Raw genomic sequence first — 125,991 nt, forward strand, 5'->3', positions numbered from 1 at the left:
GAACACAGTGGCCCCTCCTCATTCCTTTTATGTTTACATTAAAAAGACAAATGCTATATTAACAACAAATCCTATATTAGCCATGTGTTCACATGACTGTCATGTCAATAGACCTACACGTGTTTGTGTATGGGTCATGGGAACTGCACGTGAGAAATGGAGGAGAAAAGTAGAAAAGGGGGAGAAACAGGTTAAAAAGATTTTCAGGACTACCCCCACCCCCCACCCCCACCCCCCCAGCTTCAGCTCTCCCTCAGCGCGGGCGGAGGCTGTGGGCTGCGGACTCAGTGCTGGAATGAGGAGTAATTGAGCCTGAGCCGAGCCCGAGGTAGCTGTCTCCTCCCGGTGTCATTGCTGCAGCCTCCAGTGCCGGGTCCCCAGTTCCTCAGCCGCCTCTCTTCAAAATCGTCTGCAAAGACAGCGAAGCCGCCGCAGAAGTTGCCGGGCACAAGACTCCGGAGGCATTGGCTCAGTAACTTTTCACGTCATTTTCTGCTCCGAAGCCCCTTCTCGCGTCTCCGCGCCGCCTTTCCCACCGCAAATCACAGGGCTCATGGGGCAGGGGAAGAGCGGCTTGCGGCACTGAGCGGAACCGGACTCGAGCCCGTGATGTCCGGTACCAAACTGGAGGACTCCCCCCCTTGTCGCAACTGGTCATCTGCTTCGGAGCTGAATGAAACTCAAGAGGCTTTTTTAAACCCCACCGACTATGACGACGAGGAATTCCTGCGGTACCTGTGGAGGGAATACCTACACCCGAAAGAATATGAGTGGGTCCTGATCGCCGGCTACATCATCGTGTTCGTGGTGGCTCTCATTGGGAACGTCCTGGGTGAGTCTCGTCCAGGGCAGCCCTCCAGAGGGCTGTCACGTCCCTTCCACCCCTGGCTGCAAAGGCTCAGGAGACCCCTCCCTCCCCTTGGGATGCAAACAAAGAGGTCGCTGCTCTCGGGGTGGGGTTTGGTTTTTAAAAAAAGAAAAAGAAAAAAAAAAGAAAAGAAAAGAAAGAAAGAAAGAAAAAAAGTTTTCTGATTTTAGGAACCAGGACCCAGCCCTGGAGTCGTAATTCCTTTCTGCATCTGCAGGGAGAAGCAGGGAAGCGTGTTTCTTTTGCGAACACCTAGGTTACAAGCCCCAAGAGAGGGGCAGCGACTGGGTCTCAGGTGGATTTTGTTGAGTATGGGGAAATTAGTCATCCTTTTGTGTAACGTAGCCGGCTGTTTGGGGGGCTTTCCGGAGAGGTGAAGCTGGCAAAATGCAAAGCTGTGCTCCTGAGGAGCAAGCTGTCTTTGGCCGTTGGAGTCACAAAGCATTTGTGAGCTAGGTAGAGTGCCCTTTGGCGCGGAGGCTTCGGCTCTGTCTAGAGGTGGTAATGAAAGGGCAGTGAGTGGAGACAGAGGCAAAACATAGAGATGCACTCACACGCTGAAGCTGAATTAAACAGAAACCCTGCCAGGAGCAAGCAAGAAGGAGGGGCATCTGAGAAAAGTACCAAAGAGATCGCAATCATTCATCCACCTATCCGATATTCATTCATTCATCCACTCAACCTGTGTGTGTGTGTGTGTGTGTGTGTGTGTGTGTGTGTGTGTGTGTGTATTTCCCCCCCCCCTAGAACATGCTTGTTGTCAGGCTTGGAAAAAAAAATTTGTAATGTTTTTTTTTTTTTTTTTTTCCCCCTTCTGAGAGGAGATGGTGAGCTTAATGCTAAGCTCTCTATTTGTTCCTGTCTGGGTTGTATGCAGACATAGATTTCCTCGTCCATTTCCCACCTTAGCTAATTTCTGAATGTTGCAGGGGGAGGGGGGTGGGGTCGTGGGGGTGGGAGGTACAGTGCTGTATGAGACTGGTGGTGGAGTTTATTAGGGCAGCTGGGGAATCCACTTAAAGAAAAGGAGCTTTGGAAGGGAGGGACGACTTAACATAAATTGTGAATGGAAGGAGCATGTACCTTGATGAATGGAGAGTGGGAGGCGTTTCAAATGCAGAGGGCAGTGTGGAGGCAATCTCTGTTGAAAATGACAGGAGGAGAGGGGGGAGGCTACAAGATTGCTGCTCTTGATTTTCAGTTATAAAAAGGGAAGAAGACGGGGTGAGATGAGATAGGTTGAGTGGCTTTGAAGTCCAAAGCAAAGAATTTGTAGCTGCAAGGGAGGATGATAAGGAACTTATCAGGCTTTTAGCATTAATCTGATTTTTACCTTCTCTCCCCAAGTGTGTCATTCTGGATAGGAAGCATTCAAAGTAGTCTCTCATCAATTCAAAAGACAGAGTAGTTGCTAAGTATGTGACTGAGAAGCATTCTGGAGAGAGTTGGTAAAATGTTATTTTTGAAGAGAGATAAGAATCCTCTGAAAACTTTGTAGTTGTTTTTTTAATGCTTACTGTGCTATTTTCAGGCTACTCTCCTTTTGTTGATTTTTTAAAAGGTAAACATAAGGGGAATCTTTGGGTGATGCAAATAAGGTGGATGAAGGTGAAAATACACACACTTAGGGTACTTTGCTGTAAGGATAAGTCTGTTAATAATGATGCCTTTCTTGTTTCCCTTTTTGACATCCCTTCTTAGAGTTTACAGCTATTAAAACATCTGGCCACTAGCATAGAAACCTATCACTGTATTATGTCAATGCTTAATGAAAAGTAAATAATCTAAATTGAACATCCATTGAGTACCTACCAGTATGCCAGACCTCTCTGCCTACATCCTCACTTAAACCTCAAAGTAACCCACATTTGACAGGAGGAGAAACAAGACTTAGAGAAATGAAATGGCTAATTAAAGAACACTATTCAGATTCAACTCCATTTCATCTGATCTCAGATCCAGAATTCTCCATTGATATTCCACTCTAGAGCTAGAAAGCATAGAGAGAATGAATTCTCTGCTCTTTGCTGTCTGCAAGCCTATTAAATGTACTTCCTGTTCTCTCTTGCATCTATGTCCACTGTTAATAAATTACCATGAAGGGTTAATGGCTCTGTCATTGTCTGAAGCAAAATCCTATCCAGAGAGGAATGTTATTGCATTGCAGTAAAAATTTGACCTGTTTTGCAAGAATAGCTGCAAATCATAACTAATTCCCTTCCTTAATATTTATTTCACACTTAATCTCTGTGATAAAATTTGTTTCCCTTTGCTGTTACTTCATTCTGACTTTACACAGGATGTTGATGCATAGTCTCCATATTCTAATTGCATAGTTTAGGAGTATAGGTTTGTTAGCCTGGAGAATGTTTTAGTTTCAAAAAGGAAACACCTCTACAGTAAGACTACATGTTTCATAACACAAGGAAGAGAGCACTGTCCACAGTCCCAAGTGCTGAAATGGCCAATTCCATTCAGCTTAAAAAGAAATTTTTACTCAAAGCATTATGCTCTCAAGATACTAACAGCTATTTTCTTCAGGACTAAATAACACTGAAATCCTCTCTGGCTGAACGGAAACCCATTCTTTATGGACATATTCCCTGAAAGTTGACGAAGTTTGACATTTAAACAAATGATCAGTGTCATTACTCACAGACAACTTCCTGCTCTTTAATGTCACTGTCAAATTTGCAAAACGGATTAGATTGAGAATTGCTTTTTTGCCCCTTTAGTGTAAGTAATTTTATGCATAGAGTGGCAGGACAAGGAATCACATTATTCATGTAAGATAAAGAGGTAACATTAGGCATGAAGGTGAAAGACCACAGTGTTGGCAGCAGATGTAATCCCTGACCCTTCGGGTCCATTCACCATTTGCACTTTTATGTAACTGACTACTTGGAAAATCTCAACCTTGTTGAACTTACAAATATAATGTGATCAGTTAGAAGTCATTTCTCCCACACTGTCATTTTGTGAAGTGATGTAACAGGATATGCCCTGAGCAGAATGACAAATTCTTGATCATCTCTACCTCTTTTTCTTCTCTCCCCAGCCCATTTATTTCATTGTGTCCCTTCTCCCATATGTATTAGATATTTCTTCCCTGTGATGGAAAGTATTTTTCTGGAAAAAAAAAAAACAAATGCAACACAAGTCATTCAAACTAAGACAAAAGTTACTCTACATTAAATTTCATGAGTATATGCATTCTAATAAAAGACATGTGCATGTCTACTTATAGAATTTTAGGTCATAGGAAGAAAGGTAGGTAGGACAGAGTTCTTTTTGGAAGCAGTGTTTTTCCAGTATCTTCAAAATTATGCCATATATAACCTATTCCTAAGTATGTCTTGTACTATAGCCAAGTAGATGCATTCAATTATTTGACCAGTACATTTTGAGCAGTGTTTTTAAAATTAATGTGTGTTGAGGGGAGGGCTCTTAGGGACACTCAAAGTAATATAGTTGGTGTTATACTTAGTTCTTTTCTCTTGAGTTGAAACTGGGTGGAATGATGGTTTCTGGTCAATTGAAACATTAAACATCTAGAGGAAATGAGCAAATCTCTGCCTCCCTTAATTTTGCATTCAAAGATATCATGATTTTTCACCTGGAATGCTTCTATCTTCCCTGTTGCTGTCTCCATGTGAAAGATGACGAAAACATTCAACACATGACATCATTCCAGCTGTGCTTCTTGCTTCTTGTGTGATCATTAGCAAGTTATTGAACTCTCTATGTCTGTTTTTTCTAATCGAAAATAAATTAAGGTTAATACTACCTGCCTTGTAGAAATCTTATGAGAACATGACATATACAGGGGCACACACACACACACACACACACACACACACACACACGTGTGTGTGTGTGTGTTTTACCTGACATATAGTAGACAATAAATGCCAATTTCTATCTCTTCATTCCCACTATTGAGATCTACCCCTGATGTAGTTTACAGCCATCCTCTGCCTACACAGCCAGTCTGTAGCTTACAGAGCTCTTTATGACCTCTGCTCTAGCCTTTTTATCATTTGAGAGGTTTCCTAAAAGCTATTAGTAAAATGGAGTTTGCACATGTTGTTCTCCTTTTCCATACCAGCTCCACCCACTCACCCTAACAGGTGTTTAGTGCCCTCATATTAACTACTTAACATTGCCTTCTCAACTCTCAGTGAAGGGCATTGCTAACTATTATGATAATTTTCTGTCTTTTAGTTTAAATTTGCTTGTATTGGGTCCCATTTAGTGAGTTATGGGTTGTAGTTGGGTTGTTTTGGTCTATTAATGTTTTACATAGCATGTGTGTGTGCGTGCATGCATGCACGCGCACACACACACACACACACACACAGAGGTAATATGTTGATTTAACTTAGTTGAAGCACAGTGCCTATTACAAAATTTACCCAGTAACAGTTAAGCTAATTTGGGTGGATAGATGGATGAATATCTGTAATGGGTTGCTTCTTACAGAGCTAATCATATGTCCCAGAGATGGAACTGGCAGAGTTACAAGTTCCCACTACTCTTAAGCCTAAGAAACATTTCTTTCCTGCTTCTCCTAATGCCCAGTTCACGTTCATGGGTGTTTCTAAACCCACCCTTTCCTTCACAGGAGACAGAATAGGTTAGAGATAATACATTACTCATTTCTTCCAAGACCTGATAGAAGTCATGAATGATGCCTATAAAAGCTTATACCTAGCCACTGAGCTTTAAACTTGTGTGTTTTTAGTTACAGAATGTAAAATATGCTTATCTGAATATGACTTAGACAGATGCCTCCACACTTTTACTAAACTCATAACCACCTAGTTTTATTGGGTAAAATAAATCATGTTTTTGATTTGAACAAAATCCCAGTGATGACTTTTTAAATGGCTATTTCATAGACAACAGCAACATTTATCATGTACAGAAATAATGAGATAACATGTGCTACTGATAATTTAAATGTAATGAATTCTTCCTATATTTGAAAAAAAAATGAGGAAAATTAAATAATGAAAATACCCATTTTCAAAAGAGGTGAAATCTAACACTCAAATAAAAATACAATATTCTAGTTTTTACAATTTTTATTGGTTTAATTAGGACATACATATTTTATATCTTTACACTAATTTTCATCATTTTATATTCTAGAATATATTTGCAAATCCTCATGTACTGCAGCTATGTTAGCAGTTCAAAGTTCCTGAATTCTCATTCGGCTCCCCAGAGTATCCACTGCTTGTGTTATTTTATAGGTGAAAGAAGATTTTGCCATCTTTCTTCTTATAGCATTATGACATAGCCCACTCCCATAGGCATACAGGTTCTGTTAAGTAGTGGCTCATTAATAGGAGTCAGTCAGTGACCTGTGTTGGGGGAAGCTGAGGATTCATCTCTAGTTCCCTTTCTCACTGCAAAGAAAAATGAAGAATATTTATTGAGTACTATATGCCAGGTTCTGAATACTAAGCTCCACAACAAATATATGTATTTTATTGATGCCTCATAACAAACTTGTAAGGAGGAGATTAATAGCTTCACTTTACAAATGAGTAAAATGAAATTCAAAAGCTATTTTAACTTGTTCCAAAGTATATTCAGACAATAAGTGGCAGCACTAAGTTTCAAATATGGATTGAGCAGGTCCCATGGCCCACCTGTTTTCCATTACTTCATCCTGTCTCCCTTACTTCTAATCCTGACTCAGAAACACAGACGAAAAACGAGTGGAAATGATGCTTAGATGTGCCCTCTAGACGATTTACAGAGTTGTTCTGGCATGTTGCCATGCCATATCTCTGGTAGACTACAATTCTTCAGCTATGGGGATGAGCTCATTTGATAAGCTAATCAAGGTCAGGCTAGGGTTACTTTACAAGAGAAATTTTCAAGGTAAACTAGGTGATGCCAAAAACACTTTTGCCTGTTCAGGGTGTGTGTGTGTGTCGGCGGCAGGGGGGTGATTCACTGGATAAATGTTAGATAATTGTGGCCAAGGATTATTTAGTTATTGGATGTGCTGTCTTTAGACACACACACATTCGGTCTTAAGACAGAATCTAAATATTTAATGTGTCAAATAATCTAATTTTTTTTTTCTTTTCTTTTTTGGTTTTCAAACCTACTCATGTATTTTATTTTTTATTTTTCTGATATAACTGTTACTTTTTTAAAAATCATACATTTCTACTGATTTAACTGAATAGGTCAATCTTTATGTCAAATAATGATGTTCCTAGAGCATAATGGTATTATATATGTCCAAAGAACATTGCCCTTCACACCAGGCATGAAATGACCTTTAAACACAGACAATAGAATACTTGGAGATGCTACTGGATAAGACACATGAAATATATGTCCAGTGTTGAATTGCTGACTCTTTGGGCTGCTTTTATTCATTTTACTTTTGTTCTCAATGAGACGTTATCTTTTAACCAAGTAAATGGATATAGGATATATGTTTTAAATAGCATTAAGTTTGTTTCCAACAGAATATGTATTTTATTCTTAAAAATATTTTGAGATTATCATCACTGAGCTTTTTCTAGTAATGTTCTTTAAATATATAATATATATGAACAATGTTTAACAATTATATAGTATTTTACTCTTCAGAAGACATTGTTACATTTATATATTGTCTGATTTATTCTCCACAACATTATGAGGTATGTCTTATTCAGTGGATCAAGTACTTGAAGTGAGTTATAATTACTTTAAAAGAAAAGTTTGCGTACATGGAAATATCAAGGGGTTATGTGTCAGCTTGGGAAAAGCTTGCCAGTCTTGTATTCCAAGATCCCAGGATAAGACATGCTAACTAACTTTGTCTGGCTTTCAGCTATGATGTCTTTAATATCTGATTTTGTCAGTTTTCTGAATAAAGATTAGCCAAATTCATGAGCCTGGCAAAAAGAAAGAAAGGAAAGAATTCCTGTGTTTTGATTCAAAATAAGAACTTAAATTTACAAATCTTAGAATATTTGAAGTCCTTTGAATCATCATAGTCTCTTTCAATAGTTATATATACAGAAAGACCTTTATTGGTTGGAATAGTTAGGCTATGCCAAAGTAGCAAATAAACCCTGGATTTTCATTGGGTTATTGTCACACAAGTTTATTTATTGTTTGTTTAACATTTAATATGGATGGGAGAGTCTGTTTCATACAATGACTCCTGGTTGAGGGGTCCTTCATGTTTCATGCACCACTTTGACATGTGGCCTCCATTGTGACCAGCCTCTAAAATGGTTCCCAATGTTCCCCCATCAACTGATCAACTACAACCCTGTGTAGCTCGCTTTCACATTGTGCAAGAATTGATCTGGGTGACCAACAACATACAGCAGAAGTGATTGTATATCACTTTGAATATTATAAAAGGTTGCAGCTCCTGCCTTGAGTTCCCATTCTCTCTCATTCTTGTATATTTTGCACCCTGGAGAAAATAAGCTGCCTTGTTATAAGCAACCCACATGGTGGGAAATTAAAATATCCCTCCAAAAACCGTACGGTAAATATGCCCTGCAAACAACCACGTGAACTTGGAGACAAATCCTTCAGCCACAGTCTGAGATAACATAATAGCATCCTCCCCCAATCCCCTAGCTTGACCGAAACTTACTGACATACTCTGAGACAGATCTCACTAAACTCTTCATAGACCCTTTAGAGGCCGTGAGATAATAAAATTACCTTGTTTAAAATTTTTCAATTCATGTATGAGTTATTAGGTGGCATATAAAGTATCTAGCACCCTCATGGTAGGAGAAGAGTGAATTGGAAAAATATACTGGCTCTAAACTACCTTTGCCTAATATCAACACATGTCAGTTATGCCTTATGATCATTTGGCAAAAACCAATCAAATTTTGTCAACCTAACTCCAACTAGGACTGGAAAGGGTAAAGGAACACTGTCTCTGTTACAGAAACCACACAATGGTTAAAAATATATTTAATGCATATAAACTGAGAATAAGGAAAATTAGAGGAATCAAATACCTATTGGCATAAGCCTAAGAGAAGCTGATAGATATATCCATTTCATATTGTGGATCTCTGCCAGTGGAAATAACACAATATTGGGAGACTTTGTGCCAATTACTGTGCTAAGAATCTAGGGTACAAAGATAATAGAAACCAAGGAACCTACACTTCAGTTAAAGACAGACCTATTAACAGATAATCTCAATATAATGTGACAAGTGCTTGATAGATGGGTTACAGGATACAGTGGAAGCATATAAGAAGGACACTTAGTTCCATTTGGGGGATTACAGAAAGATTCAGGAGGAGATGACACCCACACTGAGTATTAATGCATGAATTCAAGTTGCACAGGTGAAGAAAATTGGGTAAGGATGTTCTAAGCAAAGGAAACAACACGAGCAAAATCAAAGAGGCGTGAAATAGCATGGACTATGAAAAGAATGCTAAGCAATTGAGTAACTCCAGTATAAGTGCAGATGAGGAGAGTCTAGGGATAAAGCTGAACAGTCGATGGGGATTGTGTACCATACTGAAGATCTCAGCTAGTTTTGACACCGCAGTTTAGAGGGAGCCCTTTGAAGATTTAAGGAGAGCACCATCGTAGTTGGCATTTTTCATCAGAGTATTGCAGGGATAATGTAAAGAATAAAACCAAAGGGGGAAATATTTGTGAAGGTTTTCACAGTGGGATTTCTGTCCTTTTTGTGGCTCATTTAATGAAGCTTCCTTTAATGAAAACAAAAACTGATAATAAAAGACGTGATCAATATTTTCTAGATAATTACTTCTAGGTGACTAGAAATGCCACTTTCAAGATCATGTTCCAAAACATTACAGCTTCTGTCTTGAGTTCCCATTCTCTCTCTTATTCTTGGATTTCTTGCTGTTATGTTGCATAAGGAAAGAAAAGGGAAAAGGAGAGAGTGAGAAATGAAGAAACAAATAAAGGAAGGGAAAAGGAAGAAGACTAAAATATAGCAACTGTTGCTATGTTTGCTTTGTAGAATATTTCAATTTGAGAAGTATTTCTCTTTAAAATAATTTTCATGTCTTTTCTGAAATCAGTACTTATGATTCTTTTTTTTGTACTTTTTGACTCTTACATGCCATAGCTCTATTGGCATTTTCCAGTATTCTGTATAGCTTTTCACTAAAATAATGTTTGTAATAACTTATTTTTGAGATTTTGGTTGGTTGCTGTACTCCTAGCTATCCATCTTTTTGGACTTTAAATCATGTGTTGACCTCACACTGAGGTCAAAAGATAAAAAATTAGGAACATAATGAAAATGTTTTATATTTTCCAACTAAAGCCTCCAAGTTTTACTCTAAGTTAGTTACAACTTTCTTAAGATGTTCATTTGAAATTTTATCTTAAATGGGCGTTTTTGTCATGCACATAATCAAAGATGATAATACACTGACCCCAGGGGACCCCTTAAGGAATTACAGGGAATATTTCTCCACAAGTTGACATGGTAACACTTCAAAATTTTTAAAACTGTGGTTAGTTTAAAACCTTTTTTTTGCTATTCCTAGCTCCACAATGGGAATATGGCAATGATTATAAATTATAATATCCTTTCCTAGATTTTCAGTGAGTTTTTATTACTACTCAGTGACTATATAAAATGAATTTATAAAGCACACGGGTTACAACCATGTGGGGCTTTGATTTTATCACTACATTGCTAGAAATGGGGTCAGAAAGTCATTGTCTATAATAATTTATTTTATCATTTTAGAATGAATTTAATGAGTCATCCACTTTGGTAGAGAACCATGTTCCTCATAAATATCATTTTGAAGCCAATTTGTCTTTCTTAAAATGTTCAGATTGTGCTAATCTTTCAGAGACAGAAGTAAAGTGATATGGTTAAGTGCTTATGAAACAGTTTTGTCATTGGGTGAAACTAAGTCAATTTTTGGTTATAAAAGAACAGCTAAAAATCTAGTCTCTCCGATGAAAATACTTACTATAAAAGTTTCCCAGTCTTAGAAAGCTCAAAAAAAAAATACATTAACAAATTTCACCAGCTGGTGCAGGAAAAAAAGACTTCATAATTATTGGAACATTTTATGTACTTGGGCTTGATTTATATTTTAGACATAGGAAAGCCTAGAAAGACCTTGTTCTTTGAAGTCATCAGAGATGGTGATGGTGACTCATAGATTCCTGAAAGTAAATAACAGTACCTAGTATATGAATCTATGTGTTTTTTTTCCCCCCAGACATAATGAATTTTGCAACTGGTCACTGACAGGAAGCAAAACTATCTCAGTGGAAAAGGGGAAAATAAGAATTTAAGAACTTAAAAATACATAAAAATTAAAAAAAAACACATAAATCAAAAATAAAAACACTTGTATATACACACACAGGTATTTGCATTATATGACTAATAGGATTTCAATACACCCTAGTTTTTTCATGCAGGATTAAGAAGCTACCTTTGAAATGTGAAGAATTCTAAAAACTTTGTATAAGGCCTTTACTTTGACAAAGTTAAGAGATACTTTCAACTACCCCATGAGTAATTGAACTAGCCTTTAGGGAAGCAAAAAGAATAAATACACAGACATGAGTAAGTCCTTGAATGAACATTCATGTAAGAAAGAATATCCCTTGGGTGATTGATCATTGTAGCATAATTTCTTTTCCTTGAACTGATTCAGGTTATTCTTGCTTTAGAGTCTTCACAATTTCCAGCCCCCTGTGACCCTCTCACAGCTGGCTCCTGCTAAGTTCACCTGTCACATCTTCAGAGAAGGCTGTAAGAATGCCCATTCTGTATCACTCTGAATCCCTCTTCATATTATGATACCGTCCCCTTTTATTTTTGTCATAGATTTTACTACTATTTGAAATTATAGTGTTGGTTTGTCAATTTTTCCATTGTCTCCCTCAAGTAACATCTAAGTTCATGAGAGTATTTTCTTTTTTCTTTTTTTTTGCAAGTACATGATCAGTTTCTAGAACAGTGCCAAGCATATGATTTTTGGCTACCAATTAAAGTATTAGATTTCTATCAGGAGAAACACTTTACATATAAGTGTATATATGCTTTGTAAATTAAACATTGCAGGTTTTAATTTATTTTATATAAAATTAAAATTAAAAACCTTAATAATTTGAGTTTTCAAATATCTTAAGGAGAATACATATTAAAATAAATATTATATAATTATGAAAGTAATGATTATGAGAGACCAGTGATAAAATTTCTCTCCAACACTGGAATCACCTTGATATCACAATAAAACTATTTTGCTCTTCCCATGAAAAGCAAATGAGATTTACAAACTGTGGCAGGTTTGTTCATTTTTTCTCAAGGTAGTTGTACCAAGATCCTTCCAAATGACATGCTATATTTCTGTGATAACTGAGAAGAACTTGTAATATACAAAATCCTTACTTAAGCTGTGTTTGTTTCAAAGTAACTTTTAGTTATTTTCATATTTAATAAAAGTCTAAGGAAACATTTGACCATTTGCACCCCAGATGAAGTAAGAGAGCTGTGACTGAATGTTATCTTGATTCCATATTTTCTGCTATTAAAAGGACCAAACATATCTCCATCTGAGCCCAGGATACTTGGGAAATGCCCACGAGGTCTCAGGTTTAGGAATCCTTTGTCATTCTCTTCCATTGCCAGTGACTTATGCCAATTCTGGTACACTCTCCTGTCCAGACAATTTAAAAAAAACAACAATTTCTAGTTTTAGGTGGAGTGCAAAAGCATTGTTGGGAATAGCTGGATAGTTCTAGATATTTCATTTAATAGGGGAGTAAGGGCAACAATAAACCCTTTGGACCAACTTCAGTCTTCAGTTTCCTAAACTAGCCATCAAATTACACATTGTAAAAGATCAAAGTTCAGTCTTGCCCAAAGTTGGGAGGTATTGCTCTTCTAGCAAACCCTTGACCTTTTGAACTGACTTTATTAATATTTCTCATGAATGAAGTGAATTGCAGTAGAATTCACATTTTAGGCTTTTTGGAATTGTCATATTGCCCTAGTTACATAACTCTCCAACAAAAGTATTTGCTATCCATTCTCTTAGTTAATCCTACAACAACCTGTGCAATAGGGTTACTATTTGCTCCTATTTCCCAGATAGTGAAATTTAGTATTAGAGAGCTATCATGTTAGTTCTTTGAATAGCTTTATGTATTATCGCTTGGCTTGCCCACTTCTGAACAGCAGGTAAATACAAATCTTTTCTCTATTTCTATTCCTCCTTTTATAGCACAGCTCTGCCGGTATGCATACCAAGTTGAAGATATGTGCATAATATAAGGAAAATGAAAATTTTGATGTACATTATTTTGTAAAGTCAACTGAAGTTTCAATGTCTAATCAGCACTGCCTTAGTGATATATAACTCATTGTCAGTACCTGGCCACAGACACTAGAGGGGAAGAAGAGCAATAGCAAGTCAAGCTTGGCATAGATTTTCTCTCCTGGTAAACAGGAGTTCATTTAGCCTCTCTAAGTGCTGAGTCACCATCGGCAACAATGGCAGTATCCACAGACTGTTAGTTTGAAGTCACACAAATACATCTTTATGATCCAAATGGAGGTAAAAGCAGCATAGAAAATCAGTGGTCTCAGTCCAACTATAGCTGCAAAAGTTACATACACCAAAAAATAAAGCCGCCTAAGCCAACACACTGGTTTTCTAAGGCTTATCTAATTTGAAGCTATTTCCTTTTCTTATTTCATTCAGCAAATATTTATTGAACATCCACAACGTGTAATCTGTTCTATTACATTCTGTGGAGGAAATACAGAAGTGAATGAGGTATGGTCCTTACTTACAAGGAATTCCTAATCTTGTAGGAAAGACTAACATGTAAGCAATAGACTATAATATGAGTGTTACTGAAGAGGCATATGTTAAATGTTAGAACGCAGAAAATAAAAGTTGGATCTTACTTGGGATAGGAGGTACACCTTCACTGAGGAGGTAGCATTTGAGGTATTTTTGACATGTGAGCATAATTTAGAAAATTCCAAAGGATGAAAAGGAAGTTGGGGCACCTGGGTGGCTCAGTCGGTTGAGTGTCCGACTTCAGCTCAGGTCATGATCTCACAGCTCGTGAGTTCGAGTCCCCTGTCGGGCTCTGTGCTAACAAATAGCTCAGAGCCTGGAGCCTGCTTCAGATTCTGTATCTCTGTCTCTCTCTCCGTCTCCTGCTCATTCTCTGCCTCTGTCTGTCTCTCAAAAATAAATAAATGTTAAAAAAAATTAAAAAAAAAAAGAAAGTACACCTAAGTTGATGATGTAGTAAGAGTAAATTTATGATTGCTTATATAAATAGCTGCGCTGAAATGTCATTCAGGGAATTCCATTAAAACACAGGGTTTCATGAACTTTTCTGGGTGGTTTCAAAAAATAGAAACTTTAAGTAATCTCCTTTGATGCTTTGCATTACTTACATGGTCTTCTTTATTTGGTAGGTATCTGCCACAGTCTTACCTGCAGTGTTATATCATGCTGAATTAGATTTAAAAGTGTGAAAGCTCCAAAGTTATTTGAAAACGAGTTCTAATATGTCAGAGCTTCCTGAAGGAAAACTAACCTGGGGCAATGGTAAGAATGGGTTGAAGATATGAAAGACCAGATACTGGGAAGATAGAAGTCTGTTGAGACTTTTCAGGAAAGTGGTTATGAGGGTAAAACCAAGGCAGTAGAATTGAATATGGGAGAAAAAGGAAACAAATCTGAAAGACATTCTGGAGATAGAAATTAGCAACTCATCAGATGCAGAGGTTGATAGGAATAAAAAAGAATCTTCTGATTAATAGAAGTTTTTAGTTAAAGAAAGTACAGTGACTGGGGCACCTGGATGACTCAGTCAGTTAAGCATCTGACTTACGCTCAGGTCACAATCTCACGGTTTGTGGGTTCGAGCCCTACCTTGGGCTCTCTGATGACATCTCATAGCCTGGAGCCTGCTTTGGATTCTGTGTCTCCCTCTCTATCTACCCCTCCCCCCACTTGCACTCTGTCTCTCACTCTCTCTCTCTCAAAAATAAATAAACATTTTTTAAAAAAAGTACACTGATTATCCTATTTGTCTTTTCTTAACATAGAATATATGGAAAGAAATTCAAGTGTCTTTAGTGAGAGGACATGATGAATTTGGCAAAGGCAGGTCTGAGTTTGAATTGCTAGAGGAGTATTCACGTATAGCTGTTCAATAGGAAGTAGGGCTTCCTCCCCCACATGCCATTCACAATTAGTTTACTACTCTGAGTGATGTTTTTCTTTGTGCTATGCAAGCAATGTATACATTTTATGTGAAAATTTCTTAGACAATGTCTTCTGGAATAATAAAAGTAATAATATGCTTTTAATAAAATATGCTTTTAAATAAATACTTTTAAAATAATAGTATGCTTTTAATAAAAGCATACACAGAATATAAACTTCTCAAAGGGTACATTGAGTGATAAGACCTTTTCTGCAATACTAGTTAAATTCACTGGTTCAAAAAATATTTATTATGTGCCTATAGCAACAAACAAAATAGACAAAGCTGCTTCTCTTAGGAACCTTACATTCTAGTGGTGATATTTAGGGTATATATTGATAATAAAATCAACAGGATTTGCTGAGGGATTGCATATGAGAGTGAGTGAAAGAGAGGAGTCAACATTTTCATATCACGATGGAGGATGGTACTATTTAATGAGATATGGGACCCTAGGGGAAGGGGCAGTTTTGAAGCAGGGAAGGAGAATCAAAAGTTTGGTGCCACACATTCTAAGTTTGAGGTAATAAAGCTAGGTATATAATGAGCACTTGAATATGAAGTCAGGAGGTTAAGTAAGTCAAGCCAGGTGAGATAAACCTGAGATTTATAACCAATATAAATTTTTATGCCCATATCTTTTTACATATTCCCCATAGATATGAAAGACTATGGAAGGAACTGCATTAGTGACTAAAAAAAACATGTTTTACAGATTATTTTACTCTTGGCTTCCTCTTATTTGAAATCATCACAGCTGTGTTTTCTTAAATCTTGAAAAGGATCACTTTGAATCATGCATCAAAAAACAAAACCAACAAACAAAAATGGGTACATGGTAAAAAATTTTTATTTTAAAATCTGTGTCTGACTTAGTAAGTCAGAATTTCAGGGGGTGGAGACTCTAGAATCTACATTTTAAATAGGATTCCAGTACACTGAATATGAGAATCCTTGCCATGGAAAAAGTGAAGGTAAGCTTCCTATTATTTGAGGCCTCCTATTTTTGGAAGCCAACTCAAAAGCCAGGTGCATATACAGTTGACACAAATATCTCTATAAAGAGATATCAGAGGAGAGAAGATTAAAAGACCTGCTTTGAAATGAGATTAAGCAGAAAAACAAGAAAATGTAGGTTGATGGCCAATAAGAGGAATTAGAGGAGAAAAAGGAAGGGTTAAATGTGCCAGAGCCTTCCAAATTCTGTCAGTGATAACTTTGAAATTGTAGGGGTGGAAAACATTTCCCTTCCCCCCTTTTAAGTTCTTCAGCTGTTCTAATAATTAATTTCACATAAAACAGATTAATAAGAGAAAAGCAAATTTAACTTCTTATGTATGAGAGCCCCAAATATATGTGACCCAAGGGCATGTTGGGCAATTGAGGCTTGTATGCTGTCCTGAACTAAGGAATGGGATAGGGGCCTGAGGCTTCACAGGGGAAGAGGGTGACTCACAGGGCAATAAGAAGAACAGATGTTTGGAAATTAGATGTTTGTGCTGCCATACAGATAGGCCTTTCAAATAAAAATTTATCTCTGGTCATAGATCTCTTTCTGAGCCTAGCCCCCTATCCAAATTCTTTTAGGTAGTTAAGGAAGAGGTAAAAAGTTTTTACGAGTCTTCTGTGTTTTGATTGTCTTTAGCTCAAAAGAATCCACATGCTAGTAGTAGCCATATATTTGGGGCCACATATTCTGCTCCTCCTCGAAGTGATATTTAGTAATGTAACATTTTAAGCAGAGATATTAGTGGGTACATTGACTTAATTTATTATTATAGTAGTTAGTATGCAATTTTTGTTATACAGCTTTTCCAAAAAAGAACATATCAGAAATCTGGCATGTTGAGCAGAATTCACTACATATAGAATTAGTAATGCAAAGTTCTGGAAAACATCTAAAGAAAGAATTAGTAATGCAAATTCTTTTCTGTAGTTTCTAATTTATGATTTTCTATATGAAGTCATTGCTTCAGGATTAAAATGAAATTTATTTTCTCCTGCTGTGTGTCCCTTGAATCATTAAACAAAATCCTCACAAATATTGTTAAATATAATAAAGGTAGTTAATCAATTATGTCATGGAAAGAACTGGAGGGTTGCTATGAGAATAAAAGGTGTTTGACCATGCAAATGCATTCAACAAACTGGCTCTGATTTAGATCTAGTGGTGCTGATTTTTAAATAATAAATACCAGGAATTGCTGGCCACTGAATAGATACTAGGATTATGTGAAATTCTAAAATCATCAAAAACATTGTGGCAGTAATATCAAAGATATGGAAATACTGGATGGATATGGATTAAGTGATGGAAGAAAAACTCCCCTCCAAGGACTTGTCCATACGGTGGTTTTAGAAATACAATTTTTCACTGAGATATCCTTAGTCATCTGAATGGAGACAACGAGTAAACCTAAGACTCTAGCAAGCTCTGTGTAATCCATTGTAGCCAGATGCTTCCTACCTTTTCCTACAATATTCTAGAGTTTATAGAGATCCCACCTCCAAAGAATAGGTGTCACAAATATTAGAAAAAATTTATAAGACTTGAGACATATTTGGCTATAGTAGGTTAGAAAAGAGACATTTTTTTTTGCACTATAATAATTCAGATTTGGAATATGTAAGTCTAACTTTTTTCATGTAATTGCACATATATTGTATATATACATAAAAACTTGTGTACGCTAATATGTATTTTGAAGCGTTATTGATGTCATTAGTTGCAGATAATTTGATTCTCCCTTATATTCAGCTCAAGTAACTCAATTTTAAAGCTTCCACTTTCATTTCAAGAAAATATTTTGGATCTTTTTAAAAAAACTGTCTTGACTTTGTCAAAGAAGGAGAAGGAGAAGCAGAAGAAGCAGAAGCAGAAGAAGAAAAGAAAAACAGATAAAAAGAGAAAATTTTCTGCAACTGGGTTCCAAGTTCTTATTTTGTGGTTAGAGTATTGATAAGTAAGATAAGTACAGATTGATAGAACATCTTAAATTCATTCTTTAAAAAATCTAGTTGTCCTCCTCTTTTGTAGGTAATTTCTAAGTATTAGATATTCATCTATATACCCTGAATATAACACAGGAACAGGATATATGTTTTAGTATTAGGCTCATTTTTGTATTTAGAATTAAGTGTTAAAAGTTCTATTTTTAGCATTGTGTGAATATAAGAGAATATAATCTGTGCCTGTATTTAAAAAGTGAAGAATTTACTGAAGGCTTCTGGGTAATGATTGTAAGTTCATAAGGGCTAATTCCTTTGGAAGGTCATGGACTACCATTTTCTCAAAAGAAAATGTCAGTATCCTACAGCCTGGATACCCATGTTCTCCAGAGATCTAATCTGGGTGGTATGCTACTGTTGAAAGAGTATAATTAAATCTGAATAACGAGAGAATATTCATTCATTTGTTCATGAAATAATTATTGAGCATCTGTTTGTTACCAGTCATTCTCCTTGACACTAGAGGAACAAAAATAAAAAAAAAAAAATTACTATTATTTTCCTCAGTTAATGGTCTCCTAGAAAGGACAGAAATGCAGTATATTACATAAAAACACAATGTGTTATGTCCTATTAAAGAGATATGAATAATGTACTGAAGTATAGAAGCATATGTATAAAATTAACTTAATGGATAGGAAGGAAACAATAACACAGAAGATGGGGCATCAAGAAGTAAATAGCGGAATGACAAAAGATGAAGCAAAAAGTGCTATAGAGAGACAGCACAAACAAGCAAACCTCTAGCAACCTTTAGCTTTTAGTGTCCTCAAAAACACCCTTGTCCTTGAGAATTTTTTAAATTAGTTTATTTAAATTCAAGTTAGTTAACATGCAGTGTCGTATTGGTTTCAGGAGTAGAACCCAGTGATTCATCACTTACATATAACACCCGGTGCTCATCCCAACAAGTGCCCTCCTTAAGACCCATCACCTATTTAGCCCATCACCCCCCACCTCTCCTCTAGCAACCCCCAGTTCTCTGTATTTACGAGTCTCATATGGTTTACCTCTCTATCTGGTTTTATCTTATTTTCCCTTCCCTTCCCCTGTGTTCATCTGTTGTGTTTCTTAAATTCCACAAATCACGAATAAGTGAAATCATATGGTATTGATCTTTCTCTGACTTTTTTATTTACCATAATACCTTTCAGTTCCATCCATTTTGTGGCAAATGGCAAGATTTCATTGATTTTGGAGAATTTTTTTCCCCTTCCACCCCAAGTGGTATATCCCGGGATTTAATTACCTCTCAGGCAAACCACAGTCTATGGAGGAATTCACACTGCCCCTATCCTATCTTCCTGTTTACCCATGAGACTTGATCCAAGTATCAGTGTCTCCAAATTTCTCAAACTATGACTAAAATGAAATAGTTTGGTTGTTTTATTATAACTTTTTTAAAACTTGTTTTTTTAAAATAAGTCATTCAGAGTTAGTATCACTAATGTTATCAATGTAGGCCTGCAGTAGTACAAAGGTAATTCCTTTAATGGATACGTTAATACCATTTGTTTTCTGACTTTTGCATGTCCTTTCCTTCTCTATTGCTATCTTAATATGGGTTCTCAGCTTGTTATCACATCAGCAATGGAACATAAGTGAGTGCAACATCTCAAATTGATTGTCTGCCCCTGTAACACTGGTAAAGTTTTACTTTTTTCGTAACAAAATTTAAAATAGTGTCATAAAATTTTTATTTTATTTTCTAAATTCCCTTTGTTTTTCATGGTCATAGAGAGTTGAGCTAAAAGGACAATATCTCCTACGTTTGTTATTAGTAACTTAACATTAGTAAAGGGGAGTAAAATCTCACAAATCTTAAAATGGGTGTCTCTATAGCTAGCTTAAATGAATAGATTTTCCTTCTTTGCAGTAACTTTAGGAATCACATGACGTTATTGGAGACATTGGCCATTTGCAAGTTCATTTAATTGAAATTCGAGTAGGAAAAATATGTTGCTAAGTTTTAAGTCACTCTGTGACTTCTCTTTAAAATCAAATAATGCTTTATATTTGAACACTAATAGTAAAAGAAGTAGAATTTGTTTTAAACATGTACTTTTATATCCTAATGCATTCTGTTTAAAAAATAATGAGTATGTCATGTGAAGACCCTACTCATGTAGTGGAATTTTGAAAATTATTCAATATATCATTAAATAGGACGTTCATTTTCAAGTTTCAAATTATAAAATATATCTGAGATGATAACTCTACTATCAACACTATAAATCTTAAAATATTAATATTAGAATCTAATTTTATAATAACCACGTTGAACAAAGTCAGAAATAAACTTGAGATTTACTTTGGGAGATTCTGTTCTGTTCAACTTCATAATATTCAGTTTCTGTAAGTTTGGTATTTAATTATGTGTCTGTGTCACTGAGTGGGCTGGAAATGTGACTTTTGGGACACCAAAACAATGAGATATTAATGACAGTTCTTTATCATTGAATCTGGGTCCTTTTTAATGAAAGAGACGTTGCTCTCTTGAATTTCTATAAAACTAAAAATTTTATTGCATTTAATGAAAATGTAATCATCTGGGAAGACAAAATTAGATTAAAAGCAAACATGGAGTGATTCATGTGAAATATTTTAAAATTTAATAATGCAGAGACACATTGTTTCTAGCAGTCTTGTTTTCCAGTAAAATTATCACCAAAAGCACTGTGAAAATGATAAGTTTGAAGTCATTAACTTTCAGAATACATGGAAGGAAAAGAAAAGAATGAATGAAGAAGATACCCAGTAACATATAGAACAGAAAGGGTAAATGAAGAGAAAACAAAAAATCAATAGGATATTGACTTAAAAAACAAAACAAAACAGAAACATCACAATATAAAACACCTCAGGGAGGGAAACACACACACACACACACACACACACACACACACACAGAAAATGAAAGGGGAAACATACCAAAATGACTTGAAGACTAGCTTAAAACTTTTAAAATGTATTTAGGTAAAGATATCATAGAAAAATGTATCAAGTTGTTCTAGGTACCTAATGAAGATGAAACAAGAGGAAATCCTTTAAATTAAAATCAGAGAGAATGAAAGTAGTGGAAATAGGCATAGAAAGAATATTGAAGTTAAAAAAGGAACATAGTCCTATATATCTTAACAATGCCTAAAATGGCAAAATTTTTAAATTTTACCATATCATAGGGATCTGTAATAGATAGCTGCTTTTTGTCTTCACAATAACCACATTTTCCCTTTATTGACATATCAATATTACCCCTTCCTTTCAGAAACTGTCCTTCTTCTGTCCTTCTTCTGTTTCATGTAAATGTGGTGGGGAGAGGGAAGAAACTGTCAAAGTACTACCCTGCCCTCAAGATCAGAGAAGGAATGGGCTAATCATTTCTCATCCCCCAACTACAGTGCTTCGCAAAGGAATGATAATTTGATCCAAATGGAAACAGAATTTGTCTGTTGGACTTTGCATGTCACTTATGAGAGATAAATGAACTTTTTTTTTACCTAAGATTTTGCTACTTGGGATGATTAGACCTAGAGATGCCTAAGATCTTCCCTTTTGCCACATAGAAAAAAATTATCTACAGTTGGAGAGTTAGGCTATCTTCCAGAGATAGAGACCAGGAAATGGAGAGAACCCTAATGATGTTGTTGGAATTCCTAGAACTAGTGAGACCACTCCTTCCCAGGTATATGAGTTTCATTTTGTTTATATTCATTAGAATTGGATAATCAGGACTGGAAAGTACTGATTAATACAGGAACCAACCTGCATTATATTAGTAAGTGAGAAGGAAGAAGGAGAGAGAAAATGAAAGTCAAAGGAGAAAAAAAAAAGGAAAAAATGGAGAAGGAAGGTGAGAAGCCGTGATGGCCTTTATTCTCTGACAGTTTATACTCCTCAGAGATTGTTCTTCTCTGAGTTTCTGTAGAAGGATGAAAATGATACATGTGCTTGTAGCCTGGGTGGTCCTCCAAGGAGTCCTGACTGTGTCAAGGAGTATGTTGTTTCTTCAGGAACCTCAAATCTGCCTTTAAACCTAACCATACTGTAACATTAACAATTAACCTGAACCTTCCTGTATACCTATCTGTACCCTAGCGTTAACAATCCTACCTCTAAGTGTAACCTAGCATTAAACCCCAAACTAATGCTGGTTCTGATTATAGCCATAACCCCATCCTAACTAACCCAAAAACCACCTATAAAATTAAACCCAACCTTATGTCTAAAGCTAAACCTGAAAATAACCACAAATCTACCGCTGTACCCAGTCATAAAACTGGCCCCAACCATATCTCTTACCCAAACCCTAACATCAGCCCCGTACCTATCTCTTATCTTACCGCAAACCATAACCCTCATATTAACCCCAAACCTACCTAACACAAGCTCTAACCCTAACTACAATCTTGACCCCAAACTTACCTTTGATTCTAATTATAACTCAAACTCCAACCTTAGTTATTGGCTCAAAGAACTATAAAATCCAGGATTGCATTTCACAGATACCTGGATTCAGAGGTCCCAATGCTGCCATCAGGAACTGGTCTGTCTCCAACTCCAGACTCTTCTCTCTTCTCTTTGGCTTCATTTCCACGTTCCCTGTGACAAGATGGCTGCCAACAACTCCAGTACCATAACATAGTAGGATCAACTCCAGTGGAAAAGTCTTCCTCTTCTTCTGGTTGCTCAAGCCTAAATCCCAGGATTGGTTTAGACAGAACCTAGTTGACTTTACTTGGGTCAAGGTGCAATCCTTAATTAATGAAGACTAAGTTGAAATGATGCTGTGATTGGCCAGCTCTAAATCACATGTCCACTTCCAGAGATAGGAACAGAGAGAAGCAATGCCACTGGATCCAGTTAGTTAAAGAGGGAGGAGTGTGAGGGGTTCCCCCAAAAGAAAAATCAAGTCACTGTTCATAGGAGAAGGGGAAATGGATACTGGATAGCAAAAAGCATGAATGTCCAATACAAATTTTGAGAAAAAATTTCCATTCATTATCATTCAACCTAACTTTCTAGTTTTAGGAATGAGGATATTGTATGTTTTACCTTTTTTTTTTTTAATGCAACATGTCACAAAGTTAGGGATGGATCAGCATCTTCCAAACGTAAAGACTGCTAACTAAAGATTTTTAGAAAGGGAAACATTGAATACATTCAGGAATGTGAACCTTCTATCTTGGGCAACACGGATGTTTGCTAGGAAAAACTGACTGATGACTTTGTTTTGTTTCTAGCTCTTTAATACTAGTTATGATTTTAGGTCTGTAAAGCTATCTCCTTTTTGTCCTAATATATCTATGCTGAGTACACATATCCAAATTAATATATTCAATTGATTTTTCTAATAATATATTGCATCTTAAAAAAAGGCAATGGGAAGAAAATACAAAATGAAGTTATGCATTTAAGGATAATAGTGTTAAATGCCTCTTATGTGCAGTTTAAAATAATTACATTTGTCTTATTTTGGAAAAAAATATTAGCAGGAACATGTAATTTGGCTATAATTTAAACTATGAAAAAAACATTCAGAATAATTGATGATGTGGGAAAAATATTAAAATTTCAGGTTTCTCCCATTTGTGTGGATGAAGTGAAAAATTCATAAGGGAAGGATTTAATCAGTCAGTCAAAAATCTAAAACCATCAAAATGTTATTCACTGCATACTCTCAATGTGTTCAGGACTTGAATGAATACATTAAAAAAATCTACATTCTGAGCCATGAATGTGAATGAGTACGGCATAAGAGTTAAGGTTGGTCTTAGGTACCTGGTAAACATGGGCTCTGGCACTTACTGCTACAGGTGAGCATTTCCATCCATCTGATTTTTCCACCTGGAAGAGCCACTTTGATTGCAGCAATCAAGATGAAAATGCATATAATTTAAGATAGTTTTGTAAAAAATTTTAGCTTAATCTAGGTGTTCTTTTACTATTTATTCCTCTCTGCTTAAGACGTCTTTTTCCCTAATTTTACTGTATATGTTTTTTATGCTTGTTTATTTTCTTGTTTTTTAAAAAAAATTAGTGATTTTGAAAGCAGGTCTCACAAGCTTAATTCTACAATGGTTATTTTTAAGTCTATCAATCGTTGAATTAGTAAAGCCATTCACTGCTTCCTCTCCTTCTTCCCTGCTTATAATTTTTCATGATTCCGTATACTTCTTTATGATTTCCTTGATCCTGTTCTCAAAATTAAAATCTACAGAATAATTTTTGATTTTTGCCATTCATGACTAGACATGAAGTACAATTTTGATTCTTCTTGTCTGCAATTACAGGCTTACTATATTTTCTACAATATTATTTTATATTCCATAAGTCTTATTTTATGCAGTAGTTTTCAGTTTCTTTTATGTATTTATTTTCATTTTTTTTAATTTTTTTAATGCTTTTATTTATTTTTGAGACAGAGAGAGACAGAACATGAGCAGGGGAGGGGCAGAGAGAGGGGGAGACACAGAATCTGAAGCAGGGTCCAGACTCTGAACTGGCAGCACAGAGCCCGACGTGGGGCCTGAACTCATGGACCGCGAGATCATGACCTGAGCTGAAGTCAGACGCTTAACCGACTGAGCACTAGGCGCCCTATTTTCATTTTTTTTAATACTTATTTTCAAGAGAGAGAGAGAGAGAGACAAAGTGACAAAGTGCAAGCTGGGGAGAGGCAGAGACAAAGGGAGACACAGAATCTGAAGCAGACTCCAGGCTCTGAGCTGTCAGCACGGAGCCTGACAAGGGGCTCAAACTCACGAACCGTGAGATCATGAGCTGAGTCAAAGTGTACAGTTAACCAACTGAGCCACCCAAGTACTCGTAGTTTCTTTTAAATTCTGTATACATTTTTATAAATTATTTGTTATTCTATGATATAATTGGTTTCAATATTCAGGTTTAGTTATTCATACTTTGTTTTTCCAGTGTTGATGTCTTGATTTTAATATCTGTATCAGTTTTATGAATCCAAATTCTCCTTTCCCTGCAGAGTATAATTTCACTAGCTTTGCAGATGAACATAAAAAATTGATCAGGCATAAAGTTTTAAAATCTAATTGTATATACATTTTTCCAAAGGTCTTTGTATGTTAGTTCTGTGAAGAAATAATTTTAGTCAAGTCCTAATCATTTTTCTTTTTGAGATGTAATATGTTTTCTTCCCTCCCTGGTAACCACTCATATCTGAAATCATAGGGACATATTTCATCTGATTTCATTTTTATACTTAGAAAACGTATGTATTATTTCATATATTCTATATGTTTATTCTTGAATTTTCTTCAGTTCTTCAGTTTCTTCAGTTCAGTTTCTTCAATTCTTAAACTGTTTATCTGTTCTATTTATTATCTTGTCTTATATAGGTTTTGTTTTTCTTTTGAATTTTGGGATGTTTCTTTGCACCGTGTTGGTTCTAGTTTCCAGTACCTCTTGCTTTTGAAGTCTTCCACTGAATTTCAAATTTCATTGCACTATTTTATTTTTAATTCATCTACATTTTGTTCAACCTATTTGTGAGCCCTTTCTCTTCTTCCAAAGAGGCCACTGTACTTTTCCATTTTGGGAAATATTCAAGCAAAATGTTTCTCAAGATTTTCTTCTGCTTCTTGGAATAACTCTTAACTAAGCTCTGATTTTGGTCTTCAGTCCATCTTTACTCATGTATTCCCCCCTGCCCCCACATGCACCCTTGTCATTCATTTTTAATTTTGAGGAGTGATATCCAATTCCCCCCAGTGGTGAGTTCCAGAGGAGTGCTATCTCCCCTTCCTGCCCACTTGAGTGCTGGCAGCTTTTCTTTCTCAGATTCAATCTGTAGTGTCAAGTTTATTAACACAGTAACCATCTAAATCTAGGCAATACATAATGCCGATTTGGGGGGGATAGTATTGAAATTTTTTCTCTACAGTCTATGACATATTCTAACTCAAGTAACATTAGTTATAGTTTTTAACTCTTGAAATAAATTTGAGCCTAAAAGATAAAAGAGATTAAATCACCCAGCAAACATTGATTCTACTTTACTCTTCTTTGCTCTATACCTATTTGCAATTTTTTACTTCCGTAAATAAGAATCCTATCTTCCTTCTGCTTGCTTACATGCTGTGTGTTTGCATGGACATAGAAAGAGTTGAGCTGATGACAGGAGCAATTAAGGTAGATGTTTGGTGAGTTTTCCCAAATTTTAGAGGATGACCATCTTCATTCCTTCTTGGTCATTGAAGCTCCTTGTATATTGGAATTAGATGCAGGCAGAACAGCCCTATCAGACTTTCTCTGTCTTCCTTGGTGTCATTTGTTCTTTGTTTCTGCTTAGGTCATACTAGTAATTATGGAAACCCTGAACAGAAAACTAGAAAGGTGCATCAAAATACACATATTTTCATTTCTAAAACACATATGTGTGAAATTCTAAAAGTAAATTTCACTGACACAATTCTAATTTACAATGGAAAAAATGAGATGATTTTTTGGTGCATTTCTAAATACATTTTTAAGTTATAGATATAATTCATAAATTATCCTTTTTATTTTTAGCTGCACTGATTTATTAGTAGCAAGGAAAAAGCCACACAAAACTAATTTTTCAAGAGAATAAATAAACCCATATACAGCACATACACTGTTTAGGCAGAATTTACATAAGTCTAAGAGTTACATTTCACCTTCTACCTAACAAGAATTTAAGTTAATATCCTATACCTTGGGAAAATTTTGGGTAGAACCTAGGGTTTGCAGACTATTTAGATCCACATACCACGAACACATTTTTTAGCAAGTATTAAAAAATTAAGCTAGAAACGCCTACTAACATCTGCTTATATTGTTCAAATTTACGATATGATTACTGTTTCCATTGATTTCAAAATGTTTCTTGACCACATATCTAAATAATAAATTTATTCAAGAAACAATTTTAAGAATTAAATATTAGAAAATAACTTGAAATAAAACAAAGTTAAAAAATTAATTGAATGTCCCTGCAATTACTACAGGGGTGAGTTCAAGGTTATATGAAAGTCCATAGGCACTCATATTTGGAAAGAAGAGTAAACTTTTCAAATCAAATAACATATTAATTAAATTTTAAAGAAAAGCTTTGATAATCTGGATAATTTTCTTTTTCATTTCTGTGTTTGCTTTTAGGCAAGAAATGATAGCTACTAGATACTTAGATTGGTTTCTTTTCTTTCTACCATTGATTCTTGCTAATTCTTTTTTGCCTTTTCACAAAATTAAATATCACTGGAAATAGTTATTGAATATTCATAAGCAAGATACCTCTTTTTTGGGGAGGTGACAGACCTCATTAAAGGAACAATCAATCCGAATCCTAGACTTCATGATCTTTGCCTTATATATGTCTAACTTTGGGAGCTGATCCATCTTCCTAGACTGACTTTTTCTTTGGATTATGGCCCTGTCAAAAACATGGCAAGGAAATATAGTATGGGAGGCAACATCCCTATACACACACAAACATCAAAGTTGCTTAAAATATATTTGAATTTCTTTAAAATGTGAAAACAACTGGTTTAGAAGGAATAGTTACCTTTTATTATTCAGAATTCTCCAGGTTTTAGTGGTATGTCAAAATCAGAACCAGGAGGGGCACCTGGGTGGCTCAGTCACTTGAGCATCTGACTTTGGTTCAGGTCATGATCTCACCATCTGTGAGTTTGAGCCCCACATAGGGCTCTGTGCCAACAACTCAGAGCCTGGATCCTGTTTCAGATTCTGTGTCTACCCCTTCTCTTTCTTCCCCTCCCCTGCTCATGCTCTGTCTCTCTTGCTCTCAAAAATAAATAAAACATAATTTAAAAAAAAAATCAGAACTAGGAAAGCAACATAATTAGATCAAGGTATGCTAAACCCTCCTCTAAAATCATCTCTATAAAGGGGTGCCTGGGTGGCTCAGTCAGTTGAGCATCCAACTTCAGCTCAGGTCATGATCTCGTGGTCTGTGAGTTTGAGCCCTGCGTCGGGCTCTGTGCCTCATATTCTGTGTCTCCCTCTCTCTCTCTCTGCCCCTCCCCTGCTCATGCTCTGTCTCTCTCTCTCTCTCTCTCTCTCTCTCTCTTTCTCTCTGTCTCTCTCTCTCTCTCTGTCAAAAATAAACATTAAAAAAGGCTCTTTTTAAAGTTGCCTCTATAAAGAGATAAACTATGTGCCCTAAGCTTTATGAAGATAATATCTATATGAGTGTATAATATAAAATTTTTCTCAAGGATGGAATTTTTCCCTGTCATATGTGTGTGTGTGTGTGTGTGTGTGTGTGCATGTATATACACAAAAACCCTTTGACAAATAGCCTGCATAGTTCACACTTGAGAAATATTTCATTTTTCTCGATTATTGGCTATCTCTCTTATTAAACAATGATATTCAATAGCATTCAATACTGTAGTCATGGTTGAGGGTTTTTGTTTTGTTTTTATTTATGTCATGGTGGATCTATTATGTGCCCAGTTGTATTAGAAGTGTGGGGAGTAGAGAAATGAGCTAGACAAAATAGTTGCTGTCCTTGTGGAACTCATTTCTTTTGAGAGTTGAGAGACCATCAACAAATGTGATAAGTAAAATATGTACATTAAAATTTTAGATGCAGTTAAGTTCTATGGAAAGAAAGAAAATGGGAGAAAGTTTAGGGAATACATAGGAGGGTATGGGCTCCCTTCAAGATTGGGTGGCCAGAAAAGTTCTCTCTGAAAAGTAACATTTGAGCAAAGTTTTTCAAAAGGGAGTGAGAACCTATGAAGATATCCTAGGAAAGAACATTCCCAACAAAGGACACATCTGTTGTAAAAGCCCTGATGTTGAATCAGGTTATAAGGGTAATATGAGGAAGAGTAAGGAGTTAGTGGCAGGGAAAAGAGAGTTAGTTGGGAAACAGATGGAATATCTGATAAGAACTTACAAGGCATTGTAAAGACCTAAGATTTTTTTTCTCCAGGTAAGATAGGAATCCATTAGAAGAATTTGAGCAGAAAAGGGAAAGATCTTATTTACCTTTCCCAGGATCACTCTGTGGCTGGGTTGAAAATATACTTTGAGGACATGTAACAGATGCTGTATTGACTCTACTTTTATCTGTTCAATGCTTAACTCCCAAACCTGACTTTCAATTCCTATGATGTTTTGCATAAAGGCTTTTTCTTCGTTCTCTCATAAAGGCTGTAGGAGCCTAAACTCCCCACATATCTAGTAGATACATGGTATCTTACTCCATGACATAATTTTTAATTAATTTTCCTCTTTCCAACTCTAGTAGACTCTTTATCTCTCAACAGTTTTTCTGGGGAATATGTCCCAAATAAACTAAATTTGTTTGATTTCTTTTCTTAGAATCTTCTAGGGAAACCTGAGCTATGACTATGGCCAGGAGTGGTAGCAGAGAAATATTTTGTAGGCTCTTGGAATGATATAGGAAAAAGCATGTTAGCTTAAACGAAGGTGGGAACAATGGACATGGAGATAGTGAGAATTATCATACTGGACATATTTTGAAGGCAGAGCCAACAATATTTGTTGACAAATGGATGGTAGAAAATGATTTAAAAAGAAAGAAAGAGAATTAAGAATGTTACCAAAGTTGTTGTCATAAGCAAGTGGAAGCTTGGATTTGGGAGAGCTCTGATCAAAAATACTAAAATTTTATCTTCACATATTTGAGTTTGAGATGTGTATTAGCTATCCAACTGGAGAACCCGAGTAGGTACTTAAATGTATGAGCATGGAATGTGGTAGAGAAGTACAAGTTGAAGATATTTTTAGGGAAATATCAGCAGGCACTTGGTATTTAAAGTGGTGAGCTTGGATGATGAGATCACTAGGTGAATATAAAGCAAAGAAAACATGTCAGGACTGAGATATGAAATATTCCAAAAAAAATGTTAGAAAAACAAGGAAACTTTGAGAGGAGACTGAGAAGAATGGTCAGTGAAGAAGAAATCCAGGGGAGGGGCGCCTGGGTGGCTCAGTTGGTTGAGCGCCGACTTCGGCTCAGGTCATGATCTCGCGGTCCGTGAGTTCGAGCCCCGCATCGGGCCCCTGTGCTGACAGCTCAGAGCCCGGAGCCTGTTTCAATTCTGTGTCTCCCTCTCTCTGACCCTCCCCCATTCATGCTCTGTCTCTCTCTGTCTCAAAAATAAAATAAAACATTAAAAAAAAAAATTTAAAAAAAAAAAAAAAGAAGAAGAAATCCAGGGGAACCAAGATCTTTAACTATTTTAAGGAGAGAGTAATTGGCTGTTTTAAGTGCTACTGATAAGTCAAATGAGATGGGAGAAGAGAATGAACCATGAGTTTCATTGATGACCTTCAGGAGAATGTTTTTGGTGCATTATGGGGTAAGGAGGAGGATAGGTAAAGTGGATTTAAGAGAGAATAGAAGGGAAATTAGAGGTATTGATATAGAAAATTCGTATAAGTTTTACAATTAAAGAAAATAAAATAAGAAATAAGAGGTGCTTGCAGAGCAGAACACCCTCAAGAGTGATTTCTTGATTTGTTGTTGTTGGTGGTGGTGGTGGTGGTGGTGGTGGTTGGTTCATATGTTTGATTTTTAAGTAGGAGAAATATCATCATTCGTATTCTCATCCATGTGCTTATCCTTGCTTTGGCTGCCTGGTATAACACATCTCTATTGTTCATCTGTTGTAGTTAGCCTGAATTTTCTCATACACTTATTATTATATTTGCATTTTCAATTTTTAAAAAAAATATGACCTTTTTATATTTGCTAAGTAAATATACCAATATGAGTGGTGCCTAGGTGGCTCCATCGGTTAAGCATCTGGACTCTTGATTTCGGTTCAGGTCATGATCTCACAGTTTGTGAGTTCAAACCCCTCATCTGGCTCCACGCTGTCAGTGCAGAGCCTGCTTGGGATTCTCTTTCTCTCCTTCTCTTTCTGCCCCTCCCTGCTTACTCACTCTCTCAAAATAAATAAACATAAAAAAAAAAAAAAGACTTTGAGAAGTGCTTAATAAGGCTAAAAGAAGGCCAAGTATTGGTTGAAGAAAATTTCAGATATTTTGATGGTAGAAAGGACTAAGTTATGGCTCACACCATTTTAATACAAAGATGGGTGTAGTTATACAAATTAACAATTAGTTTTTATAAAGAAAATATTTGAATTCATAATATTTGAAACAATTTGAAAATTAGAAAATCACTATGAATAATTATAATAATGTAAAATTGCAAGATAATTATACACAAGAAATGATCTCTTGACTGAGGTTACACCTGAACATTTTCTTCATCTTTGAAAGAAAAATATTTAATCTCCTATTTATATTTATTTTATGAGCTAAGGTAGAGTGTGGGAAAAGATACAGATTTTCAAACAGAAATTGGAGGTTATGGAAACTCTGTGAAGCTATTAAGAATTTAATAAGCATTTGATATATTTTAAAAGAAAAATGAGCACAAGGAATATGCTGAAAAGTAACATCTACCTATCGGGATTTGCAAAGCCACTGATGTTTTTAAAAATAGCAACAAACTGAGAGTTAAGTTTCATGTCCTTGCCTCATCATAATTATACTAAAAATAATGGCTGTAAAAATATATGTAACATTTACTGAAAACATGAAAGGTTTTATATGCATTATTATATCAGAAAGATTTTATCATTTAATTAATTTCAGAAACTTTTAACATGACCTATTCCTCTTAAAAAGATCACATCAGAAAAGGCAAAAATAATTGAATGATTATTATAAAATAAATTTTGTATGTGTGAGAATTATCATTGACTTGGGATAATATTTCAAGTTCAGGATTTGTCATGCAGTAAGAAAAAAATCTGGTTGAAAAGACAGGAGATTTCATGGTATTCCTGTCTTTACAACTAATGGATGTGTGATCGTATATAATATGCTTCACTTTCTTGGCCTTGGTTTGCTTTTCTATAAAATGGGAGAACCGAAGATAACTTCCAAAGTATCTCGTAAGTCAAATAACCTTTGCATTTAAATATAGAAATTTGTAGTGGCGCCTGACTGGCTTGGTTGATTAAGTGTCAGGCTCTTGATTTAGGCTCAGCTCATGATCTTACAGTTCATGGATCTAGCACAGCATCAGGCTCTGTACTGGCAGCACAGAGCCTACTTGGGATTCTCTCTTCTCTCTCTGCCCCTTCCACATTCTCTCTCTCTCTCTCTCTCTCTCTCACTCACTAAATTTAAAATCTATTAAATATAGAAATTTTTAGATTATGAATTAAGTCCTCTTACCAGATTTTATAGCAGTGTTGAAAATTAGTTCCGAATTCTCTCCAAATTACATTCGTGAATAAATAAATACATTTCACTAATAACATAGGGACAGATGATTTTACAAGGATGTGTTCCTAGTCTGTAAAATAAAAACACTCAATTTCAAAGCATTTGTTGGCATTCTTAATGAAATATATATAAAACAAAATGTTTTCTTTGCCTTGAACTCAGTTAAATGTAGAAATTAATAAGTTAAGGATTTGATTTTCCATGAATTTAATGATTCTCTCTCTCTCTCTCTCTCTCTCTCTCTCTCTCTCTCTCTCTGTCTAATGTTTTCCATATCAAGTCTAAAACATATGCAGGTGATTTCTTTTAAACTTGACATTTGCGGGTTCCTGGGTGGCTCAGTCTGTTGAGTGTCTGACTTTGGCTCAGGTCATGATCTCACAGCTTATGAGTTCGAGCCCCACGTCAGGCTCTGTGCTGACAGCTCAGAGCCTGGAGCCTGCTTCTGCTTCTGTGTGTGTCTCTCTCTCTGCCCCTAATCCACTCACATTCTGTCTCTGTCTCTCTCAAAAATAAATAAACATTAAAAAAATTTAAAAAATAAACTTGACATTTGAAATAAACCTAAAAGTCTTATTAGATTATGAGATGTAGGAAACAAGGACCATATTAATACTCTTGTGGAATTGTATTAGGGCAAAAGGGAGAAAATTTTAGCTTACAATAGAGAAGAACATATAAGAATTGATGATATTGATAGAATAGTTTGAAATGATGACATCATTTCCTAAACACTTAAAATGTTTAAACAATTCACTGTAATAGGGCTCTTGGACTAAAGATTTTTGTCTTGAGTGGAGGTCAGACCAGGTAACCTATCAAGTTTCTTGTAACAGTAAAATAGCACAACTTACTTTTTTTCTATCCTATAAAAGTATCTACTATTAAAGAGAGAGCATGCGATAAACTATTGATGAATGTCTCTCTGTATTCATTTAAAAAATATGCTATAACTCCAGGTATTAAAAGAAATAGTTTGTAATCTGTGTGATCTTAGAACAAATACAGCTTTTAAAATCATGCCTCCCTTTCTTGTTTTAATGTATCTTCCTTGGATCTGGGTGAGCTTTAATGGCATCATCTTGGGATATGGCTTAAGATTTATATTTGGAAAACCTGTGAACAACCATGGACTGCTACCTTAATGAGGTGACATTCAATCTCTTTAACAAGAGCTATTTTTTGTTTAACACCCCCCATTTAAGAATGTATTACTCATAGATTTGCCTCATTGCTGATAGATCTAATTCTGCAGAGATATGTATTTTGATGGAAACAGTAAGGTTATTCCAGGGTGTTATCCATGTCTCTCTTGATTTCTGTTCTGATTCATATGGGTGAAGTTGCACCTCACATTTTAAGCTGGTAGCAGTCTTGCCATTTTCTGCTGTGATGTGCCTTTCAGGACCTCCAGATTAAATCTGCAATGGAATTCAGCCGTGATAAATATGTATAGGTGTTTTTAGATGGACTCAGTGATGAGCTGTGTTTTAATCAACATCAGACTTAGATGAACTACGTAAATGAAAGAATCATGCATTAAATTGTCATTTGTGCAAAAGCATTACTTGCTAGGGTCCTCAATGAGCTAAGCAGAGTACTTAGAATACAAGACTATGTTGAATTACACTGTCATTTTAATCATGTCTTTTGGGCCTTGACTCAAAGCCCCAAAACAGGTACTGCTACTGAAGCATGTCTCAGCAAAAAGGTGTGAAGTAATGAAAAATGTTTGCAAATTGAAAAATTGTTTTTACGTTACTCACCATGATTCTTTTATTATAGATATATTTTTGAAGTTAACTCTTTGCATATTAAGTTTTGTGCTGTGCTAACATAATCATAACATACATCAGACTGTTTTCTAAATCTATTACAGTAGAGCCCCCCTAAGGGAGTTCTAAACAATTATATTCTTCAATATGTCATTGGCATGCTTCATGAGATAATGATTTAATCTCTAGGCTACCTGAATTCATGTACTAATGAGTCAGATAATAAAGGATACTTCATCATGTTATTTAACTGCCAGTGAAAAAGGTTTAGTGATCAAGAAAATTGACTTAGAGAAAGGTTATAGAATACCTTATTGAATGTAGCAGTTCTCCCACAAATGTCCTTTGGTTTATCTTTCAGCATGGCAACTTTCAAAACTATCTAACTCAGGATAGCTTCTCTTATTTTAACAAGTAAAATACATAGATACAGAGGATTATTAGAAATGTGTTGTATCGTAGGCAGGTATTATCATAGGTATAGTATGGCTACATAATTTAAATTATTAATGTAATTAATAAAACAGTTATTAGAATATGAGAAGTCTTTAGTCTGTTAATGCTATAATATAATTTTGTTTTGTTTAATTCCTAGCTCAAAATGACATATTTTGGGGGGACTTGTTCCCCAAAACTGTAGGCCCTGGATGGCCAGCAGATATCAACTCTGTAGCCCTGTAGTTCTGATCTTCACTGAATAGACCAGGGGTGAACATCTGCCATGGGGCCACTCAGATGGTTTCTTCTTAAAATTTATCATATGAACTGAGAAGCTGTAGCTTGTCTCTGACATCAGTTATATTAGAATAAGACAGGTACTCATATTCCGTTGTTGCAGGGGGGATCTGAAAAACCCAGTCCACAGAGAGAACAAAGAGAAGAATAAAATAGTTAAGTAAGAACAGGGTACAGAATAAGATATGCAGAGATAGCCCTGATGGTTTTCCATTTTCTGAATACAGTCCCTCTTGGTGGCCAGATATGAACATGTCTCTGGATTCTGTATGACATGCTTGCATTCTTACAACACATCTCTACTTCTTTTCATATGCTAGAATTGGTTTCCTTTATTTACAACAGAAAGACCTTGACTGGTAAAACCTGATTTTGCCACATTCTTCTGCATTTGAGAGACCTCTTTAACATTGATTGACATTGTTTTTTTACTTCTTAAGAGTATTATTATTTATTTTATTTTATAGAATTTGATCAGGAAGTCATAAAAATAAATAAAAATTTTGAAGGTATTTTAAATTTCAAACTATGAATATCCTGGGCCTTCAATTTCACGAGTATCTTGCAAGTGATTATAATTCATATCACTGCTAAAATGCCTGCAAGTAGTACCCTGCTTGTTTCTGGAAAAGACATATTGTCTAAATATTGATAGAAAAGATGGACCATTTTTTTCCTATTCCTACAATATTCATTTTGTTCAGTGGTTCATTTAATTCAAGGCCTATGTGTTGCCTGTCCCTTTCTGTTGTAGGTGGGGACCAATTACAAGTGCCTTGTTATTTTTGAAAGTCCTTCATGATCTAGTCCCATCTTTTATGACTTTCCTTTCCAACTCTTCCATCAAGCTTTATCTGATTTCCCTCAGATCCTTGAATGCACCATTTTTCCCTGATGTTAAGCCTTTGCACATACAACATTCTTGATGTGGAGCTGCTTGGCCAACTCCTATTTCTTCTTTAGGTCTCAAATTGAATACAACTTACTCTGAGAAGCTTTTTTTTAATGTTTATTTATTTTTGAGAGACAGAGACATGGCATGAGTGGGGGAGGGGCAGAGAGAGAGGGAGACACAGAATCTGAAGCAGGCTCCAGGCTCTGAGCTGTCAGCACAGAGCCTGACACAGGGCTCAAACTCATGAGCCATGAGATCATGACCTGAGCTGAAGTTGGACACTCAGCCAACTGAGCCACCCAGGCACCCCTCTGGGAAGCTTTGGTAATCCCCCAAGGTACTGGGATGTGTACTCACATAGCATGCTGAACTGTGTACCACAACAACACCTACTTTATTTTATTGTTATTATTTATTCAATGATATCACCTGGCCCATGAGTACTGTGAGAGTAGAAACCATGGCTATCTTATCTCCTTTTAGTACAAGTTCTCTCTATAAGTACTTAACAACAACAACAACAACAAAACAACAACAACAACAACAACAACATGTTAAATTAATCCCTGACACAGAGAAATACCTGTCTTTACAGGTATCTCTATGCTAAATGTCCATCATTTGATCATAAATTCCTATGCCAGTACTGAGGATGGAAGATGAATATGACATGTCGTAAGAAGTTCTCAGTGCCTGCAGTTCTATCTTGATTATGAAGTTTGCTTCTAATGTGAATGGAGAAATTTTGACCCCTCAAAGCAATACATGTTTGGAAATGACACTGAGGTGGACCTGGGTAGATAACTACTCATGTCATTCCCCATTTTTCCTTACTATAGATAGGCATCCAACTTTGTTCAAGTAGCAGTACACTCAGTTTTGGTGATGAGTCATGAGTTTTCTAAAGCAACCATATAAATCCTGTTTCCCTTTCCCGATGATAGGTATGGAGGTGGACATGACAATAACTTTTAGCTAATGGTATTTAAATTTTGGAGATTGTATTAAAGGTTTTGCTCTCTAACAAAAAGCAAAAGCAGCACCAGGAGATGATCCCTTTTTTAACGCTCTTCTCTTTCTGGCTTGGATGCAGTTATAAGAGAATATGATACCAAGATTTGAGATAGGTATTTTATAATTATCCGATGACTAAGTTTAGGATAAAAGCCATATGCTGAAATGGTAGAGTGGAAGAATAGAAAGACACTGGGTCCTTTTTACTTTACAAAGTGTTGGCCCAACCCTGAGACAGAATTTGTCTGGATCCTTGTTAAATAATAAGTGTCCTTGTGCTTTAAGCTATTCTCTCCTAACAAACATCATAACTGACACTATATTTCCTTGGCCTAGTCAAAATTACCTGAGAAAGGATTACCTAGTTTAAAAGTTCAACTATTTAGGCATCTTAAATAAAGTCAGTTCCTCAAAAAGATACTACAAACATGCCCATTTGTTCAATGGGGATAAGTTTTCATGCTCTTTCATTGTCATTATAACTGTGAATCTTGGTTTTCATTACAGTCTGGATCAGATTATACCTGGGTGATTATCAGGGCAGAGAAGAAAATTAAAGTACAAGAAAGGAAACAGAGGTAGGAGGAGAGAGGGCAGACAAGAAAAAAGAACAGCAGAATAAGGTCAAACCCTGGGTAGGAACAAGAAGGTGCCAGTATAGAACACAAAAGCCTGATATATTGGAGAACTTGGGAAGGTAGAATACAATAAAGAAGAAAGAACATGAAATGACAACATGTAGAGTCTTGGAAGATACAAAGGGTACTGGCTGTTTATTAAAGGTCAGATTTCAATACAGTGATAATCTTATGACATCTTAAGATTTTTAACATAGAAAACATTGGTTATTAAATTTTTTGCTGCGTGTTGCTACTTACTAAAAATGTGGGGAGAATTTGATATGAATGAGTAACTGTATGGTGACATCAGCAGGTTGTAAAATAGAAAGCCCCAGACCCTCCTTCTTCATCCTACAGACATACCAACTCAACAACAACACATGGACCAATTCCCTTTGTGAGAAATTCAGAGACCTGTTAAAAGACTCCTGCATCCCAGACAATCATGAAATGAGTCACATCAATACTGATAGGAAAATTTGTGGCACTCACTGACCATAGCATCTTCACAGTATGCCAGAGAGCAATTGGAAAATAAATTTCTTGTTCAAGACTTTCTTTGGGAGAAAAAAGAAGACTAAAATATATGTCTAACATTCATACTTCAGGGGCCTGCTGAAGGGACATGTTTCTGTCTTGCCTAAATCTAAGCACTGACAGGAAATGGCACCAGGTTGAGGGCCACTGAAAAAATAGACAATGTTTGGACTAGCATCCACTTACTCACCAGAGTCCCTCCCCGTGGTTTAGTGTGGAATGAGCAGGAGAAAATTTCAAGCACCCAGTTTCTCTCTGAGGAAAGAAAGAGTTGGGGCATGTGTATAAAGTTCCAGATTCTCTGGTGACTGCTAGAGGCACTAGTTTTTGCCTCACTTGTCTCAGAGCACTGATGGAGCCCCACATACTCTAGATGCCTAGGGACCACTGAGAACAAAAGAGAGGTTGGCAGCCTGCTACTGCTCCAAAATACCCAGAGTACCATAGATAGGCACCAGAAAGAATAAGAGATTCCAGTCACCTGAAATAAAGCGGGTTGGATGGCAGGGGAGGAAGGCAACTATTTCTAATCAGGAATTTACACACAAAGTCCAGAGAAGACTCATACATATACAAGATTTGAGAGGTCCCCAGAGTCTCCAGTTTGACTGATGGGTGAAGGCCATTTCCTGTACAGAGCCAGTCCATAAAGATTGGATGAGATGGATTGTTTTTTGTTTGGTTTTGGTTTGTTTTAATATGTGGATGCCAACACAAATTTACAAGACATGAAGATACATGGAAACTTGGTCCAGCCAAGGGTTTTAAATAAATTTCCAGAAACTGACCTTAAGGAAACAGAGGCATATGATTTATCAGAAAAAGAATTCAAAGTAACCATCAGAAAGATGCTCAATGAGCACAGGAAAACCATGCATAAAAAATGATAATATTAAAAAAAGGTTAAACTTTTAAAAGAACCAAATAAATTCCAGAGATGAAGAAACAATAATTTAATTAAAAATTGTTAGAGGTGTTCAGTCATGAACTCAATCAAGCAGAAGAAAACGTTAGTGAACTTGAAGACAGGTCATTTGAAATTATCTAATCAGAAGAGCAAAAAGAAAGAATAATGAAAAAGAGTAAAGAAAGCCTAAGGGATTTATGGGGCACCATCAGACAGATCAGTATATGAAAATGGAAGTCCTGGAGGGAGCAGAGAAAGAGACAGAGGCAGAAAGCTAATTTAAAAAAAAATGATAGCTTCAAACTTCCCAAACTTCACTTTCCTCTGGGGAAGAAAATGAACGTCCATATTCATTATGCCTAAAGGATTTTAAATAGGAGAACCCAAAGAAGATAACACTGAGAAACATTAAACTGTCAAGTCAAAGGCAAAGAATTTCAAAAGGATCAAGAGAAAAGTAACTCATCATGTAGAAGAAAGCCCCCATAAGACCATCAGTGGATTTCTCAGGAGAAATCTTGCAGACCAGAAGAGTGTGATAATGTATTCAAAGTATAGAAAGATAGAAACTACCAAGAAAAAATGTTATACCTGGCAAAACTGTTCTCCAAAAATGAAGGAGAGATAAAGACTCCCAGAGAACCAAAGACTGAGGGAGATCTTCACCACTAGACGCAACTTACAAGAAATGCTAAGAGAAGTTCTACAAGTTGAAAGAGCATTAGACAACATCACAAAAGTATGTATAAACATAAAACTCACTAGAAAAGATATATAAATAAGCAAAATGAATAATTCAATACTGCAGTAGTAGATTGTAAATCATATTAATTCTAAGTTAAAAGATAAAAATAATAACTACAAAATATGTTAATGGATACATAATGTAAAAAAGATGTGTAATATCAACAACAGAAAGTGTGTGTTGGAGGGGAGAAGTAAAAATAAAGAGTTTTTGCAGGCAGTTGAAGCCGTTATCAGCTTAAGATGGACTTTAATAACCATAAGCTGTTTTATGTAAGCTTTATAGTAATTGCAAAGAAAATACCTAAAGAAGATACATAAAAGAAAAACAAAAAGGAATCACAATATATCACTGCCAAAAAAAATCAACAAATCAAAAAGGAAGTCAGAAAGAGAGAAAACAGATAAATAAACCCTATAAGACAGAAAAAAATAATCATATTATAAAATAGTACTAGTAAGTCCTTCCCTATAGCAGTTACTTTAAATATAAATGGATTAAACTCCCAACAGAAAGACTAGCTGAATGGATTAGGAAAAAAACAAGATGTCTACAAAAGACTCAATTTATATTCACAGATACACATAGAAATGAAAGTAAAGGATGGGAAAAGATATTACATGCAAATGTTAACCAAGAGTTCCTGTGTAGCCATACTTATATCAGACAAGGGGCTTTCAGTCAAAAACTGAAGACAAAGGACGTATAATGATAAAAGGGTGAATTCAACAGGAATATGTAACAATTATAAATATGTATAAACCCAATATCAAAAATAAAAATATATGAAAGCAAACATTGACAGAAATAAAAGGAGAAATAGATAGCAACATAATAGGGTATTTCAGTACCTCATTTCAATAGAAGTAGAACATGAATAGAACATCCATAGAGAAGATCAAATAATAAAGCAGAAGACTTGACCAACACCATAGATCAAATGCACCTAACAGACATATACAAACAATTTCCCTGACATAGCAGATCACATATTCTTCTCAAACACAATTTGGAACATTCTCCAGGAGAGAGCACGTGTTAGTCCACAAAGCATGTCTTAACAAATATGAGATTGAAATCATACCTAGTATCTTTTCTGACCATGGTGGAATAAAGCACAAAATCTAGAAGAGATATTTGTGCTCACATTTTTATTTCAGGATTATTCTCAATATTTGCAGCATTTATTCTCAATAGCCAAGAGGTAGAAGACATTTAACTGTCCATTGATGGGTGAATGAATAAAGAAAATGTGAATTATATATACATTCATTCATTCAACAATGTTCGAGGAGCTGGTAATGCCAACACAGTATGTTATGATTCCATAATGCATATATTTTTCAGATGAATGAAGAATGATGCTGTAATAAAAAAACTGTAAGTGCATTTAAACATTTTAGCACAATTAAATTGAAATTATAATTATTTTCTTAATCAACAGAAACTAAAATATAATTTCTCTTAAGTATAATGACTTAAGTATAACTACTATTAAATGCTTTTGACATTCTTTGCCTGATATAAGAGTTTTTATACTCAAAATGCTTGATGAGCCCTACTTCGTCTGCTTATCATTAACAAAACATTTTCATTTGGTGCCTACCACACTGAGAGAGAGACAGGCCAGACTGTTTTGTCATTACTTAATTGTGCCTCAGTGTGTAATGAGAAGGGTAAACAAGATGATTTTAAGTTCAGGGACATTGAGTTATGGGATCCTTGGGAGATTTATAAGAGCAGCAGTTATCAAATGTCACCATGCATATATCTTCAGAGACTGTGCTGATCCTGTGCCTCCTCCCTTTATCTGGATTTTCTCCTTTCTTATTCTCCTCCTTTTTCTTTTTTCCTCTGTAGTTTCATAAGCGTCACTAAGCCCATATTACAATATAAGATGAATTAAAGTGCTCTAAAGTGCTTTCTGTTTGTTCAGGATGGAGTCAGAAAGAAAAAAAAAAAAAAAGATCGACATGCATAAGGGAAGTTTAAGGACACCTAAACTCATTGTACTTATGTTGAGTCTCTGAGCTATATGAGCGTATTGGGTGATATCAAATCCCAGAAGACTGTGTGCAGTAGCAAAGAACTCATGAAAACAGGATGTAGATATTACTGAAGCATTTTTTTTCATTAGAAAATGAGCTCTTCTTATTTCAAATTTAATGTATCTATTTTATAAAAGTGATAGAATTTAGATTTTAATTATGGGTGAAGTAAAATAAGGAAAAATTATCATAATCTAATAATAATTATAATTGATGTTTACAGAGTATTTCTTTTAGATACCAGGCATTGTTCTCTTATTTGGATTTCCTCATGTAGCCCTAACAGCATTCTATGAGGTCAGTCCTATTTTTATCCCAGGGTTACCTTTAGTGCTTAAGAGATTTAAATGATATGGTAAGATTATACACTAGTAATAAGTGGTTGATAACCACTCAGCTGGCAAATATTTATTGACTGTTTACTGGGAGTCAGGCCCATGGAGATATCAACAGGTGTTATATCCATTAATTTTTATATTAATTCTATGTGGTTGGAATTGGTGGCCCCACTAGTTTTAGCTCTTTGAAATATGTTGATTGAAGTCACAGAGATTACATATTGGAATCAGAATTGGAATTCAGTTCTGTCTGATTCTAGTTTCTCTCCCCCGTTTCTTGAGTGTGTGTGTGTGTGTGTGTGTGTGTGTGTGTGTGCATGCACACACGTAAAACCCAGCCCAATTTTCTGTAACATAAAAAGCATTAATGTTCTAAGATGTGTGTTTGGATTGGGAATTTGATACTGCATGGAAAGCTGTTCTTGTACAATATATGTAGCCAGTCACACAGAATTAAATATTTGAATATTGATTGTATGTTTCTATAATTGTTTTCTATTCCTATGGAAACTGGGTTATTCTGAGGACAGGTACTGCATCATATGCATCTCCAGTTTCTCCATGGTGCATAGTACTTGGTTCAAAACACATGCTCTTAGTTATACTTGGTGACAAGAAATGGAGGAATTAAAACTGGAGAGTCAATTTCTATTGTGAACAAGGAAAGGAGAAAAAGGAAAGATGAACAGAATTAAAATTAAGTTGAGATTTAGGAGGATTGATAAATCCATATAATGAAGATATCAATGTCAGACCGTGAGTTCAGAGAAGATATATAAAGGTGGACATAACAATTATTATTTATCTAAATAAGTAATAACTTGACAATTGGAAGACAGGAGGTTATTTAGTCGCTGGTTAGAGTCTGAAAGAGATTTCAGTAGGTTAGTTTGTTTGGGCCTAAGGCACTGTGGTGCAAAGAGACAGTGAGGGAGGAGTCAGTTAAGACTTAGAACAAGTGCAGAAGTCATGGTTGAAATAGTGAGAGGATTACCAGGACAGTGATGAATAACAGAATTATAGCAGAAAGAGCATGTGGACATGTAGCATAAAATGAGTAATGATAGACCAGGAGAAGATAAGACAAGCAGAATGGGGGCAAAGACAAGGTTTGAAATTTGTATGTAAGAGTCCAAAGAAGTTAAAGCCTGGAAAATGAGAATTTTTTACTTTCAATTTGGAAAGAAAATAAGAGAATTTAATTGGCAAAAATCAAAATGTGGAAGTTCGATATATGTGATATTATAGGGTTTGGCCACCCTTAGCTTGTGAATTCAGTTCGTGATGCTGTTTAAAGCATCTTTAGCTTGAGGTGTAGATTGAAATATAAGACTTCCCACGTTGTATAGTCTGTGACTGTCAGGGCCATAACATTCATGATATCCATTATTTTTTCATCAAAACCTCAATGATTTCTTCAGTACACTACTAGTTATAATGTTGATAGACATTATAAGTGAACCAAAAATTTTTCCAGTAACATGTCCTGATATTCTCCTGCAAACACATAGCCCTGAGGTCTCATCTACATTCCACTTTTCTTTTGAGATCTCATTCAATTTGCTTTATCAAGTAAAAACAAATTTATTACACACTAAGTTCATTTGTATTATTAAACCTTTTTAGATTTAATAATTTAATTTCTTTATCTTTATCCTAAAGTGACACCTTTAACAACAAAACAGCTAAAACTTTTTCAATATCTCTCCATTCCACTTTAAATTCTGTAGTATAGATCTAGATATAACAAACAACTCAGGTTTGACCAATGGCCATAAATTTCATAATTTATAAATAATATATTAGTGCAATATTATTGTAATAATAACAATGGCAACAACAAGGAAGAGTTTGAGATGACAGGATCCTAAGAGCTTCACTACTCACAGTCTAGGTCATATAGACCAGCAGCAGTCATGACTTAATGCAGAAGTTTCAAGAATTTTTTTCAAAATTCATAAAATAAAGATGAGTTTATGCATGAATTTAAAGGGAATTCATTTAAATGAACTAAAATTAATTTAACATTTACAAGATAGTTTACAGAGATGAGTTAGAGAAATTATATTAGTTTTCCTGAATTGATCTATCCCAGCATGTGCAGGGGGAAGGAAGTATTGAAGGAATGGCATCAGAACATTTTCACCAGCACCCATCATAGTGCCTAACACATAATAGTTACTCTATAAATCTTCACTTAATATGAATGGATGCACAAATACTTGAAAACAGATTAAAAGAATTCAAGCCACAGTACATAGTTTTGTATTTTCCACAAAACGAATGATCATATGGCAAAACATGTGTAGATTATTTCTGCACACTGAAGTATTATCTTTAATAAACACATGCTGAAATAATGAATTAATGAATAAGAATTCAGGCCAAAACTCCAGTATAGTGCAATCATCTGAATGCTATTACCCAGGGAAGTAGTTCAAAGACTTCCTTTCTAGTTCATTTTTAGCCAACAGGACCAAGGCCCATTACCACATATTAGCCTCTGTATCTTTTCCTTTTTCAGAACCAATCACTCCCTCTTACTCTAGCCTATGTCTGGAATGGCAGAAAATTCGCTTCAGTCCTGTGCATACCCTGTACTGGGGACTGTGAGTTGATGAGAGAGATCAGGTAATCTCATATTTCCATGATTAGTCCAGGCAATTTCTACTTCTGCATCTAGGTTCTTTCCCATGACACTTCTATACTATAGTGTCATTCAGAGATGTGGTATGGGGAAGCCCTGAGAAAAAGACACAATTTTGTTGAAAACCATAGTTTCCTCAATGGTCTACTTATACTGTCTACACACATTTCAGTAACTAAGCAAAATGCATGAAATTATAAATAGCACTCACTTATAATAATTGGCATAGACTTAGGTGTTCTCTACGAGCCCTTTTCATCTTTGACCATCAGAAATTTCAATACCCATTTTCATTTTTTTTTTTTAATTTTTTTTTTCAACGTTTTTTATTTATTTTTGGGACAGAGAGAGACAGAGCATGAACGGGGGAGGGGCAGAGAGAGAGGGAGACACAGAATCGGAAACAGGCTCCAGGCTCTGAGCCATCAGCCCAGAGCCCGACGCGGGGCTCGAACTCACGGACCGCGAGATCGTGACCTGGCTGAAGTCGGACGCTTAACCGACTGCGCCACCCAGGCGCCCCCCATTTTCATTTTTTAAAGTAACTGTAATGAAATTAAACATGTGTGGAGAAAATACTCTCTTGTAAGAAGAGATGCAAGAACAAAGTATCCGTATGAAATTATACACTGGATCCTTCTCTTAGTTTTAATGGAGAACAGAATTAAAAGAAACACCCACTTTAACAATTAAAAGTGTCAAGGTTGTTGGTTTAACATTTAAACTATGGAACTTACATTTTTTTAAGTAAAGGAAGTAAGAATTTGTAACGACAAATGTCTACTTCATGTCTTTTCAAATTAGAAATGTACGACACTAATATAGCAGGTTCAGTTATTATGAAGTATTATTTGACCAAAAAAAAAAAAAAAAGAAAAAAGAAAAAAAGAAAGGAAAAGAAGAAAAAACAATAAACTCAGGCATTAAAAGGAAAAGATGGCCAAGGCGTGCAAAATTATGAGGTGGGGAATGACAAACTGTGAGACAAGACATTGTGGGTTTATTTTGACAAGGCTTCCGTGTAATAAATGTTGTATCATCTTAGGTGATTCTATCTTCAAACACTTTTTGTTTGTTGTTGCTCTAAATTTAACTACACCACAGCACATTTCCTGATGGATGATCCTTCCGCACATCAAATTTAACATTTTCAGAATGAAACTCATGATCTTCTCACCTCTACCCTGCTCCTCCTACTGTGATTACTTTCTCCATCTTTGTTAATTGTCCACCATCTTCCACAGAACAGATGTGTCCTAACCCATTTCACTAAACATATTTTTGTGTATCACATTATTTCCTTTCTATATTTTCAAAGTTCCATTCTGACAGAAACATTTAGTTTCAGCATATAATTAAAAACTTAACAATACTAATAGTTGCTTCAAAGAGTATCCTCTCTTCGTCAATGTGCAACTATTTACATTAATTTGCATGTAATTCACTTTCATATCCATTCACTGGGGTATGAATATTACGTAGTCAAATGAACAATTAATTGATTAATACAATCTTTACATATTCACTTATTAAAATGCACCACACAGTTCTTATTTTCGTGGGAGTTCTCCCCAAATCCATGGGATGTGAATTTGGAACAGCTGCAGACATTTATGCCATTGTTCTTGTCTAGAGGAGCCAGGTCGACATTCTTTTTTTTTTTTTTTTTTTCTCACATTGAGTTAAAATAAAAAAGAACTTTATCTGGCATGCTGTCTAAAAGTATGTCATCTCACCTTACCCAGTGTAAGCTGTAATACTAGGAAATGTTTACCGATCACTGATTACAGGTCAAGTTTTATCTCCTCAGCAAAGAGTAGATTCTCTAATGAAAATTTAAAAATACCCAGTGTTAGAAGTCTTTGTTTTTGTATAACAGAGATAATTTGGGAAGAATTTTATTAAGCTTCCCTCTACTGAAAACCATCTAATTTTTAGTGAACATCTATTGTGCATTTATGTTGTAAGCTCTGTGCCAAGTACATTCATGCTCATTAAAATAATCCTATGAGATAGAGAAAAGTATCTCAATCTTACATATGTCAAAACTGAAGCACAAAGAGGTTGAAAACTTGCCAAAGGCTAAAAGGCATTGAAGCTGGGATTTGAATTAGGTGTTTTAATTCTAAAATGTGTGACCTTACCTTCATAACAGTATTTTTGTTTGAAGAGAATAATTTCAATACAAATAGACTGATTATTTAAAAAATAGACTATTTTCTTTCAAAAACAGTATTTTATACCACACCAGACTTTTAGCAGGGATTTGGATAATTCAGTGTCTTATGATCGAAGAAAAGTGAGATACATTTTATATAGCCAAGTGGGCGACAAAGATACATTCTTGAGTATTAATAAATCTGTTTTTTTTTTCAAAAACTTATTATACAATATTGTCAAACTTCATCTGAATGTCATAATCTGGGACAAGCAGAAAATTAGTAATACTTGAAAAAGATGCAAATAGTCCTTCTTTCCACTTCTTTGCTTAGTTATTGCGGCTATATTCAGTGGTGGCAAGTGAAATATGGTTTTAAATTATTCAGTAAAGTTAAATATATAGTAATAAGTAGCAGATCTACATATGTTCGTTAAATAAAAATTACTATAAAGTACAAATCAGTATGCTTGTAGCAGAGAATGGCCTTTTTATAATTATAATGTATCTATGCCTCAACAGAAAGATTTTCCTTCCATCACTAGCTTAGGTGAAAACATAGTTAATGTAGTCCACCCTGTTATCCAGAAGGTCATTCTATTGTTTTCAGTCTCCATCTAAGACACTCTCAAACGCTAACTCTTCCAGGGATTTATGTGAGCAGAATGAGAGTCAAAGTAGAAGTGCCAAAGTATAAGTAGGTACTATGATTTACCTATATTGAATTCTTTTTCTTAATATCCTCTTCCATTTTCAAGTAGCCAATAAACAGATAAAAATGTATTACACCTGACCCAATGGACATCTAACATGAAAAAAGACTGACGGTACCAAGTGTTGGTGAACATATAAAACAACTGAGACATTCACACCTGCTGGTAAGAGTAAAAACTGGTACTGCAACAAGCATTTGGGAGAACTCTTGGGAAATTATGTGGTAATGGTGGTTATATATATGCATATTCTATGATTGCAATTTCACTCTTAGATATGTAACTGACAGAAACCCATATGTATGTCTGTCAAAAGGTATATACAAGAATGTTAATAGAAGCCTGCTTTATAATAACCCTGAATTAGAACCAACCAAAATATCCATCAATAATAGAGAAGGTAAATGATAACCTAATTATGCATTGGAATACCATACAGTAATGAAAATTATATAACTATAGTTACACATACAATATGAATGAACTTGCAAACATAATGGTGAGTGAAAGAAGTAAGACAAAATATAACACATGCCTCTTGATTCCATTTTAATCAAGTTAAAAACAGGTAAAATTATTCTCTGGCATTACAAATATTTTTGGTTGCAGGGGCATAGTGGTAGAGAGGAAATGTGAATAGAGCTTCTGGGATTTGAGTCTGAGTAGTAGTTACAAGGGCATGCACAATTTGTCTTGTGATATATTTACAGTTTGTTCATTTGCATATTTTAAGACATGTGATAGTTCAATAAAACATATATTAAAAGCAACAACAAAAACAGAAGCAACAAGAGACCTCATTAACAACAAGGAATAATGATACAAATTGACCTTTTACAATTAAATGAATTGGAAATGTCCACTCTTACTTTGTGGCTCTTCATGCTCTTTTGATGTACCTTATAAGACTTTAGGGTTGTTTAGCTGGTCAAACTTTTCCTTTATGTTTAATATTTTTAAGAGAACCTTTTCAGGACATGCTTATCTATCTCAAGCTCATAATGATGGGAGATTTGTCAGTCTTCAACAAAAAACGCTGAGATTTTGATAGGAGTGCATTTCAACTATACAAGTTTAGGGAGAATTGACATCCTTATAATACTTATTCTTCTATGAATATGGTTTTATCCTTCTATTCATTTGTTTTTCAGTCATTCTCATGATACTTTATGATTTTTTGTAGAAGTTGTATGTATCTCTCACTAAATCTTTCCTAGATTTTCAATACTTTTATGCTACTATAAATGTTTTCTTTTTACATTGCATTTTCTAGTTGTGGGTGATTTATAGAAACGAAATTTATTTCTCTCTATGTTTTGTATGTTGATTTACTATATTTTATGTATCACTTCATGCTCAATGTGATAAATTCATTTAGTAAGATTATTAGTTTATCTTCTGATTCTTCTACCCTTTTACTTATAAAATTATGCCCTCTGTAGATAACAGTAGGCTTTATTGCATCCTTTCTAAATTGTATGCCTTTTATTTCTTTTTACTACCTTATTGTACTTGCTCCAGCACAATGCTGAATTGATATGGCCATTGGAAGGAATTATTTACTTATTCCTGATTTGGGGGAAAGCCTATGAGAATTAGTAAATTTTGTTGTTGTTGTTGATGGTATTTTTCCGATTGAGGGAGAGCCCTTCTATTCCTACTGTGCTAAGAATGTATTTATTAGTGGATGCTGAATTATAGTAAATGCTTTTCCTGCATTTATTGAAAGATCATATAAATTCTGTGCATTTTTTCTATTAATATAATGAATTACATTGAGTGAATTTTGTTCATTAAGCCAAATTTATATTCCTGCAGTAAGCCCATAATTGGTAGTAATGGATTATTCTTCTTACACATATCACTAGATTTGTTTTGTTGGTATTTTGTTCACAACCTTAAAATGTATTTTCAAAGGATTTCATGAGCTCATGACTTTCTTTCCTTGAAATATCTTTTTCAGGTATGTAGTACCAAGATTTTATTAGCCTCATAAAATATGAGGCTTTAATTTCAAAATATTTAATTTATAACTTTAATGTTTAAAAGAATTCATCAGCGAAGCCATAGGGACTTGGAGTTTTCCTTATGGAAAGTTCTTTTTTTCTCATTATAGATTCAATTTTTTCAAATTGATAGGTCACCTCAGATTTTCTTTCTTTTTGTGTCAGTTATGATGAGCTGTATTTTTAGGGAAAGTATCCAATTGATCTAAATTTTTAATGACATATTTTTCTTACATTTTCTATACTTTAATGCTCATAATAAGTATAGTAAAGTCACATTTTTTTTAAACCCTGATTTTAGTATTTCTGACATTTCTTTTTATTCACCTTGATATGAAACTTTTAATTTTACTAGTTTCCAAAAAGAGCCACTTTTGGCTTTTGGTTCTAGTTCTTGTATATTTATTCTATAATTGATTATTTCAGTTCTTTTTTTTTCTACTGTCTTTGGCTTTAGTTTTCTGTTTTCCTTTCCCATTTTGAAATGGACCCTTATATCATTGACTTTCAGCTTTTGTTTTCTAATAGTTTCATTTAAGGTTATTAATATCCATTCCATGGATTTTGATAGTTTGTACAGTATTATTCAGTTAAAATTATTTTAATTTTATTTTAATTTAGTTTATGTCTCATGCATTATGTAGAAATTCAATATCTAAAATTCAAATATCTGGTTTTTTTTCAAATTTTTGTTTTTGAGTTTTAGTTTAATTTTACTAAGTTAAAATATGATATCCATTATGATTTTCATTCTTTGAAGTGTGTTGAGACTTACTTTATAGTCACAAATATGAAAAGTTTTGGTTCAGATATAATTCATACTTTAAAATAATGCATATTCTTCAGTGTTGAGATATAGTATTACAGACAGATTGAGATTGTGATTGAAATTTATAGATATACTAAGTCAAGTTTGGTATTTATTTTTTTATTTAAAAACAATTTTTATTATTTTTTTAAATGTTTTTATTTATTTTTGAGAGAGAGAGAGAGAGAGAGAGAGTGTGTGTGTGTGTGTGTGTGTGTGTGTGTGTGAGCAGGGGAGGCACAGAGAGAGAGAGAGGGAGACACAGAATCTGAATCAGGCTACAGGCTCTGAGCTGTCAGTGCAGAGTCTGATGCAGGCCTCATACTCATCAACCATGAGATCATGACCTGAGCCAAAGTTGGCACTTAACAGACTGAGCCACCCAGGAATCCCTCAAGTTCAGTATTGAAATGAATCTGAAATGGATTTTGTTTTGTTCTATCAGTTACTTAGAAAGATATTTTGTAACATCCCTGAGTCCCACTTTGGCTATATTATCTTTAGCTTTTATATATCTTTGAAGTTATGATAGTGGAAATGTTGTATCTTCCTGGTGGATTGACTCATTATTCTAAAACTTTCCCTCTTTCGTAATTCTTCTTGTCTTAAAATCTATTTTGTTCAAAATTAATTTAGCTACATCACCATTATTTAAGTTAATATTTGCAAAGTAAATGCAAATATTTGCATTTCCACCATTGCATTTCCAGTTTTGTTGCTTCCCTTTATTAAAAGTGTGTTTCTTATAAGCAGCAGATGGTTGAGTTTTCTTTTTATCCTCTTTAATAATCTTTGTCCTATAATTGGAATTTCAGATCCATTTATATTTAGTGTAATTACTGGTATATTTGGATTCAAATCTATCATCCTATTCTTTGTTTTCTCTTTGTCCCATGTGTTCAATTTGTTTGGTTGACTTTTACCATTAAAAATTATTTTTCTCCCATTTAACTTGTTAGTTATATATTCATTTGTTACTCTTTTAGAGATTTCCTAAAGATGACAACACTGTCACTGATAATACATTTAATATAAATTAGTACTTTTAAAAATTATTAAACACTGCAATAAACTTGGAACACTCACCTAACTTCATTTACCCCTGCTTCTTTTATCCTTTGTTATTAAAACTTCACAAAACATGATGATGATGATGTGATGTTTATTATTATTTTATATAGTCAATCATGATTAATGTTTATTCACATATTTATCACTTCCGTTATTCTTAATTGCTTTCTGTGTTTTTATATCTCCACCTGAGATGATTTTTCTCCTCACTCCCTTTAGTTTTTTCTTTGATTTCAGAATGTAGTTCACAAATTCTTTCAGCTTTTCTTTGTCTGAAAACAATTTTATTTCACTTTCATTTACCAAGTATATGTTCATTAAATATACAATTTTAGTTTTAGTTTTTTTTTTACTTTGAACATGCTGATGATGACATTTTATTGTCTTTAGCTTCTTATTTTTTTCTTTTGAGAATTTAGCTGTTGATATCATTATAATGAATTGATGATGATGCATTTTTTTCCCTTGAATTAAGATTTTTCCCTTTGTTGCTGTTTTCAGCAGTGTTGCTATAACTGTGTGTACTTTAATATTTACTGTGTTTGAGCTTTGTAGTACTTCTGATATCTGTGGATAGATGTCTTTAGTATTTCTTTTCTTTCTGGGAAAATATAATGTACCTAAAATGGCTTTTTGAACATAAATTCGGGACTACAGTTATTTCCATGCTGGCTCATATTAAGTTTTCCCCATTATTCCACCCTGACAGGAACTTTTGAGTCATGTGGAATCCAAAATATTAATTATCTCTCCCAGATTTGTGCCATCTTATGTCATTTTTTAAGTAACTGTTTAAAAGATTGAATAATAAGATAGTGTAATATTGATTAATTACTAATTTAAATCTTGAATGAGATCTCTAGTGAAGTGTCCCAAAACTCCACCTTTGACTTTTAATTAGTTTTTTTTTTTAAATACTAGATAATATATTTTCTTGGATAATTGTCTTTGTACATGCTTCACCTTACTTATCTTTTCACATATTGAAAACCCAATTGCGTTGTTTTAGAATTTGCCCCATGAATTACTCATACTTTCCTGTATTTTCATTTTTCTCTAGTTTTTAGTTTGGATATTTTTCTGTTAGATTTAGTTTGGATAGTCCTATTAGATAGCTCTGTGTATCTAATCTTCTGTTAAATCCATTATCAGTTAACATATTTTTTAAGTTCTTCAGGTCCCTTTGAACATTTTCCCAATTCTTTATTAATATTCTATACAATATCATGTAATTTCTTGAACTTATTATTTCAATTCTTTTAAAATTTCTGGAAAATTTATCATTTACTTATTTTTGTATAGACTTGGGTCAAGTGGTATTGCCTTCTTGCATGCCTGATGATTTTTTTTTTATTAAATGAGTAACATTTTATATGAAAACTTATAGAAATGATTGGATGTTATAGATAATATTTTCTTCTTCCATAGGGAATTTGCTTTTTTGCTTTGGCAGGCTGTTAGTGTTGGAACAAAAAAAAAAACAAAAAAAACCTTCTATCTGGTCAGTAAATGAAGACATTTGAAGTTAGGCCTCATTCTTTAGGAGAGCTTATCTCCTTGAGGTTCATCCAGACTAGAGTTTGCACTTTGAGGTTGTGTCTGAAGGTCAGAGTTGTTTACCTAGTTGATAGACTGAGCTCCAATGTTGCTGTCTGTTTAGAGGACTATTCAAGTTCCTGCTCAACTTCCCTTATTATTGGTTTCTGCTTTTTCTTCTGTACTTAGCTAGTGGTTGCAAATTGCCAAAAGCTTTGAAAAGAAAAGACGTGCTAAATGTAAGGGGAACATCTGTCCTCTTTTGTCTGGGATATTGTCCCTTCAACTCCTTATTGCAAAGGTAGTGTCCAAAGTCTTAAAGGCATGTTGGTTGTTTTAGAGGAGAGGTTTGATCTACAGCGAGGTTATCTGTCATTATCAGAAATGTGAACTATTTTGTAATAGTAAAACCAGTGTTTTCTTCACTATTATATTTAGTACTTAAGAGGAGAACTGACACTTCCTGGATATTTGCCATCCAGGAATATGTGGCTAAAATTGCAGTCTCTAGACATGACTTAGGCCCTTCCTTTCTTATTCTAGTTCAATCCTTGATTGATCTTATTTACTCATTTGGCTTTTATTGCTATCTCTATCCTGATTAATTCCAAATATTTATAACTGAAATAGATCTCCTGAAATATAGACCCGCACATCCAAATGCAAAATGGATATTGACAATGGGATAGCTCACAAGTGTTTCAAACTCACATATATAAAAGGGAATTCCTCATGTTTTATCCATACTTCCAGATGTATCCACCTTATTTTCCTTTATTCCATAGCTCAGCGAACAGGATGATCTCTCCCCTAACCAACCAGTATACCTACCTGGTTATCATCCTTAGTTTTTCTCAATCCATCCTCCTCATGCCTAATCCCTCATGAAGGCCTTATATTTCAACTTCATTATTGTTTCTTGAACTCATTCATTTTCTCCTCATTCTTTCACTGCCACCTTGTTTCCTTAGAATTCTAAAACAGTCTCAAAATTGGTCCCCCTGCTTCCAGTTTAAAGGGAAGAAGAAGAAAAAAAAAAGAGGTTAGAGAGGGAGAGAGCCAAAGCATAAGAGACTCTGAAAAACTGAGAACAAACTGAGGGTTGATGGAGGGGGGGGTGGGTGGGAGGGAAGAGAGGGTGGGTGATAGGTATTGAGGAGGGCACCTGTTGGGATGAGCACTGGGTGTTGTATGGAAACCAATTTGACAATAAATTTCATAATAAAAAAATAAAGGCATGAATAATTTCCACAATCTAAGTCATCTTTGAAAAAGATGGGTTCTTGCCATCTTTTGCCCCCTTGCTTAAAATCCTTCTGTGATCCTCCATAATCTGCAAGACAATGCCCATATGCTTTAATGTGAGGTAAAGATGGAAAAACTAGAAGATAAAAAATGGTATTAGCAATTCTAATATGAAATGCAAAAGAGAGCCAAGAACTAGAATCATAACTTTGGGAATTAGTCTCCTAGAAATGAGAATTAATCTTGTGATAGTAAATAACTACAAAAGTGGAAAGAACATGGGGGAAAAACACAAGAGGGTTGAAGATATATATGATGTAAAAGAAGGAAAACAGTTCTGCAAAGAGGACCCAAAAGATAAGTTCACTGTAGGCATTGAGATAGACATAAGTCACACATCATGGGAAGGATAGGTTGCTTGTGTGTTAAGTGGTGCAAAGGGGCCAAAGACAAGTTCTGAGGACAAGGTAGAGATCCTGATGGAATTCTGAGAGTCTGCACTGGGGACAGGAGCTTCTTCTAGTGATTTACCTATAGAGTAAAAAGACATGGATAACAATGAATTTGTTATATCCCCCCAAAAGAAATTCCACTGAAGTGAAGTTACAGCTATCAAATATAGTCATTATTAAAAACGCAGATGCCAAGACAATGTTGTCTTCCACCCTTGTAACCTTCCTCTAGGGCAGTCATAAAGGCTTAGCAATATCTATTAATAGCAGCATCGTTTTGGTCTCTGGCACCTTCCGTACAAAGCCTTGGTGTCACTTTGTGGTTGAGCTTCTCCCTGAAAAAAAGTCGTGTCATTCACACACAGCTGAGAAGTCAAACCTAGTTTCCCACTTTCCTCTCTGTTCCTCTCTGAAGAATTTCTTTTGGACTTGATTCCTGTAAATTATTATGTCCTTTGTCTTTCTGTTTTATAACAATCTCCTATATACAGTTCCTTTCTGCACTTTTGTGTTTGCAAAGATAGTCTTTCTAAATCTCTTCCCAAGCAAATTATTAATTGTGGTTTCTTAATTATTTCCCACACTGCCTTACTGGTATCAGCACCACAGTGACATCATCAGTATCCATGAGAATTACGCTGCCTGTGTTAACATAGTGAGCAGGTGCCAGTGAGAACCTATTTGTCAACTTACAGACTTTTATATTTTCTTGAGTAAAGAAAAAAAGAAATACATTTTAAACATATTGCTATATATGCATATATAGTAACTTTTTTTGAAAATTTGCTCCTAATTAATATTAGATAACCTTTTGGGTGGCACATTTCATACCACAGATGTACTTCTTGGCAGTGTCCCGTCTGTCAGACTTGCAGAAAAAGAAGTGGCACATCTGCATCCTGGTCTTCTGAGTACAGACAAAGAGATTTATAGACAACCTGGCCAAGGTGTGGAGGTGGAGAATGGGAGATTGAGGTAGGTATATTGACACATGGGCCCAGGAAGAGAAGAAGGCAAAACTAACAGTAGGAAGGAGGGTCACTACCAGAGTGGTGAAGTGCAGTGAAGGTGAGATAAACCTCAGGATTTCATGGACTTTTTTTTTTTTTTTTTTTTTTTTTTTTTTTTACCCTCATAGGATCATACCAATGATCAGTGTCCCTGCTTCTTAAATTTACACTCTGTAATGATTCTGGATGACCCTATTCCATGGCCTGCTTTCATGATAGATTCCTTATGGAAATTAAATATTGACTATCTTCCATGTGTATTCAATTCCTTTTTTTGTTATTGTTTTCGTTTAGAAAAATGGTTTTATTTCACCTAATGCATTTATTTGTATGTTGTTTAAAAGATGTTGGGTATTTTATCCTTTCTTAAAAATTCTTTTTGGACTAGGAAATCCCAGTTGAAATAAATATATATGTATATCTACATGATTGTAGAGATCTTAACGTTTAAAAACCCCAAGTAATAGGGCAAGCCACTTCAAGGGCTTTCACTGACACTTTGTGGCAAAGAGTGGAACTACAATATTTTTAAAGGTTTTCTGAAATGCTTACAATCTTCTATGTATTTAATATAGTCAAGGAATTGTCTTCTTACATACCCATGTATATGAAATAAATAAACTACCAAGAAACTAACAGTATTTCATTAAGATAGTATCTAAATTATAATATCACAACTCCTATAAATAATACTTTGGTTTTACAAACAAATAATAAAAAATCTTACATAAAACCATGTGATTATAGTCTTTAACACTGCCATTAATATATTAGAACTACAATATTTGTGAATAATTGTGTTTTCGCTATTGAGCTCTTTGTTTTAAAAATGTATAAGATGAATAACCAAGATTGTTCCCTGGTATTTTCTTTCTGTGTTCAAGAATTTTTTAAAGTTTATTTATTTATTTTGAGAGAGAGAGAGAGAGAACGATCGGGGGAAGAGAGAGAGAACGGGAGAGAGATAATCTCAAGCAGGCCCTGCGTTGTCAGTGCAGAGATCATGGAGCTGGATCCCAAGAACCAGGAGATCATGACAAGCTGAAATCAAGAGCCGGACGCTTAACAGACTGAGTCACCCAAGCACCCCTGTGTTTAAGATTTTTGACGGACATCATTATGGTTCAAAAGTTTATTTTACATTTTATGGCCTCCTTTATCATGGAAAATTTTTAAATTTTGGTAAATTATACATAACTTAAAGTTGACCATTTGAGTCATTTTAGGTATGCAGTTCAGTGGCATTAAGTATATTCACACTGTTGTACAATAATCATCACCATCTCCAGAATATTTACATCTTGCAAACAGAAACTCTGTTCCCCTTAAAAATAATACTCTATTCTCCCTTCTTCCCAGCATCTGGAAATCACCATTCTACTTTCTGTCTCAATAAATTTGACTACTTTATGTACTTCCTATTAAGAGGAATCATACAATTACTGGCCTTTTGTGTCTGGCTTATTTCAATTAACATAATGTCTATACCTTGTTTTAATGTTACAAAAATTAAAATTGAAAATGCTTAAAGGGAAGTTGCTGTAAATTGTACAGGTCTTTGCAAGGTCCTCAGTAACACACTATTATACATTATGCACAGTCACCTCTTAATATCATAATACCAGCTGTTAGTTGATATTTCAAGGCCCAAGTGTATGTTCAATTAGAGATATGATCTAATTTATATGGTTTACATATTCTTAATCAGGTCATATCAACAGCAAATTAACAGTATATCAACTCAGTTTAATATTTTTCAAGTGTAAGTACTGATGTACAAGGGAAAATAACTTTGTCCATGTATGTGCCTGATGAAGATATTGAAAGCCAGTTTATTACGAGTGCAGATTAAAATGGCAAAGTCCTTATTTAAACTAATATTTTATTTTCTCATTTGAAAGTCAGTTTAATTTTGGCCCATATAATAGCATGCAAATATCTCAGGTTATTTCTAAAGACTATATCTATATATTATTTTAAAAATTCATCTAGCATCACAAGCTGCTGATGTTCCCATACAGCTTGAATCACTTTCCATCCATCCGTCCTGTAGACAATAATTGGGAGCCATATATCATCAGATTCTTACAGAGGTGGAGTTTCACTGAATCCTCATTCTTGCTTTCTGTTATTCCTTCTATTTTATTCCTCTATGCTCAACTCTTACTCACTTGTTCCTGGTTAATGGAGACAAACATATAACTGCAAACTAGCTATAATGGACTTTAATATTGGTGTATCATGATCATTCAGGGAACTGATCTCAAAAATAGTACCAAGTTCATGTCTAGGGACCTACCAAAGTTAATCAGAAGGTAATGGATCAAGAGAATACATTATTCTGCTATTGGGTCCCCCCCTTTTAAGGGGGCTTATTGGTAAATGTACCATACCAATGGCAGCCACGTACTATAGGTTTATGAACAACTCAGTTATATGAATATTTATTCTTTGTAAAATATGTTCTAGGAAATATTTGTGTTAGAAGAAAAGCTATAAAAACCAAGGAGAGTAAGAGAAAGTAAAAGTCCAGCTCAAAATGATAAAGAGCCTTTGTACCGGTAGACGGAAATAAAAAAAAAATACAAATACCCACCGTAATGCATAATAATTTTAGAATGTGATTTACAACAGGAAAAGAAAATGTGTGATAGGGTTTCAAAAAAGAAAGAATGTTGAGCTAGGTTAATTATGAGAGACTTTGTGAAACAGAAATTTTTGTGTGGTTGGTTTTGAGTAGAATTTAGTGATTTCAAAAAGGGATTCGAATGCAATATGGGCATTTTTCAGACCGAGGAATGGTATGAGCAATGGGGTAGGGGATTGGGTATAGATATAAAATGAGATACCAAACTTATCCTGGAACTATGAGTATTTGATATGCAACTTTGCAAAATATAGAGGGGGATGTTCAACTGGAAGTCAATGGTAAAATAGCCTTCTGAGGATTTTCTGCTTAATCTAGATGAAAAGAAGAGCTCCTGTTGAAATGAAAGACTTAATATAACTGGAGTGAATGAAGTGTTGATGGATAAAATGTATAGAAGTAAAGATAGGCAGGTGAACTATTACAAAGTTACTGCAACACTCTAGCTAATGTTTTCTACAGTATGACATCAGGCATTTGCAATAGGGATAGAAAGAAAATGATAGAGGTAGGACATATTTGGGGAGTTTCAAACACAAGTTACTGGAGATATAAAGGAAGGATATTATACTTCAGAAAAATATAAAGTCCAGAATGAAAATATAAGAAAAGATGGTGAGTGTAACTTTGCATAAATTTGATGCACTATCATAAGATGGTGTTTACTTTATGCTTTTAATACTTTCAGTGGGTGAATGAATGAATAAATATATATTTGTTCAACACAAATTTAGAAGACATGCACTTAAAGATGCGTAGGCAGTTCCAGATAGCTCCTTTGGAGATATGTACTGACAATCTGCAACACTTTCACACTAAAGAGACCACGGTGATCATAGGGAAAGAAAGTCCTGCTCTTACATATGGTTGCTCTGGTGGTGTTCAGCCCAGAGAAGTAAAGTCTTGGGAAATAGACATAACCACAGTCATTATTATTTGAACGTACATAATGTGAGCACCATGCTTAAGGTGTTTTAAAATGACAAAGTAACATTATATAACATAAAGCCCAAATCCAGATTTATCCAGTTGTCTTAAAAGTAAATTGGATAAATTTCTTTTTTTTTCCTTTTTTCCTTCCCAAGATTCAAATGTAAAGATTTAATCTAATATCCACACAAGAGAACACGTTTCTAGTAATTGTGCGCCTGTATAATCCAAAAAAGTGACATGGCTGTTAAGAAAGCTAACAAAGTTTAGGCTTTCTAAGTAATGGCCCAGCCAATCATCCTGTTTTTTGCTGCCTTGGTTAGACTGCACCTGGGAACATGTGAGCAGTTACAGACGGCTCATTTAGAGCCATTGCTGATAATCTGGAGAATGTTCAGAATAAGGTATCAGGCGGATATGAGATGCAAAACCCTGCAGTTGCATATGAGGTTCTAGAGATTTTAGATTGTGTAAAAAGGGCTTGGGGAATGGTTAGAGCAAAAGTCTTCAAATATTTGAATGAGTACTGTTATGGGTTGAACTGCATCCTCACAAAAAGATACAATAAAGTCCTAACCCTGGAACCTCAGAATTTCAATGTATTTGGAAATAGGACAATTGCAGATATAATTAGTTAACATAAAGTCATACAGGGGTAGGTTGGGTCACTAATCCAATGTGACTGATGTTCTTATAATATAGCTATTCGAAGATATAGATCCAGGGTAACACCATGTGATGATGAAGGCAGAGATTGGTGTTGTGTAGTTGCAAACCAAGGGACACGAAAGATTGCTAGAAAACCAGAGAAGCTGGGAAGAGGCAAGGAAAGATTTCCCTGCAGGTTTAGAGAGAAGGGCCAGCACCTGGGGTTGGTTGACTGGTTGGGACTACCATCCTCCTGAGCTGGGGAGACAGAGCATCAGGCCACAGAGAACTGTTCTTTAGTCTTAAAACCTAATGGAATTTGCCCTGCTCAATTGCAAACTTGCCTTAGTCCAGTGACCCTTTTCTTGTTTCCAATTTCTCCCTTTTGGGATGGGACTATTTAACCTATGCCTGTCCCATCATTACATTTTGGAAGTACATAACCTGTATTCTAGGTTTCACTGGTCCACAGATGGAGAAATTAGCCTCAGCAAGGAACATACCCTGAATCTCATCCATAGTTGATTTAGATGAAATGTAGAAGGGATTTTGAATTTAAAGTTGATGCTGGAATGGGTTAAGAATTTGTGGCATGTTGTGATGGATTGAATATGTTTTGCATGTGGGAAAGACATGAAGTTTTAGGGGCCAGAGGGCACTATGGGTGGAATTATGTCTTCCTCAAAAAAGATGTTGAAATTCCTTGGAATTTTATTTCATACGGAAATAGGGTGATGGCAGATTTAATTAGTTAAGGTGAATCATACTGGAGTAGAATGGAGCCCTACTCAAACATGACTGGTCTCTTCATAAGAAGACAGCCATATGAAGACAGAGACACAAAAGAACACAATGTGATAATGAAGGCAGAGATTGGAGTTACGCAGCTGCAAACAAAGGATTGTCAAAGTTTACCAGCACACCACCAGAAGCCAGACAACAGTCAAGGAAGGATTACTCTACAGGTTTCAGAGGGAGCTTGGCCCTGTTGATTCCTTGATTTTGGAACTTTAGAATCCAGAACTGTGGAACAGCAAATTTAGGTTGCATTAAGATATACAATTTGTAGTACTTTGTTACACCAGCCCTAGGAAACAAATACAGGTACAATGTAGGAAAAAATAGATAAGGTTTATTTCTTGAGTTCTAGGAAAGAATTATGAAACCATGAAAATGAAACAATCAGATATCAACTTAACATGAGCAAGAACTTCCTATAGCTAAAACCGCCACAAAAAGAGCTCAAGGGCTACAGCAAGCAGTGAATTCCCCACTATTAAAAATGTTCAAGTGGAATGGGTGCAGAGGTGATTTATCCATCAGATGTCAAGTTAGACTGAGTGATCTCCAACTCCAAAATTCCATGGACCTATGTTAAAATCCTATCAGTGATGTGACAGCTTCCTTTTCAACTTCTGTTTCAAAGATATATTAAGATGGTTGCTTCCATATCTTGCTACTGCTAATAATGCTGCAGTAAACATAGGGGTGTGTATATCTTTTTTGAGTTAGTGTTTTCATTTTATTTGGGAAATACCCAATAGTGGAATTGTTGGATCATATGGTGTTTCTATTTTAAGTTTTTTGAGAAACCCCCATACTATTTTTAATTGTGGCTGTACCAATTTACGTTTTCACTAACCATGCATGAGGATTCCTTTATCTCTGAATCCTCGCCAACACAAATGTCTTGCTTTTTTTTCTTTTGGCTTAAGTTTTTATTTTAATTCCAATTGGTTACCATATCATGTTATATAAGTTCCAAGTATACAATATAGTTATTAACACTTACATCACCCAGGGCTCATCACAAGTGCACTCCTTAATCCTCATCACCTATTTCACCCATTCCCCCACCACCCTCCCCTCTGGTCATCATCAGTTTGTTCTCTATAATTAAGAGTGTGTTTCCTGATTTGTCTCTCCTTTTTTTGCCTTTGCTCATTTGTTTTGTTTCTTAAATTCCACAGATGAATGAAATCATATGGTATTTGTCTTTCTCTGACTTTTTTCACTTAGCATTATACTCTCTAGCTCCATCCATGTCATTGAAAATGGCAAGATTTCATTCTTCTTTATGGCTGAATAATATTCACACACACACACACACACACACACACACACACACACACCACATCTTCTTTATTTATTTATCAATCAATGGGAACTTGGGTTGCTTCAACAATTTGGCTCTTATAAATAATTCTGCTATAAACATAGATGTGCATGTATCTCTTTGAATTAGTGTTTTTGTGTTCTTTGGGTTAATACCCAGTAGTGTGATTGCTGGATCATAGTTATATTTTTAACTTTTTGAGCAACCTAAATACTGTTTTCCCCAGTAGCAACACTAGTTTGCATTCCCACCAATGCCCGAGTGATCCTTTTTCTCCAAATTCTCACTAACATCTGTTGTTTCTTGTGTTGTTGATTTTAGTTGTTCTGACAAATGTGAGGTGAAATCTTATTGTAGTTTTGATTTTCATTTCCCTGATGGGAAATGATGATAATCATTTTTTCATGTGTCTCTTGGTCATCTGTATATCTTCTTTGCATAAATGTCTGTTCATGTCTTCTGCCCATTTGTTAATTAAATTATTTGTTTTGAGGATATTGAGTTTGATAAATTAATTGAAAGTTGTTTTTAAGTTCATTTATTTACTTTTTAGAGAGAGAAAGAGCTAATGGGAAAGGGAGAGAGAGAATCCCAAGCAGGCTCTGCCCTGCCAGCGTGGAGCCTGTTGTGGAGCTCGAACTCCTCCAACACATGAACCATGAGATCATGATCTGAACGCAAACCAAGAGTCAGAGACTTAACTGATTGAGCCACCAAAATGCCTGAGTTTGACAAGTTCTTTATAGATTTTGTATACTGTTTGTTATATATTCATTTGCATATATCCACACCCATTCTGTAGGTTGCTTCTTAGTTTTGTTGATTGTTTCCTTCACTGTGCAGAAGCTTTTGATTTTGATGTAGTCCCCAATAGTTTTTGTTTGTTTGTTTTTGCTTTTGTTTCTCTTGCCTCAAGAGGTATACCTAGAAAAAAGTTGCTACAGCTGATGTCAAAGAAGTTACTGCCTGTATTCTCTTCTAGGATTTTTTATGGTTGCAGGTCTCATATTTAGGTCTTTAATCCATTTTGATTTATTTTTGTATATGTTGTAGAAAGTGGTCTAATTTCTTTCTTTTTGCTGTTGCTGTCCAGTTTTCCCAGAAACATTTGTGGAAGAGACTTTTTTCCCATTGGACATTGTTTTCTGTTTGTTAAAGACTAATTGATCATATAGTTGTGGGTTCATTTCTAGATTTTCTAGTCTGTTCTATTGATCTTTGTTTATTTTTGTGCCAGTGTCATACTGTTTTGATTACTACAATTTCGTAACTTGAAGTCCAGAATTGTGATGCCTCCAGCTTTGCTTTTCTTTTCACCATTACTTTGCCTACCTGAGTAGTTCTTTTGTGGTTCCATACAAATTTTAGATTTGTTTATTCTAGTTCTGTGAAAAATGCTATTGGTATTTTGATAGGGTTGCATTAAATGTGTTGATTGCTTTGGGTAGTATAGACATTTTAGCAATATTTGTTCTTTTAGTCTATGGAATGTCTTTCCATTTCTTTATGCTGTCTTCACTTTCTTTCATCAATGTTTTATACTTTTCAGACTATAGGTCTTATTTCTTTGGTTAGGTTTCTTCCTAGGTATCCTATTATTTTTGGTGCAATTTTAAATGGGATTGTTTTCTTAATTTCTCTTTTAACTGATTAATTATTGTAGAAATGCAACTGATTTCTGTACATTGATATTGTATCCAGTGACTTTACTGAATTTATCTATCACTTCTAGCAATTTGGGGGTCATATCTTTTGGGTTTCTATGTTTGTATCATGTCATCTGCAAATAGTGAAAGTTTGACATTTTCCTTGCTGATTTGGATGCCTTTGATTTCTTTTTGTTGTCTTATTGCTGAGGCTGGGACTACAAGTACTATGTTCGATAAGATTGATTAGAATGGATATCCTTGTCTTGTTCCCGACCTTAGGGGAAAGGCTGTCAGTTTTTCCCCATTGAGGGTACTGTTGGCTGTGGGGTTTTTATATATGGCCTTTATTATGTTGAGGTATGTTCCCTCTAAACCTACTTTGTTGAGGGGTTTAATCATAATGGATCTTATAATTTATGAAATGTTTTTTCTACATCTAGTGAAATGATCATATGGTTCTTATTCTTTCTCTTACTGATGTGGTGTATCACGTTGATTGACTTGTGAATATTGAAACACCCTTTCAACCCAGAAGAAATTCCACTTGGGGCATCTGGGTGGTTCAGACAGTGAAATATCCAACTGTGGTCATGTTGTTTACTGGAAATTTTTCTTACTTCTTGAGGCAGGCCTGTGTGACTATAAACTTCCCTCTTAAAACCACTTTTGCTACATCCCAAAGGTTTTGGACCATTGTGTTTTCATTTTAATTTGTTTCTATGTACATTTCTATTTCTTCTTTTATTTCCTGGTTGACTCATTCATTGTTTAGTAACATGTTATTTAACCTCCATCTATTTGTGGTCTCTTCAGATCTCTTGTGATTGACTTTTAGTTTCATAGCATTGTGGTCAGAAAAGATGCATGGTATGACTGTGATCTTTTTGAATTTGTGGAGGTTTGTTTTGTGGGCTACTATGTGATCTATTCTGGAGAATGTTCCATTAGAACTTGAAAAGAATGTGTATTCTGCTATTTTAGCATGGAATGTTCTGAATATATCTATTATATCCATATGTTCCAGTGTGTCATTCAAAGCCAATGTTTCCTTGTTGATGTTCTGTTTAGAAGACCTGTCCGTTGATCTAAGTATGGTGTTAAAGTCTCTTACTATTATAAGTATTATTATAAATTAGTTCTTTTATGTTTGTTATTGTTTAATGTATTTGGGTTCTCCTATGTTTGGTACTTACATTGTTACATATTTACAATTGTGATATCTTCTTCTTGGATTGTCCCCTTTGTTATTATATACCGTCCTTCTTTGTCTCTTATTACAGTCTTTGTTTCAAAGTCTATTTTGACTGATATAAGTACTGCTACCCTGGCTTTATTTTGACAACCACTTGCATGGTAGATGTTTCTCCATCTCCTCACTTTGAATCTGCAGGTGTCTTTAGGTCTAAAACGAGTCTCTTGTGTACATATTTTATTACTTGTTTGTGGTTGTTTCTGATGATTTTCTCTGATTCTTTTTTGCTTTCTTTTTTCATGGTTTGCTGATTTTCTTCAGTGATATATTTGGATTTATTTATCTTTATTCTACGTATGTTTATTACTGGTTTTTGATATATGGTTACCTTTAGGTTTGTATCTCCTGCATAGAACAGTCTATATTAAGTTGATGGTCATTTAAGTTTAAGTCCATTCTTTACTCTTGCCCTCCCCATGTTTTAGATATATAATTTTATGTTTTACATCCTTTAGTTTTGTGAGTTATTTGATTTTTTAAAGAAATATTTATTTTAACTGTTTTGTGTTTCCTTCCTTTGTACTTCCACTCTTGGTCTCTCCTTTCCACTCAAAGAGTCCCCTTTAATATTTCTTGCAGGACTGGTTAATTGGTCATGAACTACTTTAGTTTTTGCCTGTCTGGGATTCTCCTTCTCTCTCCTTCTATTCTGGATGGTAACCTTGCTGGATAGAATATTCTTGGATGCAGATTTTTCCCATTCAGCACTTTGAATATATCATGCCACTCCCCTCTGGCTTGGATAGTTGCACTTGTACCCCAATGTTTATAGCAGCACTTTCAACAATAGTCAAATTATGGAAAGAGCCAATGTCCATCAACTGACAAATGGATACAGAAGATGTGATTTATATATACAATGGAATACTACTTGGCAATGAGAAAGAATGAAATCTGGCCATTTGTAGCAACATGGATGGAAGTGGAGAGTATTATGCCAAGTGAAATAAGTCAGGCAAAGAAAGACAGATACCATGTTTTCACTCATATGTGGATCCTGAGAAATTTATCAGAAGACCATGGGGGAGGGGAAGGGGGAAAATAGTTACAGAGAAGGAAGGAGGCAAACCATAAGAGACTCTTAAATACTGAGAACAAACTGAGGGTTGATGGGAGGTGGGGGAAAGGGGAAAAGTGGTTGGTGGACACTGAGGAGGGCACCTGTTGGGATGAGCACTGGGCGTTGTATGGAAACCAATTTGACAATAAATTATATATATATATATATATATATATATATATATATATATATATGTGTGTGTGTGTGTGTGTGTGTGTGTGTGTATGTGTGTGTGTATATTATATATATATATATATGTATATATATATATATATATATATATATAGTGAGTTAAGCTTAAAAATCCAAAAAAAAAAAAAAAATCCTCTGCTAGCCTTCTGGGTTTTCTCTTGAAAGTTGCTGACTTCTTTTTGTCTTGCTGCTTTGAAATTTTTTATCACTGTATTTTGCCAATTTAATTGCCATCTGTCTTGGTGTGGATCGGCTCTTGTTGATTTTGATGGGAGTTCTTTGTGCCTCCCAGATATGGATATCTATTCTTCCACAAGATTAGGGAAGTTTTCAGCTATTCAGTGAGTTCAATGAGCATCCTGTGATCATTACTTTATGTTCTCTATCAGGCATGTTACTTGTTTCTGTTTTGCTAAGATCTCCAGCTGTGGCCTTGTCCTATTCTTTAATTTGGGATACACTTCTCTGTATTCCCATTTTGTCTAAGTCTCTGTGCCCTTTTCTCTGTGTTAGAAAAGTCAGCTACATCTCCAATTCTTGAAGGTAATGCCCTTATGAAAAAGAGATCATGTGGTGCCATGCTGTGTAATGTCCCCTGTTCTCTAAGGCCTAGTACTTCCAGGAGTGTCTCCATTCTGTGCTGCTTGTGCTCTGCTATTTTGTCCTGGCTGCCTGGTCCTTCAGGCCTATCATCTGCAAAGGTTCTATTTGCCCATTAAGGACAGGGCTTGGTACCTGGCCTGAATGTGGCATGTTTTAATCAGGTGTGCTCTGGTCTGTTTGTGAAATGAGACCTATCACTGTGGCATCTGGAACTGAGGCTCTGCAAAACTCCTACGTTGGGAGATGTAGTGTGAGCCAGTCTTCTGGGGGAGGAGAACTACTACAATGGGTCTGAGGCAAGCATGATTGGGAGGGGCATTTCCACTGGAGTGTGGTGGGTCTTAGCATAAGCAAATTACGTAGTGAATGTAGACATTGCACTGGTTCCCTGTAAAGTAAGTGTAACCCTGTACTTTTGCTGAAGTATGGGTAAGGGAAAGGCCCTGGCCAGTTCCTCTATTCCCAGAGAGGTCTTTCGATTAACACTGCCTCTGGGACATGCTCTGAGGTGAGTGAATGACCTCCCCAATATGTGCCCCAGACACTCTTCAGATTGCTCTTTCCATGCTGTATGTCCACAGGCTATTTGCCCTTGCTTTTCTCCAAGAGCAGCCCCAATGTCCTCTTGGCTGTATCTTAGTCAAATGTCCTGCCCTTAAAACTTCAGACTTTAAGCCCTGTTGTTTGCAAGAACTAACAAAATCCAGTTTCTCTTGCTTTCCAACCCAATTTCTGTGCGAGATTGTTTTCCACATACACTCCCCTGTGTGCTAGTTTGTCTGTAGCCCTTTGTGGCTGTGGCTGTCTCCCCAGCACAACTACCATGATGTATTTCTCTCCGAAACTGCATCTCTGCATTTCCTATCTTCTTTGATGTGGCCTCTTCCCTACCTTTAGTTAGGGAGTTTGTTCCTCAAGTCTTTAGGTTGATTTATGGGATATGTAGGATGATTTGATAATTATCTAGTTGTATTTGTGGGACAAAGTGAGCCTAGGATCCTCCTACTCCACTGTCATCTTCCAACCTCTACCTCTTGCATTTTTTACTTTAGCCATTCTAACAGGTATAAGACAATATCTCACTGTGGTTGTTCTTTTTATTTCACTGACAATTAGTGATGTTGAGCGTCTTTTCATGTGTCTCTTGGCCATTTGTATGTCTTCTTTGTAAAAATATCTATTCAGGTATTCTGCCCATTTTTTAATTAGATTGTTTATTGTTTTGGTGATGAGTTGTATAAGTTCTTTATATATTTTAGATATTAACCCCTTATAAGATATAACAGGCCTCGAGTTATGGAATGAGTAAGTCATGGGAATAAAAGGAAAAGCATAAGGAATATTCAATGGCTGAAAAATGATACCAGCTGAAAATATACTTTTCTCATATTGGCTGGTCATAATTCATCAATACTGTCTTTCCATCTTTGTCTCACCTTCAAAATATGGATACTTGGGAGTAAATCTAGAACTGGTTGTATTTTTTAAGTCTTATTTTCTTTCCTAGATCCAAAATTGAACCATTTGAGTCATTTCTTGACCAAGTATTAACAGTGTGATACTTATAACAATTTCCTTATAACAAGTTATGATAACACGTTACTCAAATACTAGTGTGCCTTTGTGTATGTGTGTGTATGTTTGTATGTCTTCAAGTGTTTCTGGGGAAAAAAATAATTCAGTTGTATCACTTTCAAATAATAATGACTACGGTTTACCTTAATAAAATTCATCTGGATTTTTGGATACTAGTATACTGGAATTAGAGAAAGATGTGAAGTTTTCAAAATTCAGTCCTCAGGAATTCAGGTATTTTATTAACTTAGCATCTGTTGGTGACTTAAAGGTAATTTAAGCTTCAGGAGCGACTGAAAACATTTTCAGCGTATGAAACTGTTAATAAATGGTATAAAATTGTCCAAAAGAAATCCTTATTTAGTGACTTAAATTTAACAAAATGTGCTTTTATTTATTCACTACATAAGGTTACTAATCACTGCATCATTTGGATGCATAGGTGACAGCTCTGACAGTTTAATGATACCCAAGGCAAATTCAGTTACTTTTAGTGAAGCAAACCGTCAATAGATGTGGGTAGCAGTGCTTACACCTATATAGTTCTTGAGTCAGTGGTTATGTAACTTTTGGATACACCACACAGAGGAGGACAGAGAATTGAGGAACTGGATGTTCTTTTCATAAAGAGCAACTGAATAAGATAAGAACAGCTTTTAAAAATGAAGATACAATGAAAGGCAATGAGGATGGCTCGACTCTGAGAGTATTGAAAAATGTGTTTGATTGGAGGTGATGTTTAGAAGCCATCAAGAGTAACAGCAAGGAAAGAGGATTGAGTCTCTGGAAGTTATATGTACTTCGCTATAACCCATTCATTTTTTACAAATAAAGAAAAAGGCATGGTGAAAAGACCAAGATTCCTCACTTGGTGTTGAATCCCAGCTGCAGTTGTAGTTCTGTGCTTTATGATCCATTTGTCCCTAACCGAGCTCCACAAATTCCCTGTGTCTCAATTGCTTCATGTAAAAAATGATGGTAACAATGTCTTCCCTTGTGATTGTCAAGATTAAATGACCTAAGCCTTTTATATATGAACCATATAGCTCGTTGTTTGCCAATAATAGGGGTTGAATAATTGTTGGCTTTTGTCTCTTAAACCTCTTCATCTATTAAAAGTTCTAAATGCAGAGTTTGGGAGCAGATAGGATAAATGTCATGGCTGAGGCAAACACTATAGTTCATTCAAAATGGCTAGCTCCTAATTCATCTCACTTCGGTAAATATTTCTTGAGTCTCTACTACATGCTGAGCACTAAGGGAATAGAAAGAAGAATCAAAGATTGTTCTTTAACTTCTGGGAATCGTGATTCAAAATCAAGTAAGAATGAATGTAGTATTATGATCCATTGAGAAACAAATGAACTGATTTTAAGCATGGATTCAGGATTCACATTAAGTTGACTGATTCAATGAAAATAGTACATTCCCTTTTCAATGTTTATTTGTGGACCTTACAGGAGTATTAATCAGCTTGGCAGTATTTCCTCATCAGTACCTGTTTTCTTTGTATTATTACTGTCTTAGTCTTTTTGGGCTGCTGTAACAGAATACCATAAACTAGATGGCTTATGAACCACATACATTTATTTCTCACAGTTCTGAAATCTGAGAAGTCCAAGATCAAAGCTGTAGCAGATTTAATGTCTGGTAAGGGCCAATCTCCTGGTTCATAGACAACAGCTTTTCACTCTGTCCTCCTATGGTGGTAGGGGCAAGGAATGTCTCTGGGGTCCCTTTTATAAGGCACTAATCCCATTATTGAGGGCTCTGCCACCATGATCTATTCATCTCCTGAAGGCCCATTTCCTAACACCATCACACAACGCGTTAGGATTTCAACGTAGGAATTTTGTGGGGACAAAAATATTTAGTCCTTAACCGTAACAATTCTTTTTTTTTTTTTTTTTGTCCAAATTAGTTTGTGTGGCAGTGTGGAAAAACCATCACATGAGGACAGTAACCAACTACTTCATAGTCAACCTTTCTCTGGCTGATGTGCTCGTGACCATTACCTGCCTCCCAGCCACATTGGTTGTGGATATCACCGAGACCTGGTTCTTTGGACAGTCCCTCTGTAAAGTTATTCCTTATTTACAGGTAATTTTTTTCCACACTTCTATCTATTCAAACACAGAAGCTACTGAAAAAGTATTTTCAGTTAAGTATTAGAAGTATTTTCAGTTATGGTCTTCTGGTAAATTAACTAGTGACCTAAGAGAAATATACTTGCTTAAGAAATTAACAAACTTAAAAAATAATACTTGATACTTTCTGGGTAAATAAGTTCTGGGTGAAAAAATAAAACAGTAGAATCCTCAAGTCATCATTAGATGCTGAGAAAACCTCTTATTTCTTTGATCTCTAATTTTCCCATTGTAAAATAAGGAAACTGAACAAATTAATGATTGAGCCTCTCCTAGCTCAAATAAGCAAGGTCTGTTTATTTTTATTTTTGTTAAGTGATTTTGTTTCACAATGAGAAATTAAAGTTCTGTGATCAAATTAGTACAGTGAATATATTTCAGTGTTGGTTCTGAATCAAACTACCAGGTTTGGAATCTCTATTCTGCTATTTACTTAGTGTATGCTCTTGATCCAAATACATAAGCTCTTTGTGATTCACTTATTATAAAAGGATAATAATTTTTATTATAGCTCACTCCTATGGTTGTGATGAAATTTTACTAAGATAATTTATATAAATTACATGGAATAGTGATTTCCCTCTGGAAGAGAATGATCTCACAAAAATATAGTATGTTCTCAATAAACATCAGTTATCATCATCATCATCATCATCATTAGGCATTTTATTGTTCTGTGTGGAAGTAGTTTTTCTACAATGAATTGCCCTAGAATAAATTGAGAATAAACACTTTCAGAGAATAATTTTGTGATGGGTATTCTGACAGTTCTAAAAATATGGCCACAGCCACAGCCCTTAAAGAGGTGGATTCCCTTTAGCAATCAGAAAGTGAATGAGATCATGGCAATTCTCCGCTTATCTTCTTGTAAACATCCCTTACCCCTCAGTCCCTACTCCATCCAGTCTCCCAGATGGTGATCACATTATTTGGAAGGGATGAAAATATACTCCCAGTAATGAAATATTGGTGCAGGTAGGACAATTGGACAAGAAAAAAAAAAATCCAGACACTTCACAAAAATTAACTCAGAATGGATTACAGACCTGAATATAACATGTAAAAGTATAAAACTCCTAGAAGATAAGATAGAAAAAGCCTAGATGATCTTGAGTATGTTGATGACTTTTTAGGTGCAATACCAAAGGTATGATCCTGAAAGGAATAATTGATAAGTTGACTTCACTAATATTAAAAACTTATGCTCTGTGAAAGACAATGACAAGAGAAAGGGAAGACAAGCCACAGACCTGGAGAAAATATTTCCAAAAAGATGCATATAATAAAGGATTGATACCCAAAATATACACAGAACTCTGAAAACTCAACAGTAAGGAAACAAATAACCCAATTAAAAAATGGGCCAGAAACACCTCACTAATTATGATATACAGGTGGCAAAGAAGCTATGACAAGATGCTCTTTATCCTATATCATCGGCAAAATGCAAATTAAAACAACAATGAAATACCACTATACACCTCTTAGTATGGCCAAATTCTGGAACACAGACAGCACCAAATGCTGGTGAGAATGTGGAACAATAGGAATTCTCATTTACGGTCGACGTACAGGCACTTTGAAACACACTCTGCTTGTTTCTTGTAAAACTAAATATCTCTTCATATAACCCAGCAGTTGCATTCCTTGGTATTTACCCAAAGGAGTTGAAAACTTATGTTTACCCAAAAACTTGCATGCAAATGTTTATAGCAGCTTTCTTCATAATCACCAAAACTTGGATGCAACCAAGATGTCCTTCAGTAGGTAAATGGATAAACTGTGGTACATCCAGACAATAGAATATTATGTAGTACTACAATGAAATGAACTATTAAGCCATGCAAAGACATGGAAGAAAGAAGAAACTTAAATGCTTATTATTAAGTGAAAGAAGCCAATCTGAGAAGGCTATACATTGTATGATTTCGATAATATGACATTCTGGAAAAGGCAAAACTAGAGAGACGATAAAAAGATAAATGGTTGCCAGAGGTGGGAAGGAATGAGCACAGAAAATAATGATAATAAAATGGTGGATATATGTCATTATACATATTTCAAAACACATAGAATGTTTAGCACCAAGATTGAACCATAATGTAAACTATGGACTTTCAGTGACTATGATGTGTCAGTGTAGGTTCATCAATTGTAACAGATGTACCACTCTGGTGGGGGGATGGTTATATTGAGAGAGACAGGGAGTAAATGGGAAATCTCTGTAACTTCTCCTCAATTTTTATGTGATCTTAAAAGTATCCCCAAAATAAAGTTTTAATAAGAACAAAAGTTGGGGGAGATCACAAACAGCCCATTGCTAGAAAATATATTGATAAGGCTTTTGGATCTTAAGTATTAGGAAGAGATATTTAGCTCAATAGTTCTATAGTAAACTTATAAGAAGTGATAATTTCTTAGACAGACACCACTGATAGAATAGTAAGTGTAAAATGCCATGGACATTATAAACTTTACTGCAAACATTAGCTATAAGGTTAATTTGTGTCTGTCAGATGAAAACCATGAATGGGTCACAAAAATAAAATTCAGTATTTTTTGTTTGCTTGTTTTGAGATTAATAGTACATTGAGCAACAGAGAAAAATATCCTCATTGGGAGAAGAAAACAGTAATAATGGGGTCATATGGTTTTGCATGAAGATGCTGGGGGAGATTATAAATAGCACAGAATTATAATATTTTACCATCTCTTGGTTTTAATAACCACCCAGGGAAAAATTTGAGGGGTTCTCTTAAGTTTCAAGATGGCTTCACTGGTCCAGAATCTTCTTTTGGATGAGTGAGAAAATTTCATGCTTTCTCTGCAAACCAGAAGATTCCTGAGCGAACACTGGAATGATAAGAGAGGGATATGTCACCCTATAGTTGGTACAGTCCTTCTCTAATACACAGCGATAACTTCTTATAGACCAGGTATTTCAGACTCCTCTGTGAACATGAAAGAACAAATTGGATGCAGTGTGTACCCAGTGAGTGATGCAGGGCATGAGTCTCTTATAAAGTTATTGACAGTACTATTTCATACAGCACAATTTATTAGCAAATCCTACAGTGATGGAACATTTTCATTTCCTGAGAGAATCTGTCTGCTTCTCTATCAACACTGCCCAGTCTAGTCAAGACCTCAGCTTATTCTCTCCACTATAGGCCAAGGGAAAACCACTGGGTAACCACAAAATCTGAATCAGGTAAAAAAACTATATATATATATATATATATATATATATATATATATATATATATATATAGTTATAGATAGATAGATAGATAGATAGATAGATATATCCATTTATTACCTCATTCAGCATTGGTTCTTTATGAAAAGTTATAAATGCACAAAAATATTGGTGTACTGGTAAAACTACTATCTCCAAATTTTCTCAGCATTTATTTCCCATTTTCCATAGAATTTCCCCAAATGGTATGAATAGTATCAATGAGCAATAAGCCATTCATTCAGTCTTGAGTAGTTGTTTTTCCTTAGTTGTGATATACTGAAACTGATGGCTTTGTCCTTTACATGAAACTTGCATCCTACTTAAAGTTTAAAAACATATTACAAAAAACATCCAGCCAGATTTTAAGGTTATTCAGTCATTCAGTTTAAGATTCTTTGGATATATATATACACTAATTTTCTATGACTTACATGTTATTTTTCTTCTAATTAGAATACAGTATAATACAATACAACCTTTAGGCTTATGACCAATAAACAATAACACTTCGGAAAATGCACAAAAATGTAATTTTTTAAAAAGCTCACAAATGTAATAAAGCTTAGCTGAATAATTCAAGTGACCCTTTTGTATCTTTAATAATTCTATAAATCCAAGACCATTAACATTTACTGGGCTATTTAGTGAATAATTAGCATAGATTTCTTAGAGAATTATAACATATTTAATTCTCACACTTACAGGAGCAGTTGACTACTTTTTCAGAGTGACTTTTTTTTTTTTTTAACTGCAGAAGAAGGTCTGCACAGGACGTGTCAGGAAAAGAACAAAGCCAACTGAAATGGAAGTGGTGGGTGGTGGGATAGTCTCCCCCAATCTCTTTGTCACACTTTTCTACTTTCCAGTCTATTAGCTCCTGTATCCAAATCTGCAGTGTGGCAAAGTTTCCAAGTCTTTTTTTTTTTAATTTTTAAAAATTTTAAAGTAATCTCCATACCCAATATGGGGCTCGAATCACAACCTTGAGATCAAGAGTCACATGCTCTACCGACTGAACCAGCCAGGCGCCCCCAAATTTCCACTTCTACTTGCCATGGATCTCTGATGTCTTTTTGTCATAATTATATGCTAGCATGGAACAGATTCATCATCTACGAAAGCAAGTCTCCAGCATTGCCCTGACCACAGGGTACCCATAGTATGGGTGAAAGATCAAGCACTTAACAGTGGAAGTTCACATCATCTTATCTCACTTCCTTTCCAACATTTATAATCTTCAATGGATTCATTCTCAAATGATTTGCTATCAGGTTGATTTAATCTAATATCAAAGTCTAAATGAAAAAAGTACCCAGATGTGCCCTCCTAGAAGTGAAGGTAGCAACACAACTCTCATTTGTAATCACTTACGATAAGATGCAATTTTATACCTCCTGCCAAGAAAGTGTTGTTAATGGAATGCTAGTATGTATTATGCACCAGTAAATACAGTACTCTGTGCTGATGGAGTCTGCTTTGGGTTGTGACTCTGCACCTCCCCCACTCACACTCTGTCTTTGTCTCTCAAAAATGAATAAATGTTAAAAAAAATTTTTTTTAAGCATCACTTGTAGTGGTGTTAATTATACGGAAATCTGGACTAGGTGAACCTATTTGAGTTTGAGAGGCCGGTTGCTTATACCACCAATAAGAGAATAATGGTGAGGAGACCCATACAGGATTCTCTTCAAACATAACTCTTGCCTTTGCATGCAACATGCTAGAAATGAACCAATGCACAAATAGCCTTTGTTATTTGAAAATATGTACTACAGCATCCATAATTTTAAAAATCCTAGTTAAATGCAATTGCAATCAGATTTCTATATATTTTAAAAGCTAAACATGTCATTGTCTCTATAAGTGAGAGTTTTCTAGTTCAAACTAAACATATATGTTCTATTTTGTTTTTCAAAAGTATTTTTCCCCTGCCAATGCAAAGTTGCAAGATAAAATGATGACAGTAATTACTCAAAGAATGCCATATTACAAATTAAAACATTTAGCATAAAATGATTGCAGCCTTTTCATATCACCTTTTTCATGTTTCACAGGAAATATGTTTTTCTCTCTGATACATTTTATATAGTACTATTATATTTTTTAGGGAAAAAACTTGCATGAAATATTTTGTCACCACTTTGAGTCTGATTAACTGCACGGCCCTTTCTAATGTGATAAGGATACAAAGAATGGATCCATTTAACACCAAGTGCCTCTCTTGTCCTATGTTCTTTCTCTCTCTAGACCGTGTCAGTGTCTGTGTCTGTTCTCACACTGAGCTGCATTGCCTTGGATCGATGGTATGCAATCTGTCACCCTTTGATGTTTAAGAGCACAGCCAAGAGGGCCAGGAATAGCATTGTCATCATCTGGATTGTCTCCTGCATTATAATGATTCCTCAGGCCATAGTCATGGAATGCAGCACCATGCTCCCTGGCTTAGCCAATAAAACCACTCTCTTTACTGTGTGTGATGAGCGCTGGGGCGGTAAGTACATTATGGGCCACAGGCTGACATTTATATGACAGCTGAAAACTAAAATTTTGATTTGCATAGTCATTGTGAAGCTGGCCTTGTATGTTTTATTGGCATCTGTTAATAAAGTATTGCAAAAGCACGAAACCCAAGTAGAAACCCAAAACAGTTTCACAGAATAACTCCACCTACCTCTGTCTTTTGGAAACGTTGATGCACGGTTATCTAGTTTTCATATTTTACGGGTAGAGAATGAATGGAAGGACTTTCCCTAAAATTTATATTTAATTATGCCAGCTTTTCTTAAATTCTCTAAAACAATAAAAACTCATTTATACAATCCAAATACATATTCCAGAGTGATTAACATTTTACAAGATAGTACAATGTTATATTGCCTCAAGTGCCAAGTTCTTTAATGGGCTTCAGATACAACTGGGAATTTTCATTTTAAAACCATGTCCTGCCTGGAAACGTGACTGGAGTTGAGTATGTAGACTTATGCTCTTCTCTAAGTCAAATTATCTAAATTTGCTGTGTTTATTCATAAAATATTAAACTGATAAATTATCACATAATGTTTTCTGATTTAAGAATTATATTAATTATGTGGGCACCTGGGTAACTCAGTTGGTTAAGCGTTCGTTTCTTGATTTTAGCTCAGATCATGATCTCACAGTTTGAGGTATTGAGTCCTGCGTGGAGCTCTGTGCTGACAGTGCAGAGCCTGCTTGGGATTCTCTCCCTCCCTCTCTCTCTGCCCCTCCCCTGTTTGTGTGCACACATGCACATGTGCACAACCCCTTTCTCTCTCAAAAGAAACATTTAAAAAAAATTAATTATGAATCCTTTTGGTTTCCAATCTGATATATATGGCAGTTAAATTTATAATTTTAAAAAAAATTTTATTAATTTTTGACAGAGAGAAACAGAGCATGAGCAGGGGAGGGGCAGAGAGAGAGGGAGACACAGAATCTGAAACAGGTTCCAGGCTCTGAGCTGTCAGCACAGAGCCTACCTAACCTGGGGCTCAAACCTGTAAACTGTGAGATCATGACCTGAGCCGAAGTCGGATGCTTAACTGACTGAGCCACCCAGGCACCCCAATCTGATATGTGTGGCAGTTAACTTTAAACAAGCAGAAGTTTGAAGGCCTTATATTCTTTTGGTTCAAAACTCTCAGTGAGAGCCTTTAAGGTTTTTCTGTAATAGTGGAAACACTTCTATCAATACCTGATGATGGCACAAACCTGGACACAGCAAGGAAATCAAACAATACTGCATTTTAGTATAGCATGTACTAGTTACAAAATTATTACATTAAATTTGAGGAAAACAATCTGTTATCTTCTGGGTAAGTATATAACAATGGCCCATACTTAGGAAGTTTAAACATTAGGAAGGAATTTGTTTATTAGACAGATGTACATTTATGTATATTAGAAAATGTATCAACGAAAACAGTGTACCCCATGGATTGCTTATGGGTCTGGTATTTTAAAGTATTTGAATCTTTGAATTTATATTATTTCCTACCTTAATACTTTGATTGGAACACTGAAAAGAAAAAAGTCAGGAACTAAAAATTTAGGCATATGCTTTCACTCTAACAGGATAAAAATTAAAAGGCACTGGGATTACTTTTCATCTATTATCCAAAGACCCATAGTAACTAAAATTGCACAGTCTGTGGTGTCTATTGTCCCAAATATTAACTAGCCATTTTTGAAATTGAGGTTTTCCCTTCCTTTCTAACATTGTAATTCATTTGCTACATTTTCTCTGGATCATCTTCATTTTCCCCCAAATTTCCTTATTAACGATGCAGACAAAAACAAAATGAATGGAAAATTCCAAAAGGGTAAGTCTATTTCTTTAAAGTCTTAAGTCCCATTTATTTAATGTTCAAACAACATCTTGAGTACTTAGGATATGCCAGGAATTATGCCAGCCTGGAGAGAAATAGACTGCCTATGGGAACACATTGCAGGGAGTGAGACTGAAAACCAAACAAACAAATGTTTATAATGTAATTAGTATTTCAGTATACTTGTATACAAAGTGCTAGGAACCCAAATGAGAGAACAGACTCAGCCCTGGCCATTTGAACAAATGTTTACAAAGGAGCCGCTAACATTTCAGTGAAGAATTGGAGGAGAGATTCTCCAAACAGGGAAAATGGGAAAGGGTGTCCCGGAAGGGAGAAAACCCACACAATGAGAACTATCCCTGAAAGAAGAAAAGAGGGTATTGGACCTGTAGTTTCTGCAATGTAAGGGTATACAGTCTAAAGAACTGAGTTTGGAAAGACTGGTTTGGTGACCAATTGTGACATGTCTCTGAGGCAATTTTTATACAATGAGTTATATTTGGAAATCAGTCTAAGATCTCTTGATCAGAATGCTTTTATTAATTAATGAAGAAATTGAGCCATAAATTATTTGCAGATTATGAAGCAAAGAAGTACATGTAAATTTAAGCTTCCAACTCAAAAGTTGGATTCTTTAAGCTTGTGAAAATGGCACAAAGATTAAAATACCTACCTTTAATCTAACGTGTCAGTAGTATTTTCTCTAAAATATTTTAGTAATTAGTTTATACATTTGTAGACTGCTTTGGTAAGATTTTATTTCTTTTTTTAATGTTGCCCTGAATAATCAAGCAGCATTCACTTTCATTGACAAAAAGATTCTGGAGCTAGGGAATCCTGTCATTAATTCTGATTAAATAAATAGCCACATCACTTTATAATTACTTTGAGTAAAAAATATAAATATCTAAAACTCATTTCAACCTTTAGTGTTTATTATCTAGTGCTAGCAGAGACATTTTACTAAAAAACAGCAACTGCTATTGAATATTTAAAATTCTAAAAGCCTTCAGAAGTAATTTAGGGAAACTATTTGAAAAATGATTTTATATTAGTCCACAATTACTTAACATGATTATAAAGGCTTAAGTTAAGCCATACAAAATTGAGTTTACCATCCACAAAATCAAAAAATAAAATTTATGAAATTAACCTTTTGAATATTAAATGAAATTTTAAATCACTTAGTGTTTTCAAGAAGAATATGAAAGAATCAAAGTGAGCTCTTATCATTTTGACCATTAGACATCTCTTTCCCTATAATAATTTTTACATAGCATGACCTCTTTATATAGGCTCTTTAGAAGTCCATGGTCAACTTAAAATGTTAAAACTCAGACACATGTGTGATAATAGCCGGCTAAAAAGACTATAGGAAATTATATTTTATAGTGTTGGCTCTCTAAAGTTCAAACATCTTTAAAGTCTGAAAACATTTAGTCCAATTTAAAAAAATTGTTATGAAATATCTTCTATTTTAGATTAATTTGTGAACTGTTTTTCTTTTTTTATCCAAAGTTTAATCAATAACATAGGTATAAAAGCAGACAGTGATATCATAATTGTCCTACACCAATATATTACGGCATAGAAAGAGCCAGTGAACAGTGTGATCACTTGATTCATATCTATCAAATCACTTTTAGGAAAGTCTTGCAAATGCTATGTCACTCGTGGTGCAGAATAACTGAGAACTCTCTGTCTCAGTCTTACTGAAAATATTACCATAAATATTTAATATTTTGTGGGTAAGTTATTTCTGCAACTCATTATATGTATTATTGCCGATGGCTTGTACCAAAAAAACAAAACAAAACAAATAACCCACAAGCCATAACTTCTGGAAGGCACACTCAGTACTCGAAACAAATATATTAATATTTATTTAAATAATCTTTAAAATATGTCTTTGTATATGTTACATTCATTCACACTTCTAAAATTATTCCAGAATTATATACATCGTTTCTTGATTGCTTGATTTGTATATGCAGTTTCACAGAACATATTCTATTGGAAGGAAACTAACTTCTTTTGTGCACTCAAAGATATAATTGTCTCACCATTCATCCAACACTTAATGAGTATGTCTTGTTTGCCAAACATTTTGTAGACCTTGGGGGATTCATAATTTCTCTTTTCTTGGATCTCACTGCCAAATTCTTGTTTGGTGGTCTGAAAGAAAATAATAATGGAGTCCTTCTTTACAGTCAAACTAATTATAGCACCTTGCCTATTGTAAGATTTTGAAAAAATATATATGTTAAATTTCAGTATACATATATGTTCTCTCTCTTTTTTTTTCTCTCTCTCTATATATACATATATGTGTGTGTGTATACACACACACACACACACATATAACATTTTATTAGAGAGAAGATAATAAAGATTCAAGTAAACTTTATGGATTCATAAACTTTGAAAAGACAGTCTATATGGAATATTTGGGAACTTTAATCTATTGGTCCATTGAGTCCCTGATAGGTATAACATTGTAGATTATAGATAATTAGATTAGCATGTTGGCTCAATAATACACCTTAACTCACTGAGATTAAGTCTTGCCTTGTTAACATAGGACATTATTCTTTGATCTCTGATTTTGGGGACTAAATAAAGATCCACATTTTCTCCGTAATTATTGGTTTGATATATATGCAAGAATTTATTCAGATTGTACCTATTTATTATTTGAGGAGAGACACTCATTTTGAATGGTTGCCAATCTTTAAGATGTTGTTTTATAATATGAGTGCTTGAGTGCAACAAATTTCATGTAACTACATTCTAGGTTATATATAAATGTCTTGAATACATAGAAGACATTGTTCATCAAGTGCAGAGAGACTTCAGAGAAAGTTTCAACACATTCAACTTAAAATTCCAATGGCATTTATAAGTTTTCAATTAGCTTAGACCCTAAGTATGGAATGAAGAATGTTAAGACTACCATGTTTCCCCAATTATCTATAATAATCTTTTTATTAAAACAATCACTCCCAGCTGGCAAGTGTAATTTCACCTGATCAACTTTTCTCTGTGTGGGTGTTCATTATCATACTATGTATTTACCAGCCAATTACATATTTTACCAACTATTTATAAATATACCCACTACAGAATGAGGTTTCTCTCCCATCTGCTTAAAACCCAAACTGTTATCACAGTGATGGTATCCATAGTTGCAATTAAAAAAGGAAAATATTACCTCTCAAATCTACTCTCCTTCACTCAGGTTAGCCGGAGGTAGACCTCAAACATCTGTCAGCTTCAAAGATGGGAGCCCATGTGACACCTTCAAAACAAATAAAAGTTCAAAGGCACTCAGGTGCCTGGGAAGTGTCCAGGTCATCCTCCACTCCTCTGAAATGGGCTTACCAAATACTGCGCTGGTTGTGGCACTTCAAAGGGAATGGCTGTTATTCCTCCAGTCACTGCTCAGATTCTATCACTTTTTATGTAACTGGCCTGTTTTATGGGATAAACTTAAAAGGAAGTTAGAAACACATGAGTAGGTGTGAGCCAGTTGGGCCACAGAAGAGCTAAAAATGACACCCAAAATCAGTCTCTTGATTGCTTTCTACCAGAAGCACAGGCACCCCGCTGTCCCCTGTGAAGATTACGGTGAAGAAAAACATCTACCTGAGAAGATGGAGTTTAGAAAGAAAAATAAGGAGACTGTTAAACTCAGCCAACTCTAGAAGACAAGGTGATGGACTCAAGATTGTGGAGAATAGTCAACTCATAGATATATTTAAAACATATTCAGTAACAATTAAATGAATGATTGTTCAATGAATATTATCAATTATTGTGTTCATCTTCATAGTTACTGTTGGTTAATCCTGACTGTAAATTGTCCTTACCACATTTGATCACAGAACTGACTCTTCATGCTTCTACGTGCCCTTTCTGAAGCTATGGGGGAAAAAAATGCATAGAGGTGATAGCATTATCCCTCAATAATAGTATGGAACTAACCTCATTGCCAATATCAAAGCCAAATAAAGCTGCTTAATTTTTAGAAATGAAAAAAAAAATTAAATTTGTATTTTGTTAGCATTCAATTAGAATTATATCTAATTACTGCATTTAGTATCCGTGGAATCCATGTAGGATGCATTCTATTTCCTGTTTTCCATTTAAGTAAAAATAACTGGATCACTGTGATATATTCAAATACAAGTATGGGAAAAATATCCTTCAAAGCATTTAAAAAGTCAGTAGGGACTCCTGGCTGGCTCCGTTGGTGCAGCATGTGACTCCTGATCTCGGGGTTGTGAATTCGAGCCCCATGTTGGGTGTAGAGATTAAAAATCAAATCTTTAAAAAATAAATAAAACAATTAAAATTCAGTAATAAATATATTTAGAAAAGCTAAAAATATATATTAAAGCACAATGTTATTTATTAATTGAATAATTGACTCTTTAATAAAGGCCCAATCTGTGATATGTATCACCTGTGTACCTAGACTTAATGGCAAGAAATCCCTACAATCCTAGAGGTGCTCATGACTAAATCAATGAGATAAATATTAAAAAAATTGTTTAAAGATTAAGTAAAAAAACCTTAAGAATATCATTTTTATTAAAAGTGCGTTGCATACATATATATACATACAAACAAAATACTGACAGAGAAATTTTATATTGTTCTGATAATCAACAAAAAGAATCATGAAATGTTTGCTGTGTTTATTTTTCCAAAAACTTTCCACATTCGTACATGGGGGTACAACTGGAATAGCTTCCCATTTCTGCAGAAACTTATAAAGAGAAAGAATCACTTGTTTCCTATTGCGAATTTAAGTATAGCGCATTCCCAGTTGATTTTCATTAATTAGCCTAGATAACTTATTTTTGATAAATGAATGCTTGACTTTGGATAGCCAATGTTAACACACAGTAAGAAATGGTTAGTTGTTATTCCTTTCTGAGTACATTAAATGAAATTAAGACTTCACATTGTGTGTGTGTGTGTGTGTGTGTGTGTGTGTGTGTGTGTGAGACATGCCAGTGAAGTCATATAGAAGTTAAATGTGTACTTGGAAGGCAAAACATTGACAGACATACCTTTAAAAAAAATATGTGAATTATAAAACCAGATTTCATTATTTTGGCTTTCATTTCAGGTGAAATTTACCCCAAGATGTATCACATCTGTTTCTTCCTGGTCACATATATGGCACCACTGTGCCTTATGGTGTTGGCCTATCTGCAAATATTTCGTAAACTCTGGTGTCGACAGGTACGTGATTTCAAATGATTTCTTTATGCTTTGCTTAGGATGTGCTCAAAAGTAAAAGTGAAGAGTACACTGAACCAACATAATATGCCTACTGAAAGACTCTATTCTAAAATGTTGAGACCCTAACCATGGAAATATGCCTAGGCAATTTTTTAGGGTGATATTTAGGGAATGTGCTTTATGAACTGCCTTAATGACTTTAAATTTTAAAGCACTGTGATGAATTGATTTGATTTTTGTCTAGGATTCATATAAGTTTTACTTTGTCAAATAAATAACGAAAAATTCTTTAAAGTTTCCTGAGACTGTATGTAAAGAATGTTGTCGTCTTTATGAGATTTATATAGTACATTTTTATTATATGGGTTAAATCTCCAACTTCAAAGATCGTATTAATAGTATTTTAGCACAGTAGAGAGTCAGGCAGAATTTAGAATTTTAGAAACTGTTTATAATACTGATTGGGGATTATTGTAATTTGTTAGGTAATTTTGCTCTCTCAGTGAGTGTATTCATTCTCTGTCACTCATTCATCATTTATTGTATCATATTTCTTTTGCACACATATCTGATAAAAAGCTAAAAGCCCCTGTCCACATCACCGATGAATTCATAGACTAGAGGAGGGAAAGAGTCAGATGCAGAGTGAAAATCATCTTCATAAAGATAAGCCAGATGATCAGAGGAAGGCTTGGTGGATGGGTATGGTATCTAATTCAGAGCAGGAAACGCTTAAGTGGAACCTTGATGATTCAAAGTAAATCAGCAACAGATACATGTAATGGTTTATAAAAGTTTAGACAATGGGTATAGCTTATCCTCTTATACATTTTACCTTAAAATGCCACACCTCTTGGAAATGTATCTCTCTCTTTCTCTAAACTTATTGCCAGCACTGAGAGCTCATCAGGCTTGTGGAAAGCCATACTGTTAGTCTGTTTGCTCTTATGTATTTTATCCACTGGGAAGAATTTACTGGACCACACTAATTCATTAAAAGGATTCCACAAAGCTTTTCTTTGGTCTTTGAGGGTGAGTCTTAATTTGAGTATCCTTCAAATTTTGTTAGTCAAAGCAATTTTTCAAGATATCTTTTACTGGTTGAATATGAGTCATGGTTGCATTTTCCACCCTGTGTCTTATAATTCCAACTTTTTTTTCTTTTCCTCTGTGCAAAGAAACAATTTCTTTTATAATCTTAAAAAATGTAGCTGTTACCAATATTTACGATCATTCTGACCTCTAATTTTTCAACTAAAGTAACAAATGTGTACCCCTGTATAACATGAGTGTTGTTTTATAGGTCCCAGTGATGGTTTCCTCAACACTCTCCACCTGGCCTTGATATCACACATTTTAGGGTGCTTGTTACTATCGTGCCCACTTCTTGGTAACTGTTATTATGCTAGTCAGTATTTGCTACATTATTCTGCTGTTAAAAAACAACCTTAAAATATGTGGCTTTGCAGCAAGTTTGTCTCACTGACGTTCCATGGCAATAGTGAGGATGGGCTGTGGCTGTGTTCTCCTTGTCGTCTCATTTCAGAACTCAGTCTAAAGGAACAACACTTCCTGGGACATGCCATTCTGGAACTGAGGGAAAGGGCAAGGAATCTGGAAGAAATATGTACTGTGTCTTAAATATTTGCTTTGAACTGGCATGTGTTAAGTCTCCTCATACTTCATTTGCCAAAACAAGTCTTGTGATTAAGCTGGACCATGGAGAAGGGAAGTATCCTACTCTCACAGAAAGACACTGCAAGTGAAAAGGCAGTAGGAATCTTCTTACAAGCTGAGTGAATAATTGGAATGATACAGTACAGAGAATTCAAAACCACAGACTCAGGGTCAGGACTACATGAGTTTAAATCCTGAGTCTGCAACTTAATACATGCATGAATTTTGTCAATTTTTTAAAATTTCTCTGCCTCTCTTTCATTATCTTTAGAGTGGGGTTGCATAGCATCTACCTCTCAGAGTTGTTACACTTATTTGATGAGTTAATTCAGGTGCCTAGAGCACAGAAAGTGCTCATCAGTTAAAACACCTTAATGGTATATACTGTTAATCGTCCTTTCAACGGAATCTGCTTATATATCTAAAATAACAGGCATGTGTTGAATCCATGTATATGATGACTTTCTTAAATAGATCTCTTTCACAGTGCTTTTAAATAACATTAGAATGACATTTTTTATTTGTCTATCTGCTCTACTCTACAGATGAAGATAGTACACTCTAGTCTTTATCTTATATCCCACCAATTGGTAATATACATAGAACGTATCTGTTGCTGAATAAATACTTTGTAAGAAAAAAGTGAGTAGAAAAATAAGAGGAAGTTCTGGGAATACTTAGAAAGAAGAGAACATTGGGGAATTCATTGCCCAGTTGTTCAGAGAACAATTCATGGAAAAATTGGAATTTGAAATTTTTCTTGAAAGAGAAAAAGCTTTTAATGAGTATGTAGGAGTAAAGATATTTTAGATTTCCATTGAGATTCTTGACTAGAAATATTCAGTGTTAAGAGAATCCCCTACTTCCATATTTTTTCTAGTAATGTGCATTACATATAATAGATGCTTATATTGGCTTATTCATTTATTTCCAGATTGACATGACTTTAAAACTCCGTGGGGTACCTAAATCAGTATTGTTCATCATTGAATCCCAAACACTTAATGGTATGGTATCTTGCACAAAGAAAGTAATCCAAAAAATGTTGAATAGATAACTACCAAACTCCAACCAGTTTTTTTCTCCATTATTAAAGCTTATAGTTCTTCATTTCTCAAACTCTAAAGTAAGTTCAAAATTGTATTGCAGGTTTAGAAATAACCTACATTCTTTTGATGAATTGTTCTGGTTAGCACAAACCACATGATCTAGGAGATTTGCAGTAAAATGCTTGGGCTGTGAAACTAAAAACATTTACAAAACAGATTGGAATGGAAAATGACAAGTTCAGCTGAGCTCACTTTAGGAGCCACAATAAAGTAAATTAACCCCAAATGGGTGATTATGTAGAATTCTGCTCGAGCAACTCTGAGTTTCCAACTGTTAATGTCTATAAACTGAGTTCCAAGGCATTATGTGTGCCATAGGCTACATCAAGTGAGCCATCAAATGGAGGGCCTATCTTATTTGCTTAACATTACAGATGCATGGAATCTGTTACATACTTTGGAATTTCTAAGTGTAAGATTATTAATGAGTAAAGCATGCGACCTTGTCTGACTTTCTCAAGAACTTCAATCTTCATTAAATGAATTAACTAATGCTTTGCAATAATCAATGACTTAAATTCTTTCTTGATAATGTGACTCAGGAAATTCATTCAGTCTGGAGATTCTACAGAGGCTTCTCTAAGCCTCTTCTTTCTAAGACCTGTTTAATCTTAGCTTATATGACTCTATCAGTGTTCTTACTAGTTCTAGGCTGCGATAATTCAACACTTAAATTATAATCATCATGTGAACTCATGTTAACTCATTCCAAAAATATTTATTAAGCACCCACTATATTACTGGTACTGTGGGATGAACTTGGAATGAATCATACCGTATCTTTGAGTCTGAACTGAATTTCAATTTACCAAGGACTATAACTTTGAAAAAATTTTCCTGTCCCAATTTTTATCAGTCTTTTTACTATTCTTTGTTATTCAACATTCGTCTAAGAAAACTTAAAATAATTAATTTTAGGGGATGACAACTCAGTCCCGTGTGAGAAAATAGACAGCAAATTGTAATTGAGGAGGCAGAATCAAAAGGTGATACCTCAAGTCCACACAGAGAAATAAAGAGCACTAATGAAAGTAACCACATAGGTAAATACAAAAGAAAGTATAAATATTTCTGTTTGTAATACTTTTATTCTCCTACTTGACTTAAGACACAATAGCATAAAGCAATAATTATAAAACTGTATAGATTCAGCTTATAATGTAAAGTATAATTCAAAGGAAAGAGAAGGGAATGAAGCTAGATTGGATCAAAGTTTTTATACACGATTGAAATCAAATTTCCATTAATCCAAATATTGTTTAGGTTGCTAATTGTAACTCTCAGGGCAACAACTAAGAACTCAGAAGGCTATTGTGAAAGAAAAAAGGAAGCAAGAGCATTAAAATGGTATACTAGAAAATATCTATTTAACATAAAGCAGCAATGGAGGAATAGAGGAACAAAATAGACTTGATATATACAGAAACAAATAGCAAACTGACAGATACAAATTATTCCTTTTCAATAACTAAATTAATGTAAATGAATAAAACATGCCAGAGATTGACAGAATAGAAAAAACAAACATAAAACGATACAACTGCATGCTATCTACAAAAGACACATCTCATATTCAAAGACACAAATAGTTAAATATAAAATAGTAGGAAAAAACATACTATGCAAACAGTAACCAAAATAAAGCTGAAGTAGCTGTAGTAATATTAAAGGAAACTTTAACAAAAACTGTGACTATAGGGATGCCTGGCTGGCTGTCAGTAAAGCATGTGATTCTTGACCTCGAGTTTGTGAGTTTGTGCCTCAAACTGGGTGTAGAGATAACTTAAAAATAAAAATCTTCCAAAAAAATTGTGACTCGGTGGGGGGGGGGGCTGGGTGGCTCAGTCAGCTGAGTGTCTGGCTCTTGATCTTGGCTCAGGTTGTGATCCAAGGGTCATGAGAGTGAGCCCCACATTGAGCTCCACACTCTGGAGATTCTCTCCATGCTAAGATTCTCTCTCTCTCTCTCTCTCTCTCTCTCTCTCTCTCTCTCTCTCAATCTCTCTCCCTCCCTCCCTCCCTCCCCCCCCCTCCTTCCCTCCCTCCCTCTCTCTTTGTGTGTGTGTGTGTGTCCCCCTGCTCTGTCCCTCTCTCCTGCTCTTGCTCTCTGTCTCTAAAGTTAAAAAAATTAACTATAGATAAATAAGGATATTTCAAAATAATAAGTCGATCTATCAGGAAGTTATGAAAATTATAAACTTGGGGTGCCTGGGTGGCTCAGTTGGTTCTGCATTTGACTCTTGATTTTGGCTCAGGTCATCACCTCATGGTCCATGAATTCAAGCCCTGCCTCAGGCTCTGCTTGGAATTCTCTCTCCCCTCCCTCTGTCTCTCCCCCACTCACACACATTTTCTCTCTCTCTCTCTCTCTCTCTCTCTCTCAAAAATAAGTAAAATTTAAAAATTTTTCTAAAAGAATTATAAACTTAGCAAATGAAATCCACAATGCATGAAGCAAAAACAGAATTGAAAGGAGAAATCCACAATTCAACAGTAATAGTTGAAAACTTTAGTACTCCTCTTTCAGTAATGGGTAGAAAATCTAGGAAGAATATTAACAAGGAAATAGAAGACTGGCACAAAACTATCAACCAACTAGACCTAACAAGTGTCTACAGAACATTCCTTCAAAAAAAGCAGAATGTGCATTCATCAAAAGTGCACATGGACTCTTCTCCAGACTAGATCCAATGATAAGCCATAAAGCAAGTCTCAGAACACTTAAAATAATGGAAATCATAAAAAGTGCATTCTTCTACTATAATTGAATTATATTGGACATTAATCAAAGACAGAAAATGGGAAATTCATTCACAACTATATAGAATTTAAACCTTTCACTTTTAAATAACCAAAAGGTAGGGGCGTCTGGGTGGCTGAGTCAGGCTTCTGATTTCAGCTCAGGTCATGATCTAATGGTTCATGAGTTCGAGCCCTGTGTCAGTCTCTGTGCTGACAGCTCAGAGCCTGAAGCCTGCTTTGGATTCTGTGTCTCCCTTTCTCTCTACCCCTCCCCTGCTTATGCTCTGTCTCTCTTTGTCTCTCAAAAATGAATAAATGTTAAAAAAAAAAAAGTGTTCTGACCATTAAAAATAAATAAATAAATAATCAAATGGCAAAAGAAGAAATTACAAAAGAGCTTAAAATACTTTGAAATAAATAAAAATGAAAACAACACATCAAAACTTACGAAATTCAGCAAAAGAACTGTTTGGAGAGAAATTGATAGTTATATCACCTATGTTCAAAAGAAGAAAGATCTCATATCAATAAACCAACATTCCACTTTTAGAAGTTAGAAATAGAAGAAAACATTAAAGACCAAAGCAAATAGTAGGAAGGAAATAATAAAGCTTAGAGTGTAAGGAAATAGAATATGGAAAATAATAGATAAAAGTCAATTAAACTGAAAATTCGTTCTTTGAAAGATACTGACAAGAAAAAACAAGAAAATATTCAGATCACTAAAATCACAAGTAAAAGAGGAACATCACCACAAATGTTACAGAAATAGAAAGGGTAAGGGAATGCTATGAATAATTGCATGCTAGAAAAGATAGTAAAAAGATAGATAGCATAAAGTGGACAAATTCATAAAAAGACACAAACTACTAAAATCATCTAAAGGGGAATTAGAAAATCTGAATAGACCTATTATAAATCAAGAGATTAAATTAGTAATAAGAAATTTCCCACAGAAAAAGCCCACTGGCTTCACTGTTGAATTCTACCAAATATTTAAAGGACAATTAATACCAAACTTCCACAAACTCTTCCAAAAAGTAGAGGAGAGAACACACCCCACATCATTCCATAAGGCCAGAATTACACTGCTATTAAAAGTAGGCAAAGATATCACAAGAAACCTACAGACTAATATACTTAAGAATACAGAGTAGTATACTCAACAAAATACTAGCAAACCATACCTGATATGTAAAAAAGGTAATACAGGATGATGAAGCAGGATTTGAAAATCAATCAGTGTAATACTACATTAATAGAAGACAAAACCCACATGATCATGTAAGCAAATGCAACAAAGCATTTGACAAAAAAATACCCTTTCAAGATAAAAGCACTCAATCAACTAGGAAAAAAAAATAGACTTCAATTTGATAAAAGGTATCTATAAAATCCTACAGCTAACATTATATCTTACAGTGAAAGACTGAATACTCCCCTGCTAAGATCAGGAACATGACAAGGATATCTGATTTTAGCAGTTCTATTTAATCTATTCAATATTGAATAGAACTATATTCTACCCAGGTCAGTTAGTCAAGAAATAATATTAATAATAATAAAAGTCATCAAGATTGAAAAGTAAGAAGTAAGCTCTCTTTCTTCATAGAGTACATGAACTTGTACATAGAAAACCCTAAAGAATCCACATGCAAAAAATTAATAAACAAGTTCAGTAAGTTTTGAAAGTAATAGATCAGTAAATAAAAATTAGTTTCACGTCTATAAACTAGTAAAGAACAACCTAAAACTGGAATTAATAAAATAATTCCACATAAAATAGCACCAAAAAAGTAAAACAGTTATAAATTTAATAGAATAAATGAATAACATATAAAAACATTCAGGATCATTTAAAAATTAAAGAAGGACTACATAAACTACATAAATGAAATGACATTCCATATTCATGGAATGGAATACTTAATATTGGTAAGATAGAAAAATTCTTCAAACCAATCCACGGATTCATCCCAATCCCTATCATACACCCAGCTGCCTTGTGGATTTTTGTTAGTTTTTTTGTTTTTGCACAAATTGGCAAACTGTACTAAAATCAATGTGGAAATGAAAGAGACCAGGAATGGCCAAAATAATCTTCAAAAAGACGAAGTTGGAAAAGTCACTTTTCAATGTGCAATCTTATAAAACTTAAGTAATCAAGATAGTGTAGTATTTGCATACAGATAGTCATATAGGTCAGTGAAATAGAATCCAAAGTCTGCAAAAAACCTTGTGTATTTTGTTTTGTTTTAATACGAAATTTATTGTCAAATTGGTTTTCATACAACACCCAGTGCTCATCCCAACAGGGGCCCTCTTCAATGGCCATCACCCACCCTCCCCTCCCTCCCACCCTCCATCAACCCTCAGTTTATTCTCAGTTTTTAAGAGTCTCTTATAGTTTGTCTCTCTCCCTCTCTAACTTTTTTTTTCCCTTCCCCTCCCCCATGGTGTTGTGTTAAGTTTCTCAGTTTCCACATAAGAGTGAAAACATATGGTATCTGTCTTTCTCTGTATGACTTATTTCACTTAGCATCACACTCTCCAGTTCCATCCACGTTGCTACAAAAGGCCATGTTTCATTCTTTCTCATTGCCAAGTAGTATTCCACTGTATATATAAACCACAACTTCTTTACCTATTCATCAGTTGATGGTCATTTAGGCTCTTTCCATAATTTGGCTATTGTTGAAAGTGCTGCTATAAACACTGGGGTACAAGTGCCCCTATGCATCAGTACTCCTGTATCCCTGGGGTAAATTCCTAGCAGTGCTATTGCTGGGTCATCGGGTAGGTCTATTTTTAATTTTTTGAGGAACCTCCACACTGTTTTCCAGAGCAACTGCACCAGTTTGCATTCACACCAACAGTGCAAGAGGGTTCCCGTTTCTCCACATCCTCTTCAGCATCTATAGTCTCCTGATTTGTTCATTTTAGCCAGTCTGACTGGCATGAGGTGAGATCTCAGTGTGGTTTTGATTTGTATTTCCCTGATGAGGAGTGACATTGAGCATCTTTTCATGTGCCTGTTGGCCATCTGGATGTCTTCTTTAGAGAAGTGTCTATTCATGTCTTTTGCCCATTTCTTCACTGGATTATCTGTTTTTTGGGTGTGGAGTTTGGTGAATTCTTTATAGGTTTTGGACACTAGCCTTTGGTCCGATATGTCATTTGCAAATATCTTTTCCAATTCTGTCAGTTGCCTTTTAGTTTTGTTGATGGTTTCCTTTTCAATGCAGAAGATTTTATCTTGATGAGGTCCCAGTACTTCATTTTTGCTTTTAATTCCCTTGCCTTTGGAGATGTGCCAAGTAAGAAATTGCTGCAGCTGACATCAGAGAGGTTTTTTCCTGCTTTCTCCTCTAGGGTTTTGATGGTTTCCTGTCTCACATTCAGGTCCTTTATCCATTTTGAGTTTATTTTTGTGAATGATGTAAGAAAGTGGTCTAGTTTCATGCTTCTGCATGTTGCTCTCCAGTTCTCCCAGCACCATTGTTACAGACACTGCCTTCTTCCATTGGATATTCTTTCCTGCTTTGTCAAAGATTAGTTGGCCATACTTTTGTGGGTCCAATTCTGTATTTGTATTCTATTCCATTGGTCTATGTGTCTGTTTTTGTGCCAATACCATGTTGTCTTGATGATGACAGCTTTGTAGTAGAGGCTAAAGTCTGGGATTGTGATGCCTCCCTCTTTGGTCTTCTTCTTCAAAATTACTTTGACTATTCGGGGCCTTTTGTGGTTCCATATGAATTTTAGGATAGCTTGTTCCAGCTTCGAGAAGAATGCTGGTGCAATTTTGATTGAAAAAACCCTTATGTTTATGGTTAATTGATTTTTAACAAAAGTGTCTCACAATTCAATGGGGAAAATCATAGTCTTGTCAGCAAATCCTGCTGGGATGACTTTATATACTCAAAATAATGAAATTAACATCACCTTTCACCATATATAAAATTTAACTCAGAGTAGATTGTAGACTTAAATATGAGAGTTAATACAGATCTTCCTCAATGTACAGTGGGGTTACATCCCAATAAAGCCATCATAAGTTGAAAATAACCTAGGTCAAAAATTCATTTAATACACCTGACCTGTGTAAAATGTCATCACTTAGCCTACCCTAATTTAAATGTGTGAAGAACACATATATTAACCTACATTTGGGCAAAATAATCTAACATAAAACCTATTCTATAGTAAAGTGTTGGCGGGCGCCGGGGTGGTTCAGTTGGTTAAGCACCCGACTCTTGATCTCAGCTCAGATCATCATCTCACAGTTGGTGGGATGGAGACTTACGGGCTCTGAGCTAACAGAGTAGAACCTGCTTGGGATTCTCCCTCTCTCCCTCTCTCTCTCTCTCTCTCTCTCTCTGCCCTTAGCCTGCTGGCTCATGCAGACACTCTCTCTCTCAAAATAAATAAATAAATTGAAAAAAATAAAGTGTTGAATATTTCATGCATTTATTAAATAATGTACTGAAAGTAAAACACAGAATAGGTTTAAATGTATCAATTGTTTACCTTCATGACTGTATGGTTGACTGGGTGCCCACTGCCACTGCCCGGAATCATGAGAGAATATTTTACCACATATTAATAGCCCAGGGAAATATCAAATTTCAAATTTCAAAGAACAATTTCTACTGAATGTGTATTACTTTTGTACCATTATAAAGTTAAAAAAATCATAGGCCAAACCATTGTAAGTCAGGGGCCATCTCAAAATCTTAGAGGAGAACACATTCATTATAAGACTGAGGTCAGGAATCATTATGACCTTGTTTTAGACTAATGATTTAAATTACGCCTAACCACAAGCAATTTTAAAATTTTAAAAATTTTTAAAAATTTAATTTTTTTTTAAATTTAAAATTTAAAAAATTTAAAAAATTTTAAAAATAGATAAACTGGATGCTATTGGAATAAAAACATTCGCACTTCAGAGTATACCATGAGGAAAGTGAAGAGGTGACCCACAGAATCGGAGAAAATGTTTGCAAATCAAATATATGATAAAAGACATATCAAAAATACATAAAGAACTCTTATGATTCAACAATAAAAAGAAATAACACATTAAAAGTGGGCAATGATTTTAATAACATTTTCTTCAAAGAAAATAAAGAAATGGCCAATAAGCACATCAAAAGATGCTCAACAATGTTAGTTATTAGGAAAATGCAAATCAAAGCCACAGTAAGATATCTCTTCACACTCAATATGGTGGCTAAAATAATTTTTTTAAGATAACAATTATTGGTGAGAATGCAGAGAAATTAGTACTCTCATTATACGGCTGGTAACAATGGAAACTGATGCAGCTACTTTGGAAAATGGTTTGGCCATTCCTCAAAATCTTAAAGGATTACCATGTGGTAGCAATTTAATCCCTAACTATATACCCAAGAGAATTGAAAACATGTCCACATAAAAACTTATACATTGTTGTGCATAGCAACAGCATCAATAGCAGTCCAAAAGTGGAAACAAATCAATGTCCATCAATGGATGAATGAATAAACTAATTGTGGTATAGGTGTACAATAGAATATTATTTAGCTATAAAAAATAATGAAATATTGAAATACTACAATATGGGTGAATCTTGAAATTATTATTAAGTGAAAATAGCCTGACACAAAAAACTACATATTGTATGATTCTGTTTACATGAAATGTAGAGAATAGGAAATTTTATAAAGCCAGAATGGTTTGTGTTTGCAGCGGGTAGTAGGATGGGGAGATAGGAAGTGACTGCTAAAGGGTTTGGAGTTTTATTTCACGGTGATGAAAATACTCTGGAAGTAGACAGTGATGGGGTGATAATTGCACAACTTTGCGAATACACTAAAACCTACTTAACTGTACCCCTTAAAAGGGAATTTATGGCATATAAATTATGTCTCAAAAAATATGTTAAAAAAAAACAACAAAAAAACAAGAGTTTGTGAATTCGAGCCCCGTGTCAGGCAGGCTCTGTGGTGACAGCTCAGAGCCTGGAGCATGCTTCAGATTCTGTGTCTCCCCCCTCTCTCTGCCCCCCCCTCCCCCCCTGCTCACACTCTGTCTCTGTCTCTCTCTCTTTCTCTCAAAAATAAATAAACATTAAAAAATAAAAATAACAAAAAGTGATTTTTTTTAAAAAGTAACTAAATATGGAGGGAATTCTTTTACGAATTCTTCTGCTCAAACTCTGGAGAAGGAAAAAGGTTAAACACACAACTCAACATGTTGATGCAACGAGAATATGTAACGGGAATTATCCAAAGGTTGTTTGCGACTAAGATTTTAAGGTCCATAGAAGTATGGAAGCATGAGAGGACCTATTCAGTGAAAACCATTTGTTGGATTCCAGGAAGGGAAGGGAAAGCCAGTTTCTACAAAGAGCTAATTGGGTGATGGAGTCATGTTGAGAGACAACACATCTGGGGATGGACAAAGGACAAGAGCCTTGAGTTCGAGGGTTGGGTGAGAGAATCAGGGACAACAATTATAGCTGCTGTTGTCTGTAGCAGGGTCATCTGTAGAATCTGCAAGTAGAGCTATTTATTGCAAGATTGAGAATGAAGTCAAGAGATGGGACAGATTCTTATCATGAGGAATTAGCATATACATCTAATCTCTAGGAAGGCTGTGCTTTGGGGAGCCTGGGTAGCTCAGTCAGTTAAGCTTTCAACTTCAGCTCATGTCATGATCTCATGGTTTGTGGGTTCGGGCCCTGCATTGGGCTATGTGGAGCCTGGAGCCTACTTCAGATTCTGTGCCTCCCTTCTCTGCCACTCCTCTGCTTGTTCTCTCTCTCTCTCTCTCTCTCTCTCAAAAATAAAATAAACATTTAAAAATAAAAGAGCTGTAGCAGGATTAAAAAAAAAGTCATGGAGTTATATGGAAAAAAATGTCTGTGGGTCTTAGAGCCAAATCATTTTCAAATGGTAATGTAAAAAATAAGAAAAAATTCCATTGTTTTTGCCAGACACACAGAGGAAGATAGAGATTATTGCTTTATATGAGATAGCATCTACCAAGCATCAGTTGTACTCTATTATGATAAAATGGGTAATGAGCTAAAGGATAGAGGAAAGGTAAAGAAGAGTGTCCTCCTGGAGTGGGCATTTTTAAGGACTCTCATCCTAACTCTCAGACTCTTCCAGATGTTAACTTAACCCTTTGCTCCTCCTGCTAGCTAAAATGCATGACATTTTTATTTGTTGACTCCTTTTTCTCACCACCTTCCACGCCCTGATCACTTCCACTGATCTCTGAGCCCACTTTATTCTTATTCAAATCCTATCACTCCACTGAAACATCTCTCAATGAAGTCACCAATGATTTCCAAAAAAATGTTTCCCTAAAGATTTCTTGCTTGATCATTTGCCAGCATTGAGCAGTGTTGTTTGTGGCTTGTTTATGTACCACAATTTCATGGCCCTCCTCTCTGCCTTTTTCCTTCTCTGCTTTGAGTAGTTATACTCCCCTTCCTGGCCATTAAGTGACTCTGTACTGGGTTCCTTCATAACTGCACAGCATTTCATAAACATTTTGCAAATCTGTGTTTCACCTTTCTCAAGAAAATTGCTGCTTTTTTGAATGGGACTGATTGCATTTAATCTATGGATCACTTGGAGGAAAATTGACATATTAATAACTTTAAGTTCCAATTCATTGACATGGTGTCTCTCCCCATTTATTTGTCTTTTTTGATAGCTCTTAACAACTTATATAATTTTAGGTATACATATTTTGTCCATGTATTGTTAAAGAATAAGATTACTTGTTCTTTCCATTTAAACTCATGTTATTTTGTAATCGAATTTTCCAGTTGATTATTACTGGTTTATAGAAGTTCTTTTAGGTTTCCCAGACCTAATTCTAATGTTTAGGGTGTGGTGTTCTGATACACACAACACCAATGTCAGCAATTCTGACACTATCTACTTGAAGATAGATTCCACGTGTTTTAGGGTTCAGTCCTACAAGACTGCTCTCCCACTTATCACTTTAATTTTTTTAAGTTTATTTCTTTATTTTGAGAGACAGAAACTGAGTGAGCAGCAGCAGAGAGAGGGAGAGAGAGAATCCCAAGCAGGCTCCATGCTGTCAGCATGGAGCCCAATGAGGGGCTTGAACCCACGAACCGTGAGATCATGACCTGAGCCAAAACCAAGAGGCAGATGCTTAACTGACTGAGCCACCCAGGCACCCCTGCCCCACTTCCCACTTTAGATGCCAGTCACAAGCCCCAGGCTGTAACCTGTGCTTCTGACTGACAGACCAACTACAGATTGGGGATTCCAATGACCTCCTCCTCAGATTGTTTTAATTTGCTAAAGTGGCTCATTTTTGAAACACTTGTGTTTACTAGTTTATTAAAGTATGTGCTAAAGGATACAAATCAACAGGCAGATGAAGAGATACACAGGGTAAGGAGCTTCCAGGCTCCCTCCTGGTAAACCTCTTACCCCACATCTCCTTACATTCACCAGCCGAGAAGCTCTCTGAAACCCATTGTCCTTTTGGGTTTTTATAGAGATTTCATTATGTAGTCATGATTCACCAAGTCATTGGCTTTGGCTGATTCAAACTCCAGCCCTCTTTCTTACCCAGAGGTCAGGGAATGGGACTGAAAGTTACAACCCTTTAATGGTTTGTCCTCCTGGCAACTAGCTTTTGACTTTAGGTTCCCTTCTTTAAAACAAGATACCCATCGGGGTGCCTGGGTGGCTCAGTCAGTTAAGCGGCCGACTTCGGCTCAGGTCACGATCTCGCGGTCTGTGAGTTCGAGCCCCGCGTCGGGCTCTGTGCTGACAGCTCAGAGCCTGGAGCCTGTTTCAGATTCTGTGTCTCCCTCTCTCTGACCCTCCCCCGTTCATGCTCTGTCTCTCTCTCTCTCAAAAATAAATAAACGTTAAAAAAAATTAAAAAAAAAATAAAACAAGATACCCATCTCACCTTTATGGCACTGAAGTACTTACAGGAATGGTAGATGAAGATCTAGTATATTTTGGTCATCTGAATGATACAATATATATATATATACACACACATAAAATTTATAGATTTCTATAGTAAATCATATCACAGAAATACAACTGATTGTTTTTTGATTTTGGATCCTGCATATTGCTAATTTCATGTAACAATTCTAGTGGAGTTTTGGAGATTCCCTAGGATTTACTTCGTAAGCAATAATGTCCTCAATAAAATCAATCTATATACCTTTTATCTATTTTTCTTGTCTTCTTGTACTGGTTGGGACCTCCAGTATAATGTTGAGTAGAAGTAGTGAGAAAAGACTTATTAGTGCTGTCAGTACAGAGGCTGCTTCAGATCCTCTGTCCCCTCTCTTTCTACCCCTCCCCACTTGTACTCTCTCTCAAAAAATACTTACAAAAATTTTAATGGTTTTTTAAAATTTGTTTTTGAGAAGGAGACAGAGTATGAGTGAGGGAGGGGCAGAGAGAGAGGGAGGCACAGAATCTGAAGCAGGCTCCAGGCTCAGAGCCATCAGCAGAGTCCCACTTGGGGGGTCTTGAACCCATGAGCCGTGAAATCATGACTAAGCTGAAGTCTGATGCTCAACTGAGCCACCCAGGAGCCCCATCAAAAATAAATATTTAAAAAAAAAAGCATTCATCTTTTTCCATTAGGTAAGATGCCCTTTATCAGGTTGATTAGGTTTCTTTGTATTACTAGTTTACAAGTTTACTGAGACTTGTATCATGAAAATGTGTTGAATTTTTCAAATGCTTTTCCTTTATTTTTTGAAATGTCATATTATTTCTCTTATTCTGTTAATATGAAAAATTACATTGATTAACCTTTGAATGTTTAATCAACACTGCATTGCTGGAATCAGTCTGATTTATTGAGTGAATTTTATTATCCTTTTTGTATATTGCTGAATGCAACTTGATAATATATTTTCAGGAATTTTTCATCTCTACTCATGAGAGATATTTGTCAACATAACTGTTGTTATGTATTTTACTTTTAGGATAACTGTGGTCTTATAAAATTAGTCAGAAAGTATAATTGTTTCTTGGAATTCAGAAAGAGTCTGAATCAGATTGGTAGTGTTTATTTTTACTGTTCTATCGAATTGATCGATCAGGAACAATGATCCTATCTGGGTCTGGAAGGTTTGTTTTTTTTTGTTTTGTTTTTGTTTTTGTTTTTTTTTTTTGTAGCAAGGTTTGGAATTATAGTGTCAGTTTCAGTAATCTTTATTTTTTTTAAGGTATTTATCCATCTCATTTAAGATTGCAAATGTATTGGTTGTTCATAATATTCTCTATTCTTTTAATGTATGCCACACGTTTGCCTTTTCTTGTGACTTAATCCTGGTCACAAATACTTTAAGAAAGGGCAGGTTTCAAGGTCCAGCATTTACATGATATTTCCAATTCATAATTGTGGTAATATCTCTTCCAGGATATATTTTCATATCAAAGATGATTTTAAAGTTTATTTAAAATAATGGAATAAATGTAGTGTGTGTGTGTGTGTGTGTGTGTGTGTGTGTCCACGAACTTTCCACAGTCAGATGGTTGAGCCTTTCCTAAGATGGCAGGGGAAGACCTTCCTCCATGGACAGCCTACCAGGCTGGATTTCTCAGTTGCCCTTTTGTATGATTATTTATTCCACGTAACTAGGCATAAAAATTTGCTGACTTCCATATACATTGTGTTGAAGCTTATAAATGGAAACGATGGGAAAAAAGATAGACTCTGTAGTGAGACAGGACTAAATGCTAATTCTGACTTGTTAGATGGAGACATGGGTATTTTATTTAACCCTTCTCAATGCTCGATCATGTATAAGTGGGATTTGGAATTATCTGCTTTTAGGAACGCATTAATGATTACTCCAGACTATACATAGTTTGTGATGCTCAGTTATTATAGGCATTTTCTAATATTTTTACGTGGACTTTCTCTAGACATATGACTTATCAGTGGAGACATTTGTAGGTGTCCTCAAGATGAGTTCAGGATTAAACATCTTCTATCCTTATTCAGATCATCAGCTAAAAGAGAGAATTATCACTGGTTTTGTTTGTTTTTAATTCTGATGGCAGAGACCATAGCCATTTTCCCTGTGGCAGTTTCTCTTTATGGGAAATATGTTTCTGACGGTTGAGGAAGTTATCAGCTGCAGGATATTGTTTCTTTCCTTCAGGGAAGCACTCAATAATAGAATTGCTAAAGTTTAAATGATCTCTAAGAGATCATTTAGAAAACAGTTCAAGATCATTTAGCAGACATTTATAGGGTTACTCATGCTAGAGTTTTTCTGGAACTTTCCAATATCCATTGCACTTTCTCCTCAATTATTTAAAAGAAAGACTGTTTAAAAAGAGACTCACAGAGGAGAAAGGATTCTCAGTGCCTACCCCCACAACCAATAATATAGATAAGAAGATTTTTGGGACCACTACTGTGTGAAAAGGTCAAGTCTACATGACAGAACATACAGAGCCAGAAAAGAAATAATTTATCAAATGTATTTCTATTTAAGGGCAATTTTTCATTAACTTCATGTGTTTCTTTTTGAGAGGGAATAGTTATTGGTCAACAGAAGCTCTGTGTGGAAATCAAAACTTTTCAACTGTGTTGAAAACAGTAAAATTCTGCTTTCAACGATTATCTAACACAGTTGGATCTTGTGATGTATAAAAACAGAGTCCATATGACGTCCATTCTGATAGAGCACAGGGACACATTGGTCTGTCTTGGCTTGCAGCACAGAGATAAAAACAACAATTGAATAATCTTAACAGAACTAAGGTGACCAAAGAGTGAGTCTTCGTGAGAATGAGAACACGGCTATGGTGTGTTAGCGCATTTTCCTCTTAAAAAATTATGCATGCTGAATTTTATTGTTTTGCTCACTAAACCCTATCAATCTTCATGAGTTTGTAATTAAGAAAATATTATACTTGGAAGGACTCCCTGCCATTATCAAATAACTTTGAAAAGAAATGGAAAAGTACAAGTTGTATAATTATTGTTACAAATTCCAGCTATTTGAAATGTTAATATAAGACCACAAGGGATTCTCACTATTTTTGTGTGCATTTTAAAGAACCAGACTGGAGCATGAAATTGGTTTCAAGCAATTTCATAACAATACGTAGTAAACAATGGAGAACAGTTTATTTTTTTCGTCCCTTCACTCAAGGTTTGCACTGGCCAAACCTGAAAAACAAAGTCTAATAAAAACCACTAGGTAGTTAAGTCCTATCTGTCCATCTGACAGCAGATGGCAGTAGTGACGCATGAAAAAAAAAATCCATTCAGGTTTCTTTTGCAATTACCTATTAGGTTTTCCCTGTCTTTACACTGAGGTATCTGAACAGAACTGGGAATTCCTAATAAGAGAATATAGTTGTCATCCTTTTACATCTCTTTTTTTGCCAGTTTTTATTTCTCTCGCATTTTAATTAAGACTTGTTTGCTGGTTTTGTTTTTAAGAGCAGTTTCAGGTTCACAGCAAAATTGTGTGGAAGATACAGAGGTTTCTCTGCCTCCTACCTTCACTCATAAAGTACCTCCCCGTTATCCATATCCCTCACTTAAGTGATATATATATAAGTGATATATATATATATATATATATATATATATATATATGATATCATATATATATATATATATATTACAACTGATAAACCTACACTGATCTACTAAGCCCAAAGTCCAGAATTTACCTAAGAGTTCACCTTTGATATTGTACATTCTATGGGTTTGGACTGTGTATCCAAATACATTGTATAATGTGTATTGTATAATGACATGTATCCATCATTATGGCATCATATAGAGTATTTTTACTGCTCCAAGAATCCTCTGTTCTCTGCTTAGTAACCCCCCATCCCACCCCACCTCCAGCCCCTGGGAACCATTGATCTTTTTGCTGTCTCTCTGATTTTACCATTTCTAAGATGTCATATAGTTGTAGCCTTTTCAGATTGGATTCTTTTACTTACTAATACACATTTAAGTTCCCTATGATTTTTCATGGCTTAATATCTCACTTCTTTTTAGCCCTGAATGATATTCCATTGTCTGGATATACAACTTCTCTGTTTATAAAGAGATAGCTTTTCCATTTGAGCTCTCTTTAGACCTTAATAAAAATGGGATGTTTCAGGGGCATCTGAGTGGCTCAGTCTGTTAAGTGTCCAACATGGGCTCAGATCGTGATCTCACAGTCTGTGGGTTTGGAACCCGTGTCGGACTATAGGCTGACAGCTCAGAGCCTAGAGCCTGCTTACATTCTGTCTCCCTCTCTCTGCCGTTCACCACCTCCTCCCCTTTCTCTCTCTCAAAAATAAATAAACATTAAAAATTTATTTTTAAAAATGGGATTTTTCAATTTTCTTTTCCACCACAAATCCTATTTGACACTCCACTGTATTTACTCAAGAACATACTTAACTCAGCAAACATTCTGGGGGAAACAGGCCTTTAACCTCCCTGGACCATAGGCATCCAGAATACTCTCCTTCTTATATCTTTGGGTTACTTCTCCAAAGTGGAACATCCCTGAGTCAGATGGCAATAAAGAGTTTCTGCTCCTTTCAGATCCCTGGAACATCATCTGTAGTTCAGAGAAAATGGAAGCCCCTGCAGCCTACTTCACAGCCTCGAGGGTCGGGACAGCAGACCAAGTCCAGGATTAGTGCTGTGGCCGCTGAAATAAAACAGATCCGAGCCAGACGGAAAACAGCCCGGATGCTAATGGTTGTGCTTTTGGTGTTTGCAATTTGCTATCTACCGATTAGCATCCTCAACGTGCTAAAGAGGTAAAGTTCACCCATTATTTCAAAACAAAGTGGCTGTCATTTCTTGGTTCTTAATTAAGTTCTTTTTTTTTTTTTTCTTTCTTCTTAAGCCAGAGAAAAATCTAAGCCCTTTGCCTAGATAGTTGTCAGGCCAGATAACTGAATGTGTTGTGACTATCAGGTAAGGCAGACAGCCTTTTTAGTATGCTCAGACTCTATAAGCTCTTGTCCATGGAAATTCTCTGTTGAGTGGCAGACATAAAACAGAGGTTCCCCTGACCTCTTTGAGCTAATTGCTGAGCCTTAGTTGCAAAAAAAGTTCTAATGCAAAAAACAAAACAAAACAAACAAAAGAAACAAAACAAAACCAAAAAAAAAGCAACAACAGCAAACATTGACAGCTTGGAGTTCTTTTTTGATCAGAACAAATGGGCTTTCCAAAACTTTGTTCTCCTACATAGGGAATTATGACACGATTCTATCGAAAAGATAAAAGGAGATAAGAATGTTTTGTTAGCATCCTAATTATACTTAAAAGTGCATTTGTGAGCACCCACAAAAAAATGGAATCAGGACTCATACTGTGTTTTAAATGTTTAAATGAAAAAAAAAAGAAAGAAAATGTATTTCCTGAAGTCACTGAATTAAGCTCAAGGTGACTATTAATAAAAGCACACAACTTTTCAGCGAGAGAAAGTATGTTATTTGTTAGGCCGCAGATACACTGTTAAGTGAAAACAATTGACCAACGTGAACAGCCAGTACTTGGGCCATGGTACACATGAACTTCACAGCCAGCCAACTTTATTGGGAATTATCATAACTGTTGCAAACGGACTGGCCCCAAGGTAATAGTAATTTTGTTTATAATAGGCTTCGAACTTAAACTGGGGTTGCTCCTCTCAGTTTTCCCTGATTCAGAGTCCATATCATATTCCTCACAGCTGGAGACTCTGGAGAGCGGCAACTTTGGCTGGAGTCACACACACTAAAGGTGGTAGAGCCAGCTGCAGAAATTTCTCATTCTCCTTGGCCCTTGTTTTTAAGGGCTTAGTAACTTTTTCGATGGAAGGTGAACTTTTGCTCAGTAATATTATTTAGTATAGATGCAGCCTTAAGGCGTAAGCTTTTTGGTAGCATGGAACGTATACTGACTCATGAGAAGCGACTTTGCCCTCCATAGCTTTTCATAATGCCTCTCTTACTTTTCTTGACCACAGAAATCCCAAACAAATTTATTCTGATCTCTGGATAGACGATCTTTTCTATTCCTAAGAGCTTTATAAACACGATATGCTACTGAATGATTTTCTCCTTTTTAAAAAAATTTTTTTGGACTTTGTCGTCTGTCTAAATTCGATGAAAATGGGATTTACTGCTCTCTGGATTGCTTGTTTGGATTTCCTGAATCTTAGCATTTGTACCTGTCTTTTAGCTAGTTCCAAATATCTACTTGTCTGTCATATTTTTTCTTATTTTTCTACCTTTAACATCTCCCTTTCCAAGGAAAAATGGCTAAGAAGAAAGTCTATGTAAAATTTAAAATATTTTCGATTTTTTTGAGCATTCTGCTCTTTTCCATAAAATTTGAAAAACAAAAAAACCAAACACTTCAAGTAACCCTGAAGATTGTTTTGCTCTTTACTACACACATTTTCTTCAAATGCTTATCTCTTTGTTTGTTCTTGTAAGATCATGCTTGTGTTTCTTTCTCTCACCAATGAATTTCTAAATCCTTTTTCCTGGAAACAATTTTTGCCCAACTAGTCGAAACCTGCTTCTTTAAAGTAGTTCTAGTTTGTCTAGGATTTCAAAGATATATTATGGTAGAGGGTCATAAGAGACCATTAATTCCATAACAGACCATTAATTGTCCATGTTATCTCACTCCATATTGTATTTTTGTAAAACTCGAGTACTCCACAGAACATCACTTTATTGCCGAAAGGCATTTCTATCATGGGCACCATCATGTGTAATCAAATTACACAATCAATGATGGAGCCTCTGGCAGGGAATGAATTATCTTCAGCCTATAAAATTAATTATTGGGTAGTTACAAGTTACCTACTGTTGGCTAGTGAATACAATTTGATAGATGAGATATTTCTGAAAATGAAACAAATCTTAAAAATGATGTTTAAGGATAAAATAAATATTTTTCAGAGTTTAAAATAATGAAGATTTTTCTTTTTTCTTTTCTTTTCTTTTTTTTTTTTTTTACTTATTTTGAGAGAGAGAGAGAGAGAGAGAGAGAGAGAGAGAGAATCCCAAGCAGGCTCAGCACTGTTACTGCAGAGCCAGATAAGGGGCTCAAACTCACGAACTGTGAAATCATGACCTGAGCCGAGATCAAGAGATGTTCAACTGACTGAGCCACCTGGCACCCGCAGAGTTTAAAATAATAAATAAAACACTAAAACTCATGAATTTTAAGAAGTTACCAGAATTTTGCCTACTGAAAACTAGTTCCTCTCTGGCCATAATGAATTCCCAGAAGACAAATTTCAACAAGGCTGGGGAGATTGTAGTTGAAAAATGGTGAAACTTTGATCAGTGCATGAATGTAGAAAGGAAGAAGTACACAGAGACTACAGTTTAGGAGTGCTTTTTAAATGATGCCCAAAACGGAATATTAGCAAACATTGATCAATTGTGTTTAGAAACAATATGAAAGAAGGAACATAGATATATATGTGACTTCTGTACACTTACCCACCAGAAAGAGTATTGCATTTACTATTTATGGGAGAGAAAGATCCTTCTCTGATCCGATTTGGCTTTTGATTTACTAATTGTGCCATGGAGATTTTGTTCAGGTTCTGAGGTTTTTCTAAACTCACGATGGTAGCATAAACCAATGCCCACTGCAGAGGAGAACAGGGGTTAAGCAGCCTCTATCAAGGGCTATGTTCACACTTGAATTTCATTATTTGAAAGGTACTTTTCAAAATCACATTGGATTTTCTGTCACTGTTTTTTGGTTTGGTTTGTTTTTCCTACAGAGTATTTGGGATGTTTACCCACACAGAAGACAGAGAGACTGTATATGCCTGGTTTACATTTTCACACTGGCTCGTATATGCCAATAGTGCTGCGAACCCAATTATTTACAATTTTCTCAGTGGTGAGTTTTCAACTGTTTCTTCCATGCAAACCACAATTCTAACCAAGGGCAAGGGATCAATGACCAGCAGGGTGTTGAACACTCTTGAAATGTGTAAAGAGCTTAAGTGCCATATAATGAGAATTTTTTTCCCCCGATGTAATTTGTCTTGAGTTTTTCTTCCCCTTATGAGAAGGAGCACCTCTTACCTAACTCATCAGAGGAAATCATGTAAGCAATTTTCCCCATAAAATTTAAAAGAAATGTTGAAATAGGAAAGTGAAAATTGTAAGAACTGAATACCACAGAATCTTGCTTGCCATACATTAAACTTATGATTTACCAAAATGTAAAACAAATTTATCTGAAAATAAAACAGACTTGCTATATTATTTCCTTTGACAACACTGAGATTGCCTAATTGAGGTTGAATTAGAACCCTTCCACTTTTAGGTAGGTTTCTGTATTTGCATTTCTCTTATCAGTAACATCTCTTGGGTTTATCTCAAGATTTCTCAATGACCACCAAAAAATGATATTACTCCTAAATAACGCACAAACTAAATCACACACACACACACACACACACACACACACACACACACACATCTGTAACTGATTTAATCTGTCTCTGTTTATGGAACCAACATAATTATAAAAATCAATTAACTAATTGTTTTATTTACAAACATTTTTCCTGGCTGACTTCTAAAACTGTGTTTTAATTAGTTACATCTTTACACTGTCTTCTTCTCTAACCAGTTGGTCATTTCTTTCTCATTGCTATCCCTAAATATATGATCATTTAATGTGGAAGAAAAAGCAATTCATTTTATGACATACTTAATAAAAAATGTGTATTTTCCAACTTCATCTTTAGTCTTGTGGGTTGTATGGGTTATTAAAAAAAAGACAATCAATTAGACTTTTTTTTAAGCAACTTTTCTTGTTGTTTTTTTCTTGATCATGGCATATACCGTATATAAACCTGCTTTATTTCATCTTTCAGAGAATCAGGTGGTGGAGCTTTATTTTGTATTCGGTTGTCCGTTTTCATGCTTTCCCCTGCTACATCCAACCCCTGTCTCTAAAATAAAGATGGCATTAGGTCTTAGATAACCAGATACAACTCACTGCTCATGTGCTGTTTGAAGAGCTAAGGGGCCATGTGGAGCTCTGTCTTGGAAAGCAATGAAGAAGCCACTGCCTTGAGGTTAGGAAATGACTAAGGGCCTGACCCTTGCACTAAGCAGATAAAACCCACTAAGAGGTTGTGTAAGGAGAAGTATTTGAAGTCAAGGCCACAGAACCAAGTCAAAGTCAGAGGGTTGAGTGAGGCAGGGGAGGTGCTGATAACCACTGGGGACTTGGCTGGTGCCTCCTATTTTGCTACACCCTTGAACCTTCCCTTCTTGTGTTGTCACTCAATCACCCAGTTTGGTAATTGAGGCTCAGAGAGAACACGGATGACTCCCAGTGCTGTTCGTTTTTCCTTTAAAAAGATGATTATTTCATTTTCATACTTCTCCAGTTTCACGTCAGTAATTTAAAGGCAAGAAAGAACTTCCTTCAGTTTTTTGTTCTGCTTTATGCCGAATTATAAAGCTTTAGAAATTCTCTACGTATTCTAAGATTTTTTTTTATAGATTCTTTGTTGAACTCAGTGTGCCAGTAGAACAGTTTCTTCAGAGGACAATAAAGGGATAATTTCTGTATAGTCGTGGCTGTATACAATACAGCTTTCATCATTTTTGAAGTTATTAAATAACTCTGGACATCCTACTAATGATCACTTTTATTATAGTTAATCTAAATAACCCACACTCACAAATACAGAAGGTTTAACCCTGAAGGAATAAATCAAACTCCAAGCATCACACATGAAAAGCAGTTACATTATTTTAGGGAAATATCTTATTGTTTCAGGAGTCTACCCAGCTTCTAATAACACAATTTCCTCTTCCTGTTTCCCACTTTTCCCAAAATGTTGCACCTCATTGTTAGTTTGGCTCAAGGCAGCAGCTTATTTGTACCCTACTCATGGATTTGTTGAAACATGTTTATGCTTATTTCTTTTTCCTTTCATTCTCCCCGATTTGGCAGGAAAGTTTCGAGAGGAATTTAAAGCTGCATTTTCTTGCTGTTGCCTTGGAGTTCACCATCGCCAGGAGGACCGGCTCACCCGGGGCCGGACCAGCACAGAGAGCCGGAAGTCTTTGACCACCCAGATCAGCAACTTTGACAACATATCAAAACTCTCCGAGCAAGTTGTCCTCACCAGCATAAGCACACTCCCAACAGCCAATGGAGCGGGGCCACTTCAAAACTGGTAGAATCTTCTTTCATATGACAGGGTTATCTGAGCAAAACTATTCTTTTTTAAAAATGTCTGTACACACAGATTTTATTATCCTAGCGATCTGAAGCTAAAATTACTTTGTGGCTCTTTCTTTCTTCTTTCTTTCTTTCTTTCTTTCTTTCTTTCTTTCTTTCTTTCTTTCTTTCTTTCATTTTCATCTATTGCTCTTTGGAAATAAAAAACAAAGTCAGTTTAAAATAATTTCTCCACTTTTGATTTAAACATGGTAGAAGTCTGACCTTCAACTGAATTTATTTCAGGCTATTTCAGTTTTAGTTTCATGTATTATGATTTATGTCAATTAAATGTTTGAATATTTTTAATTCTAATTGTTATTTTAATCTCTCACCTTCAGATCGATTGCAAAAAATTACCAAAAGTTATCCAATGATTTTCTTTGGTTTACTAAAAGAAGTAGCAATTACTAACTCTGCATTAACAACAGACATGTTAGTTGATTTCATAGTTTTAAAAAAATCACAAAAGACTCATTATGATGTGCCATCTGAGAGAATATTTATATACAAAATAGCATATTATATTAGATAACTCTCAAAAGCTATCTTTCAAAACTATCTAAAAATATATACTATTAAACTTTATTTTCCATGAATCTTATCACCCATTTACACACTTTTCTCAGGTCTGTAACCTTACCATTGCTAACGTTTGTCATCCCAACATATGGCCAGTAAGACTGTATTACAATAACAATTTTGGAGTAACTACAGATACATAATGATCTCCATATCTAAGAAAAGACTTCAGCATTTGAGAATCAGATAGGATTCTTCTAACCAATGAAAATGATATAGTTGGCCTTGCAGGATTAGATTAAGAATACAATTTACAAAGGAAAGGGGCAGAGGACTACCAAGTCACAGCTGGGTCCCATATGGGAGAGTTACTCCTGCCATGGAGATTCCTTGGTAAATATTTGCATTTATTTACATTTCATAAACATTTATCAAATATTTATGGAAGCGCACCCACTGTGCTAGGTGCTAGGGAATGAGGTAGGGGTGGATGTACACGTGCCTTCAAAATTGCTCTAGGTTACTGAGGGGGACATGTTGATAGAGTTTGCAGGGCAGCCAACTTCTCTGGGGGACAGATTTGAACATGGATGGAGCAGCGGAGCAACCCACATGGGACATAAACAGTAGAGTTGCGCTGTTTCCCGTTCATTCAGTGACACAGTCTATGTCTGCAGACTCCATGTAGACCAACAGGTGGATAGAATGTAAGTGCTGGCTCTTAGCTCGCACCCAAATGAGGAGCCACCCAGCATATTTTGTACAAATGTGAGATCTGCAATTCAAAGCACTGGATATTTTAAACTTGTCCCTCTTCAAAATCTCTCTAATTCAAATATTCACTTTAAAATTGAATTAAAACTAAAAGATATTCATGAAAGCTGCTCTTCTCCTCATGTGATAGCAGCAGGTGTCTTTATTTTACTGAAATACAAGATGTGGAGAACAATATTTAAGAAAGATTTTTATAGAAGGTAACAAATAATCTTGTTCATCTCTATTTCCCAACTCATCGCTTTCTGAAAGAAGTAACACAGCCAGATTTTCCACAAGTTGTTTTCCTGTTTTAGAATGTGTGGCGACCGTGTGCTTTTTACTACTCAAAGCCAAAACGACTCTCACATACAAGGTTTACTGAAATTCACTTGTTAATTATGAGAAAGATATCAACAAAAGCGAAATGTTATAACTCTCTCCTTTCTTCCCTTTGTACATTGGAGAACTTTCTTAATTATGCTGCATGAAAGGAGGGTTGTAATTTTTAGATTGTCATAGGAGCTAGCATTTTAAATAGTTTGAGGGTACTTCAAGTAATACTGATAATATGCCTTAATGCCGAAGTAGTGTCTCAGAATAAGAGCTAAGTTATTTAGATTGTAATATATCTAGTTCTTTATCATTTAAGAAAGAGGGATTGGGAGAGGGAGAACAAGCCAGGGAGTGGGAAATGGAGAGAGAAAGAGGCTCAGAGAAGCAGCAGTTGTATGATTGCCTATTAAGGACAAACTCAGAAGTCAAGATTCCTTTGCTGTAAATCAGTGATTCTCAAAATGTGGTTTCTGAACCATCAACATCAGCATCACCTAAGAACTTACTAGGCATGCACATTTCCACCCTATCTCAGATCTGCTGAATCAGAAACTTTGGAGGTGGCAGCCAGAAATCCGCGTGTTAACAAGCCCTACAGGTGATTCTGAAACACCTTAACATTTGAGAACCACTGCTCCAATTCCCACCTGACACCTGCTAAATAGCCCACGTGAAGTATTTTACTGCACAGCTGTCTACAACGGGCACGATCGTCATCACTACTGTCAGCCTGGCCAAAGGTCTGAAAGAAGAGGTTGAGTATCAATGATGAATGTCACTCACTGTCATCCTACTCAAAGAAATAGTGGTTTACAAAACAGTGGCCCCTGTGTTATAAGCGCAGGGTCAAAGAAGGCTGGTTTTAAAGCACTTGTGTACTTTATGGATACCTGGATGACTTGAGTTCCTAACTAAAACTTTTAAATCTCCACCGTCACTTACACTTACTAAAGGCAAAGTTTTGTGGAAGCAGACAGTTTCTAAGAATGATCATTGCCTGGAAGGAAAACAAGCAAAAAACCACCAGTACCTACCAGAAACCGTGGTAATGGAGTATCTGACTGTGCAGGTTGCTTCCAATGTGTTGATACAGGAATCCTTCTAAGAGGTCTGGATTTAGAGTGGTTACCTTACTAGGACAAATGGTAAAGAAAGAGGTGTTCCCCAAACCTGCCAATCTTATGGAACAAAGGGTCAACTACTCACCTCATTATGTGCTAAATAACACAAATGAGAGACTTCTTATGAAAAGAATGTGTTGCAACTGTTTTATGCTATACATAGACTATCGCTCTTTTTTGCTATGTTTCAAGATTTAATGTAAAATGTCATTAGTGTTACTGAAATTTTGTTATCAACAAGGATGTGATGATTTTATCTAACACAGAATGCATTTGAACTTCATTATTTCTGAATTTCTACAAACCCATGATATTTGATATTTGAGTTCGTTCATTCTTGGGAAGGGACAGCTCCCAGTTTCTGAGGAAAATGATGTATATTCTCCAAGTCTTAGAGTGTTTCTTGGATATTAAATGTTACAAACTATTGATGAGTTAATTGCAAAAGTGTTAGGCATAATGATATTGAATTTCACTCCCAGTGTACATTATTTTAGCAAAGATACAGCTAAATATGCTTATAAAATGTAGCCTGAATATACATAAGCCTGAAATATCAGAATGACAAACACCCAAACATGCTTGTGGACACAGATTGTGAGGAGGGCTATCATTGTTTTAATACCAGTGTAATAATAATAGAATCTTTCACACTTGATATAAATCACAATCATAATCAGCTGCATTTCAAAACAAATCTGGTTAGTCATTGCAATTTAGAAAGTTTTTCAATTACAGTTAATTTTACAACAACTTTTCTACTTTCTACAAGTTGTAAGTCAAAAAAAGGAAATTCCATTAGTTACGTACAATTAGTTTTCAAATGGCATGAAGCAAAATAATTGACTTTTTAGAGATAATATGTAAACAGAAAATATTGTTAAAGCCTATTCTACTACTTTATGTACCTCAGAAAATGAAGTGCAAAGGCATGGAAAACACTGTTATCTTCCCAAATTCAAAGAGGATTGTTTTCTAGAATACTGCTGCAATTAAAGTGGGAGCAAAACAAACTCCCTCCCATTTGCCACGTATTTCTATTCTCTTAAATTTTCTTTCTCAGCTTTGGGGTTAGAATGTCTTTGAAGTTTTTCATGAAATGTATTTCTATAACTGTTGTATCCCATGTGTGTGAAATCATGTCACTTGTTTAACAATTATCTTAGACATTTAAAGTTCTTTATGTCTGATTTACTGTGTCTTCATGAAGAAATTTCTTATCAAATCCATTGAGATTACATACCAACTATGAAAGATGCTCACTATGCAGTTTTTCTTAAATTTTTTTTAATGTTTATTTATTTTTGAGAGAGACAGAGACAGAGACAGAGACAGAGACAAAATGTGAGCAAGGGAGGAGGGGCAGAGAGAGAGGAAGACACAGAATTCGAAGCAGGCTCCAGGCTCTGAGCTGCCAGCACAGAGCTCAACACAGGGCTTGAACTCATGAACTGTGAGATCATGACCATGACGGCTTAACCAACTGAGCCATCCAGGTGCCCCTCATTATGCAGTTTTTAAGTAAAAACTATATTGAGAATTGTATAATCACATTCACACTGACCTCTCTATTGTATGAAAAATCTTGTTGTCGGTTGGATATGTTGGATATTCACTCATAACTAGTGTCAAATCTTTGCAGTTAAGGATTAAATTAAGCCCTCTGGTGCAGTACTTAATGATCCAAATATTTTTCCCAATAAGTTTATATAACCGGGGATAATCATGATAGAAAAGGTGTTTAATGTTGTTTTGGAGAGCAGGTACTAAAATAAGGATGGTTAAGATTAAAACAGAAATGTTTCATAAAAATTATTGAAAACTATTTACATGTATCATTAAATTTGGGAACTTTTATCAGAGTCAAGAGATTGAATTTTGTTTTGATTGAGAGAAAATGATGACCTTGTGATTTTCAATTTATCATGAGACTAATAAGTATGGCTTGCCCATAATTAAGAAATTTTTTTATTGGTCATTATATATAGAACTTTTAGGGCTCTTTTAAGTTAGTGGTAAATTTTAAAATGCATATTTTCTGTTTTTCACTTCCTAAATGATTCTGATACATGACAGAATCAACTGCCAAGGACTTTTATTTAAAAATCCGTTTGTACTCAGCACTGTTTATTCTAACTGGCATCGAAAATGCAGCCGCGGTAAGTGGACAAGATAAACCGTTGGCTCCATCTAGGCACATGCGATTTGAGTATGAGGTGGTTTCTAAAGACCAAGTGAAACTCTCAGCGCAGAATCTCAAGACTAGTTACCTCAGGGGTAAGGGTGTTTTGCTTTGAGTAAGCTGTTATTACAGCCTAGGTACTTGGCCACTCCTCTCAGAGTCAGCCCTGAAGAGAGTTTAACTCATCCCTGCTTTCGTCTAGGCCAGTGGCCGTGAAGGGGAGATGGGTAACAGAGGAAAGTCTCTTGAAGCACCCCTTTGTTCTTGCTCTGCTTTTACTATTTCTTCGCTCCCCAGCTGTGGCCCTTATCCCAGCCTCCCCAAAGCTAAGCATGAGCACACCTCCCCCTACAGCCTGCCTTGCTCTACACCGTTCCCTGTCCTTTGTACTGCCCAGCCCCAGAGTTCTTGGTATCTCTGGAGGTGAACCTTGGCAAATGGTTAAGTTCAGAACAAATGAAGCAGAGCACCAGGAAAAAGAAAAAAGAAATTGTGCTTTTATGTCCAAAAATTATACTTTTACATCCTCCCAAAGCAAGCCCTTTCTTTTCTTTCCAGAATATCTATGTTTCTCGGTGGCCTTTAGGAGCCGTGTCAGCTTCCACTGCCTAAGCTTGCTGTCTCAACTTGGAAGGGAACCCAGCTTTGGAACACTCAGGCCAAGGGAAGGGCATGGCAGGTCACCAAGGATATATGCCTGAGGAGGCAGTGCTTGTGTCGTCTTTGGAAACAATACATCTGTTTCATCCTTTGGCTTTTTATAAGTCCAGCTGCTATGCAACAGCAGAAAGATAATACTCAACTAAAAAGAAACTATTGTTTATTATGTCATCAATTTCTTTTTTTTAAAAAAAAAATGCTTATTTATTTTGAGGGAGAGAGAGAGTGAGCGCAAGCAGGGGAGGGGCAGAGAGAGAAAGGGAGACAGAGAATCCCAAGCCATCAGCACAAAGCCCAATGTGGGGACCGAACTCATAAACTGTGAGATCATACCTGAGCTGAAACCATAAGTTGGACACTGAACTGACTGAGCCACCCAGGCACCCCTGTAATCAATTTCTAATTAATTTCACAGCATTGGAGTTAACATGATAATTTCCAAAGGGAGAAGGGTATAAACAAAATGTTTGTGGGACAGGGAAATCTTAACAGTGTGTGGCATCATAAAGCTTAATTTGTTGCAGATGTGATAATAAGATCATGTCTGGAAAGAAGTGATGCTCTCTCACAGGGACACAGATTAAAAAATTCTCTTTATATGGTTCAGGAAGATGAAGTGGAGAACTGGCTTATAAAGCCATTTCTAGATCATGCAGAATATCCCCTAAAGAATGGGAAAAGATGTCAATTTAGAGTATTACCAACACATCAGCACATATATACGTATGTACGTATGTGTGTATAACAGTGATTATATATATACACATATGTATATGTGTATGTGTGTGTATAGATAGATAGATATTTAGTGTGAGAATTTCCCCCAAAGCGTGCTAATTTCATACCCCAGCCTTTTAAAGATTTCCCATCATCTTCCTTCATCTGGTTTACTCCTCTCTTAGATTATATCTTTTAGACTGGTGGCTAGTTTTCCTCTCTTATACAAATACCTAGCTTTCGTATTTCTGCTATTATGGACAGCATTTTCCCTAAAAAGCATTTCTTTCTTTCTTTCTTTCTTTCTTCTTTCTTTCTTTCCTCCTTCTTTCCTTCCTTCCTTCCTTTCTCCATCTGTTTATTTAACTAGTATTTATACAGTTATAACAATTAGGGACAAGTAAAAAAAAGTCTATAAACTGCCTATCTCCTCCCAAGTTCCATATAAATAATCAATAAGAATTTAGATTCTTGATGCCACAAGACCTTTTCGGTCATTTACTGCTATATCCCTGGTGCCTAGAATGATGCCTGGCAATAGAAGTTACTTGTTAAATACCTCTTGAATTAATGAATTAATAATAATCACATGGTAGTTCTTTCCCTAACTCATCTTTTTGTTTCAGTTTTGCGCAATTCTTTCCATGTGCTTTCTGAAACCCCTTTTCCGCTGAGAACAAAATGCCCTATATTCCCAGAGTCTACACTGCTCAGAACCTTTTGTGGTTTTTTTAAGCCAAAATTAAACCATATTTTGAGAACACTGATTTCCAGTCTCTATCAAATTGGGACATAGCACCAGCATTCTCCTAGTCACCTATCCTAGGCCCAGAAGACAACTTTTCCATTTTTGAGTAAAACCGGACCCTTCCGAAGGCTTTATCATCACTGAGCTCTCTCTTTCGCCGGCATTGTCAGCCTCTGGATGTCTCCTCTTCCCATTTCACACGTATTAGCTGCTGGCTGAAGTCACACTTTCCAGCCCCAGGTCCCTGTAGATGATGCACCCAGCATCCAGCTCTACACTGCCTTGGGCTCCTTAATGTCAAATACGGATTTCTGCTGTTCTGCACCAAACCACTCCTAGTTTTGCTTAGTGCAGCTCATAGGTTGTACCTTGGGCCTTAGGATTCCATATGACAACATACCCTCCTCTGAAATGCAAAACTCTGACAGCTTATTCTGAGCCAACGATTTATTGTGCTTTAGGCTCATACTCGTGTCCCTACTATAACTTCCCTCAAACCCAAAGGGACTACTGGATTCTTCACCCTTTTATTTTATCCCAGTTTATTAGTCACATCTTGGAGTTACCTTCTTCGCCATCCAGAGAAAAACAAGATCATCAGACACTATTGCACTCATTACTTGACCTTATTGACTTAGAAAAGATTTCTTACCTTTTGCTTTAATGAAAATCACGACATTTCTCATACAACAGTGTGCCTGCTCCCCTATAGTGTTGAAAATAGATAATTCGATCAAGGCATAAAAGCCTTACCGAGTTAAATTGTCAGGTCATCACAGCCAGACACTCTTCTCTGATTTGGGATTACACACCAGAGACTCACATCTCCGGATGGGAAGTCACCCTTGGTATTAACGACATTATTTACTTCACTCGATCTCTGCTACCTGGAGCCCTTATCATTTCTTCTCCTGTGTCAGAAGTTGTTCCGAAAATAATTTCATTATTTACATATTACCCTTAAGACTTTATACATTTGCTTAATTTGATCTTGTAGATCTCTACAATTCTTATTGTCCAGTCGTCTCTCTTAATTTTTTTAATGTTTATTTATTTTTGAGAGAGACAGAAACAGAATGCGAGGGGCAGAGAGAGAGGGAGACACAGAAGCAGAAGCAGGCTCCAGGCTCTGACCTGTCAGCACAGAGCCCGAGGCGGGGCTCGAACTCATCAGCTGTGACATCGTGACCTGAGCCGAAGTCAGACACTCAACTGACTGAGCCACACCCCGCCCCAAGTCTTCTCTCTTAACTGCCCTCCTGTTTGGGGGCAGGAATAGGACTTCTCTCTCTCTTTTTTTTTTTTTTTGGCTAGCTATTAATGATTTTCTTATTTAAAACAAGTATTTAGGGGCGCCTGGGTGGCTCAGTCGGTTAAGCGTCCGACTTCAGCTCAGGTCACGATCTCACGGTCCGTGAGTTCGAGCCCCGCGTCGGGCTCTGGGCTGATGGCCCAGAGCCTGGAGCCTGCTTCCGGTTCTGTGTCTCCCTCTCTCTCTGCCCCTCCCCCATTCATGCTCTGTCTCTCTCTGTCTCAAAAATAAATAAACGTTAAAAACAATTTTTTTAGTGTTTATTGTTGAGAGAGAGAGAGAGAGAGAACACAAGCGGGGTAGGGGCAGAGAGAGAGGGAGACACAAAATCTGAAACAGGCTTCAGACTCAGAACTGTCAGCCCAGAGCCCAATGTGGGCTCGAACCCAGGAACTGTGAGATTGTGACCTGAGCTGAAGTTGGCAGCTTAACCCACTGAGCCTCACTGGCACCCCAATAATTTTCTTATTGATTAATCTTTTAAAAATGATAAGTTATCCATTTTGAATATATATGCAGGTGAGAGGCCCTTTTACTTTATAGTTCCAATGGGTTATACCTTCTGTTAAGAGCTGTTACAATAGAACTCCCCTTCCACAGGCTGGCACCATGAAAAGGCAGCTGAGCTCCCCGATTGGATTATAAAACTAACCACATTGCTTTCCTACTCTGAGAGGAAAATTCCCTCTCTGTCAAACATTTTGGCTCTTAAGAATTGGCTTAACTGGGATGACTGTGTGGCTCAGTCTAGCATCTGACTCTTGATTTCAGCTCAGGTGATGTCACAGTTTGCGAGGGCATGGCACACTGCTCTGACTGCTAAGCCTCCTTGGGATTTTTCTTTCTCTCTCTCTTTCTCTCTTTTCCCCTCCCCTGCTCTTGCTCTCTCTCAAAATAAATAAATACACTTAAAAAAGAAAAAAAAAAGAATTGACAACTAATTTAAATATTTATTAGAAAACAGTACTTTCTCTTTATAAAGTATGTATCCTCCCTTGCATCTATGTTTTATCACATTTATTTAAAAATGCCAAATATGTTTAAATCCTTTTCCAACTGGTAGGTTTTAACTCCTCATGAACATCTTAGCTATGATTTTCTTAAGACTGAAAACGTGAACTTTAAAAAAAAAATTTTAACATTTATTCATTTTTGAATAAGAGACAGAGCATGAGTGGGGGAGGGGCAGAGAGAGAGGGAGACGCAGAATCCGAAGCAGGCTCCAGGCTCCGAACTGTCAGCACAGAGCCCAACCTGGGGCTCCAACTCACTGAGCTGGAGATCGTGACCCGAGCAGAAGTCGGATGCTCAACCGACTGAGCCACCCAAATGCCCCAAAAGGTAAACATTTTTAAAGAAGTATAAACTGTCCTTTCAGAAATTATTAATTTGGTAATGTACTCAAAATTCTTTCCAAATCCTGCGGTACCAGTTATTCTCTCAATAAATTACAAATTTGGATCTTTTGATTTGGGCATTTTCTTCCCTGTTAGCACATAAATTATTGGAGGGCAGGAACTAGGCTGTATTCATAAGATTTTTGTGTCAGCCCCTGGGCCTACCACAGTGTGCCTCATAAGATATAAGCACTCAATGAACCTTTGTTGACTAAATTAATAAATGAGGGTACCCCCCCGCCCCATCTGATACTGCATTTTATTTCACTCAATTCTGAAAAGTGTTAGGAGCAAGAAGAGACATTGTTCATGAAGAAAATATATTGTTTAGGACTTACCTGAACACTATATTAAGAAGGGTTATGCAGATGAAAAAAACTCAAACCCTGCCCACATTAAGCTAACCCTTTTGTAAGGAGGAATGTAAACAAAGTAAAAAAAAAAAAAAATCAGTTGTTAGGTGAGAAACATTAGAGGGGATGAAATTTGTTGGCTCTGCCTAAAGAAAGGTAGCTTTGGAAGAAAAAGGCTTTGCTGGAATTTGAAGGCAGAGATGAGGAGGAGCTTCTGGGCAGAGAGGACAGATCCACAATGTCATAGGGCAAGTGGGCAAGTGCAAAGGCATGACCCCTTCAGGATGTGTACCCAGTTTAAAGGGAAAATGGGGGTCAGTGGTTAAAAAATGACATTAAACGTTGGGAAGGGGTAGATGGTAAAACAAAAATTATAATATTTAAGGAAATTTAAAACTTGTGTTATGTAATGGAGAATAACTTAGGCATTCTACCCAGAGGAGTGATGTGATTACATTTGGGTTCTGGAGAGTAGATTAATGGCTCTGTAGCTGGTGAATTTGAGAGCTGGACATTGTAAGTTTAGATCTCAGATAAGTTTTTATGGAACTATTCATCCTCAAGAATAACGGCTGGATCCAAGCCAAGGCAGTGGCAATGAGGCTGGAAAATAAACATTAGATTTAACATCTAGATGAAGATTTGGGGAATCAGTGAAGTCACATTAACGTCTAATTCTATTTACAATGGAGCTAAGCCACCATCCACTTTAACAGAGGGAGTGCTGTTCTGTAGCTGAGGTGCTTGTCTTTCTCTTGTTAACATGTTTTTTTTCTGACCGTGTGTGTTTATGGGAGAGGCAAAGTTGGATAGATGTTCACTCGGTGAGCTGTCCTCTTTCTCTTTTACTTCAAACCGATGACGCCTACCCCTCCTTCTGGCATATGTTGCCTCAGGCACCCAAACGCTGCTGCCAGTTTGCTAGTCTTAGAGCCAAGAATCTGTCACCACCTTGAACACCACAGCTTGCTCTGCTAGCTGCTCCCCTGCTTATGGTGGCCTCGGTGTACAAGCATGGGTATTGGAGATTCTCTTCTCTCTCCCTCTACCTTTGAGTGCCTGTGTTTGAGAGCATGGGTGTGTCTACTGTGAATAGAAGAGAGCAGGCCACATTTTCTCCTCTTGTGCTATGAATGTCAGAACCTGTCCCAGGTCCAAGTCTTAGAGGCTCTTTTGTGGCACAACTTTTGGGCTGCTATTTCTCAAGGTTGCCACCTGCTGTCAAATGAATTTGAAAATCCCATTTCAGTGTCCCCAGCCTGTAGTCCTCAGAAATTCTTGAGTTCTTTGCATGGGCAGGAGCTGAAGTTAGCAAACATGGTAGTCAATGGTGAAAGGTTGAAAGCTTTTCCTCTAAGATCAGGAATAAGACAAAGGTGTCCACTCCCACTGCTCCTATTCAATATAGTACTGGAAGTCCTAGTTAGACCAATCAGGCAAAACAAAGAAATAAAAGGCATCCAAATTGAAAAGGGTGAAGTAAAATTGTTGTTATCAGCTGATGGCATAATCTTACAGATAGAAAATCTTAAAGCTCCACAAAAACAAATGTTGAGACTCATCGATGAATTCAGTAAAACTGCAGGAAATAAAATCAATGTACAGAAATCAGTTGCATTTCTATGTGCTAACAATGCAAATTCGAAAAAGAAAGAAATAAAACTATTCCCTTCACAATAGCATCAAAAAATTAAAACATTAAGATTAAATTTAACCAAAAAATGAAAGATCTGTATTATGAAAACTATGAGACCCAAATGAAAGGCATTGAAGAAGACACAAATAAATGGGAAGACATATCATGTTCATGGATCAGGATTATTGTTAAAATGTCCATACCTACCCAAAGCCATGTATACGTTCAACACAATCCCTATCAATGTTCCATTGGCATTCTTCACATAAAAAAGAGAAAAAAAGAAAGTCCTAAAGTTTGTATGGAACTACATAAAACCTCAAATAGCCAAGGAAACCTTGAGAAAGAAGAAAAAGGCTGGAGGCATCACATTTCCTAATTTCAAACTGTATTACAGTATTGTAATAATCAGTATAGTATGACACAAAAACAGACACATAGATCATTGGAACAAAATAGGGAGCCCAGAAATAAACCCACACATATATGATCAACTAATAAGGTTAAGGGAGCCAAGAATACTCAATGGAAAATAGATAGTCTCTTCAACAAATAGTGTTAGGAAAACTGGATAGCCACATGCAGAAAAATGAAATTAGATTTCTTTCTTACACCATCCCAAAATTAACTTGAAATGAATTAAAGGCTAAGTATAAGACCTACTACCATAAAATTCCTAGAAGAAAATTGGGAAATAAGCTTCTTGACATTGTATGTGGCAATGGTTTCTCAGATATAACACCAAAGCACAAGCAACAAAAAGAAAAAAATCAACAACTGGGATTACACCAAACTAAAAAGCTTCTGCACAACAAACGAAACAATGAAAAAAAAAAAAAAAAAGAAAAGAAAAGGCAACCTATGGAATAGGAAAAAAAAATATTTGCAAACCACATATTGGATAAGGGGTTAATATCCAAACTATTTAAGGCACTATTACAACTTAATAAAACAAAGCCAGAAACAAAACAAAACAAAGAAAAAAACAAAACAAAACAAAAAACTATGCACCTGGATTAAAAAAAAAAAAAAATGAGGGGGGGGGGGCAGAGTAACTGAATGGCATTTTTCCAAAGAAGTTATCCAAATGGCCAACTGATACAGCATCTGGGAAATGTAAATCAAAACCTCAAAACCACTGTGAGCTATCACCTCACACCTATTAGAATGGCTAGACAAGAGATGAATGCTGGCGAGAATATGGAGAAAGGGGAGTGCTTGTGCACTATTGGTACGAATGTAAATTGGTGCAACCACTATGGAAAACAAAACAGAAGTTCGTCAAAAAATTAAAAATATAGGGGCCCCTGGGTGACTCAGTAAATTAAGCATCCTGTTCTTTTTTTTTTTAACTTTATTTATTTATTTTTGAAAGAGAGAGAGAGAGAGAGCGCGCACACAAGTGAGGGAGAGGCAGAATCCAAAGCAGGCTCCAGGCTCTGAGGTTTCAGCACAGTCCAATGTGGGGCTGAACCCACAAACTGTGAGATCATGACCTGAGCCGAAGTCAGATGCTCGACTGAGCCACCCAGGCATCCCACATTATCTGCCTCTTGATTTCAGCTCATGTCATGATCTCACAGTTGTGAGATCAAGCCCTGCGTCAGGCTCTGTGTACTGCTTAAGATTCTCTCTCTCCCTCTTTCTATGCCCCCCCTTAAAAAAATTTAAAAAGTTAAAAAATAGAACTATCATATGATCCAGCAATTCCATCGTTTGCTATATCCAAAGAAAATGAAAATAGGATATCAGATATCTGCATTCCCATGTTTATTGAAATAATGTTACAATAACCAAGATATAATGTCACTGTAACTAAGATTTGAAAACAACCTAAATGTCCATCAAAAGAATGAATAGATAAAGAAGATGTGGCATATATATATATATATATAATGGAATATTATTCTTCATGCATGAGAAAGAAGGAAAATCTGCTATTTACAACATGGTTGGGTCTTGAAGGCTAAATGGAAATAACATCATTCAGGAAAAGACAAATACTGTATGATGTCACTAATATGTGGAAACTAAAAAAGCTGAATTCTCAGAAACTCTCTAGAACGGTAGTTACCAGGGGCTGGGAGGTGGGACAATTGGGAAGATATTGATCAAAGTATACAAAATTGCAAATAGAAGACAAATGAGTTCTGGAGATCCAATGCACAGCATAGGATTGTAGTCAGCAATACTGTATTATACATTTCAATGTGTGTAAGAGACTAGAACTTTTATGTTCTCACCATAAAAAAATGATAATTATGTGAAAGAATAGAGGTGTTAGCTAATGCTACAGTGGCAATTGTATTACAATATATAAATGTGTCAAATCAACACATTGTATACCATAAACTTACACAATTTACATGCCAATTATAATTCAAAACTATATATGAGCAAAATACAGACAGTATAAAAATTAAAAATGATAAGATTCAGTTTATCAGGCAATATTAATATATTTATTGCAGGAAGTATTATATCAAACAAAAATAAAAATACAGTGAGTACATATATTTAAAGCACACATCTTATACTCTTTGTATTCTGAAAAATATGAATATGAATTAAGAGACTAGAACATTTGAAATAATTGAAAATGTAAAACAAAAAGGAAGAAGAAACAATTGAAAATGTATTTGGCCACACAGAAAACCTTTTTTTTTTTTTTTTTAAATGTTTAGTGATTTTTATTTTGAGGGAGAGAGACAGAGAGTAAAATCTGGTGAGGAGAGAAAGAGAGAGGGAAGGACAGAATCTCAAGCAGGCTCTGTACTGTCAGCATAGAACCCAAAGTGGGGCTCGATCTCACAAACCATGAGATGATGATCTGAGCCAAAATCGAGTCAGAGTATCAACTGACTGAGTTACCCAGGCGCCCTACTGCCACTCAGAAAACTGTAATAAAGATAGGAGTGTAGAGATACCATAAGATAATCTAATAATAATTTGATAACATTAGGCATGAATTGAAGGAATGTTCTACAGTGGTTGCAAATAAAAACTGGACAGTTAGCCTAGACTTGTGGCAGAAAACATGGAAAGTTACTTATCTTCTCTTTACCTCAGTTTAATTATCATAATGTTAGGTTAATAATAGTCTCTACAGTTTAGGGTTCTTTTGAGGATCAAAGGATTCATCATGTATAAAACACTTAAAATCATTATTGGCATCTGTATATGCTAAATATATATTAGCCCACAAAATTAAGAAACATACACTTATTTAATACTTGATTTAAAATAAAATTAAAACAAATGATATTATTAACTCAAAAATATTAAAGAGAACACTTAAAAACAGTAGATGTGAAACAGCTGTATCTTTTTTTTTTATTTTTTTAAACATTTATTTATTATTGAGAGACAGAGGGACACAGAGCGTGAGCAGGGTAGGGGTAGAGAGAGGGGGAGACACAGAATCCGAAGCAGGCTCCAGGCTCTGAGCTGTCAGCACAGAGCACGATGCAGGGCTCGAACTCACAAACTGCAAGATCGTGATCTGAGCCGAAGTCATTGGCCCAACCAACTGAGCCACCCAGGGGCCCCATCAGCTGTATCTTTAAAAAAAGGAAAAAAAAAAAAAATAGAGTATTACATGTTATTTTTCACAACAAAAATAAATGAACTAGTTTTCAATTTTTAGAAATTAAATGTTAAGGAATTAAAATAGAAAATAAGAGAAATTTTTGTTTGTAGTAGATCAAAATTTCTGCTGATAGGAAATAGTTGTAAAAGGGTACATTTAACATGGTAAATGTTTGCCACAGCCATCTCTGAGAGTGGGGGATATTTTTCGATAGTTGGCAGAATGCTGCTTGCCACTGTAAAGTATTTCAGTTGAGGATGGAAAATAATGATGACAATAATGATGACAAAAAATAATGATACCACCAAGAAAAATAGTAATACAGTTTTCTCCAGTGTCAGTCAGCGAAGGCAGAACTCATTTATTTGATTTGGGGATTGACAGCTGTTTTGTCTCTAAGGCTCATAAGTAGAAGCATCTGAGGGCATTAAAGAGTGTGAAGAAATTTCTTAACAGGTTTCTGGATAGGAGGCAAGGGAGTGAAGCCAGGAGAGTAATGAGAGAATAAAAAAATAAATTGTGCAACACTGGAGATTATGTTGAGGTATCAGAACATAATCTTGTTGGAAGAGAAACAAGATTGGAAAAGGAAAGAGACTGGCGTGCTTGAGAGAGGTGTGGAGATTGTAATCTTTCAGACTGCACCCATGTATATCCAATCCCACATGCTAGTTTTACAACGCTAGCTTGATATTCCTCCATTAGGAGATGACGGTTCTATTTCTCCTTCCCTTGAAACCAAGGAACACTTTGTAATGCCTGGACCAATAGCACGCAGTGGAAGTGATGCTGCATAAACTCAGAAACTCACAAAAGGTATTAATGGCTTCCATTTGGCTTTCTCTCGAGACATACCCTGTGGGAGCCCTGAACTGACACATAGGAAGCTCAGCTATCACGAAGTTACCATGCTGGAGTGACCACGTGGAGAAACTGCACAAAGACAGAGACATGTCCAAGGAGTCCAGCTGTTCAAGGCTTGCCAGTTCAGGTGCCAGATAAGTGATGAAGACGCTTTCGAGTTTTGCCTTCTGAAAAAACTTTGACTACAAACTGAGGAAAATCCTGAGCCAGAACCACGCAGCCAAGCCTCTCCCAAATTCCAGATCCACAGAAACAGTGATTATTAAACGAATAAATTAATTAAACAAACAATGATTAAAGAAATAATTATTGTTTAACGACACTGATTTGGGGATAATGTTTACATTGCATAGATAAAACAAAACAGATGAATTGGAAAGGTGGAGAACAAAAAAGCAAAGTAGGAGAAAATGGGGAGAAATAAAAGAGGAAAATAATACTCTGCAGGAAAAGCCAATTGAATGACCATTAAAAGGAAAATTTGTTCTGAGCATCTCAGTGATGAAAAGCTCAGATTACATGGACAGCTTCAGGTTCAGTTACCATTTATCTCAGGCTCTATTTGTAGTAATTCGCCTATTAGGAAAATATGAGTTGGAAGTGAGCTTTACTTCAACAGAGAAGTTGAATTTATTTAGAAATTTATAATAGGATGGAACGAATAAAAGCTGTTGGAAACGATTTTATGATAATTCCATTAAGTTGACTAAGTCCTTTCCAGGATGAATTAAAGGGAAGTAAACATATGATAATCTGTTTAAAACCTACTAACAGTTCCAGTGAAGCAGCAGACAGATATGGAATACAGAGCAATAACATCACAGCAGGGGAAGAGAAAGCTAATTCAGCTGGGTGCTTCCAGTTTAGAGACAGAAGCTAGAGGAAACAGCCAGAATTATAGATGTGACTCAAACACTCATTTCATTTTTATTTGCCGTCAGTAAAAGTGTTTAAGATGTAGAATAAACATCATCTAATATCTCCAATCTCTCCCTTGATCACACATCCCTCTCCAGATCCTTCTCTGATTCTCTGCTTCTCTTTATAGGAAATTTCCTTGAAAGAGGAAATACCTACTATTATCAGATTTTTTTCCTGCTTCTCTTTTATCCTGAATGCACCCCGTCTAGGTTTTGGTTCCCCAAATCCCACAAATATTTCTCTCATTATCATCACCAGTAATCTCCACATTGCTAAATCAATACCCTGTCCTAATTTTACTGAAACTGTTAGTAGTGGATTACTCCTTTACCACATTTATCTTTGGCTTCAGGGATGCCCTGTTCTCATGGATTTCCTTTCACTTAATTCACCATTTCTTCCTACTTCCTCATCATCTTCCCAGCCTCACAGTTCAGTGTTCCTAGGGCATAAACCTAGCCTCCCACATAGGCTTCACGCTTTCATTTTGATTCGCCATAGGCTGTTATCCACACCGCAGCAGTTGGGATCCTTTTCAACAAAGAAAATCAACTCAATACATTCCAACAACTCCTTATTTTATTCAAGTAAAAAAAAAAAAATCTAAGTTCATACAGTAAGCCTACAAAGTCCCACCATTTGTCTGACCCCATGTCCTATCACTTTCCCCCTTGCTCACTCTGCCCCAGCTACAGTGACCTAATAGCTGATTTGTGAA

At 35.6% G+C, this 125,991-nt stretch overlaps 1 protein-coding gene across 3 annotated transcripts; it reads left to right on the top strand.

Moving 5' to 3' along the window:
• The first annotated feature begins 609 nt into the window (after positions 1 to 609).
• On the top strand, positions 610 to 108,226 carry HCRTR2 (hypocretin receptor 2). Of its 3 annotated transcripts, XM_042985300.1 has the most exons (8): positions 68,526 to 68,603; positions 69,969 to 70,019; positions 70,291 to 70,469; positions 76,005 to 76,248; positions 83,244 to 83,359; positions 102,484 to 102,704; positions 105,689 to 105,810; positions 107,893 to 108,226. In XM_042985300.1, exons 2-8 carry the CDS (start codon positions 70,013 to 70,015, stop codon positions 108,120 to 108,122), a joined length of 1,119 nt encoding a protein of 372 aa, XP_042841234.1. In that variant the 5' UTR covers positions 68,526 to 68,603; positions 69,969 to 70,012; the 3' UTR covers positions 108,123 to 108,226. The 3 variants fall into 3 exon arrangements, with proteins under 3 accessions (XP_007095601.1, XP_042841233.1, XP_042841234.1); XM_007095539.3 differs by lacking the exons at positions 68,526 to 68,603; positions 69,969 to 70,019 and adding an exon at positions 610 to 832; XM_042985299.1 differs by lacking the exons at positions 68,526 to 68,603; positions 69,969 to 70,019 and adding an exon at positions 64,698 to 64,776.
• Positions 108,227 to 125,991: the final 17,765 nt, after the last annotated feature.

The sequence above is a fragment of the Panthera tigris genome, chromosome B2 (genome assembly GCF_018350195.1).
Source record: "Panthera tigris isolate Pti1 chromosome B2, P.tigris_Pti1_mat1.1, whole genome shotgun sequence".
Taxonomy (NCBI): domain Eukaryota; kingdom Metazoa; phylum Chordata; class Mammalia; order Carnivora; family Felidae; genus Panthera; species Panthera tigris.

Bases quoted from the DNA above. Each gene is read 5' to 3' on its own strand.
- HCRTR2 (XM_007095539.3), top strand. From the start codon at position 610: ATGTCCGGTACCAAACTGGAGGACTCCCCCCCTTGTCGCAACTGGTCA. The intron at 83,360-102,483 runs GTACGTGATTTC...TGCTCCTTTCAG, and splicing joins GTAAACTCTGGTGTCGACAG to ATCCCTGGAACATCATCTGT. The intron at 102,705-105,688 runs GTAAAGTTCACC...TTTTTCCTACAG, and splicing joins ATCCTCAACGTGCTAAAGAG to AGTATTTGGGATGTTTACCC.